Source organism: Euphorbia lathyris, chromosome 2 (assembly GCF_963576675.1).
Source record: "Euphorbia lathyris chromosome 2, ddEupLath1.1, whole genome shotgun sequence".
Taxonomy (NCBI): domain Eukaryota; kingdom Viridiplantae; phylum Streptophyta; class Magnoliopsida; order Malpighiales; family Euphorbiaceae; genus Euphorbia; species Euphorbia lathyris.
In genome coordinates this window covers 10,389,938-10,534,116 of record NC_088911.1, presented here as the reverse complement: position 1 = coordinate 10,534,116, position 144,179 = coordinate 10,389,938, and the positions used below count along the sequence as shown (strand labels likewise).

Sequence of the window (144,179 nt, the reverse complement as noted above, 5' to 3'; positions counted from 1 at the left end):
CATTAATGAATCCCCTACATACGTTAAGCATCCGATTATCTTAAGGAGTGTAACCCCAACTTAAGTTAAGTAGGATAAAAAGTTCAATTGGACTGTTAATCCAAGACTCAGTCGTAATCTAATACGGACTGCACGGTCCAAACCGTGAACAACTGTTATTCTTCCATTACAAGTAACATTGTGGATAGGTAACATAAAACATTAAGCCACCAAGTTATGAGAATAAAAGGACGGCCTGGTGCACTACGCGTCCCCAATGAATGAGGGTCCGGAAAGGTCCCACCACAAGGGTGTACTGAGGCAAGTCTTCCCCTGGCAATTTATTCACCAAGTTATGAGAATAATGTATCAAAAATATTTACACACTCAATATTAATATCAATGAATCCCCGGGAGCATCCGACTATCTCAATGAGTTTAACCCAAACTTAAGTTAACTAGGAAATCAAGTTCAATAGGACTGCTAGTCCAAGACTCGCTCGTAATCTAATACGGACTGCTTTGCTTTTGTCCATGAGCAACTTCATCTGTTTCTTAAAGAAATCTCTCCCAGCAGCATGCTGAAATATGGTAAAACAGATTTACTGTCAAATGTCATTGCCAAAGAATGGATAAAAGGTCAATTTAGTCATTCAACTGCACGGGTCGATCGATCAAATTGATCAACTATAAGTGAGCTTTAAATATTAATTTGGATAAGGTACCAAAATAGGCCTATGGTTTTTTGGGAAGTATCAATTTAGGCTCCATGTACAAAATAGTATCAATATAGGCTTAACGTTTAAAAAATGTATCAATTTAGGTAACGGATTGGACACGTCATTCCTATTACTACATTAAGTTCTGATTTCTCCCACCATGTACAATTGACAGAACTTAACAAAGTAATATCAATGACGTTTCCTGTTCCGTTACCAAGACCTAAATTGATACCTTTTTTAAACGTGAAGCCTATATTGGTGTTATTTTGTACGTGGAACCTAAATTGATAGGTCCCCAAAAACTATAAGCCTATTTTGGTATCTTATCCCTATTAATTTAGCCCTTCAACTTGACTTTGTCCATCAAATCTGTCCAAAATGACACGTAAAGCACCAATTATATACTAATACGTGTCACTTTAAGATTAATTTAACAGAAATGACAAGTGTTATGGACTATATTAATGGCGCTAAATCGACCCTTTATCCTCCAACGAATTCATGAAACTACTATCATTGTCGAGCTATGATTCATTTTTACAAAAAAAGAAATAAATCAAATTATCATAAAGCATAAGCACCTCTTTTCCAGGCAGCTTGTTACAGAGGGCCAAAAGCAGATTTCGGTTGAATCCACATCAACCAGATTGCATCCCTCGAAATAAGATCAGCAGAGGCGGACGGACGGGGTGTGCGTGTCCATTGCACCCCCAGCCGCCGGAATCCAGCCTGGGAGAGGTGGTTCCAGGCGGCCCTCCACCTGTCGCAATTGCATCCCCATATTTGGGATCCTGGCTCCGCCACTGCATTCAGATTACTCGCTTTCAAGCACCATTCCGGGGCTCAACTGCTCCATCCTTAGCTGCTACATCTGTAATGAAACACATTCATTGATCAATTTCAAAACCAATCATGAATTGACTTCAAAAATCACATTGTCAGAGAAGAAAAACAATCAAAGCAAACAAACAAACAAACTCCACATTTTCCAATCATGATTAGTAGATATTAACACGAAATAAACTTATCCACCTTAACCAGCCGAAAGCAGTTCAAGAAGAAACCGAAAATTGCAGTAAATCAACAGCACATCAAGCAGTCAATGCAAATGCAACAACATACCATGTATAGGTCTGTCTTGATAGAAAAATCCATATAACAAACTTAATAGACTGACTAGAGACCAATAAAGGGCGGCCCGGTGCACTACGTGTCCCCGCTAAGCGAGGGTCTGGGGAGGGTCCCACTACAAGGGTGTATTGGGGGCAAGCCTTCCCTTGCCAATAAGACGCAAATTTTCGTTTTTGGTTTTATTCAAGTGATGAACAGCTCGGTACAGACAAAAAACTCTTTCACATATTCATCTTGAGGTATTTACATGTATGAAAAACTCTGAAAAATAAGTAATCATGTAGAGTAAATTAGCAGAGAAGATCAAATGTTATTTCTTAATCCAGCTCCCATTGTAGATCGAATAAGTCAAATAAGTCGTTAATGGTTGTAGGAAAGTAAAAAACTGGACTAGAATGAACACTCTCTATAAATGAACCAACTCAAAAGCAATTCCAGAAGAAACCGAAAGTCAAAGTGAATAAACTCAACAGCACATGAAGCATTCGATGCAAACGTAATAGCATACCAAAAATAGGATCTGTTGTCTTGATAGAAAAAGCCATAAAACAAATGTATAGAATCTGACCTAGAGACCATAAGGTGCAAATTATCATTTTTGGTTTTATTCAAGTTAAGAACAACTCGGTACAGACAAAAACCTCTTTCACATATTCATGTTGAGGTATTTCTATGTTTGGAAAACTCTGAAAACAAGTAATCATGTAGAGTAAATTAGCTGAGAAGGACAAATGTTATTTCTTAACCCGTCCCATCATAGATCGAATAAGTCGTTAATGGTTTTAAGAAAGTAAACCGGGCTCAAACGAATACGATTCTTCACAACAGTCGCACCCATTTGAGAACCATCAACATGGGGCACGGAAGTGGAAGCTTTCAGGATTGGTCGGGAAGATTTAAGATTTGGGATGTGGGAAACGGAACTTCTTCCATTTCCCGCCCGCCCCCTCATATTTAGGTGACAAAGCAATTCTTTTCCTAGGTTGACGAACTAATTACTTTGGAATAAGCTAATAACATTGATCGGGGTAGGCCCTGAAAGGAGAAGGAAGGCTGGAATGGCAACAAACTTATATTATTGAATTCACCCAACCCCAGGCCAAAGACTAAATCTCATCCCACTCCGAACTTCATGTTTTAAGCACGTTGGTAATTGCTAATCATATTACCATTCTTTAATCCATTACATTCACCGCATTAACTGAGCTAACATAAAAGGGCAAAACTAATATATCTAGCAGACAACAACCTATTAGTTTTTGCTCGCTCCAACCTTCGTGGAGTATGCAAAACCGATGCTTACTTCAGCTTTCTCATTTCTTCTCATCATTAAACATATCAAACCTGAATCTAATCCTTAAAATTTATCAACGGCCTCAATACTTCGAGGGTACACTCGTTTAAATGGTAGGGAAAGCTCCTAGTCATTTGCTAGTCCTAAATATAACTTTTGCCTACCCCTATGATCCAGATTCCAGTTGCAACGGATGTAATACGCAATAGGATTCTCTTTTCTACTAATCAGTTATTCTTCATCCATTCCTTGTTAGCACAATTTGGCTAATAATAGTGGTGAACAACCACAATTTGAATAAATCCAATATGATAAAAAGTGTAAAACGGTTCAATAGGACTTATTAGTTATATTAGCACTCTCGTTTATAAGCTCGTTATACTAGTGCATGTCATTGTAAGTTTTTCTGACTAAGACCATCTAAATTTATGTTAGAACACTTGTTTATAAGCTCGTTATGTTACGTGCATGTCATTGTAATTTTTTCTCAGTAAGACCATCTAAGACAATCTTAACAATTGGATTTCACAAGAAGATATTTGTCGTAGCTGAACACGAAAAATGTCCTTAGATTGCACTGCCAAACAGAACTAACCACGTAACTCTAACAGTGAGCTTAAAAGGTGTAAATCTTGCCATGTATAGAAGGGCTAAATATGATCATTTATGCTTCAGAAAACGATAGTATCGCATGGCTCATGCAATTTATCTTTCCAAGAATGCCACATTCCTTAAACTGATTGTGATGTGTTATTTCTAACCCTTCCCTTTTCATCCATTTTCCTCCATCGATGGAATCAATCACATCAACACACTGACTACTCAAGCAATAAAAGGAATTCAAGCATATCAACCAACAAGTAGAACATTTCATCAATTATCATGCAAAAGAAAAGCTCTATAAATGCACATTTGATTTCATCGAAACCAAAAAAATCTCTAACCATTAAGACTGGTAGTTCTTATGTACAAAGGCAGCAACTCAAAACATGGAAACGTTAACAGTTTCACCATAGAAGGGAAAAACTAATATATCTAGCAGACAACCTAAAAGTTTTTGCACACTCCAGCCTTCATGGAGTATGCAAAACTAATGCTTACTTCTGCTTTCTTGTTTTTTCTCATCATCAAACATATCAAACCTGAGGCTAATCCTTAAAATTCATCAAGAACCTCAATACTTCAAGGCTGCAGTCGTTACAATGGTAGGAACAGCTCCTAGTCATTTGCTAATCCTAACTATAAGTTTTGTCCACCCCTATGATCCAGATTCCAGTTGCAACGGATGTAATCCGCAATAGTATTTTCATTTATACTAATCAATTATTCTTCATTCATTCCTTGTTAGCACAATTTTGCGAATAATAGTGGTGAGCAACCCGAATTGAATAACTCCAATATGGTAAGAAGTATAAACGGTTCAAATAGGATTTAAAAAGTTATGTTAGCACACTCGTTATACTAGGTGCATGTCATTGTAATTTTTTTCTGAGTAAGACCATCTAAGACAATCTTAACAATTGGAGTTCACAAGAAGATATTTGTTGTATCCGAGCACAAAAATGTCTTAGCTTACTCTGCTAAATAGAACTAACCACATAACTCTAACAGTGAGCTTAATGCTTGAAAGGTGCAAATTTTGCCATGTATAGAAGGGTTGCATATGATCATTTATGCTTCAGAAAACGACAGCAACGTGCATGGCTCATGCAAATCCTACTAACAACAAGAAGATATTTACTACCCGAAACGACAAATTCTCATAAATTGACCAGAAACCGTCTATCTAACTTTATCTTTCTCTTTTTGACTTTATCGAAAAGCAGATTCGATGAGTGGATGTCAATCAAATCACATGCACTGACTACGTCACGAAATTAACGTGCATGTCAACTGATTCAAAGTATATAAGAGACAAGCATCTACGTCACGAAAGTAACGTGCATGTCAACTGACTCAAAATATATAAGAGACAAGCATCTATGTCACGAAAGTAACGTGCATGTCAACTGAGTCAAAATATATAAGAGACAAGCATCTATGTCACGAAACTAACGTGCATGTCAACTGACTCAAAATATATAAGAGACAAGCATCTCACTATATTTACCATTGTATACGACCGTTATGCTTCAGCAAGCGACAATAACGTGCATGGTTCATGCAACCCTAAAGTAAATACAACAACACATTTAATTAATGCAATTTATCTTTCCAAGAATGCCGCATTCCTTAAACTGATTGCAATGTGTTAGTTCTAACCCTTCCCTTTTCATCCTTTTGCCTCCATCAACAATGCAGACATGAAACGTGGAATCAATCACATCAACACACTGACTACTCAAGCAATAAAAGGAATTCAAGCATATCAACCAACAAGTAGAATATTTCATGAGTTATCATGCAAAAGAAAAGCTCCAGAAAGGCACATTTGATTTCATAGAAACCGAAAACATCAACTGGCAAAATTATTGGAAATCTCTAACCATTAAGACTGATAGTTCTTTTGTACAAAGGCAGCTAGTCAAAACATGGATTATAACATTAACACTTCCACCATTGCTCTGAGCTCCTTGTCACAGAGAAAAGGCACAAAAGCAAGAGACGTTGTTACCCTTTAATCTTCACAGGCTCCAACTTTGTTACACTTTCAGCTGATGACAAAAACTCGGCTGTCATTCACCTCCAAGGTCTTAATCATATGAATGACTCATCTAAATCTGTATCAGCAGAAAAGTTGTATGATCAATAGTAATTGTGTTATGTAATCTATTATCTATATATTTCAAATGATTATACATGATATAAATGACACAAAAATGCAAATCATGCCAAACGGTTTGTCTCTGTAAATTGTATTGTCTGCTCCAAACTCATCAATCAAATAGTCTACCTTTATGTTATTTGTTTAGTTTTTCTCACATTCCTAAAGAATTAAGCACTGATTAAAAAAGTTACCCAATTCCATTATTGATTCAATGGTCTATTTCATTACCAAACAAGAACTGAAAAAAGATTGACAGTTGAGAAATATAACGCTTGGACCTTTCTAGGAGTATCAATAACTTCATACATATCACGGGTGATTGAAGCCAGCCACATCCCAGGAAACAACCTCTGCAAAACCACCATAAGAAAGAAAGGGGGAAAAGGAAGTGTTCATCAGGATAATTTCTGAGAAAATCAAGTAATAGAAAAGGAAAATTGGCTTACATCAAGCTGTTTCTGCACTTGCTTTGATCTCTTCTGAGGCTTCTTTGCAGGTTTTGATCCAGTCAAAGCAAAGATATCTTCTTCAATCTCCATGTTGGTAAGTGGGATTGAGAAATTGGGGGTCTTTGCCTCCTTCTCCTTCTCCTTCCCTTTCCCCTTCTCATTCTCCTTCCCCTTCTCCTTCTCTTTTTCCTTCTCTTTTTCCTCACCCATCTGAGCATCCTCTGTAGCTTTAGTCTGCGCAGGAAGAGCTGCAACAACCTTCTTCCCACCTCCATTTCCACGAGAACCTTTACGCGCAGGTTTTCTCGGCCTCAGATTCCATGTCTTCCCCATTGGAACCTCATCGTAATCCAATTCCACCGGCTGATGCTCCTGCTGCTCCTGCTGCTTCTTCTGAGGCTGATTCTGAGGCTGATGTTGATCCCCAGCATTTGCAGCTTCCTTCCCAACACACTTAACCTGCTTAATCGCCTTATTTTTAAGACGAATATAGATCTTAGTTTTCTTTCCCGAATCACCAACAGGAGAATCCGAAACCGGAACCGAAACCCCTAATTTTTCCGCCTTCCGATTGCGTGACGCCACAGAATTCCTCCCACCTTTCGCACCATCACCACCAACCGGAGACCGATCAGAATCGGATGAGGAAATGACGTGCAGCAATCTCCGAGAGCACCCAGCCGGCCTCCGAAATCGATGGCTACTGGTATTAGCATGGTTAACTGACCACTTAAGGTCCTGCAAAGGGAAATTATGAAGGGGCTTATGAGGCTTGGAAGTCGAATTAGACGCCATATGCGATTCCGAGTCAGTAAATTGGGGGAAATCTTCAGACTCGGCAGCAATTGAAGGAAACACCATTGAAGGGTTTATAAAGGGGCTAGAAAGAGTGTGATTAGCTGTAAATAGGTGCATTGAAGGAAACTGAAATCGAGAAAATCGAGAGCATTGAAGAGAAACAGACAATTGAGAATCTTAAAACCTGATAAAGAGAAGAAATTGAAGGAAAATTAAGGAAGAGGTGAGCATTTGTGTTTGTTTGTGAAAGAGACAGAGAATAGCAGAAGTAAGCAGTTACTTGTTCTTCATCTAAACTCAGACAAAACAAAAGAGTTTGTGTTGTAATTACTATTTTGCCCCCATCGCTTCACGTGCAGTGCTTGGTGATTTTACTATTCTGCCCCCTCTCAGCTGCCTCAGTTTGAAGTGAATTTTGAAACATAGCAAGAAGAAAATAGGAAAATGTTTTTTTTCTTAATGGAAAAGAAAAAAAGAAACAAACAAAGTTTGTTTTATTGGTTTTTGAATAATATGATTGCTAAAACTAAAATCTTTTCAGAACAATTTAGCGTTTCACTTTAAATCGTAAAAAAAATTAATTTCTATTTGACTCATCCGTTTTAGTTTGCTATTGTTAATAGATAATAGATATTAGTTGATTTTTCTGCTAAAAGTAGATATTTCAAAATTTTCCTAAACAATTTTTATCTCATGCCTTAAATAGTAAAAAGTAGTTTTGAAAAATAAACGGGTATTCAGTATCCGTTTGTTTCCATTTTTCGGAACTGTTTTTCGTCGTTTAAGTCTAAACAGAAGACGAAAGGTGTTAGCTAAAAATTCGAAGCAGTTATTAAAATTACTTAGACAGAGTTTGATGGGTGTTTGGCGAGGATATGGATAAGGATAAATATTAGAATAAAGATAAGGGTAAAAGATGAGGATAGGGTAAAAATAGGATAGTTGAGAATTATTACCATATTTGTTTTGTGGGATAGAGATATAGATTAAAGGTTTAATGTTTCTCCAACCCCCCTTAACTTGTCCAAATTGGTCATTTTACCCCTACAACTCATCGAATGTCCTATTTACCCCTTAACTCCATAAAAATGGTATTTCTCACTCCCATAACTTGTCCAAATTTGTCATTTTACCCCTTCTCAACTCATTGAATATCCTATTTACCTCCTTAACTCCATAAAAGTGGTATTTCTCACCACTTATGATCCTATTTACCCTCTTAACTCCATAAAAAATGGGATTTCTTATCCCTTTATACAGTTAAACCTCGATAAATGAATATTTGATAAAGTAATAACCTCGATTATATAATAAATTCTTCCGGTCCCGACTTGGGCCAATGGACTAAAGTAATAACCTCGCTAAATGCATTAAGTAATAAAAAATATTTAAATCCTTAAAGGCCTAATGAAAATATAAAGTAATAATTATTAAATTACATACAATATATATATATATATATATATATATATATATATATACCAAAACCTTTTAATCAATCAACTAGAAGTCATTTCTTCTAAAAAAAAAATACATCTATAGTTGATTGTTTTTTCTTTCCACCTAAACCAAAATGAACACCATTCTTAACTTTTTGTAGTGCAAACATAACTTCTGGTATATTTTGCTCATGTTGTAGCAAGTTATTATTTAAGGTGATCATTGCTTGAAAGGCCTATTTTGACGATACATTTGCGACAACACAACTATCATCTGGCTCTGGATCATTTCCATCATCATTGTTCATTATTGACTGGATAATTTCTTCGTTTGTAAACGATTCCATAACTACATCATTCTCGCTAGGATAGTTCAAAAGATGTTTGACATCCATCACATTTCTATAGCATAAATTAGAAATGACATCACTTAATCATTGGATATCTTCATCTAATTGACCAACTTCTGGTTCAGGAATATTAGCATCTTCTGAACGAATCTTGCAATTATTTGATTGATTTGTAATTATGCTAATGTGATAATTACAAATCAATCAAATAATATATTTCCTAAACCAGATAATTACATATCTAATGAATAATTTATTAATTTATCGATAAATGAATAATTTATTCATTTATCGATAAATAAATAATCTCGCTTAATGAATATTTTTTTTCAGTCCCAAAGATATGCATTTATAGAGGTTTTACTGTAGTAGTCAAAAAAAAGTTGAAAAGAGAAAAAACGAATAAAAAATACAAATAACAAGAACATTAACATAAACAAGTTAAATACATTATATGCAGGGATAATGTACCAAAATAGGCCTATGATCTTTGGGGAAGTATCAATTTAGGTTCCACTTACAAAATAGCATAAATATAGGTTTAACGTTTAAAAAAAGTTATCAATTTAGGCTTCGATAACAGATTGTAAGGGGTGAAACATACCACTTTTATGGAGTTAAGAGGGTAAATAGAACATTCTATGAGTTGGGGAGAAAAATGGACAAGTTGAGGGGCGAGAAATACCACTTTTATGGAGTTAGGGGGGTAAATAGGACATTCGATGAGTTGAGGGGGTAAAATGACCAATTTGAACAAGTTAAGGGGGTTGCGGAAGCATTAGGCCTAGATTAAATAATACATTTTACTATAGTAATCTTATTTGAGTTACATAATATTGATTTGAGGGATAATATGGTCTCTTCAATCTTATTAAAATTGTAAGAGTTTATTACACCTCCGTATACGACCTTAAAATATGATCAATTATCTTTCTAATTTTGAGAAATTACGTTGACTGTATTAAGCTTTTCGGAGCAAAATAGCGTTTCACTTTAAATCGTAAAAAATTTAAATTCTATTTAGTTTATCTGTTTTGTTTGTTGGTTGTTATATTAATGATAGTAGATGTTAATTGATTTTTCTACTAACAAACGTGTATTTAGTATCCGTTTGTTTCCATTTTCCGAAACTGTTTTTCGTTGTTTAAGTCTAAACAGAAGATAAAAAAGTGTTAACTAAAAATTCGAAATAGTTACTAAAATTACTTTGGCAGAGTTTGATGAGTGTTTTTTTAAGTTCAATCAGCAAAGTAATCAAAATGGGCCATTTTCGGAAGACAATTAGGGGGCTTTTGGTATTTGATGAGGATATGAATAAGGATAAATAGTAGAATGAGGATAAAGATAAAAAAAATTGGGATAGGATAGAAATAGGATAGTTGATCATTATTATTCCATATCAAGGGGCGGTATTCTATGAGGATAGGAATAAAAATAAAAGACGGAGGATAAAAATAAGATAGGAATGTTTATTATTCTATGTTTGATATGTAGGATCGGGGGATGGTATTCATGCGGATAGGGATAAAGATAACAGATTGGGAATAAAAATAAGATAGGAATATTTATTATTCCATGTGATTCGGAATCTCACAAAGGCCCAATGGGCCCGGGCCCAACAGATGCAAGGCCTAAAGAGGCCCATAGAACCACAACAACTCACTATAAATACCCCCAATATGAGGAAGGTAAAGGATCCTTTTTACTCACTACTAAATCGGGTACCCTCTAAGCTCTTCGATTATTTCCTTTAGTAATCATCTCGAACATCTAACTGCCTTGATCGTCGGAGTGTTCACAGGGACCGCTCCCCGTGTAGAGACGATCTCCGAGAGCCACGATAACCCCCGAAGGCTGCCCGAATCACTATAGTCCGTTCCCTAATTATTTGGTGCGGTGAAGGTGGACTACGAGTGACCTTCAAGTTTCGATAAGATGCAGACACCAACTGAATCCACCCCGGCTGGAATACCGGATGCTGGAGCAACTAGCTCTATGACTAATGAAGTGCGTTCTGCGCCGGTCATCCCGATCTCCCCAAGGAACCTGGCCCCGCTGATGGAGGAGGTGGATCCGGAGGAAGAGGAAGCTTACAATACCTCGCAGCTCCTCGGCGCGATACGTGGATTCCAGACCACTCAGGTCGTTCATACGGCGGCTCAGGTAAAGATCATGGAGCAACAGAAAAGCCTACAGGAGGAGAACGTCAAAATCTGGCAATACCTCAAAGAGGCCGCAGAGCCACAACGAGAAGGCGTGACCACGGGGAGATCTGAGGTCCCGGAAGCACCTGTCGGGAGACGGCCCGAGCCCACGACGACAGCACTAGTAGGGAAGGGTGCGGCGTCCGAGGGGCTGGCAGCCACAGGCAGCGAGGACCTACTGGAGCTGAAGATCCAGCGTTTTTTGGACAAAAGAGCGCTCAGAGGTGTGATGGGGGGGAAGCATCACCTCTAGCAAGACCCCACTGGTGCAAAGAATCATCGAAATAAGGTTCCCGCGCGACTGGAAGGCCCCTCGCCTGTCATAGTATTCGGGGACCGAAGAACCGAATGACCACGTAGCCTCTTTTATGAGCACCATCAACCTTTACTCTAAGGATGAGGATATCATGTGCAAAGTTTTTCCCACTACACTTTTCACAAGTGCATAGGAATGGTATCGAGGGCTAGCTCCTGAGTCCATTGACTCTTTCGATCTGTTGAAGGATCTTTTCCTCTTTAGATTCACCGCAGCCGCAAAAGGTAAGAAAGATCAGCTCGGACCTCAACGGTCTTAAGCAGCGAACAACTGAGCCACTGCGCAATTTCCTCTCCAGATTCCACCATATGGCCTCCCATGTCAAAGGACTCAATCAGGAAGTCGCACACGATGCTCTCGCAAAGGGCACTTCTTGTGAACCCCTCAAACAGAAGTGCTTCAGAAAGATGCCCTGGTCCTTCGAGGAACTCATGACCATGGCACAGACCTTCTTCCGATACGATAACTGCGACCGTCCTGTAGGCTATGAGGAATCAGAAAAAGACAAGGCCAGAGGATATTCTTAAAAAGAGGAGAAGAGCAAGACGTCGGGAGATGCCCGTGACGGAGGACGAAGCCGCAAAGAGGAGGCCCCCCTTCCTTACCCCCCGCGGGTAGAAGCAACTAACTCGGACCGAAGAGGTGACAGGTCCCGCGGTAAGGATGTGCACTACGTCACTCAGAACCCCGCTCGGAGATTCACACACCAGGCCTCGCCAGCAGATAAGGGTAAGACCCTCATCGAGAAAGACTATTGCAAGTACCACAAATCCTCCGGGCACTCCACGGAGAACTGCCATCAGCTGTAGAAGGAAATTGACCGAATCACAGAGCAGGGCACCCCGCTAAGGCTCCTCAAGCAAAGAGAGCAGAGTCCGAAGCAGAGGGATGCTGGCCGAGCCGAGGACCCAAAGAGACCGAGGTTTCAAAGAGAGATCCATGTCATACGGGAGGGGGCACTGGCGCACTGCGACCTCCAGGAACCTCCTGAAAAAGGAAAGCAGCGGATCAGATTCTGACATTACAGCCACCACTCTGAACCAACCACTCGGAAGCCCTCATCATCACAATGAGTATAGCCAGCTTTAACGTGCATCGTGTGTTAGTCGACACGGGGAGTTCAGTCAATCTGCTAACTTGGACAGCGCTGCGCGCCATGAAAAGTGTCCACTCTACCCTCTGTGCAGGAACATTTCCTATAGTAGGACTGTCCGAAATTGAGGTCCCCGTCAAAGGGATCATTTCCCTCCTAACGATTCTCAGCCACGATGGAAGAGAGGTGGAATGCGTTGCCGAATGGGTAGTAGTGGATATTCCGCTAGCCTATAACGCTATCATTGGAAGGCCCCTGTTAGCAACTCTAAAAGCTACGGTCAACGTCTTCGAACTGTGTCTGACCCTACCACATCAAAGCAGCGAGATCACGGTCCTCGGGGACCGAATGTTGGCTAAGAAACTACAATGGCAAGTGACCCAACAGCGGACAGCTTTGTATCTGGAAGACGACCTGATGGACATGAGGGGATACAATCCCACTCCCATAGAGCCGGTCGGAGAGAGCAAAACGCTGAAAATTAGAACCAAGATGCCATCCAAGCTGGTCGACGAAATAAAGGCCATTCTCACCGAACATGCAGACGTGTTCGCATGGAGCACTGAAGACATCACCAGCGTTTCGCCCGATCAGGCAACGCATAAGCTGAACATTGACCCCTCTGTCGAACCTCTGAAGCAGAAGAAGCGCGTGCAGGCACGGGACAAGCAAGTGGCTGTCAAGGCCGAAATCGAGAAACTCTTGGCTGTAAAGTTTATTCGAGAGGTTCACTACCCGAACTGACTTTCTAATGTTGTGCTTGTAAAGAAAGCCAGCGGGAAGTATCGCATGTGTGTAGACTTTACCGATGTTAATAAAGCGTGCCCTAAAGATTGTTACCCGCTGCCTAACATAGGTCATCTTATCGATCAAAAAGCGGGACGCAAAATCCTGTCCCAGTTTGATGTCATCGCCGGTTTCCAGCAGATACCCCTGGACCCTGCCGATGCTGAAAAAAAATCTTTCATAACGCACGAGGGCACGTATTGCTACAATGTAATGCCTTTCGATCTAAAAAATGCAGGAGCCACCTATCAAAGGTTGATCGATAAAATGTTTTCTCATCTTATTGGAAAAACGGTACAAGTATACATCGACGACATGGTTGTCCTTAGCATAGAAGAAAAGGATCATCCATGAGACTTGGCGGAGGTGTTCAAAATTTTTCGAAATTACAACCTCAAGCTCAATCCAGAAAAGTTCTTCTTCGAGATTCACTCGGGCAAGTTCCTTGGTTGTGTAGGGTCGGAAAGGGGTATCGAACCCAACCCTGCAAAAATCGAGGCGATCCTAGCTATGAAAGCACCCCATAATCTCCAGGGTGTACAAAGGCTTAATGGGCGAATCATCGCCTTGGGGCGGTTTATCTCTTGCTCAGCGCAACGTTGCCTCCCCTTTTACAAAGCAATCAAGAAGGAACATCCTTTCGCATGGTCGACAGACTGTCAGGCAGCGTTCGATGCCATCAAAACCTTCCTCTCCACTCCACCATTGCTATCGGCACTAAGGCAAGGCAGGGACATTCATCTATACTTCACCATCGCCGAAGAAACAATAGCAATGGTTCTCACTCAAACGGAGGGTACCGAGCTTTACCCTATTTATTTTCTAAGCAAGGTGCTCAAGGGAGCAGAGATCCGGTACTCTGATATTGAAAAGGCTTTGTTCGCCATCACGCAGGCATCCGAGCGCCTACGACCATACTTCCAGGTGCACACCGTCATTGTCAAAACTAATTATCCTCTTAAGAAGGCAGTCCAAAAGCCCGAGGTCTCCGGGTGCATAACCAACTGGTCTATCCGACTGTCACAGTTTGATGTGCGTTTTGAAGCTCGCACAGCAATCAAAGCTCAAGTGCTTTCAGATTTTCTTATCGAATTCACTGGAACGACCGCTAGTCACACTCCACTGAACAAAAACGGCGACGGTGACCAGTGGACTATGAGCGTGGATGGGTCATGTGGCCCGGGACGAGCAGGCACTGGCGTTGCCATTCAAGGGCCAAACGACCTCTGTCTGCGCTACACCGTCCGACTTGATTTTCCGACCACAAACAATCAGGCGGAATACGAAGCCTTGACCGCGGCTCTTTGACTAGCCAAAACAATGGTCACGGGGCACCTAACAATATACTCAGACTCTAAACTTATCGTGAGCCATGTCATTGGCACTTACAAAGCCAAAGACCCCACCATGTGCTTATACTTGGAGCTCACTAAATCTTTGCTTCAAGATCTCAAAAACAAGGGGGTTACGTTCACTCTGATCCTGATCCCGCGAGAAGAAAACGAGGAGGCAGACGGCATAGCCGCCCTCACTGCTGGAGAACAGTCCAGTGACCCGAATACCCTCATAGAAACCACGATCGCCCCGGTAGTCGGCGCACACTGCTCGATGCATGTCGACATAGCCGACGCGGCAACCGAAGGATGGAGAAGTGATATAATCAACTACCTGGAGAATGGAGCCTTACCGGAAGACAGGACTCAAGCGTCCCTTGTGGTATGGTGATCCTGGCGATACACAGTGCATGACGGCATCCTATACCAAAAAGCGTCCTGCCAGCTATGGTTACGATGCATGTCAGAGGAAGAAGGTGACCACTGTCTGAAGGAAATACATCATAGGGTCTGCAGCTCGCATCAGGGAGCTCGATCCATTGCTAAAAAGGCCCGGCTTCAAGGACTCTACTGGCAGACTATGGACTCCGATGCGGTCAGAATAGTGCGCAACTGCCAGGCCTGCCAAATGCACGCGAACACCCATCATACCCCAGCAGCACCCCTCAAAGGCATTATCACGCCTTGGCCTTTGGCCGTGTGGGGAATCAATCTGCTTGGCCCCTTTCCGATAGCATTAGCGCATAAACGCTTCATAGTGGTCGCGGTCGATCACTTCACGAAGTGGATAGAGGCTGAAGCCATCACGAAGATAACTGCCGAAAATGTCATATATTTCCTCAAGCGGACGATAATACACCGCTTCGGAGTCCCTCATTCTTTCATTACGGATAACGGGCGACAATTCGATTGTGCTCAGTTCCGTGATTTCTGCTCCGCCTGGGGCATTAAAGGACGTTATACGTCAGTCGCTCACCCTCAGAGCAATGGTTTGACTGAAGTCAGTAACCGGACGATCCTGCAAGGGATCAAAGCCCGCCTATTTGACAAAGGGAAAGCTTGGCCAGACCACATCTTGTCTGTGTTATGGTCATATCGAACTACCCCGCATTCCGGGACAGGATGAACTCCTTTTTTCCTGACCTATGGGGTAGAAGCTATGGCACCTTCCGAGATAACCCTTCGCTCGCCTCGCCACATCAATTTCGAGGAGGCGGGCAATAGCGAGGAACTCGCTGAGGTCGGAGAGCGACTAGAAGAAGAACACCTCAGTGTTTTTCTTCACATCACAACTCATAAACAGAATTTGGCGTGGTATCACAACAGGCGGGTGCAACCCCGCACGTTCTAGGTCGATGACCTAGTACTCCGGGACACCGCCGCGACGCAATCCTCACTCGCCAAAGGAAAGCTGGGACAGTCATGGGAGGGACCTTACAAGATTCACACGGTCCTGTATAATGGGGCTTACAAAATCGCCTCCTTAGAAGGTCTTGTGTTCGACAATAGCTGGAATATTCAAAAATTAAAGAAATATTACAAGTAGCTCGTGTAACCTACCAATGATTAATCAAAAAAAGATGATTCAATAACACCATGTTATCTATTTTACACAGCGGCCTCTTGAGCATCTCGAACGCCTCTAGCAATCGTAAACTAACAACCCCATGTTACCGATTGTCAAAATTGCAAGCTACCCGATGAGGCCCTCGCTTAATGAAAAATAACAGCAAGTTTATTTTCATTCCAAAGGCCTCTCGAGCATCTCGAACGCCTCTAGAAATCGCAAACTAACAACCCCATATTGTTACCGATTGTCAAAATTGTGAGCTACCCAATGAGGTCCTCACTTAATGAAAAATAACACCAAGTTTATTTTCATTCCAAAGGCCTCTCGAGCATCTCGAACGCCTATAGCAATCGCAAACTAACAACCCCATGTTGTTACCGATTGTCAAAATTGCGAGCTACCCGATGAGGTCCTCGCTTAATGAAAAATAACACCAAGTTTATTTTCATTCCAAAGGCCTCTCGAGCATCTCGAACGCCTCTAGCAATCGCACACTAACAACCCCATGTTGTTACCGATTGTCAAGATTGCGAGCTACCCTATGAGGTCATCGTCTAATGAAAAATAACACAGGAAACAGTGGCATTCAAGATAAAAATTGAAACTAAAAAATCAAACACATTACACACAGGTAGTACAAGCAAAGGAACGATCCAACCCAACACAATTTCAAACACAAAAAGGGCTGATCGCAAACAAGGCACGCTGACTATAAAAGATCAAACATCTACTAAGGCCAAACAATGGCACAGTCTGGATTAGGGATATCTTCATCGTCCATCAGCGCTTGATGCACTGCTCGCCAATCGGCACACTCATCAGTGTTATGTCCGTTTTGCCTATGATACAAACAAGCCTTACCCACGTGAGTCACCCGGTGATTCGGATTTGCTAGAATGGGTCCAAGATAGCCCTGATTGGAAAATTCAAGAAAGACCACACTGCGAGGTTTCAGAGGATCGACGAATGTTGGACCGTAAGGGCGCGTCGGTGAGGCATGGCGGCCCACACATCAGTACTCGGCCTCAGCAGGAAGATTCATGACTCGTTCTAGCTTGTCGGCGAGCAACCTCCTAATCCACGAAGGGTGCGGATTCAGCACAAGCGCGACTGTCTCATCTGGATTGAGAAAGCCGATCCCCTCTTGCGGCCACACCTTTTTCTCAGTCGTGGATAGAGCACTAGCAACCACATCACAAGAGTCCGTCGTCGACCCGGTATAAGGTGCGGAGTTCTCACTCTCCACATTTCGGTTTTTGGATGATACACCTCGGTTCATCCATACGGGTGAAGCATATCGAGCTTTCCTGTCTCCAGCATGATCTACCTTCGGTGGATAAGACATGTAAGGATGCGACATCACCGATATGGCCTTCTGGACCTCCAGCACCTTGGCGGAGTCGACAACATCTCGAAGAGACATCATAAACAGAATAAATAGGGAAGTTCAAACAAGCCACAAAAATAGCACAATCCGAATAAAAGCAAAAACGGCTCCTATTTATAGTCCAAAATGATGGGACGTGAAAGACGCCTCACAAAAAGCAACAATCAAATCAAGAGCAGTTAATAATGATAGAACAGAACACAACCATCCCTAAGATCACAAAGGATCCAAAGGTACGAGTGTATGATTACATCTGGTGCAAAAGAAAACAGACCCTATCTTAGCCTACATTTTTCTTCTTGAAACGACCATAGAATTCCACGGCCTTCGCGTGCGCCTCTTTGTCATAGATCGCTGGAGAAAACACGACGTCCGGGGGAACCGCATAACCGGCAGAGTGAGCAGCAGCGATAATCATCATATGGTCCATCTTGACGAGCTTCTCTTCGTGTTGCCCAGCAAAAGTGCGAAGATCGGCGGCTTCTTTGTGGGCTACCTCGAGTTCCCACTGGAGTCTCTCGTTCTCCGCCTGCAAAATCGTCTTCTCCCTGGACAGTGAAGAAAGCTGCTGTGTCTTCTCAAACAAGGTCTCTTTAACCCAACGAACCTAGAGCATTGCCGCCTTCAACAGCACCGTGTGACAATGTAGCTCCTCGGCGTCACGAGCCAACTTCAGCGATAGCACCACTTTCTCCTCTTTTTCCACCCTAAGTTGGTCGGACAAACCTGCAATTTCATCCTCATGCCGATCCAACAGCTCACCAGCCTTGACTAACTTCACGTTCGCCGCCTTCAGGTTGGCCATAGAATTCCGCAGGCCTTGCTCCATTTCCTGAAAGACATGCTCATCATTGACGCACATATCAAAAACCATATTAGCATTGGAAATGGCCTGCATATGAAACATAAAACAAAGTCATACTCTAATATATGGCAGTTCACGACAAACATACGTCAAAGAAACTTACCACCCCGAGTGCCGACAAGGTCTCTACTCCAAGATTTATCTTCGACACACCTTCCATCCGATGTGATTCCCCGGGCACCCTAGCAACACGGGCCATTGCACGGGGCAAATCTGATGACATCATATCGGTATCAACCGACAGCCCCAGGACAAAATCATGAAACTTCACAAGTTTCACTTCCATTCTCTTCACCATCTCTGGATGATTGCCCACCCTATCCACTAAGTCTGCGGCAAGCTCGGCCCCTACCTCGTTACGTGCTCACTTAGAGCTCTCGCTTGCACCAGCGACGTCATTGCCAACGGTCAGCTCTTCGTTATCAGCCCCAACAACCTTTTTCCCTTTGTCCGCTTTACGTTTTTGGGTAAGGACCGCCTCGATCAGACCCTCGCCACCCTCACTATACTCCTCAACACAGATCACCTCTGGTGCCTCCCCAGCTTTCTTCGCCTCATTTTCTCGCACAGGCATCCTTTGCGGAATGTCAGTCGTAATCCCACCATCCTCGGACGCTGCGAGCACCCCTCTCATGCTTTGGACTACTTGGTTCGCATCCTCGAGAGAGGAAAAAGAAGCTAGGGAAGCTGAGGCACCAGAAAACGCCTCTTGTGCGCTATTAATACCTACACCGAATTCATCGGGATCGAAGTCCATGCTTACACGAGGATCCCCGACACCTACGAAAAAGAAAAAGCAACTACTTAGTATATTTTCAAGAAAAGACGTGACATTAATATCAAAGCACCCAAACCACCCAGACACCTCACCTACAACGGCAATGTTTACGGTTATCGACTCTAGTTAGGTGACCTCACCAGCCGAAAATTTATAACCTCTCTTCCACTTCTCAAAATCCGACACGGACCAGCCCGATAGCTGAGCCATCCGCCACTGGTTCCAGATATAATAGCCTGAGGCAAGGAAATGCCCGACGAGCTCGTCGACATCTTGCTTATGGTCCTTATCGGAGGGAAGGTTTCTCAGATACTTCACCAATTGCTCTTTCGATTCCAACATCTCCCGAGGTCTCAACCAGCGACCTGAGTCCATGGGGTCCTCATTCCACACTACTCGGAAAGGAAAATCCCTGTCAAGCTTATGAACAAGCAAATAGCGATGTCTGTTGTTAGACGAGGTGCCGCGGCCTAATCTTCCGGGCGGACCGGGGGGTAGACAACCTCATGGCGACGTAAGCGGTGATTGGCGCCGAAAGCAACCAATCGTGGAATCAAGCTGCTCGGCAGGATCGGAGCTCGGAGATATGGAAGAGTCGCCACCCACGAATGGGAAAATGAACACCGATCCCTTGCAGGAGACCGGTGTGGGTTCGGGAAACTTAGGTACGAGCCGAGAAGGCTAGCTCCTTTCCGAAGAAAGGCTACTAGGCACCCCGACATCGCCCGGTTATGAACCACCGGCCTCCTACTCAGCATGTTAGGCGATAACGGACTAATCGTATACTTCTTTAAGTTTAAAATTCATTTGAAACCCTTTTCTTTCTTTTTTCAGAAACCGTTTTGAGCATATATTATTGGAAAGCCATACTAGTAAAGAATCACCCATTTATGTTATACATACACAGAGAAGGGGGAGAAAGAAGTGATTTATTTACAACTTCATTTACATGTCACGCTGTGTTTTTATTCTACACTAACTTATTTTCCCCAAAACGAGTTTATTTACATGGTTCGCACCTTAATCACCGTTGGAACGATTTAGGTGCGTTTTAAAACCCCGTTTGATGAAGTTTTACCCGAATCGCTGTTGGAACGACTCGAGTGTTTGAGAACGTTAGGATAAGAACCTTTTAATGAGAAAACGTGGTTAAACATACAAATCCATATCATGTTGTACAAATCCTTTAAGAAAATGATTCTAAAACTCTATTATTCACAAAGAAAACGATTTTTAATTATAATGTTCGCTTAATCCGCCGTTGGAACGGACTAAGGTTTTAAGACGTGGTGTTTTGAGAAATGATTTGAAATGTTAACAAAAACAACTCTATTTACTTACATTAGGAAACTCTAAAAATTCATTAGTTTAAATAATTATATTGAAAGCTCTGTTTTTGTGATTTATTTTCCTCTCTTATTTAATGGACTCTCTACCTATTATACTTGTAATAATAAACCCATTTAAACCAAGACTCATACTCAAATAAAGCCCATTTGAAACATGGACCCATGAATGGTCCAAAGGAATAAAGAAAGTAATTCTAGCATATATATACATTTAAATCAAAAAAATAGAATAAGAAAATAAAAGTTTATACAAAAGAAACTATATGTATATAAAAATAGTAGGTACAATATATCTATACTTTAAAAATGTGAAAATAGTAAGTAAATCCTATAACTAAGAAAATAATATTCATCCAAAAATAATTTCCTTCAATAATCCAAATATCCCAAAACTACATATATACATATCTATTATAGTTTTAAATATAAAAAATAACATATACTAATATATATTAATTATTTCCCAAAATACCCAAGTAAATAATCTTCAAAATAGAATCTAATAGAGCTCAAATGAATAAAAAGAAAGACATATATATACATATACTTATATTGTAAAATAGAATAATAATAAAAAAGCATACAAATATTCTAAAATAATTAAATATACTAAAGGTCTAAAATAATTTGAAAAACATATATTACATAACTATACATATATATATTAAGGATTAAAAGCTTAAAAGTTAAGAAAAAGGGACTGAAATGGCATCTTTTACGTTTTGGCAGATTTACCGACGGAAAATCCGTCGGTAAACAGCATTTAGTGACAGAAATGACAAATTACAGCAGCACTCCAATATTCTCCGGATTTATTCGAAAGCTTTAAATTAAATCTAATTCAATCGTTTTGGAATTCCGAACTACCAAAAATGGATCATAGTCGAAAACGGAAGTTCCTAAACGACGTTTTTTTTATTTCAAATCATTATTTGGAAATTTCTTTTAAATTAAAAACTTGTAATTACAACGTTTTCGATACCCGAACTACCTTTTTATCGGATCACGGTTCGTATTGGGATATCAAAACGAGGTTTTTTATTTTAAAACAAAACCGAATTTTATTCAACACGAAATGGAAATTAAATAAATACGCTAATTAAATAAAATGTGACAACATAAATAAATAACTAAATAAATAAGAACTATAACATAAAAATAAATAGGAGAAGAAGATAAATAAAATAAAATAAAAGAGAGTCTAGTCCTCGGATAATACCTTAAATTCGGTATCTGACAGTCGAAGCCGATTGATTCCACGAACCACGATCTTCCGTTTTTAATGAAAATTTAGTAAAAACTGAACTTTAGAAAATTTGGAATTTTTGAGAAAAAAAAAATATTTTTCTCAAAAAAATTCACTCTCTCTCTCTAAAAATGTTTAGAGTGAGAAAGCTCTCTCCAAAAATCCTCCCCCTTTGCATTGGGATCCGTGCCCTTATATAGGAAAACGGATCCCGGAACTTTTGGCGACGCCCAAGTAAAATTGGGCGTCTCCCAAAGTCGTTGGGCGGCCGCCCAAGGCTTGTTGGGCGGCCGCCCAACACTAAGTTGGGCTACCGCCCAACACTAAGTTGGGCTACCGCCCAACAATTGTTGGGCGATCGCCCAACGGTGTTGGGCGAGCGCCCAACGCAAGGTTGGGCGCCCGCCCGACGACCCCCGAGGCGTGCCTCGCGCTGTCGGGCGCGCACGTCCCGCGGCCGCCGAGCGCGCGTTTCGCGCCATCGGACGCTCACACATTGCGGCCGCCGAATGCGCGCTCCGCGCTGCCGGGCGCGCACGCTCAGTGGCCAACGAGAGCGTGCCCCGCACTATCAGACTCGGACGTCGAGAACGTGCCACTCGTGGTTGGACGCGTGCGTCCGACGGACGCCGAGCGCACGTCTTGCGCCGTCGAGCGGGCGTTCGACCATTGTCGACCGCGCGCCGGATGCCGCTAAGCACCCGCGCCATGCCGCTAAGCATACGCGAGCCACCTTACCAGCAACAGCGACCCGCCGTAATTTTCTTTCCTTATTATACGCTTATTATTCTTTATATTTTTTTGTTTTTCAAAACTTTCGGAATCAATCACTTCAACCGTCTTGTTTTCAGGTTTTCGTCACAGGTCCTCCGACTCAGTGTCTACAGTTGCCCCTACTTTTCTATTTTGACAGTGATGTGTGTGTTTCGAAAACGTTTTTTGCTAACATAACACATGCAATGTAAAACATATAAAAGTAAAAGACACGTAAAGAGTAGGAGGGAGCATACCTGACCTTCGCGCTGCGCGTTCCGGTGTCGTCCTCTGATTCCTTCCATCGTCACCTTTGGAATGGCCGTCGATGAATGTTCTTTTCTCGGAATCTAGCGTACGTTGGTTATGGGTAAGAATGGCTCAAAAGCAATTTTGGTCTACGACCGATAATGGGATGGCTCAAAAGCAACTCAGGTCTGCGACCGCGAGTAAGATGGCTCAAAAACGACCTTGGTCCACGACCGCGGGTAAAATGGCTCAAAAGCAAATCAGGTTTGCGACCTTGAGTAAGATGGCTCAAAAGCAACTCTGGTCTACGACCGAGAGTAAGATGGCTCAAAAGCGACCCTGGTCCACGACCGCGGGTAAAATGGCTCAAAAGCGACCCTGGTCCACGACCGCAGGTAAAATGGCTCAAAAGCAACTCCGGTCTGCGACCGTGAGTCAGATGGCTCAAAAGCAACTCCGGTCTGCGACCGAGAGTCAGATGGCTCAAAAGCAACTCCGGTCTGCGACCGTGAGTCAGATGGCTCAAAAGCAACTTCGGTCTGCGACCGTGAGTCAGATGGCTCAAAAGCAACTCCGGTCTGCGACCGTGAGTCAGATGGCTCAAAAGCAACTCCGGTCTGCGACCGTGAGTCAGATGGCTCAAAAGCAACTCCGGTCTGCGACCGTGAGTCAGATGGCTCAAAAGCTGGGATTGTTTCTGGATTTTCTTACGACACCATTGTCTGTATCTTCTTACTGGAGCTATCATCTCGGAGGTTCAATGGGAATGTGTTTTAGTCTGAAATGATATAGACTAATGATCGTTTTTCTGTTGACTGTCATCTGTATTTTGACTGGTGTCACTGTTCTGTAAAAATTGACTGTTGTTTGGAGTTCATATCTTGGCAATGTTGGTCGTTGTCTGGGAGAAATGCAGGCTGAAACAGACTGCAAATCGGAGGTCTGTGCACCTAGTAATTAATTATTTACTTTTTATCTTTATGTCAAATCGTACTTCTTTCACTATTTACGGGAATGTCATTCCCTTTTCCTATATAAGGTGGTGGGGTTTCATTTCAACCCCACACCTTCTCTCTCTTCTTTCTCTCACTAGACTTCAATTTGGATTATTCTCGGGATGGATTTAGATGAATGGGATGGCACTAGAGGCATGGACGAGGTTTACGTAAACCTGGATATAGTGGATACCTTCCACGACCCTACGACGCATTTGAGCAGGACACGCTGCAACGAGGTAAGTAATTTCTCACTTTTATTTGATTCGAACTCTAAGCTTTAGCATTCCTATTCGAACAGGATTTGCATGCTAACCCTTAGACTGCCTTAGAGGACTTTAGCTAGAAAACATGAATTCTTTTATTTACAAGTAGCACTTGTTTATTTTTGTAAGAATGCGCGCTATATGCATGCTAACGGTACAAACAACATGAATAGTGCACGTGAATAGTACACGTGAATAGTAAAAACGTAGCTAATGCACGTGAATAGTGAAAACGCGAATAGTGCACGCGAATAGTAAAAACTTAACTAATGCACGTGAATAGTAAAAACGTGAATAGTGCACGTGAATAGTAAAAACTTAACTAATGCATGTGAATAGTAAAAAACGTGAATAGTAAAAACTTAACTAATGCACGTAAATAGTAAAACCTAATCTATGCTCCTCATCCCCGCAGACGAGGGTGGATTAAAGAATTGACTAAACCCTACGTGAATGACCCTACAGGAGAGATTTTTACAGAAAATTGGTCCTAACTGACCGGATGTCTCTATGAAAGAATACCTAGTCTTAACGCGTTCTTATCAATTGCATGCTTTAGGAGCTATATTTAAATTTTCTTGTCTTGTTCTTTTTAGTTCATTGAGATTTCGGGGACCACCGCCGAGATTCACTCGTGGTACGATAGGCTAGGTGCCGCGGCGAGAGCCCGCGTGCGTGAGTTGGGCTTCGAGCCTTTTATTGCAGCGTTGCCCCGCACCAATGGGGTATGCGATCGTTTCGGCCTACGGGCCTTATGTGAGCGGTGGGTTGACTCGACCCACACCTTCCACCTTTCTTTTGGGGAGATGACCATCTCGCCCAGAGATTTCTCACTGCTGACAGGGTTGCGAGGGAGCAACATTCCCGTCCCTTTCCATTTCGATATGATGCGACCACGGGTCGACCTTGCTAGGCTCGCTGCCTTGATTGGACCGGGAGTTCATCTTTGCGCCAAATCTACTCCAGCGAAGTTTATTTCCACCGCGAGCCTCTTGAGTCGGTGAGATTTCTGCGAGACAGACGATACCGACTTGGCAGTTCGCAGCTTCTTAGTGTATACCCTGAGTGAGACGATTTTCCACACGAAGGGTGGAAAGGTACATGCGGGTCTCATTCAAGCACTCAGCGATTTGGATGCAGCGGCTTCCTACGATTGGGCGGGGGCAGGTTTAGCCTTTCTCTACAAGTTTTTGGATCTGACTTGCCGGAAGCGCAAGGATTTTGGTGGTTACACCTTTGCTCTGCTGGTACGTGACGCCTTCTTGACTTGCCCGTCTTATCTTCTTCGCGTTTTTCACACTCCTAGTCCTTGTTTTTACCGCAAGTGTGGGCGTATGAGAGGCACATCCTTCCCAGCCGGTCTCGATCTCGACCGAGAGTACCGAGGCCGCCTTTCATGACTCGATGGAGGGATTTTGACTTGAGCGCCGAAAGGAGTCGGGCGGTGCCACGGCTCCTAGATTGGATCGACTCGCTGACCCTCACACAGGTAGATTTTGCCTAATCATGCTCGGTTTTTGTTTGAGTCTTTCTAACTTTCTCTTTGTGCATTTTTTAGATTAAGTTCAGGTGGGACGACCTCGACTTCGGCCCCGATTATACATATGTATCGATGATCCAGGAGCAGCAGTGTGTGCTCACCGGCCCCTGCGTGCGGGCATGGTATTTAGGGGATCGAGGCATCACTGGAGTTAGGGACGCTCACTGGACACCGGGTGAGATCCCCGTCTCTATGTTCGCGGTGCGAACTATGCCCTTATCGACCGTTCGTCGGGACTTGACCCGTCGGTTTATTGGTAGAGCGGTGTGGATTCACGCCTGGGGCCGTGAGCCTTACTGATCTACTCTGCTGAGCGCGAGGGATGCCCCGGCGGCAGCGATGGAGGTGGATCCGGTGGCAGATGTATTTTCGAGGGAGGCTATCGCGGCAGTCTTCGGTCAGGAGGAGGTCCCGGTAAGTGGTTCCACCCCCTTCTTATTTTACCTTTCATTCATGAGATGTTTAGGGGTTTTTATTGTGTTTTTTTTTGCAGGAGGGGTCCTGGAGGAGTGCCCATTTATCTGATTTCTTTGACGGTACTCGAGCTCAGACGCCTGTGTGCGAGCAGCCCTACTACGTCGGCGAGTCCTCCAGCGCTGCCCGACCGGAGAGGTCTTCCCTAGGCGTGCCCCTACCAGACTACGGGAGAGATTATGCCACGATTTGCTATGACGAGTCTGGGGCAGCTTATACGGGATTCGAGGCGGCTCCTCCTATCTTCTCCTCGAGGGTCCCATTTGATCCCTTAGATGCTTCTCTGACCACGAGGGAGACTTGTACGGATTACGTGGGGCTGTCTGGTTACCTACGAGATCGCCTCAGCTTGCGCTGCACCGATCACCTGGTATGTATCATTACTTTACTTTAGTGTAGTGGAATGTATGCATGTATGTATGATTTATGTTTTTGCCTATGCTGCTTTTTATCTGTTCTTTTTTCTTCTTTTTCTGTAGAGTGATCTGCATGCCCACGAGCGGAGGCAGAGCGAGTTGGTGCGGGAGGCCGACGCCCGGGTTGGTCAGGTGTATCAGGAGAGAAATGACCAATGGTCAGGGATGATGCGACGGGAGACTGAGGGTCGCCTTGCCGTCGAGGAGAGGGCGCGTGATGAGTCGATCAGGCGCCTTGCTGCAGAGAAGAGAGCACGAGCTGCTGATGAGAGAGCACGCGCCTCTGATGAGAGAGCGCGAGTTTCTGATGAGAGAGCCTGCCGAGGAGGCACTATCTGCGGAGCGGGCATCACAGTTGAGAGATTTTGAGGACTATTGGGACTTCCTTCCATATTAGGCTCGTTATGTATTGCTTTGTAGCTTTCATTATTGCTTTGTAGCTTTCATTATTGCTTTGTAGCTTTTATTAGAGTTTCCCCGATGTATAGCTGATGTATAGGGAGTGGGGTGGATAGTAGGTAGGCTTTTTGTGAAAAGTAGGATAGGAAATGTATAACTCGTGATTCATATTACCATGCATTCAGTAGATTATGATGATTCCAATCATTCTCGTCAAATATATTCATGCTTTTATTTATTTACAAACAACAGAAATACTTAGTCCCTTATACATTGTTTTTGTAATTGCTCAAGTCATAACTATTGTTACCAGGACCCGCCTTTCGGTTTTCGGATCCCGGCGATTTTTCTCCTCTCCTTTTACTATCCCGGAATTTTTAAATGAGTGCCCTTTCGGGTTTTCACCCATTGGGATTTCCCTTATTGTTGCATAGGTCGCCCTTTGCGGGTTTTCAACCTATCGGGAATTTTTCTTTATTTTTCTTTTTTTTTTTACGAAAAGTATTTCTTAAGCCTATCCAGGTTGGTAGGTTCGGAGAATTCCATGCCGTCCATTGTGGTTAACTTCACCGCTCCTTTGCTTAGTATCTTCAACACGAATGGTCCTTCCCAGTTAGGCCTGAACTTCCCCCTCGGGTCGGTGTGCGTCACACGGATCTGTTTCAGCACCAAATCTCCTTCTTTGATAGGGCTGGTCTTGACCTTTTTATTGAAAGCCCGAGCCATCCTTCTTTGATATAACTGTACATGGTAAAGCGCTTCCATCCTTTTTTCTTCAACTAGAGCCAACTGCTCACATCGCTTCTTCGCCCATTCCGCCTCGGGAATTTCTGCCTCCACTGCGATTCTCAACGATCGCTTTTCGATCTCAATCGGCAAGACTGCTTCTGTTCCATACACCAAAGAGAATGGCGTTGCCCCAGTTGAGGTTCTAATTGTCGTGCGATAAGCCCATAATGCGAGTGGGAGCTGCTCATGCCAATTTCGATGTGATTCCACCGTTTTTACGAGAATCCTCTTAAGGTTCTTATTAGCTGCTTCTACTGCTCCATTAGCCTGTGGACGGTATGGAGAAGACCTGTGATGTTCAATGCCATATTCTCGGAAAAGATTTCTTACTTCCCCCTGAAACTGGACCCCATTATCCGTAATCATGTGATGAGGCACTTCGAACCTGGTGATCAAGTGTTTTTCAATGAACTTTCTCATCTGCTTGGATCCCAGTTTGCTAAACGACTCTGCTTCTACCCACTTGCTGAAATAATCGATGGCGATAGCAATAAACTTATGTCCATTTGAAGCGTTAGGCCTTACTTCGCCGATGATGTCAATGCCCCAAGCAGCGAATGGCCAAATAGGTGCTAGCACATGTAGTTCCATGGCCGGAAGATGACTGCAATCGCTGTGGATTTGACAATCATGGCATTTCTTTACATACTCGTTACAATCTCTTTCCATGGTGAGCCAGTAGAAGCCTTGCCTTATGATTTTCTTTGCTAACACCGCTCCTCCCATATGGGCCCCGCAAATTCCTGAATGCACCGATTCCATCGCTTCGTGGGCTTCTCCCGCATCTAAGCACCTTAGCTGTAACCCATCGATGTGCCTTTTGTAAAGTAAGTCGTCGTGGATGACGAACTGCCGAGCTAACCTTCTAATCACTGCTTGATCCCTCGGTTCTGACTCTGCCGGATATGTTCCATTTTTCATGACGTTCACGATATCGAAATACCACGATTTTTCATCTGCCCCTAACAACATTACGTCCTCGTAGCATGGTTTGTGAGATCTCCTTAATACCAACGGTTTCGAGGCAAGGTTCCGGGGGTTGTCCCAAACTGACACCAAAGTGGCCAAAGCATCCGCCGCCTGGTTCTGTGCTCGAGGAATGTGATAGAAACGACACTCCTTGAATCTTTGTGCCAACCCTTCTAGCTGATCTAGATATGGACGTAGCCTTTCTTCCCTCACTTCCCAGTTTCCTTGTGCCTGCTCGATGATCAACTTGGAGTCACCCCACATTTCAACATATGATGCTCCCAGTGCCGCTAATGACTCTAAACCATAAATGCACGCTTCATATTCGGCCATATTATTAGTGAGAGGGAAGGATAACTTCTTCGCCATCGGGATCCTTTCTCCTTCCGATGAGGTAAGTAGTACTCCTACTCCGGCTCCATTCGAATTAACTGCTCCATCGAAGAACATTTTCCACAGTATAACTTCGATTGCGTTCAAGTGCTCATCGGGGAAATCATAGCTTACTTCTTCCTCTTCTGCATTCAGGGGTTGGTTAGCCAGAAACTCTGCCACGGCCCTTCCTTTGATAACCTTCTTCGTCACATATTCAATGTCAAACTCGGACAGAAGCAACAACCATCGGGCTAACTTCCCCGTCAAGGATGGAGTTCGGTACAAATACTTCACGGGGTCCATCCGAGAAATAATGATCACTTTATACGATTGAAAATAATGCCGTAGTTTCTTTGTCAACCATACTACTACCACACATGTCTTTTCGATCATGTTATACTTGAGCTCGTACTCCAGGAACTTCTTACTCAAATAATACACCGCGTGCTCCACACCGGTGTCTCCCTCTTGAGCCAACATTGCCCCAATAGATCGCTCCTCGATCGCTACATAGAGGAGAAGCGGCTTCCCTAGTTTAGGCGGTCTCAGCACTGGCGGATTAGACAAATAGTTCCGGACGCTCTCCAAAGCTTATTGACACTTATCATTCCAGATGGTGGGTTGGTCTTTCCTTAACAACTTAAAGATTGGCTCGCAGATTGCGGTGAGTCTCGCTATGAACCGACTGATATATTGAACCTGCCCCAGAAACCCTCTCACTTCTTTCTCGTTTTTCGGCGCCGGCATCTCCTGTATAGCCTTCACTTTATCAGGATCCACCTCGATTCCCTTATTTCCGATTACATAGCCTAAGATTTTCCCCGACGAAACGCCGAAAAAGCACTTCTTCGGGTTTAACCTTAGCTTGAATTATGCAATTCGGGCCAAAAACTTCTCGAGCGCGGCAAAATGCCCTTCTCTTGTCTCTGATTTGACCATCATATCGTCCACATAGACTTCTACCTCCTTGTGTATCATATCATGGAACAGTGCTGTGGCCATTCTCTGATAAGTTGCCCCGGCATTTTTCAACCCAAACGGCATTACTTTGTAACAGTATGTCCCCCACTCAGTTGTGAACGAGGTTTTTGCTTTGTGCTTTTCGGCCATCTGAACTTGTATGTAGCCCATGAAACCATCCACATTCGTGTGTAATACACTTGACGCTGCACTGTCGATCAATACGTCGATATGAGGCAATGCGAACTCATCCTTGGGGCATGCCTTGTTAAGATCTCTGTAATCGACGCACATCCTCACTTTGCCGTCCTTCTTCGCAATTGGTACCACATTTGCGACCCAAGGGGGATAGTCGATCACTTCGATGAATCCTGCTTCTAACTGCTTCTTCACCTCCTCCCTGATCTTATCTGCCCATTCGGGTCTCATACGTCGGAGCTTCTGCTTTACGGGATTTGCTTTGGGATAAGTTGGAATGCAGTGAGTTACGATAGATTGATCAATTCCAGGCATGTCTTCGTATGTCCAAGCGAATACAATTTCGTATTTTTTAATTATTCTCTCAAATTCTTTTCTCTCTTCAATAGTTAATGCTTGAGCAATTTGTATAAGTTTAGGATTTTCATCCGTACCAAGATTGAAATTTGACATTTCTATCGTATTGATTTCAAATGTAGGCATGTTATATGAATGAGAATGCATGGAATGATCATGATCAACATCAAGCAAGTAAGCAAAATCAGAATTCATTTCATTGATAGCATGGGTGATTACATCATCTGATTCAAACAAAGCAGTAATACAATTTTCATCATCAGGGTTCTCGGGCTCCTCATGAACCTTAGAGGTACTGGGCTCGACCACCGCTCCCGCAGTTGCTTCAATGGTGATGACTTGCTCCTCGGCATTCAAGTCCAGCGTCATAATCTCCTCGACAAAGCAGCTCGCCTTTCCTTTGCCCCAGTCGGCAACATCATTGAAGATTTCGAATCCTGGCAGAATCTTTCCTTCGGTGCTAACAGCCACTTCCGACTCATCATCAGACTCGTCCCAGATGTTGATCGGAACCCTCTAATTGATACCTTCCTCATCGGAGGAACTTCCCCAAACGTCCACGACCATCAGATCCATTATGTGAGGGACATTCGGATTTATGTAGGAAGGGTCCGACGATCCATACCGAGCCCAGCCTATCAGTTTTTCATAGTCCTTGAGGAACACTCCATTCATTCTTCTAGCCACGAGTGGAATAGCACCTTTCCGGATGCGCATGAGTTGCTCCTGATCACTCAAGGTGACCTGACACGAGGCATACTTGGACCTCCATCTTCTAGCATAATCCACAAATGGTTCCTCGGGGAATTGCCTGATCCTTTCTAAATCTTCCAACGACCCTGTCCACGGAATGTACCTCTCATACCTCTGCACAAAGGCCTCCATGAGGGATCCCCAGTCCCCTTTTGTCTTTGCCGCGAGCATTCGGTGCCACATCAAAGCTTCTCCTATGAGTGTCTTTGGAAAATGCTGGACTAACTCACTTCGGTAGAGTCCCGCGTCAAACATGTAGGCACGGAAACGGTTTATGTGATCAATGAGGTTCTCATCTCCCTTATACTTAGACATGGCTATTACTGCTTCAGGTGTCTCCTCTTCGGGTAATGCAGGCATTTCCTCTGGACATTCCAGTGCGGCGTATTTCTTGATGAATCTCTTAGTCATTTTTGCCCAATCTGCTTTAACGTGCATTGAAAGAGACATGTACCACACTAGTGAATCTCCTGCCAATGAGTTGCAAAACAAGCTCGTGATCTCCTCCTCTTTGAAACCTAGAGGACCCATAGCCGACAGATAAAAATGCAAGTGCTCCATGGGGTCCTTCCCTTCATTATACTTGTTGACAGTTGGGAACGGACGTTTGATAGGCCCAATTTGCATCGCGCTATATTCCCCTGCCCGTATTTTGTCTCTTCGATACTTCATCAAAAACAAGCTTGACATCAGTGACCAATCATGCTTAGTCGCGTCAGGTAGCGATTGAAACCACTTCAAAGGTTCGCCCACCAGCGAAAGATGGAACCATGGAGCGACTTCTTCCACTTTGTATGGCTCTCCAAACATAGCACACACGTATCCATACAAATGAGCTTCGGGGTCTTCTACCCCACTAAACAATTTCAACACAGGTATGATCCTCCGAGATGAGACTTCCTCGGTCTCCTCAGTTTCAGTTCTATCATCCATCACTCCTTCCATTGGCTCCTCTTCCAAAGCCGACACATACAAACCATTTCCCACATTATTCTTCTCATTGGAGTCCAACAACTCCTCTACGTTCTCCTCGAAGGATTCCATCACTACACGTTCTGTCAGACCAATTCCGATCATGCTTACCCTATGATTAGGCAATGGATTACGCCTAGTGGAAGGGTTCGCTGACGAAGGATCAGCTATCTTTTTCTCCTCGATTAAATCCTGGATTTCGTGTTTCAGCCTCTCACAATTCTCAATTGTATGCCCATAACTGATGTGGAACTCACAATACCCTCTAGCCTGTATCTGCGGAGTAGGTTGAGCTTTGTTATACGGGGTAAGGGCTTTCAACAATCCCCTTTTTTGCAGACGCTCGAAAACTTTCGCGTAGGTCTGATCGAACTTGACCGGGGGGTGGACAACCTCATGGCGACGTAAGCGGTGATTGGCGCCGAAAGCAACCAATCGTGGAATCAAGCTGCTCGGCAGGACCGGAGCTCGGAGATATGGAAGAGTCGCCACCCACGAATGGGAAAATGAACACCGATCCCTTGCGGGAGACCGGTGTGGGTTCGGAAAACTTAGGTACGAGCCGAGAAGGCTAGCTCCTTTCTGGAGAAAGGCTACTAGGCACCCCGACATCGCCCGGTTATGAACCACCGGCCTCCTACTCAGCATGTTAGGCGATAACGGACTAATCGTATACTTCTTTAAGTTTAAAATTCATTTGAAACCCTTTTCTTTCTTTTTTCAGAAACCATTTTGAGCATATATTATTGGAAAGCCATACTAGTAAAGAATCACCCATTTATGTTATACATACACAGAGAAGGGGGAGAAAGAAGTGATTTATTTACAACTTCATTTACATGTCACGCTGTGTGTTTATTCTACACTAACTTATTTTCCCCAAAACGAGTTTATTTACATGGTTCGCACCTTAATCACCGTTGGAACGATTTAGGTGCGTTTTAAAACCCCGTTTGATGAAGTTTTACCCGAATCGCCGTTGGAACGACTCGAGTGTTTGAAAACGTTAGAATAATAACCTTTTAATGAGAAAACGTGGTTAAACATACAAGTCCATATCATGTTGTACAAATCCTTTAAGAAAATGATTCTAAAACTCTATTATTACAAAGAAAACGATTTTTAATTATAATGTTCGCTTAATCCGCCGTTGGAACGGACTAAGGTTTTAAGACGTGGTGTTTTGAGAAATGATTTGAAATGTTAACAAAAACAACTCTATTTACTTACATTAGGAAACTCTAAAAATTCATTAGTTTAAATAATTATATTGAAAGCTCTCTTTTTGTGATTTATTTTCCTCTCTTACAAAAGAAACTATATGTATATAAAAATAGTAGGTACAATATATCTATACTTTAAAAATGTGAAAATAGTAAGTAAATCCTATAACTAAGAAAATAATATTCATCCAAAAATAATTTCCTTCAATAACCACTAAAATAATCCAAATATCCCAAAACTACATATATACATATCTATTATAGTTTTAAATATCAAAAATAACATATACTAATATATATTAATTATTTCCCAAAATACCCAAGTAAATAATCTTCAAAATAGAATCTAATAGAGCCCAAATGAATAAAAAGAAAGACATATATATACATATACTTATATTGTAAAATAGAATAATAATAAAAAAACATACAAATATTCTAAAATAATTAAATATACTAAAGGTCTAAAATAATTTGAAAAACATATATTACATAACTATACATATATATATTAAGGATTAAAAGCTTAAAAGTTAAGAAAAAGGGACTGAAATGACATCTTTTATGTTTTGGCAGATTTACCGACGAAAAATCCGTCGGTAAACAGCATTTAGTGACAGAAATGACAAATTACAGCAGCACTCCAATATTCTCCGGATTTATTCGAAAGCTTTAAATTAAATCTAATTCAATCGTTTTGGATTTCTGAACTACCAAAAATGGATCATAGTCGAAAACGGAAGTTCCTAAACGACGTTTTTTTTATTTCAAATCATTATTTGGAAATTTCTTTTAAATTAAAAACTTGTAATTACAACGTTTTCGATACCCGAACTACCTTTTTATCGGATCACGGTTCGTATTGGGATATCAAAACGAGGTTTTTTATTTTAAAACAAAACCGAATTTTATTCAACACGAAATGGAAACTAAATAAATACGCTAATTAAATAAAATGTGACAACATAAATAAATAACTAAATAAATAAAAACTATAACATAAAAATAAATAGGAGAAGAAGATAAATAAAATAAAATAAAATAAAAGAGAGTCTAGTCCTCGGATAATACCTTAAATTCGGTATCTGACAGTCGAAGCCGATTGATTCCACAAACCACGATCTTCCGTTTTTAATTAAAATTTAGTAAAAATTGAACTTTAGGAAATTTCGAATTTTTGAGAAAAAAAAATATTTTTCTCAAAAAAATTCACTCTCTCTCTCTAAAAATGTTTAGAGTGAGAAAGCTCTCTCCAAAAATCCTCCCCCTTTGCATTGGGATCCGTGCCCTTATATAGGGAAACGGATCCCGGAACTTTGGGCGACGCCCAAGTAAAATTGGGCGTCGTCCAAAGTCGTTGGGCGGCCGCCCAAGGCTTGTTGGGCGGCCGTCCAACACTAAGTTGGGCTACCGCCCAACAATTGTTGGGCGAGCGCCCAACGCAAGGTTGGGCGCCCGCGCCCAACCAACGTTGGGCGCTCGCCCAACGCTCGTTGGGCGTTTGCCCGACGTGGTTGGGCGCCCGCCCGACGACCCCCGAGGCGTGCCTCGCGCTGTCGGGCGCGCGCGCCCCGCGGCCGCCGAGCGCGCGTTCCGCGCCATCGGACGCTCACATGTTGCGGCCGTCGAATGCGCGCTCCGCGCTGCCGGGCGCGCACGCTCAGTGGCCAAAGAGAGCGTGCCCCGTGCTATCAAACTCGGGCGTTGCTCGGACGTCGAGAACGTGCCACTCGTGGTTGGACGCGTGCGTCCGACGGACGCCGAGCGCACGTCTTGTACCATCGAGCGGGCGTTCGACCATTGTCGACCGCGCGCCGGATGCCGCTAAGCACCCGCGCCATGCCGCTAAGCATACGCGAGCCACCTTACCGGCAACAGCGACCCGCCGTAATTTTGTTTCCTTATTATACGCTTATTATTCTTTATATTTTTTTGTTTTTCAAAACTTTCGGAATCAATCGCTTCAACCGTTTTGTTTTCAGGTTTTCGTCACAGGTCCTTCGACTCAGTGTCTACATCTGTATTCATTAACCTTATCTTTCAGCCCTCCTATCACCTTGAATTTTTGATGGGAGAAGGTGACATGCTGCGATCGTGGCCCTTTATTCGAGCAAAAAAACTGGCAGAAAACCACATCAGTCGTTCGAAACCCCACCGATCTACACAACGAGTAGAAGCCAACCATCATTCTCCATCCATTTGGGTGGATTTGACTGGGGCAAAGGTCATATTCCTTCAACACGTCAACGAAGAAAGGCAGGAGAGGAAGCCGCATTCCGAATTCGAGCTGTTCCTCGTACACTACCAGCTCGTTGGCCCCGCCGGCGTGATGAGCACGATCCTCCTTGCCAAGCGTGATCAGCTCGTACAGTTGGTCTATCCGATAAACCGCCGAGATGGATGCCAAATCCACAATGATGATGTGCGCATCCTCTACAGAAAAAGACTCCGGCCTTTTGGCCATTGCGACCTCTCAAAGCGTTTGCCGTTAGTACCCGCAACGCCTGGCAACCTCATCCATAACTTCGCCCTCATCTCTTCGTAAATTGTGGCAAGATGTCGGTCCTCCGTTACTAAACCGTCCGGCACCACCATGATCACTTCGAGGACACCAGCGGCGACACCACCAACTGGCCGTTCGGTGCTAGGCGTAGCACGCGGCACAACAGATTTCTTCTTCTTCGCCTTTACAACAGGAGAACTACTTTCCCCCTCTGATTCTATCCACCTCTTCCGTTTAGTGGAGCGGGTCTGCGATGCGTCACGAAGAGTGAAATCACCCGGAGTAACAGGCGGCAATCGTCTTAAGGCTCCCTAGGAAGAACCCTCTGATATAATCCCTTTCCCCAAAAAAGTAAACAAAAACAAAAGAAGGGAGGTGTGACTAACCTCGCAATAAATGGAGAAACGGTCAGAAACAACCCCCACAAGAAAGCACGAGAAGCACCGGATGACAGGCACTCCAATCTGATGACGATCACGCTCGGAGAAGTAACGGCCGATGCTTTGCAAAGGCAGGGATGGTAGGAAGGATAGAGATGCACCGAGAGAAAAAAGGAGAAAGAAAATGCGCTTCAGACTCCTTTCCCACTTTTATACCAAGGAAAAGGGAGGCGCCGGTGGAGCACTCTACCCAAGAAGTATGACGGCGCGTGTAGAGGGCATTACTGGTCAAGCATTTAATGCTACAACAGTAGCCATAAACGCATGCGTGGGAGCTGAAGGGTCTTTTCCCTAAAAATCGGACTGGCTATGCTCATTTTTCTTTGCTATCGCTAGCGGCGACATCAACAAACGATCTACACCTCACATGGAATACTCGTCGGACCTAATCGTGGGGGGGACTACCTGATTCGAAATCTCACAAAGGTCCAATGGGCCCGGGCCCAACAGATGCAAGGCCTAAAGAGGCCCATAGAACCACAACAACTCACTATAAATACCCCCAACATGAGGAAGGTAAAGGATCCTTTTTACTCACTACTAAATCGGGTACCCTCTAAGCTCTTCGATTATTTCCTTTAGTAATCATATCGAACATCTAACTGCCTTGATCGTCGGAGTGTTCACAGGGACCGCTCCCCGCGCAGAGACGATCTCCGAGAGCCACGAGAACCCCCGAAGGCTGCCCGAATCACTATAGTCTGTTCCCTAATTACCATGTTTGATACATAGGATCGGGGACGATATTCTATGCAGATCGGGATAAAGATAAAAGATTGGGAATAAAAATAAAACAGGAATATTTATTATTCCATGTTTGATACGTAGGATCGATGGCGGTTTCTATGTGAATAGGGATAAAGATAAAAGATTAGGAATAAAAATAAGATAGGAATGTTTATTATTCCATGTTTGATATGTAGGGTCGTGATAGGGATAAAATGATTCATTTTACTATATTACTCATGTTTGATACGTAGGATATGGATATGGATAAAATAAACATGATTGCTAAACTACGCATTTGTGTAAGTTTTTCAGAACAATTTAGCGTTTCATTTTAAATCGTAAAAAATTTAAATTATATTTGGTTCATTCGTTTCAGTTTGCTATTATTGATAGATAATAGATATTAGTTGATTTTCTGCTAAAAATAGATGTTTCGAAATTTTCCTAAACAATTTTTATCTCATGTCTTAAATAATAAAAAGTAGTTCAGAAAAATAAACGGGTATTTAGTATCTGTTTGTTTCCATTTTTCGGAACTGGTTTTCATCGTTTAAGTCTAAACAGAAGACAAAAGGTGTTAGCTAAAAATTACTTAGATAGAGTTTGATGGGTGTTTGACGAGGATATAAATAAGGATAAATATTAGAATAAGAATAAAGATAAAAGATCAGGATAGGGTAAAAATAGGATAGTTGAGAATTATTACCATATTTGTTTCGTGGGATAGAGATGTAGATTAAATAATACATTTTATTATATTAATCTTATTTAAGTTACATAATATTTATTTGAGGGATAATATGGTATTTTCAAACTTATTAAAATTGTAAGAGTTTATTACACCTCCTTATACGACCTTAAAATATGATCAATTATCTTTCTAATTTTGAGATATTACGTTGACCGTATTAAAATATACATTGAAAATGCATATTGCTAAAAATAAATGACTGTTTACCTATTCTAATATACTTTCGTAGTCGAAACAGGAGGAGGACGTACGTTAAGACTATCTCAAAAATCATCAAAGAGTTGTAGCGGAAGACCCTTAGTGAAGATATCAGCAATTTGATAGCGTGAAAGACATGTAGGACACGTACTTGACCACGAGCGACTTTCTTGCAAGCGAAATTTACATATTCGAATATTTTAGTCATTATTAAAAAAAAAAAGGCTATCTAGGCCTCTAATCTCCTCTTAAGCACTAAAATAGAGAAACCGCCTTGATTTTCTCCAATAAGTCCTGATAGGTGATTTTTGGTTATCCGGTCCACTTGGATGTCGCCTAGGCGCCGAATAAGCGATGATGAATAAAAACATTTTTTTTGCTATTAATCTTTTTTTACGTTATTATAATTCACTTTTGAACATTATCGCACAACAATTTGTAAATTGTGTTTATTATTTTCAGATATTTTTGTTTAATTGTGTTCACTACTTGTTTTCATGATATGGTTTAATAATTTAAGGACATTATTTCATAACTTTTAGTGAATTATATTACGCGTGTGGATATTATATTTTATTTATTTGAGTTGTTTCAATGATATTATTATTAAAATGTTGATATTTTGCGTATTTTTAAAGATATATGTACAAGTATACGTGGTTTTTATATTACAAAATTGTATATTATAATATTTGTTTTGATTGAATTTATATAACAATTCGTTGATTACAAATAAATAAATAATATATAAATCTGATTAATTTCAAATTAATCCTCGAGGTTCCTTTCCGTCTGATTAGCGCCTAATGTTTTCTGCAACCTTACTTCTAGTATACAATACACCTTTTATTTACAAAGGATCAAGTTGGGTGCCCGAAATGAGAGCTGAGGTCCATGTTGTGATCAGTCAGTGGTGAGAACATGTTGTCAACTAGAAAATGTTATAACGTCTACAGATTTGCTTCCGAAAATCACGACGTATGATGCAAATATAAATATGCATGACTTTGAGGTCTCTTTTAACTGATCCATGTGGTTTCAACGATTACTATTGAGAAAGATATCATCTCATGCAATATGAGAAATTCCGTGATATCGTAAGTATCAGTGAATTTTTAAATTAAATATAAATTAATAATATATTCTTAAAATCGTGAAAAATCATAATCTAATTTAGAAAAATAAACAATTAAATGCTTAATCTGTAAAATAGGACAAGTTTAGTGGCTTGATCATGGATGTTACAATAAAATTTTAGCTGTTTTCTAATATTCTTATTGTGATCAGCGAATATAAACTCATCATGTGACATTTAAGAGACTATAACCATTATTCCATAAAAGGAAACATGTGACACCTTCATAGTCAAATTGGACAATACGATTCTGTATTAGAAATCTCGATTCAGGAAGTTCCAAAAAAACTCAGTCAAGGTTTCATCTGTTACAATAATCACCACGTAATAGGCTCGAGGAATATCAGGTCCTGATATTTGAGCATATGTTCACGTATCAACAGGTGACACATAGCACATCCTGCTCTTCAACTCATAACCAACTTCTACAGTCTGATCACAGTATAAATAGAGTAAGCTCGGTCAAGGTACGATACTTTATTTATTCATTCATTAAACTTATATTACACATTTAACTTACTGTTGTATTTATCTTCGAGCCCTTTTTCAAATCGACTTAGACATCAGAGCAGGTTAGCAAAATAGCAGTCTGTTGTAAGCCTCCAAATAGTGGCGGAATAAACTGTGCGGTTAACGGTAAATTTTCAAAGTCCAGCCTGTTAGGGCTTGGCAAAATTTTTTTAGCCTCCAACGCATTAAAACTGTAAAAATGTTATCATTTTTTTTTTTGAAACTAGCATTGAACTAATATAAAATTAAACATGTTTACTTTTTTTAATGGTAAAGACATAATAAAAATAAATATTAAATATGTTTACTTTTTTTTAATGGTAAAGACATATTAAAAATGAATTCAAAAGTGTCATCAAAATAAAAATAAAGAGTCTATTTAAATTAATTAATAATGGTAACATGTTTTTATAATTATTGAGAAATAAAATTAAAATAAATAAAAACTTTTTAAAAGAAAATGAGGTTGAAGGGAGTTGAACATAGAACATCTCAAATAAAAGTAAGCATCATTAACCATCTTATCTATCTTTAAACATTGAAATAATACTACATAGAGTCAATATAATTCTTTCCAAAATATTACCAGACACTATTACGAAAAATGGTGGTCCGGTGCACTACGCGTCCCTGCTAAGCGAGTGTCCAGGGAGGGGTCCCACCACAAGGGTGTACTAGGGGCAAGCCTTCCCCTGCCTTTTTTTTTTTTTGCAAGAGACGGCTCCTAAGACTAGAACCCGTGACCTCTCGGTCACACAACAACAACGTTTACCATTGCGATTATTAAGAAAAAAAAAATTCAATTCTTCGACCGCCTGCCGGGGCTCGAGCCCCCCAACCCCTGGTTGCGCCCCTACTTTGGAGATTCAACCGCATTAATACTCATTATTTATTACAGAAGATATCAAATTAACTTAATATAAATATTTTATAAATCTGACACAAATGTTAATACAGAAGCCCCTCCTTTTATTTTATGAATTTTATTACCCTTTTATAGTTATTTCTTCTTTTCTCTTTATGGATTTTATAATGATTTTAGTCTTGATTGTGTGAGATTTTATTACTTTTTGCTTTTCTATTCTATTTTATAGATACTTTTATAAATAATAATAAATACAGAATCCCCTTCAACTTTCTATCAATCTAACACCGATATTTTATTAAAAAAATAATAATTTTTTTTGGTACGTAAGTGTATCCACCGTCGACAGCGGTGACTATTCACTTTCGCAGATGGTTTGCACCTCTATGGATGGAACAGCTGGCCACGGAAATAAATAAAAAAATTAATACATCATTTATCCTCTCAATTTATCAAAAGAAAAAAAATTTGATCAGCTCCTTAAATTTTTAAAGTATTTGCTAATTCATTCCACTTTTGATAGCCTCTCAACTTATTTAAAATGTAATCAATTAATCACTCGGTTGTAAAATAAATAAATAAACTACATACACATTTTAGAATGTTATTACATAATTAACAAAATAGATTAAAATATCGTAAAAATAAAGTTATATTCCCTCTATTCTCTTATATAAGTCATTCTAGGGTATTTCATAAAAATTAAGAAATATATAAAAAAAAATTCTCTCTCATATCATTATTGGGGAATAAACATTGAAATATTAAAAAACGCATGTATCAATACAAAAAATTTAATATTTGAACAAAAAAACTAAACAAAAAGTTCTTGAAATCATAGAATGATTTATATTTAGGGAAAAAAACTAATTTAATAGAATGATCTATATAAGGGAATGAAGAGAGTAACTTACTTGTTCAACTGTAAAACTTGTCATCTTTGATATTAGAACTTTATACCCGACTTTAGTTGTTTTACTTTTCTAATGCGCATGTAACACTCTTTCTGTATACAACTTACTTTTTTGAAACCGAATGATTAATTGATTATATTTTAAGCAAGTTGAATGAACTATTGTAATATTTTAGGTAAGTTGATGGTGCTATGGAAATAATTTAAAAGTACATGGATCATATACACTGTCATTTTGAAACAAAATGAGATTTATTTATAAATCCAACTTAGGTAAATTCAAATAACTATTTTATTACAAAACAAAGTAATTATTTAGAAACATATCTTACGAGATCATACTTGAATACACTTCATATTGTACACCAAATTTAATGACATTATTATTGTTGTTTGTCTTGTTTTTAAATATTAACTCATTTTTCATCTAAAATAAGTTAATAAATATTTTTCGATCCTAATAATTTATTTCAAGTTCTAAATTATTTGGAGATAAGAACGAATCGGATCACTGATATTTATTTCAAGTAAACTTTTTTTCCATTTTTTAAAACAAAATCATTAATTTACACTCATGGCCACTGAACTTTACTCATTTAATATTATGGTCACTGAACTTCAATTCTTAACAATATGGTCACTGAAAATTACACTTTTTAACACTGGTGGTCACTCAACATCTCAAAACGACCATTGACGGTCTCAAAATAAAAAATTCAAAGAGTTAATAATATTCTAAGGAACTTTAATTCTTGAAAAAATTCGTTTTGATGTCATTTAAGTGTTTTTTGGCTAGGAGAGAGAGCGAATTTGTAGAGAGAGAAAGCTCCAAATAAGGTGATTTTGAAAAATCAAAAATATTGTTTCATGGTAAATGTCGTTCTGAACAACTTTAATTCTTGAATATTTTCATTTTTAAGTCGTTACCGGTCATTTTGAGAAATTGATTAAAGTTCAATGGCCGCCGGTATTAAAAAGAATAAAGTTCAGTGGCCATATCGTTAAGAATTGAAGTTTAGTGGCCACAATGTTAAAATGAGTAAAGTTCAGTGGCCATGGATGTAATTTACCCTCCATTTGATTCACCCGTAGATGTTAATTGATTTTTCTGCTAAAATTAAGTAGTAGATATTAGTTGCTAAAATGGACTGTTAATTGATTTAGTTTGTTGGTTGAGAGCTTACTTATGACTGTAGAGGTCATGAGTTCAAATCACATGTGTAGTGGGGTGAGTTGAGAGTTTTTCTTTGTTTTTAATGTAATTTTCCTTCTGTCTACTTTTTTTCTCTATTTTTCTTATTTTCAGATCCAGTTATTTCCGCTACTCACATATGATGGGGTGAGTTTAGGGTTTTTCTTTATCTTTAATGAAATTTTCTTCTCTCTACTTTTTCCTCTCTTTTTCTTCTTTTCAGATCCGGTTATTTCCGCTACCACCACCACCACCGTCACCGTCACTTTTTCAGGTTTACTTAGAGGATGAAGAATGAAGCTTTACTTCTTCCTCCTCCCATTTATATTTTAGTCTTCGTTTTTAGTTTTAGATTTATCTTTTCTTATTAGTTTGAAGTATATATACCTTCTTGAACTTCTTTTTCCGTCAGTTTGAAGTTAACTATGAGTTATACTTCTTTTTTTATTCTTTTTTCGGTCATACCAAGAGCGAAAAAGGTTTATTTTGTCTATAGATCTGCATGGTTGCAAAAACAGAAAGGACTCAGATCCGAATATCCGGAAGAGTCTAAATGATGAAGTATTGATTACAGTGGTTTTTCAATGAGCTTCGACTTACGAGAAGGATATGATTTCTATGTTTGTTATATTTGTACATTTTATGGTTTTATTGCTATTTGTAACCTATTTTCTTCCATTTGTGGGTCTTGTATTAGCTCTGGCCAATTATTTCGGTCAGTTAATCTTTTATTTCGGTTTCTAACCATTAATAAATAAAATAATAATAATAAAACTTCTAATTTTTATTGTGAGTGGAACGACGGGTCAATGGCGAGTTGAAGAGATTAACGACGGAGAGGGAGATGTGCGTACATTATGTACGTGTGGACTATGGATTGGACACTGCATTTTTCCCTTACATTAACTATTTAAGGCATTAAATTACTATGTTTTTTGGACCAAAATTCTTATCCTCCGTGCTTTACCAACTAAGCCTTATCCATGTATATTAATTCGACTAATTATCTACTTTATGACAAATTTGATAGTACACGACATTTGGGATGAAATATTCCATCGTTTAGTCTTAGTCACCATAGTGTTTCATATTAAATTTTTGCTATTGATCCCTATATTTATTTTAAGTGGGATAATATATACTTATATGTATAAATATAAATAAATATATTTTTATATATTTAATTGAATTCAGTCGGTTTCGTTTAACCGCGGTTTTTAGAATATGAAAACCGTAACCGTAACTATTAACCACTATTTTTAAAATTAAAAACCGTACACTAGCCCATCACTTTCGATTAACCTTATTTTCAGTTTGGTTTTTCAATTTTACAGATTTTTGTATGCACCCCTAGTTTGAAGGGGGTGAGAGCCCGTTTTTTAATATTTACAACCTTTTCAATTACAACGATATCTCTACATTGTCTAAAAAAAAAAACAATATCTCTACATTAACCCTAGGATATTTATTTATTGTTAACTGCTAGTTTGGCCAACGGTTTTTTACTGAGCCCCGGAAAACTTTTTTACCCACCTTTACTTCAAATTTTCCATAAAACAAAAAGCAAAAATCTGGTTAGTTTATAGTATAAGTTGTTTATACTATTGCCTTTAATAATTGAAAAGTATATTAATTGTGATGTAATTTAGTAAAGACAGTTCAGTTCAAAAATATATTATCTTTCAGCTCTCACTATAAAAAAAAAAGTTTACCTCATTTGGGTTGTAGAATAAATCAAAACAATACCAAGTGTAACTTGCTATGGAAATTTATTTATTTTGTCACAAAGCAGCCCCCACTTGATATGATTTATTTATTATTTAATTGGATTTTGTTAGATTTCTCTGAGTTTCTTATCATTGCCTTTTTATTATTTTTTCCTATTAAAAGAAAATTCACAATTTCTTTCTTTATAACTGGGGGATAATTGCAAAACTGGATCAAATTTGAAACTTATCTATATATTTAGACCAATTACTCAATATATTACATATCTAAACTATTTATTTATGACTTTCCAAAAATAATACAATCGTTCTATTTTCCTCTCTTCCTTCCTTTTTATTGTGCGAACCGAAGGTATTTTTTTTATCATCTTTCTTCTTCGTCTCTTTGTTTATTTCTTCTTGTGCGAATTGAAGGCATCGTTCTTCATCTTTCTATTTTTTCTTCCTCTCTTTATTTCTTTCTTCTTGTGCGAATCGAAGGCATCGTTCTTCTGCGTTTATCATATGTTTATTGTCGATTTCAATGGAAAAATACGAAAAGAAGGTAAGCTCATTATGCGGAGTAGTATTTCTCTTCGTAGTTTTGAGAAATACTACTTCAGTACATGAATTTGCTTCGCAGTTTGAGAAACTGTGAAGCAAGCTCATTATGCGAAGTAGTATTTCTCTTTGTAGTTTTGATCAGGCTTCGCAGTTTGCGAAAATTGCAAAGCAAAATCATATGCGTGAAGTATTAACCTGGGCAAAACATACAACATATTAAAGAAATCGTAGAATCTTAAACCAATCAAAAGAAATAGTAGAAATACAATAGATACACAAATATGATTTTTAGAGGTGCCTTCGAAGAAATAAACGAAGAGAGAAAGAAGAAAGAGTAAAAAACTTATAAGTTGTCTTATGTATATGTATACATATATATAGTCGAATATGTTCTGTGTTGGATAATTGATCTAAATATGTAAATGAACCTCCAATCTAGTTTTGTAATTTTTCCATATTCAGTTTTAGTATGCTTAAAGTTGATAGCAAAGAACAATGATATAATTTTATCTTTAAGATTGGTAGTCAAGAGCAATTTTATGCATAACGTTAACGTGTTGAATTAATTCCAAACATCATTAAAAAAACACATATTATGTTCTCGTTTTTGCATTAGTTATATATTAGTTGGTTCTAAAAAAAATTATGTTTTTTTATAATTTTATAATAGAATTGGAAATTAAATATTTTTAAATCCGACGAATATTTGTATTTTTAATTTCTTTTGTCCAACTCGTGATAGACTTTGAACTGTAGTCCATGGAGCATGAATTGGATTGTGTTACTGTTTTCTGTGCTTTCTTTCGCCTGATGGAACTTAAGTTCATTTACTACATCACAATCTAAACCTCATATTTTTCTTATAATATTTTTTTATTAAATGTTGGATCAGTTACGTTCATATAGACCTTGATGACCATGTAAATTTGGTCATCTACCGTTAGATTTAGATGGATTAAATATAAGGCTTGGGATATTTTGAATCTCTACTTTAGGATTTTAATCCGCCTAGATCTAACGGTGAATGACCAAATTTACGTGGTCATCAGGGTACATGTGAACGCAACTGAATGTTGGATATATTTTTGGGTTTTTTACATAAAACTCATGAATGATAGTAATATTTAGAAGTTAATTGGTGTTGATAATTTAATTCATAATATATCAAAAGTGTTTAACTTTATTTTAGTAATGTCATCAAGTAACAGTTGCGTTTACATGGACCCTGATGACCACGTAAATTTGGTCATTCGTCATTAGATCTAGACGGATTAAATATAAGCCTTAGGATATTTTGAATCTCTACCTTAGAATTTTAATCCGTCTAGATCTAACGGTGAATGACCAAATATACATGGTCATCAGGGTCTATGTGAACGCAACTGCATCAAGTAAATAACTACATTAATTTTGAAATTCCTATTTTGAGGGACGGATTATTAAAAATCGTAGGAATATTAAAAAATAAATATATTAAAATGTAAAAGTGATATAATTGTAGATAATTTTTAAAAACTGAACTTGAGCGTAAATTTTCTTATATTTTTACATGGATAATTTGAGGTCTATATGGATTTCTTAATATTTAAAATAATTTATTCATTAAATTATATTTTTATTATAAATATAGTTATAGTATCCGATCAGATCTAAAAGGAACAAAATAATATGATATTTTATAATGGGGTTAGACTATGCTTACTTTGTTTTTGACAAAGTAAGCCTTACTTTGTTTTTTCTACCATTGGATGGTGATGAACATTGACAAAGTAAGCTCATGGTAGAAAAAACAAAGTAAAGCTTACTTTGTCAAAAACAAAGTAAGCATAGAAGACACATTTATTAATAGGTCCAAATTTATAATTTTAAACTTTTAAGTACAACATTTTTTTTAATAAAAGAAAAACAATGTATTAATGAGCCAGATCATGACAAAATTGTAACAATGAATCAGAAACAAAACTCGGTAATAAATTAAAAAAAGAATGGCAAGTGGATAAACGAGAAGACTGTGCTAACACATGTGTCATCCCATTCGTTTGTAGTCGTATCTATTTGACTGAGTAAGAGTCATTTGATGTTAGAATCGATCGTATTTGAATAATTCTATCCCCAAATTCAGAATCATCAACAAAAGTAGAATTTATTGCATCAATCACTTGTTTAGCATTAGATTCGAAAACCACATTCCTTATTCCATCAGCTTCTAGCCATTGCATAGCCTGTAATAGAGCTTCGGCCTCACATTCTTGTGTTGTCGGATAACATAACAGACCCGCACATCTCCCCATTACAAACTGCCCATGTGCATCTCGTACTGCTGCTTTCATCCCTGCATGACCATCAACGTTAAAAAATGCAGCATCAACACAACACGAGAGAAATCCTTCTGATGGTGGGTGTCAAGCCGTGTAACCAGCAGATGAAATATTTCCTGCTACTGTATTTCTGATCTGCTGTTCTCTCGTACCAGTCCGATTTCTCAAGGCATTTGCTTTTGACTAATCATTAAGTACTGTACAAACTTGAGCTAATATTTCATCTGTCGTACGAATCTCATACTGCCAAGGACGGGTATTTCTAGCCTGCCATAAAATCCATAGGTGCATCAAAAATGTTTTCACAATTTGTTCCGATGCTGCTCTAATCATATTATGAAACCATATTGTCAAGTTCTCAGTCACCGCCGCCTCCGCATTAATTCGATCCAGAAGTCCCGCCTTCTGTCACACTTTTATTGCTCATGCACATTCAATAAAAAGATGTCATCCATCCTCCCAAGGTTCGTTACATATCACACAAGTACTACATACCTGTAACCCGCGTATTTAGAGACCATTTATTTTTTATTTCGCCTAGAATCCATAAAATATCATGATTGGTCTTACTTATCGTTTTTATCAGAAAAATAACGTGTCATTTCCCCATATGAGCAATCTTTCAAGTCGAGTGCTTGCAATAAAACTCAGTAAAATCGGTACAGGTTACCATATGTGGCAATAAAACTCTTCAAATGGTTCCTCATTACCCTATGTGGGCTTAGGTACACTTGAACCAAATATAACATGAAGCAGCCAAACGTGAGTTTTATTTTTATTTTGACTAATGAGGGATGTAAATAGGGTGGGGATTCCTATCCCCCATTGGTGACCCGATCCGACGGGGATGGAGAATCCCCGATAAGAATCCACATGATACGGAAATGAGAATAGTTTTGTCCCTCGTGGTGGGGATAAGCAGGGAAGGAAAAAGGTATCCCCGCCCCGTTATTCCCCGATGGAGGATCCCAACTATTCCCCGTGATAATTGATTTTTTTTTATGATTGATGACTTGTGGAGAATTTTCGATTAGCTTTCGTCCCTGTGGGGGGGCGTCGTTGGGTTCGACGGGGGGAAGCTTCGATGCCAAAGTCAGTAAAAGGTACGAAAGAGTAAACTGAATTGACAAAGTAGGGTTTCTAGGATTGTGTGAATGTGTACCTTGATAGCTTGAGATGCCAGCTATATATAGTAGTGAAGTTGTAACCATTAGTACCTAGAAAGTCCACATTAATGCTTCATTAATGGCGGTTACAGGTTTCCTTTAAGTATGCCCATTAGCTTAGTAATAGCTTATTAATAGTCTTTATTGCGGGATCGGCTCAGCTGTTCCGCTGGCGGATTGAGAGGTTATAGCGATTCGCCACATAGGTTTGCCTGCGGATCCCTTGTGGTGAGGTCTTGGTGATCCGCCTGTCGGATCCCCTTGCTTGATACGCCGTAACTTTCCAGTATCAGGCGTTTAATATGTGGCCGTTCTAGGCGAATATCTCCTTTGATCCTTTGGATAATATCCCAATGTTATCAGAAGCCCCCCTAAAGTTCCTTTAAAGTCCTTTAGGGCTTTTGAGCTTCTTTGCGCGCCGTCATGATGACGTGCATTAATGGTCACTCTGTTCGATGCCAATCGATGGGTGACACATGTCATGGGCGCGTCGCCCGAGGGGAGAGAAATCGTCTTCTTCCTTCCTCTCCTTCTCTTTCCATTGCATTTGCATTCTTCCCCCATTTTCGTTGAGTTCTTTTGCTCAGAGCCTTTCCAGAATCCGGAATCTTTCAAAGCTTTTACTCCCATGTAAGTGAATTTTTGCTTTGATTGTTGAATGTTTAGGAGTTCTTCTTCATCTTCTGGGTCTACTTGTGAACTTTTTAATTTGACCACTTCTTCCGAAACCGTAGTTAGTTGGACTTCCTCCTCTTTGGAGAATTCTGATTCTTCCGAAGGTACTGTTAGTTGTGATTTAGCTGAGTTGCGTAACTCGACGTGTAATCAAGGTCGAACTCGTTCCGGTAGGATTCAGAACCGTCCCGTCGCCGTTGCTCGTCTTGCTCCGGCGATAGATTCTAGGTGGTTTTTGGGGATGGAGGCATCTTCTTCAGCCCCGTCTAGGAAAAAGGCGCCTCGTGCGGAGTCCACTTCCTCCCGTATGAGCACCGCGGATCTAGCGCGTCTGGCGGATCATTTTCCTTGGATAAAGGAATATGAGACTATGTTGGCGGAAGCTCATCAGCGACCCGCCTATCCGCCAACGGGGTATTTATCTGTATATAGTTGTCACGTAGAAAGAGGGTTCCGGCTTCCTCTTCCTAAGATGATGGCGGACATCTTAGCTTACTTTGACATCACTGTCAGCCAGCTGCATCCAAATGGCTAGTTAGATGTAGCTCTGGATTGTTACTTGGCTTCAAATTTAGGGGTAGTTTGTAACCCTCGTGTCTTCCGAACTCTTCACAAACCGAGAAAACGAAAAGCCGAGTCTTTTTACACCTTTGCTAAGTTTGGAACCTATTCGCCGTTTAGCGGCAAGATGTCCAATGTCCATCTTTGGGATGAAAAGTTCTTCTATGTAAAGATAAAGGAGGGCAAATCTCTAGGCTTTCCGTCGGGTTGGGGTGCCAGGCCCTTGCATATGGCTAGAGACATGCGAATATTGACAGACAGTGATGAGCAAGTGGCGAATGTCATGAAAAGTGTCAAGGCGGAGGCTTGGACATACGCCGATGCCTTGGACTTCATGATGAATGGCATCCTTTTGATCCGCCGGGAAGGGAACGAGATCACTTATGTGCAGTTTACACAACTTGAGGAAGGTAACCTTGTTTTTCCTTGAACCTTGATTATTTTACGGTTCTTTTGTCAGAGGTTTGTCTAAGGCCAGTCACGCTCTTGTAGAGATACGTAAGAAACAGAAGGAGGAGGCGGCTCGAAAGAAGGAGCGGGCAGCGGATCCCCAGAAGGGCGCCGGAAAGCGTCCCGCTGATACAATAGCTGATCTTCCTCTGCAGAAGAAGAAGAAGCCTGCAGTATCCGGCGGACGAAAGTTTATGGCGGATGCCATGAGAGCCGCGATACCCACTGTGGAGAAGGAACAAGTAAGTTGATGTAGTGTTTCTTTTTCCCATTTTACGAATCTAAGTTTTGACCCTCCAATCTTTGTGCAGATGGTGAAGCCTGACCTGGGCGGTTATTGGTCCGCCAAATATGGTGATGAGGGATCCTTGAGGAATGAATCCGTCATCAATGACCTGGATGAAGCTCTTGGTCAATTGGGCGAGGTGCGAAGGAGTCAAAACCTGATCTCGGGATCTGCCCATGTTCAGTTGGGAAAAACTGAGCTTCTCACGGTAAGTTCCTTTTTGTATTTTTTGATGAAAGAATGATCTTCCTTTGAAGGGAGTTTTTTTTGCTGTGGTTCTTTCGCTTAAATGGGCCTTTTTATTAATAGGTATACACCCGTATGCGTGCTATGGAAGCGGAGCTCCTTCAGGGAGTGGCGGATAAGGCCACTATTGAAAGGTTGGAGAAGGAGGTTGCCGCGGCCAAGGCGAACGCTGCGTCCGCACTTGCCCTAAAGGATGAGGAGATCCTCAATTTGAAGAAGCAAATTGATGCGGATGCGAAAGAACATGAAGCGGTTTTAGATGAAACGGAGATCCTGGCTGGGGAGCGAGCTTACTACTATGGCGAGTGGATCATGGCGTACGTCCAACTGGCGTATCCCGAGATCAATTTTACAGATCCGGAGTTCGTGGTTCCTGACGTGGATGTTGTCCTCAAGTATCGCAAAATCCCGGAGGTCAAGGACTACATCCGCGATTACATTTGCAAGGTGATGAATGGATCTGTCGAGGAAAGTAAACCCCTTATTGATCTTGAGCCAGAGGTCCTCGATAAAGTGCCTCCGAAGGCGGATGACCAGAATGTGGAGCTGATAACCGATGATACCACTCCTTAAGGAGAAGTTATTTATGTAGAAAAGGAAGGCCCTTTGGAGGGCGCATCTAATGTAAACGATGCTAAGGAGGATGCTCCTGTTAATGTTTAGTTTTGTAAAACTAAGTACAATTTTTAATCCTTGCTATAACTTTATTTGTGTTTACTTTATGCTTTGTGCAAGTAAATTTATAGGCTTTAGGAGTGATTTGAAATAGGTGGCCAGCCATATTTCATTGTGTGAACCTTTGTGAAGGTTGAGAGCTGTTTTATTCCTTTAGAGGAAGTTAAGCTGCCTTAGGGGATCGATTTGCTTCCTATCTTTGAGGTGAATCGACCCGCCCTTAGGACTTATGAACCCTTTTTTAGGAAGGATGTAAGAGAGTGTAAAGATCTCGCGTCCGAGAAATGTTTTAACTCTATCTCTAATGGTGATCATTTAAGGATTGGTCCGCCCACGAGAGTGTTCTCCTATCTTTGATGAGAAAAAGTAGCTGTATCGTGATAGCAGTACTTTTTTGTGTGGGAAGCGTCGTTGGGTGCCCCCCTTCTTTTTTAGGCTGGAATATTTATATTGCTGCAAGAAAATACTTAAAAAAGAATATTGACAAGAGAACAATTGCCTTTTATTGATTGGTGATACGCTTTATTACAGCAAGCGGGTCTTATATGTGAGCCTCATTAAAACCTTTAATAAGAAAAACCTCATGGGAAAAAAGCTTACTAAAGGAAAAAGAGTACTCAAGACCTTGTTTACATTCTATTTTCTGGCGAAATATTTTCGGAGATTTTGGAGATTCCATGTACGTGGCAACGTATTTCCTTCCATGTCTTGAATTTTAAATGTGGCGAACCCAATTTTGTCTATAATTCTGTATGGACCTGTCCAGGTGAGTCCCAGCTTTCCTTTCCCTTCCTTGGATTGGATTTTGTCTGCTTTGCGGAGTACGAGGTCTCCCACATTCAAGTTTACAAGTTTGGAATTTTTGTCATGGTAAGCTGCGATCCGCTGTTTGTAAGCCGCCATGCGTACGTATGCCTTCTCTCGCCTTTCCTCCACTTGATCAAGACTTTCTTTCAACCTTTGGCTGTTTTCATCCTCGCAATAGAATGCAACTCTGTCACTTGGGACCTGTATTTCAAATGGGATTATAGCTTCGACACCGTGACAAAGGGCGAACGGCGTCTCGCCCGTGGCTGTTCTGGGAGTAGTGCGATACGCCCATAGTACGCTTGTTAACTGATCCGCCCATTTCTTGTCATGCTCTCCTAATCTTTTCTTTATTCCTTTGACAATCGTCCGATTTGTAACTTCGGTCATACCGTTTGATTGAGGATAATAAACTGAGGCGAATCTGTTCAGAATGCCCAATCCTTCACAGAAAGTTTTGAACTCTGCACAGTTGAATTGCGTTCCATTATCAGTGATAATCGTATGAGGAACTCCATACCTTCCTATGATGTTATCTTTGACGAACTCCACCATTCGTTCAGCATTTATAGAGGAGACAGCCTCAGCCTCTACCCATTTGGTAAAATGATCCACAGCCACTACAACATACTTCCTCTGTCTTCTGGTAGGAGGAAATGGTCCAACTATGTCAATACCCCAGACCGTAAAGGGTCGACCTTCGATGATGGGCCTTTGAAGGTGTTTAGCAGTGTGTGATTCATTTGCATGAATCTGACAATTATGGCAAGACTCCACGAACTTTTGAGCATCAAGTTCTGTCGTAGGCCAATAAAATCCTGCTAACCTGGATTTCTTCAAAATGGACGCTGATGCCTCATGAGCCCCACATGCGCCTTCATGCAACTCTTTGAGGATCTGTTGTCCCTCTTCTGACACGATGTATTTCAGCCAGGGGTGGCGAAAAGACTTCCTGTATAGGCAATCATTTATCACGGAGAAATAGGTCGCCTTTCTTATAATCCACCGAGCTTCTTCCTTGTCCAAAGGCAATGCTCCATCTGTTAGATACTGGCGGATTGGTGATCTCCAATCATTCTCTACAGACATGAGTAAGGATACCGTCTCTAAGGCGAATGCCGGTGCTGTCTTGACCTCGAACGGGCATTGCAGATCCGCCCAATGCTCCTTGCTTGAAGCCATTTTGTCTAGGTGATCAGCCTCTGTGTTGGATCCTCGGGGTACATGGATCAATTCCCATTTGGTGTCTTTGGCTTCGAGGTGATTTAGCAGTTTCTTTACCTCTTCAACATATTTGGCAAGAATGTCATCTTTGACCTCGAAATTTTTGATCACCTGGTTGACCATTAATTTGGAATCACTGTAGATCACGATCCTCTCGGGAGTGATTTCCTTTAGCAGGCGTAGTCCCAATATTAAGGCCTCATACTCAGCTGCATTGTTGGTTGCGAGGAAATCCAATTTTGCTGCGTAGTGTAGCTTTATATATTGTGGACCTTTGATCACGATGCCTATACCTGCACCTTCTGCCGAAGAAGCCCCATCGGTGTACATCGTCCATTCCTCAACTTTGGATTTGGGGAGATTCATTCCCTCTTCAGTGAATTCATTCACAAAGTCTGCCAAGACTTGACTTTTCAGGGCTGATCGGCTTTCATAACGAACATTGAATTCTCCTAGGCGGATTGCCCATTCCATCAACCTTCCTGAAGTTTTTGGCTTTTGCAACACTTTCCTCATTGGTATACTTGTACGAACTATGACAGTATGAGCTTAGAAGTAAGACCTGAGGCGTATTGACATGGTGACGACGGCTAGTGCCATTTTATCCAGTTTGGAATATCGGGTCTCAGCATCCTTTAATACTTTGCTCACGTAATAGATAGGATATTGCTGGCCCTCTTCTTCCCTTATCATGACCGTGCAAACGGCCTTATCTGTAACTGAGACATACATGTAGAGATTCTCACCTTTCAAGGGTCGACTCATTAGGGGTGGTTCCGTGAGAAACTGTTTGATCCTCTGGAAGGCTTTCTCACAATCCTAGCTCCATTCAAACGCTTTTTGCTTCTTGATCACTTCATAAAAGGGTTGGCATCGTCGGGCTGAACATGAGATAAACCTGCCCAAGGCTACGATACGCCCGTTAAGACGTTGCACTTCCCTAATATTCTGCAGCGCTTTCATCTCCAAAACGGCTTTGATCTTATCAGGGTTTGGGCTCACTCCCTTCTGGATAATCATGAACCCCAAGAACTTTCCATATGTTGCTCTAAAAGTACATTTCTCCGGGTTTAATTTAATGTTGTGGTGTCGGAGTATGCCCAGTACCTCCTTTATGTCATCCACATGCTTCTCTACAGTGGTACTTTTGATGATCATATCGTCCACATAGACAGAAAAGTTATCACCTTTGCTTTTGTCGAATATTTTGTTCATCATCCGTTGATAGGTTGCACCTGCGTTTTTAAGCCCAAAGGGCATGACTTTGAAGCAATAGGTGGCTTGGTGAGTCACGAATGAAGTTTTGATTCTATCCGAAGGCTCCATTGGGATCTGGTGATAACTCGACTTCACATCGGTGAAGGAGTACATGGCATGTCACGCGGTCCCATCTACTAGGATATCAATACACGGTAGGGGGTAGTTGTCTTTGGGACAAGCTTTGTTGAGATCTCTGAAGTCAATACACATGCGGTATGATCCGCCTGCTTTCTTGACCAGAACTACATTCACCAGCCACTGTGTATAAAGTATCTCTTTGATGGCATCCGCCCGTTTGAGCTTGGTGATCTCCTCTTCTATCACCTTTTGCCTCTCAGGGCCATGGTTTCTCCATTTTTGTACCACCGGTACCGCGTCTTTGTCGATGTTGAGTTTATGAGTGATCACATCTGGACTAATCCCGGGGAGAATCTCATCTTTCCACGCAAAGACATCTTCTGACTCATGGAGGGCCTTGGTGATAGCTTCCTTAATTTCTCCCTTTAGCCCTTTAGCCATCCGTACCTGTTTTTCATCCGCCATGAGGTACATCTCTGTTTCACCCAAGGTCATTGTGACAAGTTCTTCCTCGTCCTCATCTTTAGACTGTGGGCGAATCATTAACGATGCTGAATACGTCTCCTGAGCCACTTTTTGGCTTCCTCTGATCATTACACCTCCCTTGGCCGTGGGGATGTAAAGAGTTAAGTGGCATATGGAGATAAGGGCTGCAGCTTCAGAGATAAAAGGTCGCCCAAGGATGATATTATAAGCTAACTGGCCATCTAGGATGGAAAACTCCAGATCTCCTTTCCAAATTTGATCTTCGTCCGCTAGCTCGCAATCTAATGTTACCTGGCCCTTTGTTTGGATGGTGTGCCTTGTAACTCCCAGAATGTCCACTATGGTGGTTTCCACTTGGATTGGGTCGACCATGAGCTTGGCGAATGCCCCTCTTGTGATGACATTGCATGAACTTCCGGTATCAATCATCACTCTTTTCATCTCCCAACCTTCCACCATCATTGTGATGACCAAGGCGTCCGCATGAGGAGTGATCTCCGGGCCAGCATCTGCAAAAGGGCGATTAAGTGATGCCCTATCCAGCGCAGTAGTTTTTACCTTTTTCAACACAGGTTGGTAGCCAGGTCCGCCTGCTATGACGTTGATGGTCCCTTTTGCCTTCTTCTTCTGACCCCCCTGGATCTATCACCATCTTCCTTCTTCCTATCATTTTGGACGAACCTGTCCAACTTTCCTCTTTCGATAAGCCTTTCTATCTCTCTGGCTAACTCCCAGCATGCGTCCGTGTCATAGCCATTCTTCCTGTGGTATTTGCAATAATTTTTGGGATTTTTCCCGGTGTTGGTGTACTCCCCCCCTTTTGGTTCGGGGTATGAAATGCTCCGCTTGTGCTGACTGTTCTCAATCCACATGAGCACTTCGCTTTTAGAGGCATTGAGCGGCGTAAATGACGACACAAATGCCGATTTGTTCTTAGAGCCCCTTCGCCGACCTCTAGAGGATGAATCCTGGTGCTTGTCTTTTTCCCTATCTCGATGGCGAGATTCGCCTCTGTCCTTCTTAGGTGGAGACAATGACTCTCTGCGGATGTCATCTACCTCCATGAAGTCCTTGCATCTTTCAATTAATTCTGCCATATTTCTGGGCTTCTTCCGAATTAAATCTTCCTGCAAGCTTTTACAAGTGGTGTTTTTCGCTAGAGCTTCCACTGCCATGGAGACATCCACATCGACAATTTGTATACACAATTTGTTGAAATTGTCTACATATTCTCGAAGGGGTTCATTCGCCTTCTGCTTTAATTCAAAAAGCTTCCGTGACTTGACCACTGGAGGAATACATCCAGCGAATTTAGCGCAAAACTCCCTACTCAACTGATCCCAGTTATCTATTGATCCGGGAGGTAAAGATTGGAACCAATCATAAGCGGGGCCGCCTAATGTGGTGATAAACATCCGGCATAATACTGCCTCACTTGCACGGTTAAGGCTGAGCAACATTCGGTACTTTCTGGCATGGGCCTCGGGGTTGTCTGCACTCATGTACACCGGGATATTAGGTATTTTGAAATGCATGTCTGTTTCCTCAGCTTCGATCCATTCCGTAAAGGGCGAATCACGATTGGCGAATGGATTATGCCTGGCATTCTCTTCATTGATGCGGAGCACCGCAGCTCTAACGCGATCCTCAAAATTTTCCGGACCCGCCCTGGGGCGTCCCCTACGTGGCAATCTACTCGAAGAAGATGAGGAGCTAGACCTGGACGATGGATCTGATGGCGAACGTCCACCTCCACCACCAAGTCCCCCAGGGGGAGCTTGTCCATCATCACCTCCGTGATCTCCTGAAAGAACGTGTCTATCCTCTCCTTGGTTTGGCAGGGGTGGTGGCCTATCCGAACGTGGTGTCTCTACTGGCCTCTTGCTCTGTCTATGACTAGAGGACGGGGGTGATCTACCCTGATGGGAAGATCTTTGTCTTTGGGGCGAAGGTGATTTTGATCGCCTGCTTTTCCTCTTTCTACGCTTTTTGTGTCTCCGACCTTCTGATCCGCCCTCTGGAAGATTCGACCGCAGGCGACTTGGGACACCTGATCCGCCCAGAATCAGCCCATGGCCTGCTGACCCCTCCGGGAGAGTTTGGTTATTCCTTCGACTCCCCTCTGCTCCATCAGAAAATAATTGTCGATTGAGTGGCGGATTATTACCTGCTACAGTAGTAGTCACCATGGAATCCGTGGGTTGAGCTTGGAAGAATGAAGAATTATGGGCGTTTGATCCTATAACTGCCTGTCGCCATTGAGATGATGTAGGATTCGTGCGCCGAAGCTCTAGAACTATCATGAACGACCTTAGGCGACTCTCCATCTCAGGGCCAAACGCTCTTCCTATGGATCCCGCACATATTTCGATGAATGTATCCGGCGACATACTCCTTCCATCATGCGTCGCAGGAGTGCTTATATCAACGCGTCCAGCGCTAGTTACAGGTTGACTTGATGGTGTTGCCAACGGTGTTTCAATCCCTGAGGTGGGATTTTGCTCTCTACTCGTCATGTGTTTAAAAGACGAACATAACCCCTTGTTTGGTTAGGGTTCCACGATCACCGCACCAATTGATGACTTGTGGAGAATTTCCGATTAGCTTCCGTCCCTGTGGGGGGCGTCGTTGGGTTCGACGGGGGGAAGCTCCGATGCCAAAGTCAGTAAAAGGTACGAAAGAGTAAACTGAATTGACAAAGTAGGGTTTCTAGGATTGTGTGAATGTGTACCTTGATAGCTTGAGATGCCAGCTATATATAGTAGTGAAGTTGTAACCATTAGTAACTAGAAAGTCCCCATTAATGCTTCATTAATGGCGGTTACAGGTTTTCTTTAAGTATGTCTGTTAGCTTATTAATAGTCTTTATTGCGGGATCGGCTCAGCTGTTCCGCTGGCGGATTGAGAGGTTATGGCGATTCGCCACATAGGTTTGCTTGCGGATCCCTTGTGGTGAGGTCTTGGTGATCCGCCTGTCGGATCCCCTTGCTTGATACGCCGTAACTTTCCAGTATCAAGCGTTTAATACGTGGCCGTTCCAGGCGAATATCTCCTTTGATCCTTTGGATAATATCCCAATGTTATCAATGATTTAAGTACATTTTAATTAGGTGATTGATTGTTTTTAATTTTTTTTTTTTTGTGGTTTGGAAAATTTGAGAACCATTGTTGATGTTTGGTATTATTAGCTACTAATTCTTAAAAGTTTTAGGCATTACTATTTTTTTAAAACATAAACGATGATTTCCCGAATGGATGGAGAGTGGAAATGCGGAAAAAGTTTTTGAAACATTTGTGAACGGGGAATGGGATCCCCGTGGGGACAGAGATTTCCCGTGGTTTGGGGATGTCCCTGTTTAACTCACTGGGACGGGGATGGGGAATCCCCGACTAGTCGGGAAACAGAGATGGGAAATGCATTTCCCGCTCCGCCCTATTTACATCCCTAGGATTAATACATATATGCCCTTGTATTTGTCTGTTTTATCACATATGTTCATAAATCAAATAAAGAGTCAAATATATCATCATAATTGTTAACAACATACAAGTATACTCTTATTTGAACGGTAAGTTTATTTGGCATCATTCTGTTACTCTAGTCATCACACTATTAATGGTATATTTGTTTGTCGTTAACCATTACGAGGGCATATTTAAACGGTTTATTTGATATAAGCGGGGTGGCGGGTGAGATGGAGTTGATATGAAGACTTTTTTGTTGTCATTTGAAAAATATGAGGATATATTTAAATGTTGATTTGATTTAGCGGCATATATGACAAAACAGATAAAGGCATATATACATATTAACCTTTTTATTTATTGCCTAATTACCACAACCAACAATTTTATCTCCAATTCTAACCATTCCAATTTTTAACCACTTGTATATATTTAAAAATAAAGAAAATTTTCCATTAAAGTTAATAGGAAAGTTTAATTGTACAAATGACTAAATTTTGACCCATAGTAGAAATCCAAACTCAATCATTCAAGAAATTTGTAGTAATTTTCATCCCTCCGTGGATATTGTATTTGCTTTAGCATATAATTATGTGAGGTTTTATTCCTTACATTTTGCTTGTTGTACTTCTTCATTTTTTATGTAATGAAATTCCATGCATTTTTCTCAAAAAAAAAAAAAATCATTCAACAAATTTGTTGCTAATTTTTATTGGTATTTATTTATAAGAATATAAAATGAAACTAAAATTTTTATTTAATGGTCATGAGTTCGAATCACCTGCAGAGGAAATGAGAAATCATTACCTATCTTTCTTTTTTTTTTTTTTAAAACTAAAATTTCTACATACGAATCAAATTGAAAGTAAAATTGATATTTCGGTTTTCTAAAAAAAATAACAAACTCTTATTGGAAAATATCTAAGGATGTCTGACGAGTTCAAACTGAAAAAATATGAACAAACTATATAAAAAAAACTTTTATCAACTCCACATTTCTTTTAAATAGAAGTATATAATTTCATTGAAATCCCCTAAAAAAAACTTTATCACAAAGCCAACTCCCAGATCAAACTCAAGTGAGCATAATTGGATGGTACAAAAGACGAAATCAATTAATTTTAGTTCCATTATTTTATAGTTTCAGTTCGATTTTGATTAATATTTTAGGCTTAAAGCACTTTTTGGCTCTTGACCTATCTAAAATTTGTGCATTTGGCCCATGATCTATTATTTAGTCACATTTGGCCTCTGACCAATCAAATTAGATAAAATTCAGCCTGTATTAAATGAAAAATTAACTTTCTTGTAAAATTAACAGCAATCACCAATACAAAAACCACACACATGACATATAAATAAAATTAATTTTCCACTAGAGATGGCAACGGTAACTATTTTACACAGTAAAAAAATCCTAAATTTTTTTTCTAATGTTCCGATAGAGTGAAAATTAATTTTATTTATGTGTCATGTGTGATTTTTGTATTGGTTACTGCTGTTAATTTTCCAACATATTTAATTTTTTATTTAATATGGACTGAATTTTATCTAATTTGATAGATTAAGGGCCAAATATGACCAAATAATAGATCAAGGATCAAAAAGTGCTTTGAGCCTAATATTTTATGATACTTTTGGTTTTCATTATCAATATAGGTTTTAAAAAAAAATCAGTTAAACCGAATGAAAACTATATATAATACCAAAATATTTTGTTCTTTACATATTTAAGATGTAGGTGCTTTCTATGGTTACTTTGTTTTTGACAAAGCAATCTTTACTTTGTGTTTTTCACCATTGGATGATGGGATGTAAAACTCATCTAATGGTGAAAACACACAAAGTAAAGATTATTTATTCTACATTTTAATAATTTGCTTAATTATTTAATAAATTTAATACCGATATACTACTATTTTTATTGTTTCGTAATCATTTTACATTTTTATAGTATTTTAATCTATTATGTATAACAAATTTAGTAACTGAACTGATAAATAGTGAGAACTAGAGCTGTAAATAAGCCGAGCCGTTCATGAGCGGCTCAATGATCGGCTCGACTCGGCTCGATTTGTAAACGAATCGACTGTGAGCAAGATTTATTGGCTCGGTTGGTAAATGAGCTTTGGTGGTCGGATCGACTCAGCTCGATTTGTAAACGAGCCGATCGTGAACACGATTTATTGGGTCAGTTCATAAATGAGCCAAGCTTGAGCTTGAACAAGCCAAAACTCGACTCGAAAGCTCGCGAACATGCTAGATTAGAATATTTATGAACAAATTTTAGTTTTGAAAACTATATAGTATTGTGTTAGTTCACAAATATCTAAACATAATATTATTTCATTTACTATTAGATGAATTCGTTCACAAACATAATAAACAAATAATAGACGAACTATTTGTAAGCATCTTGTTTGTTTATTCACAATCTTTGCTTGTGAGTTTGTTTATGTACACAATTAAAGAGCTATTTACGAGCAAACTTTTAAATATATTAACAATTTACTCACAAACAATTCATGGTTTGATAATTTTCTTAATGAACCAAGTTTAACTCGAAACAAGCTCGAAGCTCGGCTCGAGCTCGTTTATTTTCTAATGAGCTGAGCTGAGCCGAGCTTGAGCAAGTCAAAGCTCGGCTCGGAATCGAGCTCGTTAATTTTATAACGAGCCAAGCTTGAGCAAGCCAAAACTCGACTCGGCTCGGTTCAATTACAGCCCTAGTAAGAAAGAATTCAATTAACCAAAAACTCGATCAATAACTGATCGATAAGCAATCCAACACAAATGAATTCATGCAAAGAAGCACTTTGCACTCTAAAGCTCTTATTCCACATTGGAACCAAACCTCCTATTCGCCCAACAGCATCCGCAACAAATAAATATACAACGGAAATGTCCGATGAAACACCATCAATATCAACTCCAAACGAACTCATCTCCATCAAAAGCACTATATACCGACAACAATCTCTCAACAAACAAGATATCGTATGGCAAGGAGTCGAACTTGCAAATCATAGAAAACGTTTGAATCTAAAAATTCTAATAGAGTCTCGATTTGAGTTATCATTATCATTTTATAATCGAAGTCATAAATACGGTAAAAATGATTCATTTCAAATATATCGTATCATATAAGTTATTTCTGTAAATCATGTTATTATGTCGAATTAAAAATGCTACATTATACAACAAAAAGAATTGCTAGACTGATAACCAATTTGATACATGGACCATCGTTCAATTATAATCTCATATATTAAGCCCTTGATTAACAAGAATATCATATTTGAATATCAAATTCGGTCAAAACGTGTGACATTTTAAATTATCCTTTTTTTACAGTTCGAACTAAGATTTTTACTATTTTACCAGTCACATTTACAAATAAAAAGCTACCCTAGAAGAACTAGTAAAAAAGTTACAATTCGAATAAGACCAAATGAGTAATGCACGTTCAACCGACTAACTTTACCGATAACCAAGGGCTTAATTGGTACAATCATAATTCCTCAAGGTTTAATCAACAAAATGTGAAAAGATAAGGGCTTTTCCCCCTAAAAATAACACCTGTATCATAGAAACATCCAGGCATGATCAACAACTACTGCTTTGCCCTGAAATTTATATCACAAGATCAGCAAAAAAGACAATAAAATCACGGTTCAAATGCATCAAGGGTCACATTACATTTGTGCAAGGGTGGTCATTGAAGTTAGTTTTGTATCAATAAAATCACTAAAGTTCAATTCCGACGTCAATAAAGTCACTATGACAAGATTTAAAGAAAAAGCCAATCGGAAAACTGACATGGCGAGTTAACCCGTAGTCCTACTTGCTAGCTCATCGTCACATAAGAATCTTCATCAACATCTCTGCCACATGGCAGTTTGGAAAATGAAAAAAAAATTAGTCAAAATGCACCAATGACGGTCACGCACGCTGAAGTATTGCATTTGTGCACGCAATGTCACTAAAGTTCGTTTTTCGTATTGCCACGTGGTTGACACGTGGCAATACATTTTGATAAAGAATCTTATGTGGCAATGAGCTGACATGTAGAAGTTTGGATCGACTAGCGACATCAGATTTCCGATTGGCTTTTTCTTCAAATCTAGTCACAGTGACTTTATTGACACTGGAATTAAACTTTAGTGATTTCATTGACATAAAATTAACTTCGGTGACCACCGACGCACAAGTGCAATATCAGTGCATTTCACGCATCGTCCAACCTTTCAAAACATTCATTTCTCGCTATGAATCAGAAGATCAACTATTGTTTCGTAGATTTCAACAATGAATCCTCAACCAGGCAAAGCAATTAAGATATAAATTCATATAAAAGCAATATAATAAAACTCACAGTTGCAACGAATGAATTCTCCGCCCACACTTCATACCGAATTGCAAGCTGCAAAGTTAAAAAATTGTATTTACTGCAATTTCATTCATCAGATGTTCTGTTAGCAAAACATTCCAACCAATGTTTTACAGCAGCAGGGTGAATTCCATATATGCGAGCTACGAAATTCTTTTCGCTGGTTGCAACAATACTTCCGATCGAGTACTTACGTCTGCTCAAACCCTTTTCGGTAAGCCACATATGGAATCTATATCTGGGTCTAACTCGGTTCTCCAGGTTAAAACAAAGAAATCCCGGAAAAGTATTGAGTTCCTGCAATGAGGATTGCATTTCCCCGCGGAGGAACTTCACTTTCTGTTCTAATATATCGGGGTTGTGGTTTAGGATCTTTGGCTTCGTACTTAGCATAAAACAGAGGTTTGAGAATGTAACTCCTAACCGAAGAAGGCAGCTGAACCGCTCCATTAATTCATTACCATTACCGTGCAAATGAACTAATATCTTAGCAGTTGAAGCATTTTCTCCAAATCCAATTCTGTGCACAAAATCCACCTTGGACATTGAGTGGCGCATGGTTCTGGACACTCTGATCTTCTCCAGCTCATCGTTAAATTTCGTATCGAAGTCTTCATCGGGGTCTTCCATAGCATAATCAGCTAATAATTTATGATCTCCATCCTTGATTTTATTGAAAAACCAAGAATGCAGATCCATAGCTTTCATCACATGAGGTAAATTCTCCATTCGGTTTCTTCCCATTACATAAGGGTACTTTCGAGCAACATCTTCCAATTCTTCAGCATTAAACCCAAAATGTTTCAGCAAACCCTTGACTGAAATCAAAGGTGTCTCAAGATCAAAACCGAAAATTTCCGGCCTCTGAAGTAAAAATAGAGCAGCATCTACTTTCGTAACACCAAATCTACTAAAATACTCAATCTTATGAAGCAATAACTCAGCTGGATATTCAACAAAAATGGCTTTACTCTCTCCAATAATATCCCCTAGTTTCCTCTTTTCAAATCCCAAATCATAAAATACCCTAATTTTCATACAAATATCATGCCAACCATCCACATTTCCTTCAACAGAACTCTTCAAATCGAAATCCAAAAAAACTCTTTTCAAATCATTAAACAAAGCATCAATTTCTCCCCCCAATTCACCACTCAACACGAAAGGAAAAGCCAGACAAATGCCAATTACAGAAGTATTACTAAAACCATAACCCTTAAATGCAGAAAGCATAGAGGTTAACTCATTAGAATCCCTACTAAAAATTGAACTATCCTCCTTATACAATTTACCTAATTTGATCCAAGGAAATCCGAAAGCAGCAAGCGCAGAAGCAGCTTCGAGAATACTCATATCCTCAGAAATGAAAAACTTGTTCTTAGGCAGAAACCCTCGAACCTGATTGTAATCAATCCCAATACTCTCATAAAAGAATTCGAATTCATTAATAGGATTGTAACTGAGGAACTTACGAAGAGACCTTGAGAAATCGGTGGTCGAGAAATCAACTTCGGCAATGAGATTGGAGAGGGAGATAAGGGAGTTTTTGCTGATGTGTTCTGCGTAGATGAAAGGCAGTGATCTGGTGGCGTGGAAGTACTCTGTAAGTGTTTTCTGGGCTTCTTGGATTGCTTTGGGCCTGTACTTTGACGGAATTTTCGACAGAGAGCTGAAATTCCGGCATCGGCATAGCATGGTGCAGAGAGAATTTGAAATGGGCATTGTTGGTTTTTATTAGGGTTTATGGTTCAGAAAGTTTGGTGTGTGGTTTTAGGACCTCCATTGAAACAATTGGTCGAGCAGAAGGTGAGTCTTCCCACGGGCATATTTACACATTTTTTACTGGATTAACATCAAAATGGCCCCTAAAACTTGGGTAAACCCAATAGGGTAATTTTATAAAAATAATTGCTCTGAAGTTGGAAATAATTCACTGGAAGGGGCTATTTTTAACCTTTCGAATTAAAAATAGTCTCACTTGGATTGGCCGTTATGGTACAAACGGTAAATTTTTGCCTTCTATATCATTACGGCGGATCTACCATCATAATTAGATTTGTTCATGGGCCGGTTAGGGCCGAGCTCAGCGTGCTTTTGTCTAGAAATGTTCAGTCCACGTCCAACTCAGTCCGCTATTAATTTAGGCGGACTCGGACCAGGTTCATGTTCAAAAATCAAATCCCAAACCCAATCTATACAAGCTCATACATAAATATATGTATAATTTTTAATAATAAAAAATTAAATTTATACTTAAAAATAAATATTAATATATAAATTTATTTTAATATTAATAGAGGGTCGGGCTGGATCCGGACATGTTATTTTTATAAACTCCAAATCCGCCCAAAAAAGCAGGCTTTAGCGGACTTGAGTCGGACAGGATCTAAAAATAAATTTTTATGTCTAATTTCGGTCCAAAAGACACAAACCCATGAATAGGTCTAGCTATAATTTGACTATTTTTAACTATAAAGTTAAAAACTATGTGAGTTATTTCACAACCATTACTGGGTTGGGAATAATTCTTTCAAATTACCCATTTCGAGGGTTTAACCCCTGTAACTTTAGATATATAACTCAACTATGAAATTCACTATAATTAGTCTAAATATATCTAAAATTTGAAAAAAATTGGGCCAATTTAACAAATATTCCTAACTTTATTTAAGGCCTAATGCATTACCAGTTCCCTGAACTTATCCATAATAGTAGATTGGTTCCTTGAACTTTACAAGTGTCTCATCAGCTCCCTAAACTTGCTTATTTCGTATCACTTTCCTAAACTTGTCCATAAAAATTTATTAGCTCACTGAACTTTGCAAATGTCTCACCAGCTACCTAAACTTGCTTATTCTGTAACAACTAAATACAAAAATCATAATACTAACTCGGGTTAAGGTGCAAAAATACCCCTAACATTTTGGGTCAGGAGTAATTTTACCCCTAACGTCTAAAATGGTGCAATTTTACCCCTAACATTGATAAATTGAGTTAATTTGAGAAATAATTCATCAAATTGTCTTCTCGATTATGAATATTGTCATCTACATGATGAGAATCGGATCCATGCTAAGAACGATATTATATTTACGAATTTTAATCCTTTATTCGATAATCCTATGAAGCGTGTGAAGTTCAAAATGAAATAATTTAATCACTTTCAAGTTACACGAAGATGAAATTGATTCAAAAATCACCATATGAATTTCAACAATTTGGATTTATGGGGAAAATAAAATCAATTCAATATGAATTGATTTAATTATTTCAATGGTCAAAATGACAATTTCAACGCAATGTGAACCTTATGAATTGCATATGAATTGACTTGGTTTTTCATTATTGGTTTTTCATTGTATAGAAACATTTATGTAGTATTTTGTTTCCCTAATTACCCTTGTACTATTGTTATTGTTTAAGGTACATAAGAGGCAATTCTAATCATGATTTATTTGTGTTTTATGTATTTAAGAGTGAGCCTTTTCATTTGTAAAAGGCACCTTTTGATTAAATAAAAAAAGAGTTTGTGAGTGATTTCTCTTGTGTTCTTTAAGGTACTACTTTGAACAGTTCGGGATTAAATCTTTAACTGTTGGAGACTGGGATTGAGTCTTTACAACTTAGTTTTGTAAGGGTTCTTTTCTGTCCGACCCTGATTCGTTAGCTTTCCTTGGATTCAAATCTAGTTGTCGGGTTTTCGAAACATTGTTCCGCATGGGTTCGCATCAGTTTGGTATTAGAGCCGAGCTTTAACTTTTCAAGTTTTATCCATCTGTGTTTTTTTTTCTTTTAATTTTCTTTTTGTTCCGTCAAACGTTAGAATTTGAATTTATATTCTAATATGGAGTTTTGAATCATGGGTTTAGTTCTTGTTTCCAATTAAAATTCATAAAAGTTCAATCAGTTGTTTTTATGTTTTGTTTCTAACCTTTTTGTATTTTTTATTTGTGAATTAAAAAAAAAAACTAAGTGTGAAACATTAGTTTTTAACATGGTTGTCAAAACCGGACTGGTCAAAGAATCGAAAAAGATAAAGGGTTAAGGGTTTGAGGTTTAACCGGGGTCCAACCGAGGTTTAACCGGTATTCAAAAATCATATGAAAATTATAATTCTATTCGTATTTAATCTTATAACATAGTATAATATTAACTATATTCATAAAAGTTATACTAATAATATTTATTTAATATCATAACAAATAAATATAAAAATTAAAAAAAATATACTTTTAAAATTAATATTGATTATTTTTATTAATAACTAACATGTAAATATGCTAATAGAATATGTATTTTATAATTCAACTTCAATCTTAATTTATTAGATTTTTAAAATTTATTTGTATATATTTAAAATTTAATACTAATTAAACTTCTTCAAAAAAAATATTAATTAAACTTTGTTAATATTGAGAAAATAAAATAATTTTTTTAATAATATTTATCTAAATAGAAAAATAATACTAAATCATATTTTAATTATTTAACTTGTAAAATTATTATGTATTCTTAAATAGTTAATTGTAAACATAAGTGAAATTGTAGTGTAGTGGTAAGCATTAAAGTTTACATTCTAAAGGTCTAAGGTTTGAATCCTATCTTTGTTAAAATTTAATTTTTTTTAAGTAAACATGTTTAAAATCAAACCGGATCAAACCGCATAACCGGCACTGGATCAATCGGTTTGTGGTTGAACCGGCCGGTTTGAACGGTTTTAGACGGTTTCCAAAGATTTAATAACCGGACCACCTCCGGCCCGGAACTGTGACTGGTTCCGGTCGAACCGAGTTGAACCGGCCGGTCCAGTCCGGGTTTGATAAAAAAAACTTTTTAATGTGCATCCTTTTATCTTTTTCAAATTTTAATTTGTGAAACTTAAAAGAAAAAAAAATTGAACTAGTTATTTCTGTTGTTGAAATACCTATTAAAGATAATCATACCATTATCTTTATTTTTTATCTTTTTTTCTCCATTATCATTGTGATAACAAATGAAATTGGGGCAAAATTAAATCAATTTGGAATGGTTGTTGTTCTCCGTTAAGGAGAGGTCCTACCAATTGTTTTAATTTTAAAAAAATAATAAAAAAAAATATATGTGTACTTTACATAAACAGTAGTATTAATTTCATTTTTTTTTCCTTTCTTCCTCCATTTATTTTTTTCATCTATTATCTTTTATTAGTCATTTTATTGTCGTTGAAATTTTAGTCATCAGTTTGATTTATCTGTGTTGCGTTTTTTTTACTACCATTTTGCCCCTTAGGTTGTAGGGTTAAATTTTGGTTTTTAAGTATTGGGGTTTTAAGACAGAATTCATTCTACTGAGTTCTTTAAAAAACACTATAAGAGAAATCGAGTGGTAAAAGGCACAGAGTGGTGAGCATATTAGAGATAATAGCCAAAAGCAATTTTAAGTGAAACACCGAGTGAATTGTGAGTTTTGTTTTATTATTACTTGATCTATTTGAATTTCTTTTGCACAATAATATGGCAGACGATCAAGTGTTAACGATGTTAAACCGGTTGATGGGACGTATGGATATCATGGAAGAAAATCAACGAGTTGCTCTAGAAACAAACCAAGACGAGGTAATGTATCATTATGATGACAGTGAAAGATCGACTAGAAATCAGGGTGACTATGGTAGAGAAGAAATAGGTATTGGGAATGTAAAATTCAAAATATCATCGTTTGGTGGAAGAGACGATCCCGAAGCTTATTTGAAGTGGGAGAAAAAAATGGAAATGATTTTCGACTATAATAATTTTTCAGAAAAGAAGAAGGTACGAAAAGCTATTACAGGATTTTCAGATTATGCCTTAATCTGGTGCGATCAATTTGTGACAACCAGAGAGAGGTGTTGAGAGCCACCAATTGATTCTTGGAAAGAGCTAAAAGCCGTTATGAGAAAACGATTTATTCCTAACCATTTCTATGTGGGTTTGCATAAACACATGTCGAGTCTAATGCAAGATTTCAATCGAGTCGCGAACTACTACAACAAACAAGACTTCATATCTCGATATGAGATTATTGGTAATAGCGATAAACGTACATATGTAAGTGAAGAAATAACGGGTGAAAAGACTGGAAAAGTTGTTGATGGGTCTGGCAGAGTGAAGGAAGAGTCTAATAGCACTGCATGCAATGATGAGGATGATGCTCTTGAAATTGAAGAACTAACAAAGAAAGATGAAACGTCGCCGAATAAAAAAATTGAAACAAGATCTCAAGTTGAGAATAATGTAGACAAGGTTGAGATTCAATATGTATCTGCATCTGACCAATGTTATATTTCAGAGATTCTGATTGCAAGAGAAGATGAGGTGAAAATTGAAGAACAACTATCTGCATCCGACCCTAATTCGTTAGCTTTCCTTGGGTTCAAATCTAGTTGTCGGGTTTTCGAGGCACTGTTCCTCGTGGGTTTACATCACTACACTTCACACATGCGTCATTTTATCAGTAACAAATCGCAAAGACTCCTACATTGCTGATTTTTTCCCAAAGACTCCTCCTTACATTGAGTTTTTGCTCTCTTTTTCTCCCATTTACAATGTTTTTTGCTCCCCCTTTTTTTCCCCTTACAGTGATGAAGCTCTCCCTTTTTTATACTAAAAATTTGATGTGAATTATTGAGTTTAATCATTTTTCTCATTTCCTACTGTAACCCTATGTCTATTTGCCTATGCATCTGTTCACTGTCGAGAAGCCTCTGGCAAATCGGCTGAATTATTGAGCTTTTTGGCAAAAATGCCATTTGGTCCCAGTAATTGTAATTTTTTGCAGACGGACGTTGTATTTAATCTGAGTCGGTAAGTTTGTTGGGAATTGACGGCATTAGTTCCAAATTGAATCTCCTATTTGAACTCCGGGTCCCTGTTTGACTATTGCCGCTCCGATTTAATTTTGTTTGATTTACCGCGGTTTAATTTGGTAGCCCCGGGTTAAATCTGATGATTTTCGACTGTCCCATATGAATTTGGTTGCCTCGGATATGCTTCGGTTGCCTCGGGTAAATTTTGTTGCCTCAGATATTTTGGTTGCCTCGGATATGCTTTGGTTGCCTCGGGGGGGAGGGGGGGAACATCCTAAAAGTGAATAGGTGTTCCCGGATCGAATGTGGGCTTTGACCCTGCCTTTTGGGGGTCCTGAGTTGCCTCGGTATTCAAAGTGGGGTACAGAAACCCCTGACATTGTAAGGCGGGCCTCCAGGTCCGCTACATTTGTTCCACTTTATTTTTATTTTATTTTTTTTCCTGCAAAAGATGTAATTAGAAGTTAGACATTTGTATCATAATGTAATTGTATTTGTGTACTATTATTTTTATTAATAAAATTTGATCGGTTTCTTTCTATACTAGTACCTCCAATTTTATTTGACGCAATTAGCCAAATTTACTCAAATAGCATGTGACGATCTAATTAATTGTTAACAAGCATTTGGAGGTGCCATTCGACTTATAATGACCCGACAATGTGAAATTTGAAGACAAAACAATGTAAACACGACTAATCATAAAAAGCAACAATCATCGACCACTTGGTAAGAAGATTTTTGGACCACAATGATGATTGATATTTAGAGAATTGCTCAACACAAGATTAATCGAAAAGTATTTTACCCTTGAGATTTTTGGGACAATGACATTAATACGCACAGACTCAAGATAAACACACATATTAGGTACAATATATAACATAAATCTCAATCTGGCCATTTCCGACATGATATTGCATTGCAGTTTACAATTTCACGAGTCATGCCGGATTAGCGTAGACTGACGACTCAACCCGATTGCTTGACACTTGGACTTAAACTACTGACTCATAACTCAAATTTAAGCAAATTCAATTTTATTCAAAATACGAGGAATATATCTCGAATAAAATTTATAATAGGTTAAATTGTACTTTAATTCTATTAAGTCGCATTTCAAATATAATTCGATATTTTTACCGATTTATATCGAAATGTGGCAAATTAGCTTTAATAGCACAATTTTTCCCCAATAAATTATTTTCGAGATAATACCATATATTCTGGATATTTCATGGATTGTTCAAAATTTGAATGAAATTTATTAAAAAATTAAAAATTGGCCCGGACAAAAATAGGTATCTACAAGAGTCACCATCACTGAATCAGACTTGGAGGGGAGATTTCTTTTCCAGTTTTAAACTCATTCCATTATTGTACCTGAAAAAAACACAGCAGCATTATATAACGTAGCAATCAGGTACAAGTCATCCCAAACAAGCATCCAATGTGTAACGGTACAAGACGTACTGTTCCACCTAATTCATTGGACTGCCGAATCAATATCGCCAAAGTAAATTGGCTCATATAGTGTACGGTTAACAAGAATTTCATTTGCAATGCATGCTCTTATTGACCGCCATCTATTTTGGTCACCAACTATACGATTTGTCACAACCCGGAACCTGCAGTTACCATCACCTACCACATCGAGATATCCTTCAACAAACGACTTCATTATTTTTGGGATTTTATTGGTATGGTAGTATTATGAAATATCACATGTGCTGCTATATGTAGCATTAATACTATATTAAAGTTAATATTGTTAAATTATTAGTAAATGTGTATTAGTGAATTAATATTACTAGTTGTTGCAGCATTTTGGGCGGACAATGAAGAGCTATGCCCACGACTCCAGGATGAACTAGACGATCGAGCACGTCCACGACCCCTCTCGCACTACTCCCACACACTCCGCAGATGTTTGGTTGATGTACTCCCCTTCAGTCGTCCTCGTATTATGGTTTTAACCTCCAGTTCACTGTAATTTCCTTGGTCCAGGTGAAGTTGATCGTGCATGAAAAGAGATATATTGAACACAAATGTTTTGTCGCTTTTGTCGACATCTTCAACTAGAGAGTGAAAGTACCGGTAATCCTCTGACCCATCATCATATCCGATGTTATCAAAAGTGTCAACATGACCAATGACACATGTTGTGTGAACACGTCCAACACTAATCGGGGTTGTCGAATCTACTACTTTTCTAATCTCGCATGCATAAGGAAGCTGATGAGTGGTTCTCAATATACAACCACAACGTTCATACACTTCCACACTCAAACATTTCATGCGCCCGTGCTCTTCACTAAGTAACTTCAGTGGAAACATGTCAAGTAGTTGAATGGAAAACCGGAGTAAAAGACTCCTCTACGGTGTCTTGACTCTTCAAGATGATGCCTGATAAGAATAAGGGATAAGTACAAAAAAAATGCATGTGGTTTACCTATTTTGTAAACGCGAACCTGTGGGTTTTTTTTTTTACAAACAGAGGTATGTGTTAAACGTCGTTAGCAAACAGAGGCCAAATTGACTAATGGTGTTAAAATTCAAAGAGAAAAGCGTTAATTTGGTCCTTATATTTATTTATTTCATAAATTAACCCCCCTAATTATCTAATTATCACAAATAAACCCCAAAATCAAAATAAAAATAAAAAATACCATATTCTCAATCTCTTTTTATTTTTTTATTTTCCTTCTTCTTTCTCTCTCTTCTCTCTCTCCGCTCTGTTAATTTCTCCCTCTAAAATCAATCGATTGAAGCTCCTCCTCCTCATTTCTTCTTCTTCTTCTTCTTCTTCTTCTTCTCGCTCATTGGATGATCCAATAAATAAGCTGCTACTTCCCTACTGCTCCTCCTCCTACTCTCATCCCCTTCTTCAACCCCTCGCCATTTGTCGAGACTGTTAGTCCCTGAGGGTTATATACAGCCATTGGTTCCTCGTCAATAGGCTTGAAAACTGAAACGAGTTCTTGACCCAACGGATCTCACATCAAATAAGTTCCTCCTGTCCCATCAGAAGAACGGATAGCTGGCTTTCCTCCCTCCAGGCCGTCCAATGTTCGCTGAACCATATTCAAAATAGCCGGACTCAATTTAACCTTAGGATTAACAATAACAGGCTGCAACTGAGTCGGTTGATCATCCCCCGCTAGAACCTGAATATCTTCGGATTGAGCTGGTCCTCATACTACACTCTCTCTTCTCTCATTGGAACCTGCTGCAAAGATAGAAATCTCAAGATCCTTCTCAAAAGGCGTAGCCCGAACCCGAGCTGGTTTTTAAACCAACAAATGAATAGACGCATCATGACCGCCACAAGTATCACCAATAAGCTTCTGATCATCTAGCTTTTTGCCATTATAGAAAATCTCTTGCTCCTCAACATCAACAAGACCATGCTCTTCTTTATAAATTCATTTCTTCAAATACCCAACATTTCTAAATCTATCCACATGGAACACGAATTTGCGCCCGGACGTGGTCCTAACAGTGATTAACAAGAGATCAGATAGCTTCAGAACCAAATGCAGAACTTTGCCATTAGTAACACCATAATCCTTAACTCGGGTATCATTTCGAGCCAATTCTCTCCCCCCAAAAACTACCTTCTGGTTTTTCACTACAAACCCTTTGCAGGTCTGGATTCTTAGCTTCACTGATGCTATAGAATCCATCTCCAAAACCCTCATCGGAATTAAGGAACCCGCGATACTTAGATAAATTAGGATCGATGAATCTTCAATTGCAGGTCCCTGATTGCTGCTATTGTTGCAATAACTATGAAAAAATGGTGATTCTCTATGAATCGAACTAAAAGCAACCTTAACAGCGGACATTCTTCAACGTCTGGAAATTCTAGACGTGAATGTTTGGGAATTTTAGAAATTTTTCAAAAAAAAAGAAGAAGAAGAAAGGAGAAGAGAGGAGGAAGTGAAGGAAATTAGGGCTAAGGTAAAGCAGCGGAAATATAAAATTTTAGCCTATTTCCTTTTAACCATAGAATCCGTTAATCGTTATTTCATATAAAGAGGGATAAAAAGGAATACCTTTTGATGAACAATCTACCGTTGTTAAAGAAGCGCCCACAATTCTTCTCCGAGATTCCAACCACAAAGTTTAATACGGTGAGGCTAAGATGAAATCAACCCTTATGAGATGCAACCAAAATAGATTGCCTCTAATTAACCAACACAAGATCAAGGAGAAAGAGGGATGAATAAGATTAATCAATCGATGGAATGCCGTATGAATTCTTGTCCACGAACTTGGGGAATAGAATTCTTTTCTCTCTCTCTCTAAGCAATTTCGAAAATCACAAGTGGGGAGGCTTAGGGCTTGGTCGAAATTCAATATAGGGAGGGGTATATATATTAGCTTGTATCTAAACCCTAGTTAGATAGGAATAGGTTACTTAATAGGAATCCAATTCGGAAAAGGATTCCTAATTATTATCTCACTATATATCTAATATATTTAGGATAATAATAAATAACCTAATTGGATAATAATAGGAGAATATTAATCTAATTAAAACTCCTAATTAAATTATCTTTTAATTAATTTAATTCATAATCCTAATCAAATTAGGATTAATGGAATAAAATCAATCCCTTACTAATACATACAAATTTCGGCCCCCTCATTGTATTTGGGCCTTACTGGGCTCAATTGGGCTTCCATCTATTAATCATATCCATCTCTCTTTTGGTTCCAAGTCTTATGTGTGATCCATTAGGTCCTTACTACTTCTGGCCGTATGCAATCTATTAAATTAATTTCTTCAAGAATTATATTTAATCCCTTGCATAACGGAATGATGTACAGAGTATGTTATTGGCAAGTCTGTAATCATTCCCCCAGAGTCCGTTAAGAAGACAGGTTGATTCTGTCGTTAACCCTTCCGTATTAGTTACGGTATAATACGATCCTTTATCAACTACATCCTTGAACTGAATCTTATGACTATGGGTAATGTCAAGTCACATATAGCGAGACGTTCGTTTTACTTGTTATTGGCCGAGTCAACTCAAAAAGATAGGTTAAGTGAAATCTGTATTTCTACTCTTAAGCTATCACCTTGCAAGGGTTTAGAGTCAAGTCTTCCATAAGCGATCCTTGGATGTATCTCCCATTAATCGGGAGTGATAAATGCTCAATCCAATGTATAACTACCCTGAAATTACTTCCTGTGACACCCAACCTTTGCAGTTCACACCCCAGAGTCATCTCTGTTAAGGATCGTGGGACCACAGGATCAAAGTCTCACATTCAGTAATTCAGGATGACCAATTAACATTCCTTTGAGTCTGAGGATTAGTTATACCTATTAATACCAATGAGATGAACAGTTGACAATGATGAATCTACCCATCCTGTTATCTCAAATCGGATCCCCAATCCTAATGAACAACGTTTCATCGGATCTATGTAACTGTCCAGATATCTGTATATATGAAGCTTGTGAGATCAGCTTTCTGTCGGACAGAAGACATTGTTACATACAAGTCTCAACAGTGATATATCAATCCTAAACATATCACTTGACTTGGGGTGGTTTTAAGTTTATTAGTTTATTATAAAGTTTTGTCTCACTTCATGCTTGTATGAACACTTTATAATCACTTTAAACAAACTTACGGATTTCCTTTTATTAGACTTTATTTAGTGCTTAAAAGGGATTGCCTTTATATAGTTATAAAACATATATCTCATTAAAACAAATGATATAAAGAACAATTCATTTACAATAAGTTTGTATCCCGCAACAATTGACTATAGGACACAAAACCCCAACATAGTCCCACTTGGACTAAAGCCAATTGTTTCTAAAACTTATCCCAGTAGAAGTTAAATGACGATCATGTACTTTCTGGGTTAAAGGCTTTGTCAACGGATCTGCAACATTGTCCTCTGTAGGTACTCTTTCTATTCTCACATCTCCTCTAGCCACAATCTCTCTTATGATGTGGTATCGCTTTAGGTAGTGCTTGGATGCATTATGAGACCGTGGTTCCTTTGCTTGCGCAATGGCTCCATTGTTATCACAGTACAGAGTAATGGGATTGACAATGTCAGGCACCACACCTAGTTCTGTAATGAACTTTCTAATCCAAACTGCTTCCTTTGCTGCTTCCGCAACAGCGATGTACTCTGACTCGGTCGTAGAGAAAGCTACGCTTCCCTGCTTGGAACTTTTCCAACTGACCGCGCCCCCATTTAGGATAAACAGGTATCCTGATTGGGATTTAAAATCATTCTCATCTGTGAGATGACTAACGTCTGAAAATCCTTGTATTTTCAGATCTCCTTCTCCGTACACTAGAAACATATCTTTAGTTCTTCTCAAGTACTTAAGAATGTTTTTGACGGCAATCCAATGCTCGTCTCCCGGATTCCCTTGGTAACGACTCGTTACAGATAACGCGAATGCTACGTCAGGTCTAGTGCATAGCATAGCATACATAATCAAACCGATCTCGCTGGCGTACGGGACTACAGCCATGCGTCATTTGTCATCATTAGTTTTAGAACATTGATGATTGTTTAACTTTACTCCATGTAACATGGGTAAGTTACCTCGTTTCGATTCAAGCATGCTAAACCGATTTAACACCTTTTCAATGTATGTAGCCTGTGAAAGACCAAGCAGTCTACGTGATCTATCCCTGTAGATCTTTATACCAAGTATATAGGCTGCTTCACTGAGGTCTTTCATTGAGAAGTTACCGGATAACCATATTTTCACTGACTGTAATAGAGCAATGTCATTTCCCATTAACAGTATATCGTCCACATATAGTATGAGAAATGCTATAGAGCTCCCACTTGCTTTCTTGTAAATGCAAGCTTCTTCGCAATTTTGTTCGAAACCAAATTGTTTTATGGTTTCGTCAAAACGCTTGTTCCAGCTTCTAGATGCTTGCTTGAGTCTATAAATGGATCTCTGAAGTTTGCAAACTTTATTTGCATCCTTTGATATGAAACCTTCAGGTTGCATCATGTATACATCCTCAAGCAGGTTTCCGTTTAGGAAAGCTATTTTCACATCCATTTGCCAAATCTCATAATCAAAATGAGCGGCAATTGCAAGCATGATTCTGATTGATTTGGACATAGCAACGGGAGAGAAGGTTTCGTCATAATCAATACCTTGTTTTTGATGATATCCTTTCGCTACCAACCTAGCCTTGTAGGTGTTAACCTTTCCATCCATGTCAGTCTTCTTTTTGAAGATCCATCTGCACCCAATGGGTTTTATCCCTTCGGGTGGATCAACTAAAGTCCAAACTTGGTTAGTATACATGGAATCCATTTCAGAATCCATGGCCTCAAGCCATGCTTTAGAATCTGGACTAGTAAGAGCCTCTTCGTAGTTTTCGGGTTCGTCGTCTAATACGGGAACCTCGTCATTATCTCCCACTAGAAAACCATATCTAACTAGGAGTTCACGAACTCTTCGTGATCTACGAATAGGTACCACTGGAGTCTCATCTAATGGGACTTCTTCGGGTATCTCGACCGCCTCCGTTGTTTCAGTCGGTGTTTCTTCCTCTTGAACTTCATCGAGTTCAATCACGCTTCCCTTTTGTGTTTCTTCGAGAAACTATTTCTTTAAGAAGGTTGCGTGTTTGGATACGATCACTTTCTGATCATCTGGATGATGGAAGTAATATCCCATAGTTTCCTTAGGGTATCCAATGAAGAAACATTTATCAGATTTAGAATCTAATTTGTCGGACGCAACGCGTTTGACATATGCTGAACAACCCCATACTCTCATGAAAGAGAACACGGGTTTCCTACCAACGAACAATTCATATGGCGTGGAACTAGCGGATTTAGTTGGTACTCGATTTAGGGTGAAGAGGGCAGTTTCTAAGGCATAGCCCCAGAACGTCTTTGGAAGTAAGGCCATGCTCATCATGGATCGTACCATATCTAAAAAGGTACGGTTTCTCCTCTCGGATACACCATTGTGTTGTGGCGTATAGGGAGGTGTCCATTGTGAGCATATCCCACATTCAGTTAGATAATTCAGAAAATCATCAGAAAGATATTCGCCACCTCGATCGGATCGAAGTGTTTTTATTTTCTTTCCTAATTGATTTTCCACTTCATTCTTGAAGCATTTGAACTTGTCAAAAGCTTCTGATTTGTGCCTCATCAAGTAGATATAACCATAGCGAGTATGGTCATCTATGAAGCTAATGAAGTATCAGAATCCTCCTCTTGCTTGGACTGACATAGGACCACATACATCTGAATGAATGAGTCCTAGAGTGTCTGATACACGCTCACCTTTATTGCTAAAGGGTGTCTTTGTCATTTTACCTTTTAAACATGATTCGCATGTTTCCAATGATTCAGAATCGATTGGATCTATAAGCCCATCTGAATGTAGCTTTAGCATGCGTCTCTTGTTTATATGGCCTAAACGACAATGCCACAAGTAAGTTGAATTATCTAGCTTATGTCTTTTGGTATCAATTGCAAAAACAGGAGTTTTATCATCTAACACATAAATCCCATTTTGTGATATTCCTGAAAAATAAAAGATCGAATCTTTATAAAAATTGCAACTATTGTTCTTTATTGAAATATGAAAACCGTCGTCAACGAGACGGCTAATAGAAATAATGTTACGAGACATCTCAGGAACGTATAAACAATTCCTTAATTCTATGACAAGCCCAGAGGGCAAAAGTAAAACATAATCTCCAATTGCGAGGGCGGCAACTCTTGCTCCATTTCCCACTCGCAAGTTTATGCTTCCTTTCTTTAGTTCCTTAGTCTGTTTTAGCTCCTGCATATTTGTACAAATATGAGATCCACATCCGATATCAAGTACCCAAGATTCAGACAATGAAACCGTATTTATTTCAATATAGAATATACCAGACGTAGAAGCACCGCCTTTTCCCTTCTTGAGGGTGGCTAGATACTCCTTGCAGTTTCTCTTCCAATGCCCGTCTTTACCACAGAAGTGGCACTCTCCTTTGGGCTTCTTAACTTCCTTTCCCTTGGACACATCTTTCTTACCTTTCTTGGGATGTTTAGAATTGGGAAAGTTCCCTTTTCTTTTCTTCGATCCCTCGATTACAAGAGCCGGTATGGCCTTGTCTTTCTTCATATTGGGCTCAACTGATTTGAGCATGTTTGCAAGCTCTTCAAGAGAGGTTTGCAAGTCATTCATTTGGTAGTTCATGATGAACTGTGAATAACTCTCTGGGAGGGACTGAAGAACCAAGTCGGTACTTAATTCGTTGTCCATCACAAATCCAATACTAGAAAGTTTGGTAATATAGCCTATCATCTTGACACAATGTGTCATGACAGATGTACCCTCTTGCATCCTGCAACGATATAACAATTTTGATATCTCGTAGCATTCGCACCTGGTTTGTTTCCCAAACAATTCCTTTAGGTACATGATGATGGAATAGGCATTCATCTCCTCATGTTGCCTTTGTAATTCCGACGTCATCGATGCAAGTATGATGCAAGCGGCATGATCATCATCAGCCTTGTGCTTCTGATAAGCATCAATTTCCTCGATGGGAGCATCATCTTCAGGGACAGGGGGTATCGATGTATCAAGTACATACCCAATTTTCTCGAACTTTAAAACAATTTTGAGGTTACGAAACCAGTCGGTGAAGTTTGAACCATTCAATTTGTTATCGGTAAGGATGTTTTGCAGATTGGTTTTAGTCATGATTTTAAGAGTGTGTGTTTAAACAAAACCTGAGAGTGAGAAAGAGTAATCGTATGTCATTCATTTGCTTTAAAGTTTAACAATCTAAAATTATAGGCCTTTTAATTTATTTCAGATTGCTCCCACTATTTTGCCAAATTAATAACCCTCCATATTAATTCGAAGAATTTCACAAATCCTTTAGTGAGCTAGGATCCTAACTCCTGAGATTTCGCCTTGAGTTTACTCAACAAGCTAGTCTCATTCATTAGGTAGATTCATATAATCAATCACATCTCTAATGTGATTCCTAGGTTATTGGGTTACTAACCACATTAGTAACTAATATGCTACTCATATTAATCCCAACCGTTTTGCCCATTAGTTTATGACAACATGAGTTTACTCATCCAATTATCATAATCTAATTTAAGTATTACCCCATATTCATGAAAAATGATTTTCGATAATTCAGGTGTTACCATAAGACCCCGAGCTTGAGTTTACTCAACAACCCAAAGGTCCCCAGTACTGCCGGCTGAATTATAATATTAGGGAGGGGCAACCGATTTTAATAACTTACTTAGTTACTTAACTTTTTAATGAGGGATTTTATTTAAGTCTCATAATCTAACTTAGTCTTGATTTGCTTTAGCATACATCAGACATACATACATTCACATACATTGGCGTTATGGACACATCATCTAAATTATTCCGTCGAGCCAGAGACGGAATAAAAGGCCAAACCTAAGGAAATACTAACTATTACATATTTCTCTTTAGGTCCTCCGTCTTCTCCTTGGCGCCTTGAAATTACATTTTAATTTCTATACTACTATAAGAAAACTTCAATTGAATTGAAGGGAATCAGATGAGAGGAGAAATTACAATAGATAGTAGAATGGCAGGACGCGCAGGCCCTATTTCAAAAATACCAAAAGACTAAAAGAGGGTCCAAATATGTCCATAACTCCAAACATGCATAGACTCAATTAAATAAATTTAATTGGTTGATTACATAACCGGCTTATGTAATATTTAGGTTAATCACATTAACTCGTCAAATTAACTTTCATCCAATTTTACTTCTAATCGTTTTGTATCTTTATATTAATCCTTAGATTAATATAACCATATAAAACGTTGATTATGCTCGTCCCATTTATTTTGATTTTAATTCATTTAACACTTTGATTTACATATTGGTAAAAACAAACATTTAAACGAATTATTCATTCGATAATCAAAACATAAAACTATTAATTTCTGAAACATATATATACATTTAACATAAAACGATTTTAAACCTATTTTAAAATCAAGTGGGTATCGGGCCGGGCCCGAGGGCGGGCTGCTGCCGATTGGCAACAGCCCTTAGGGCACGGGGGGCGCTGCCGCCTTGCGGCAGCGGCGCCCCTGCGCCGCACGCGGCTGCTGTCGCGAGGCAGCAGCCGCGTGACAGCGGCCAGTCGCGCCGTGAGGCGCGACTCGGGTTGCTGTCATATATTTTTTTTATATTAAATATATATATATATATATCAGTTCTAAAACAATTTTAAAACGGTTTTCAGAAATAGGATAATCTACAATAGATTTCCGTTGTATCATTTAGAATTAATAAAACTAATTTTATCAACCTAACTATAAAACTAATAGGTTTTGTTATAATGATTATCAACCGAAATAATTAGGAACATAAGCATAATCAGTTTTAATTAACAATTAATCAAAACTTTATTTATCTTTAGAATTAATTAATCAATACTATTTGTCAATTAATCCTAACCATAAATATTTATTCAATCCTATTGAAAACTTCTATATTTTCATATATGAAATAACGGATTTAACGATGGCTCTGATACCACTGAAGGAAATTAGGGCTAAGGTAAAGCAGCGGAAATATAAAATTTTATCCTATTTCCTTTTAACCATAGAATCCGTTAATCGTTATTTCATATAAAGAGGGATAAGAAGGAATACCTTTCGATGAACAATCTACCGTTGTTAAAGAAGCGCCCACAATTCTTCTCCGAGATTCCAACCACAAAGTTTAATACGGTGAGGCTAAGATAAAATCAACCCTTATGAGATGCAACCAAAATAGATTGCCTCTAATTAACCAACACAAGATCAAGGAGAAAGAGGGATGAATAAGATTAATCAATCGATGGAATGCCGTATGAATTCTTGTCCACGAACTTGGGGAATAGAATTCTTTTCTCTCTCTCTCTAAGCAATTTCGAAAATCACAAGTGGGGAGGCTTAGGGCTTGGTCGAAATTCAATATAGGGAGGGGTATATATATTAGCTTGTATCTAAACCCTAGTTAGATAGGAATAGGCTACTTAATAGGAATCCAATTCGGAAAAGGATTCCTAATTATTATCTCACTATATATCTAATATATTTAGGATAATAATAAATAACCTAATTGGATAATATAGGAGAATATTAATCTAATTAAAACTCCTAAGTAAATTATCTCTTAATTAATTTAATTCATAATCCTAATCAAATTAGGATTAATGGAATAAAATCAATCCCTTACTAATACATACAAATTTCGGCCCCCTCCTTGTATTTGGGCCTTACTGGGCTCAATTGGGTTTCCATCTATTAATCATATCCATCTCTCTTTTGGTTCCAAGTCTTATGTGTGATCCATTAGGTCCTTACTACTTCTGGCCGTATGCAACCTATTAAATTAATTTCTTCAAGAATTATATTTAATCCCTTGCATAACGGAATGATGTACAGAGTATGTTATTGGCAAGTCTGTAATCATTCCCCCAGAGTCCGTTAAGAAGATAGGTTGATTTTGTCGTTAACCCTTCCGTATTAGTTACGGTATAATACGATCCTTTATCAACTACATCCTTGAACTGAATCTTATGACTATGGATAATGTCAAGTCACATATAGCGAGACATTCGTTTTAGTTGTTATTGGCCGAGTCAACTCAAAAAGATAGGTTAAGTGAAATATGTATTTCTACTCTTAAGCTATCACCTTGCAAGGGTTTAGAGTCAAGTCTTCCACAAGCGATCCTTGGATGTATCTCCCATTAATCGGGAGTGATAAATGCTCAATCCAATGTATAACTACCCTAAAATTACTTCCTGTGACACCCAACCTTTGTAGTTCACACCCCAGAGTCATCTCTGTTAAGGATCGTGGGACCACAGGATCAAAGTCTCACATTCAGTAATTCAGGATGACCAATTAACATTCCTTTGAGTCTGAGGATTAGTTATACCTATTAATACCAATGAGATGAACAGTTGACAAGGATGAATCTACCCATCCTGTTATCTCAAATCGGATCCCTAATCCTAATGAACAACGTTTCATCGGATCTATGTAACTGTCCAGATATCTGTATATATGAAGCTTGTGAGATTAGCTTTCTGTCGGACAGAAGACATTGTTACATACAAGTCTCAACAGTGATATATCAATCCTAAACATATCACTTGACTTGGGGTGGTTTTAAGTTTATTAGTTTATTATAAAGTTTTATCTCACTTCATGCTTGTATGAACACTTTATAATCACTTTAAACAAACTTACGGATTTCCTTTTATTAGACTTTATTTAGTGCTTAAAAGAGATTGCATTTATATAGTTATAAAACATATATCTCATTAAAACAAATGATATAAAGAACAATTCATTTACAATAAGTTTGTATCCCGCAACAATTGACTATAGGACACAAAACCCCAACAGGAAGAAGAAAGGAGAAGGAGCTTCAATCGATTGATTTTAGAGGTAGAAATTAACAAAGCGGAGAGAGAAGAGAGAGAAAGAAGAAGGAAAATAAAAAAATTAAAAAGAGATGGAGAAGATGATATTTTTTATTTTTATTTTTGATTTTGGGGTTTATTTGTGATAATTAGATAATTAGGGAGGTTAATTTATGAAATAAATAAATATAAGGACCAAATTAACTCTTTTCTATTTGAATTTTAACACTATTAGTCAATTTGACATCTGTTTGCTAACGACGTTTAACATATACCTCTGTTTATAAAAAAAAACCACAGGTTCGCGTTTGCAAAATAGGTAAACCACATGCATTTTTTTTGTACTTATCCCTAAGAATAAATAATAACAATTAAAATATATACGATTATGCAAAATATATACTAACATGCAAGATATATATTAATAAATGTATACCTGATCGTAGTTAACTAAGACTTAATTTCCTTGTGAACCTTCATCCAAACTGTATCAAGGGTTCCGGTGGAGGAGTCAAGCTATTACTTTAATTGGGCGTGTTCACTCTCTACTTTACAGGTAGTTCTATTGCCAAAATGTAGGACATTCTTCGTCCATGCAACAACGAACTTCTCCTCATGAACTAACCACGTTCCCTCAATATAAGAGACAACCTAAGGATACCATCTCATTGTATCCATCATCCGCATCACATTTTTCTTGTATTCCTCTTCAGTTGGGGCTTCTATAAAAAATTTCCATTTTCCGTTCTTGAATAGTTGTGCATAATCCTTATCTTTTCCCATTATTCCATATACCATATCTTCTACATCCTTATTGATATGCCAAATACAAGGCAAATGAGGTGATTGTGGGAAAATCTCCCTAATTAGCGTCATCAAACCCAACTTCCGATCATTGACAACAGTAGTCGGGTGCACATCAAACCCAATCAAATTTTTAACCTCTCCATCACCCAACGATAGCTCAACTCAATCTCATCTTTCATAATTGCATAAGCTATCTTGAAGTTATTATTACATGGAGAGTCATCCCAACAATTTCGAAAAAAGGCTATTATACTTATTCATTTTGTATGTTGAATCCATACCAATGTACCAGTGGTAGGTTCAGAGTAATTCTACCGACTTTGGATGTGCCATAAACATATGCGTCAACACACTGGTATCCAGCTCGACAATCGTCCAATGCGCATTCTTGTTCTTGATAGCTAAATAGAAAAATTGACTCACCATGTCTCGACCCTCAAAACCAATCTTCCTCAAATGATATCTGTAGTTATACACATATTTTCTAATTGGGTTGTCCTTTGGATGCTTTTCATGAAATGTCACCAAAATAGCATTGCTTTGCTTGAGCCGAACTCATGTCCTGCACTATTTTTTGGACTTGGGACTAAGTCCGCTCATCTGTCGATATCCTTCTGAATAAACAACAAATGAATGGTTGTGCATACCCTTAATCCCTTCTGAAAGCATGATCCCCCAATCGGTAAAGTCTTGCAATTGTACGACTTTTAGCTATAATTTACACTTGCACGATTTTGTCTTAGTTTTCCTTCGTAAAGCTTCATCCAAACTATTCAAAACTCCCATGTACCGTTCACCACGAGAATATCTCAAGAGTTTCTACTTTCCTCCATGTTTATGCGAAGCAATAATCAGCTCGAAACCATGTTCAATGGCAACTTTTTTGACCCACTTGATCGCTTCTGAACTTGTCTGAAAATCATGTTAGTACAGAAATGGCTACTGTAATCGATCTGTCACCACTAAAATCTTCTAATGGCACCTGAACATAAATGAAAATCATAACAATTGTTAAAACTTCACTTAAAACGAATGTAAAAGTCAAATAATATTGCACATTGACATGTCCATATGCTTAGGCGGTTAGGAAAACCGCCTGGCCATTGACCAGACATTATTTCTGGCCGCCTGGCCATTGGCCAAGCGGTTTTCCCAAACACCTTCAGGAAATAATGTAAATTTTTAATAAATTTTTACCTCGTCTACGCAATTATTCATTTCTAGGGTTCTCAGGAATTCATCGATTATTTTTAAAATTTCAGTTTTAATTGAAAAAGAGAAACCATTTACCGTTTTTGAAAGAAATATATGAAAATGGTAAAAATATCAAGATGGGTACAGTAACTAGTAAAAGGGGTGGTAAATAAAGGGTTACTAGTGAGGTTCTAAGGGCATATTTGTAAATTCAAGATTAACTAAAATGATAAAACCCTTGACTTCCATTCCAAATTGACAAATTTTCCTAATTTTCGCTTTCGCTTTCGCTTTCGCTACAGCATAATGTATTTTCCATACCCTCGTTACGCGCAATACTATCCCAACACCACGTCGTCGATGATGGCACAACCGGTTGAAATTCCGATAAGCCACTTCCCGCCGGTCACCTTACCCCGTCCGGACCTCTACACTCCCACCAAGCGCCGTCGCGATGAGTTTGACGGTGCAACTGTCGCCATGAACGGCGAATTCGAAGGATCGGCCGCAAAACGGGCTAAAGTTCAAGATGTTATATTCAGGATTGTAGTGCCGGCAAGGCAGATCGGGAAAGTTATCGGCAAGGAGGGGTGTCGTATCCAGAGGATTCGTGAAGACACTAAAGCTACTATCAAAATAGCTGATTCCGTTGTGGTATTAATCATTTTTTCAGTTATGGCTTTGTTCAATTTTAGGGTTTTCGGTTGGCAATTTCGTTTATCTTAGATTGAATGAGAAATTTGTGTTTTCTATGCAGCGGCATGAAGAGCGGGTAATCATTATAAGTTCGAAAGAGAATGATAAATCTGTTACTGATGCCGAGAATGCTCTGAAGCAAATAGCAACTTTGATTTTAAAAGTGAGTCTGCTAGAGGAACTAACTTCCTTGAATCATCAATGGCGCATATAGCAACTATACATTTTATCAGAGTTTTCAATTTAGTGTTTTCTCACCGTTTCTTTGAAATATACAGGAGGATAATGGTCCAGCAGAAGCATCAAAGGTGGTTGCTGCAGGTCATGTTGCTGCAAATACTATACGGCTGTTAATAGCAGGGTCACAAGCAGGTTTTTTGATAGGTATGTCTGGACAAAATATAGAAAAGTTAAGGAATTCTTCTGGTGCCTCCATCACCGTACTACCTCCGAATCAGTTGCCCCTTTGTGCCTCTGCTCTTGAATCTGATCGAGTGGTGCAGGTGAGCTTGTTATTATTGTTTAAAGTACAATGATCTTGCTGTAACAAGGAATGGAATTTCAGTAGATGAAAACCGCTTTTCTAGAGTGTAATTATGAAAAAGTAGAATTTCTGTTGAATACAGATATCAGGAGATGTTCCTGTTGTTTTAAAGGCTATTGAGGAGATTGGTTGTCAACTCAGGTATGATTGTTATGCTTGTCATGTGATTTTTTTCTATGCTTTATGGGAAACTATAGGCCTAATACATACACAGCTTTCCCAAGTTGGCCATAAAAGCCGATTGCCTTCTGAACTTTGAGACTGCTTAGTCCCTTGAAGTTGCTCAAAGTGAGATTATTAACCCCTAAGTCGAGATTTGGATAAGTTGAACTGCTCATCACTTTAAGCAAGTGTTTGGGGCCATTAAGCCAATTTAAGTCTTTGTTGCACGTAAAGTGAAACAGACACAGGGAGATGTTATTTGTAAAACATAGTCTTGAAAACATAGCACGGAAATGGAAACGAAGCTGAAACGGGAGTGGACACAAAAAGCGTAAACACTACAGCTACTGAAGAGGAGTTTCTGTGCTACATAGATTTAAGTAAGTTTGAAGAGTAAATGGTTGGTTTTCAAAGTTCAGGTGATAATCGGCTTTTGTGGATAAGCTTGGGGGGTTAAAGATGTATTAGACCAAAACTATATACAGGGTGGTTTATGCTTTAATTTCAATTCTTTCAGGCAAAACCCTCCTAAACAGGTGATTTCTATCAGTCCAACATACAACTACGGCACAGCTAGAACAACTCAGCCAATTGTGGACCCGACTTCAGGTTATTCAATGTTTTATATTTTAGAACAGTCCTGTGTTCTGACTGCTACATTGTGTGGCTGTATCAAGTTTTAATGTTTGTGTTATAACCACATCATCTTTAGGACAACCAATCTTGCAGCTGATTATGTAACCATGGAGATGATGGTCTCGGAGGCATTGGTTGGTGGCTTGATTGGCAGATGTGGGTCCAATATTTCAAGGATCAGAAACGAATCCGGGGCAATGATCAAGGTAGGTTCAACATTCACTCTATCTCTAATCTGTATACAAATTTGTTTATGGGGAAAAAAGGCTACAAAGCCTTCTTGTAGGGTTGTAAACAGGATGGGGACGGAAGAACATTTCAGGGAATTTCCGTTCCCATCCCGGTATATAAATCAGAGAAAAGTCCCTTCCTGCAGGAATTTTATTTATTTAACTTTTTATTTTAAATATTAATTAAAAAATAAATTTATATAAAATAAGCCATTATAAAAGATAACTATAATAATTTAACATTTTAATTAAAATAATACGTATAAATCTTTTAATCAGATTTTAAACCATTATAGAAGATATATATAATTATTCAACATTTTGATTAAATACATAGTATGATAAAATTTTTAATTAGAGTTATAAATAGATTTATTAAGTGTAAAATTAATACTCCCTCTGTTTTTTCTATATGTTGTTGTTTAAGGTTTATCAATTTGTTCATTTTTATATGATGTTTTGTCTTACAAATGCACTCTTTGCAAATTTTTATAAAATTGCCCTTATTTATGAGGGAGGTTTAGTATTAATGTAAACAACTCCAATAATTAAGAAGAAAAAGAATTTTTGTGTGGAAAGTAGAGTTTTAGAGGAGAAGTATTAAGGGTAAATTAGTCAGTTTAATAATCTGACTAATACTTCATTGGTGTTTATGAAAAACTTTGAACAACACGTATACAAAAGAGCAGAGGGAGTATTAATATCTAAAGAATAAAGGGGGGCGGCCCGGTGCATTACGCGTCCCCGCTAAGCGAGGGTCCGGGGAGGGGTCCCACCACAAGGGTGTACTGGGGGCAAGCCTTCCCTTGCCAATTTCTTTGGCAAGAGGCCGCTCCTAAGACTCGAACCCATGACCTTCGGTCACACGTAGTTTAGGATGGGAATCCATGCGGAGCGGGAAGGACATTCTCCATCCCTGTCCCAACTTCCGGGATGAAAAATGGAGGAACTTTTTCATGGATTTTCTATTTCCATCAGGGCAGATCCTGGCGGGACAGGGAATCCCTGCCTCGTTGACAACCCTATTTCCTTGAATTAACCTTGGCTAATCGAGGATACCAAGACTTCCCTTGTCTGTTGTCTACTTGTCTTCGCCTCACGATTGGTTCTAGAACATACTTACCGTTGCATTGTCATATAATGCCTATCGAACCCATTTTATCCTTTGCAAATGAGTTTCTGTTCTGTCGATTTTACTTGCAGGTGTATGGTGGAAAAGGTGAACAAAAAGATAGGCATATACAATTTGGTGGCACCGCTCAACAGGTATAATACAATTTTTTCTCTAAGCAAAATAAATACTCAGTCTCATTGAAATAGATACAAATTTGAGTTCACGCTAAATAGGAAAAGAATAAATATTATTAATATTTTCTAATATATCCTCAATTAGTGAAGTGTAACCATGAATAGGGGTGTAATAGAAGCAGTGGCAAATACAGGATTACTCGGTTGGGGGGCCCGATTTTACACGTGCTAAATCGAACTTGCTCAATTGTTTTTTTTGGTATATATGCGTGTTATAATTTGAATGGTCAAGAACCAATTTTTAAGTATTAATGTACAATTTCTCAAAATTAAGCTAGATTTCGTTTAATAGTCCTAACATGTAAAAAAAAATTGGATTTAGGGAGGGTTGAACAAGTTAAAAAAAATTGATTTCAGAGGGCCTATCAGGCAAAATAAATTAATAATTTGGATTTAAGGAGGCATAACAGGCCAAAAAAAAAAAAAAAAGAAATTTGGATATAGGTAGGCCTAACAGTGCAAAAAAAAATTAGAAATTTGGATTTAGGGAGTACCTAATAGTCCCAAAATATTGAAATTTTGAATTTTGGACAAGCCTAACACGAACACGTAATGGGCCATTTTGGAGGGGCTTATTCAATACTCGATAAAAAAAAAAATTGAGACAGGGCGCCGAAACTATCCGGGGTCAAGGTGGTTCCGGCGGCCGGAGGGGCTGGGCCCCCTTGTCTACGCCCCTGAATAGAAGAATAGCGGTTATTTGTAGTTTAACCATATTCTAATATAAATGTTGGTTTTTTCTGCAGCTCTATTGACTTTGTAAAATATCTATAATTAGGTTAGATTTGTGCAAATCAAGAAAATTCTGTTAAACAATAAACGATATAATGAGGGTAAAATAGGTATATGACCATAATTTTTGCTGACATGGATAAAAAAAAGTCGATGATGCAGGTAAACTTGCCCACGTCATCATTTTGTTAATTTTTCTACTGATTTTGTTGATGGACTTTTTATGTTACAAATTACAATGATAGTTTAAGGACATGTGTGTCATGAAATGAAGTTTAGAAGCTATAATATTAGTAGCCTTATAGATCAGGGGCAATGAATGTAGTTGCCGAGTTAATGGGCTTTGTAAAATATATGCAACTAGGTTTGATTTGTAGAATAGAACCATTATTTGTTAAGAGCATCTTGGAATATTTGATGTTGGGTCTTTCTGGAGCAGTCAAAAGTTAAAAACTCAAAATAAACTGCAGACTTCAGAACTGAACATTTTTTATTTATCATAATTTGTAATTTGTTCATCGTGTGACAGGTAGCATTGGCAAAGCTACGGGTAGATGAATACCTTTATTCTCAGATGGTACAACAACAAGCTGGCCAACAGCAGTAACTTGTAAGTTTTTTCTGGTATTGAATGCCCTAAGTTGCCTCATGTAGAGTTGCTTGATTTCCATTTTTCAAATTTCTGTCTTGCGAAAACTGTGTTTGGATATATTTGAAACTTGTTACGAAATTAATCTGAATATCATAGTTATCCAAGGCGCCCCTCAGGCTCAAGGCCCTAGTTATGTTGCCTGAGAAGTCAAAAGGCGGGCTGTGTTCAAAAGGCGCGCCATTGAGTGCTTTCTAGCCCTTATCATCTATATCATTTTTGGTTGAAGAAAGTGCTTATTATGTAGGATAAAAATATCATGAACACCTCTAAGCTAAATGCTAGGCTTAGGCTAAAACTCTATTTTCTAGTGTTTGGAAAAGAATTCGTACAGTTCTTACGAGATTAGGATGAAGAAGAATTAATTTGAAGATCAATTTGATGTTGGAGATGATTGATAGTGGTGGTGATGACTTTCATGAATGATGAATATGGATTATAGACTTTAATCTTGTTGAAAAGTAGTTATTAAGATGTCTTTCTAGATAATTTTTTTTTTTTAAATAATACATGACGTTTCGATTCAATCCCTAAAAATTAATTGATTTTTTTTATCAAATATACCCTTATTTAAATTGTTTATTTATTTATTTTGGGAATAGATAAATTTTTATTAGAGAATGCAATTAATTAATATAAGGGTAAGAAAGTCTTTCAGTTAAAATTAATTAAATTTCTTAATTCTTGTTCTAGAATCTATTAAGTCACTGAATTATTGTGCCTAGGCTTTGAATACTTTCTAAGAACTTGCACCGGAAATGGTTATTATTTTTCGTGCATTTATATTATATAATTTTTCTTGCTTATATTATTTTATTTTTTTCATTTATATTATATAGTCATATGAAACACATAATTGTCACACCTAAATCTGATGTGAGCACTAAGCATATTCTTTTTCAGATTGCAGAGATGATCAAGCTTAGTTCTTTCTTGTAATCCGCATGGATAGATGATTCCTCAGCAGCTGAAACTTGCTTCGTGTTCGTTTGTTTTGGGGTGATGAACTGCTTGTCAGGATGTTTATTAATAGTTGGCACAGTTAAATAGTGTAACCCTTTAATCTTAATGATTATTTGGTTGATATGGTCAATTTTATTCGAAAAAGAGAGAACTTTCCGCATGCTGTGTATATAAGTTTGTTTTGCTTGCTACTAAATCAGCGGATGTACACGTTTTTGTTTTGCTTGCTACTAAATCAGCGGATGTGCACCTAAAACGTGTCCCCAACAATAGCCAGAACAAAGGCAAAATTTCCTTTTGAGGGTTTGAAAATTTTTCATCAAGACTGGCTTTTAAACTTAGTATTATGAGTACCAAGTACACCAAAAATACATATCCCAAATTACAATACAAAAGATTAATATATATTATAATTATAAGTATTTAGGAATCTTTGGAGATGTTTCTTTGGAATCCCCACGGTGCAAGTCTGTTTCAGCTTTAGATTTGGAGATATTTCTTTGGAATCTCCATGGCGTAAGATGGTCTGTTTCAGCTTTAGGTCAAAATTTCCCCTGATCCATCCAGATTATTTTGGGGATCCAAGCAATGGTAATAGTAAAAAGCAATTTGTGAAAATGAATGCTATAAATTAATCAAAATTCCCAGTACAACATTGAGCTCGGCACTAGCACAAAATTGGTGCACCCTTAAACCGGTGATGCAAGTTGCTGGGTCTTGAGCCCAAACAAACTCGAAAACAACTTGGGAGCCATTGGAGGGATGTTTACTGCCCGAGGAGCCATGAAATTCACAATTTTTTCATGAACATTGTACCTACAAACAATATCATTTTTCAAGTAAATTTTTTAGATATATGAAACATACAGATATCAAAAATTTTGAAAAATTAAGTACTAAATTTAAATTTAAAGTATTAAAATTCAATTATCACCTTAGCCATTAACTTGGCAAATTATGACAAATTAGTTCAAATTTTAGATATTAAAACTGGATTAAGGATCAAGTTAGCTTCTAGCAAGTATGATCAATTTAGTCCAAAATTAAGTTCAGATATCAATTTGGCTGTTCAACTTGCCATCTAGGGAGAAGTCAGCCTAAAATTGACAACTTGACATTTGTCAAATGACTATCAATCATACATAGACACGTATAATTTTGGGCTAATTTGACCCTAATGCAAAGTTAAATGACCAAATTGATACTCAAACTTGATTTTGAACTATATTGATCCTTAATTCATTAAAATTGATTTATTTGTGCTACTTTGTCAAAATCTGTCAATTTCAGAACTGAATTAGATATCTAAATTTCGATTTAGGTTTAATTGATCATGATTATCAAATTTAGAGATGCTTTTGGCCCTTCATAAAGAAAAAATAAAAACCTTCTTTTGAAATACAATTTTATACGCAGATAAAATTAGTACTGCCTTTTTAGTTAGATGTTCACACCTAACAAATTTTGCAGCAGGAGATTAATGTATGTGATGATAATTAATTGACGGTTCAATGGCGGAGGCTCGATCAATAAATCGAAAAGTTTAGGGACTTAAAATGCTTTTTTTTTTTTAAATCCTTTTAACAAAGCAAATTACACACATACCTGATCTTACGACTCTTTGAGGCACGCCTATCAACAATCTTTCTCTTCTTAGTTCGCATTTTTTTCAGAGCATAGAAAGCCATCTCTGAGCAAAGTATACAAAAGTTGACATTAATCAATAGCCTCAAGGGTTCCTTTAGTGGATTAAATAAATATAAATTTAGGGACTAAAATGTAAGAAAAAAAAGGTCCAACGTGTATTGTTAGATACTAACCAGAGGATGTGGGATCAACTGTCTCAAAGAATTCCTTCAGTAATTGCTGATAAAATTCAGAATCATCGATGAGTTCGGGATCACCATCAGCAGTTGCATCCTAAGCAAAGATAAACGGAAAAATATTAAATTATCTGAACTAGCTTCAACCTCATATAATAATAATAAAAACAGTAGGATAAAGTTCATACTAAAAGATCTGGTATGCATTTTATACAAAAATGGCATGCACACAGAGGCGTAAGGTGCAGATGCGCGCCTAAGCAACACATTAACATTTCTAAAATGCAACAAATAATCAAATACTAAATCATATCTAATTATCAATAATCTAAATCATAAATTCTAGCATGAAACAAATTCCGAATTAACTACGAACATGAAATTCATAATCATAATTCATGATAATCAATACTCATCAAAGTCATCACCACCATTATTATCATCTCCAACATCAAATTCATCTTCAAGGTTCTCAATCTCATCCTTTTTTTCTTCTTCAAGGTAATCATCTACAAAGCCAGATTCTTCTACCTCCTCATCTCTAAGAACTGTAGTTCTTCCTTGTACACTAGAAGATGGTGTTTTAGCCTTCTCCTATGGCCTAGGCCTCACTTAAATAGAGCTATTCATATGCTTTTTCCTACTCTAGTATGATAAGCGCTTTCTTCAACAGTAGGTGACATAGATAGGGAAGCGTAGAGAATGAAACAACCACTTTTTAACTTAGTACCCTAAAATTGTCTTATAAAATCGCGCCTAGGCGTGCCTCCATCAAGGAGCTAGGCTCACAAAGGAGTGTGCTTCTTGAACAGAGCCCGCCTTTGATAACTATATTCATTTGACATCTTGATTTAAGTACATGCCATGGACAATAAGGTGGGATGGCCTGGATTCCATTACTGTTTAGCAAAAGTAAAGATCGTTACATTACCTCTTTGTTGGCATTTCCCAGTTCCTCAGGAGCCTGCTCATAAATAATGCAAGTAATCAGGACAAGCGTTTTTTTTTTTTTTTTTTTGCTAAGGTGGGGCATAAGAATAAATATAACAAAAATATGGCTGAAAAAAATCTCAATTTTGTTATTTTCATGAAAGTTTGTATCATTTCTGGAACTAAACTAGAAAAAAGCAAGTGAACTTTACAGTTCCAAATACACGAACTGCTGATCTGCTTAGTTGCATTTGCTTTGTCATTCGACTTGGATCCCTCATGTAGGAAGCAACTTGCTCACTTATATTCTGCATTCAGTAAAGAAAAATACAGTTAGTTTCTCTACATTCCACTGAGAAAGGGATATCAGCTATGTTGCACGGAAATCTTGATGCTGAGGAGTTTCCACATTTCAGTTACCGAAGCTCTCTGAAAGTGACACTTTACGTTTCCAGTCTCAATCACATGGATTAAATCCATAGTTTTATATATAGATCATCTCCTTCAAGCTTTCAAAATAAAATAAAATAAAAAAACTTATATTTTCCTTTCCTATTATTTGAAGTTATATGTATTTTTTCTTATTTTATATATACATATAATACAAATATTTATAATATTTATAAATATAGCCCTATATTTTTTATTTATACGTTTTCTCAACAGTTCCATTTCCTGTATTTTTGACAAATATGGTGTTTCAGTATCTGTTTCTGCATCAGTTTTCTTTCCCGTTTCCATGCAACATATGATATCAGCAAGAAATAGAGATGAACCTGATTAAAGGCCTGCAATTTGCTTTTAATAGCAGCAGCACCAGTTGTTACTTGTGCTTTTCTCTGCCATTTATCAATTGATTTGTCTCTGAAAGCAGCTATTCTACAAGATAAGCATTACAAGTTTTTGCTCTATGAGATTTTGAACATTATCACATGAAAAATACATATTAACGTGCTAAAAAGGCCTGTGGTGAAATGATTACAGAAAATCTTACTGATCAAAACTAAAGATGAAAACAAATGCAGGCATAGATGAACAAGATACCTTTTGTGCATTTCAGAAATCCGCGACCATTCTTCATCGCTTTCCACATCAGAACTTTTGGAATTGTTTGAAAGCTTCTTTGAATTCCCAGAATTACCTGAAGAGGAGAAGGGAGGCATGAAATCACATACAGCTATTATTTACGCACTTCAATTATGAAATTGATAAACTAAAAATCACACGTCTCATAAAACTACAACCAAGACTAATTAAATACGGAGTAGTATCTTGACTTGAAGCATAAGTGATCCATTAACAATACTGGCTAAAATGAAATACCTCAGAACTTCAGCACAACTGTACATTACCAAAAAATTAAATAAAAAAACAACAAAGCCAAAAGTTCTCGGACAAGATTTTGAACAGAACATCGATAGGCGAGTGGTGTAAGCACTGCTAGGTGTGCAGAAATCTCGTACCAAACGAAACTACTTTCACTTTCCACAACAAAAATGAAAGTAAACCTATTCCTGCAATTGCGGTTAGCCTCATTACCTCTTTAGTTGCTGCCCCCTACTTGCTTATTCGCAATTATTATCAAACTTGTAATTCTCATTCTATTATATGGGTATCCTTTACAACATATGTGATGTAAGACCCAATGCCAATGGCAGAAGAAAACAACAATTTTTGGGAACAAACCAAGATAGCAAATACAAATAAGATCCAATGTTTGGAATTTTGAATTGTTGATAAGAGAAACGCAGCAAATTTATCTACTGGATTGACAATATAGAATCACGCCATAACATAGGAGATCTCCAGCATGCCATAAATGCTAAAACTCGAGCCATAAGCACAAAAAGCAGATGTTCATAAGTGAAACAAGAGTTAATGGCATACCATCGGAAGATTGACAAATAGAAGGATTCTTCTCAAGCAGAGCCTGAAATAGAAATCAAGAGAAAATTCAAGACAGTTAGCAGGTAGCCACCAAGTAACCACAACCGCAAGACAGCAAAAAACTTTGTTCAAATCCATCCTCAATACCTCCTCGAGTTCCAAGAGTGAGTCCAATGTCTTTTTAGATGAAGTAATCAGATCAGAATAAGCTGCACTGACTCCCTCATTTGAATCACAAAATGAAGACCTAACTGATTCCTGCAAAAAAAAAAAAAAACCTCAAAAATTGATCTCAATCTTCAAATGTATTGTTCCATATATATATATACACACACACATTTTTGAACTCAAAGCACAAGCTTACCTGAGGCAACTTATTTGAATTTGAAAATGGTTTATGAAGTAAGAATCTAAGCTCGAGTGTTTTGTCCCAGAGAGCCTTTAACAATTAGTGAAGAGAAACAGTTAGCAACAGCAGATAACAATCAACAAAAAAGGAAAACCGATATAACATTGTAAGAAAAAAATATAAAATAGAATTTCTCATGCATGAAACAAACAAAAAAATAAAATTGCACCTTTTGGTTCTTCACTGCTTGACCTTTAAGAATATCTTCCTGCTTATGGCGTTTAAGATTCTTCAATATGTCCCTATAAATAGATATATATATATATGTTAACAGAACTTATCTGTTAATGAATATGTACACAAAAAAGGCAGGCAAATACTTGCAATTTTCTCTAAAGGAAGCAAAATTGCTAAACATCAACACATGTGGAAGTTGAACCTCAATTAGCAAAAAAAATCATGATATCATCTTCAAATCACTGATTTATCCTCAATATCTCCCTAAATTCTAGATTCCATTCAAAAATTTCTCATTCTTCTGAATTATTATGGCTTGATTATAAGATTGCTTGAATTAGTACTAAACATCTCTCTTACATAATTGGACAAATTTTAGGATTTTTGTTAGCCAAAAGTACATTGAAAATCCAATACCTCATATCAAAATGAACAAATTGATAAACATTAGGATCAAAAGATTAGCAATTCATATCTCAAAGAGATATGTTAATAGAAGCTTATCTGTTTAAAGAATATGCACATAAAACCTAAGAGAGTTTGCAATTCTATAAACATCAACATTTTTGGATGTTGAACCTCAATTTGCAAAAAGAAAACAAAAATCATGATACTCTTCATTTCACGAACAACATACAACAACAACAATAAAGCCTTAGTCCCGAAATGATTCGGGATGGGCTGACATGAACCATCACACAAAAGCGTAAAATCAAGTCATATTAGCGACATAAATTCTCTCCCTCCACTCCGTCCTATCCACTACCATATTTTCCTCAATCACCAATAAACTCTCTCACTCCACTCCATCCTATCCACTGCCATATTTTCCTCAATCACCAATAAACTCATATCAGTGTTCATCACCACCCTAAGCGCTCTTTGTCCTACATGGCCAAACCAGCTTAATCGGTTTTCCTCATTTTATTCTCAATAAATGTAACCCTAATTCACGAACAACATACGTAGGAACAAAAAATTAGCATTCATATCTCGACGAGGATTTTTATTTGGCAAAAATGAAGTTAGAAATAGAAGTCTCACTGCTCTTGGTTACGAAGATTCATGTAATCCTTCTCAAGGTCTTCAATCTCAGCATCTTTACCGATATCATACTGCATTCGTCCATCTTCCTCGCTCTCATCTGCCGTTTCATGGGAAACCTCATCTCTGTCTACATCTTCATCTTCCTCCACTTCATCATCATCATCATCATCTTCCATCTGCATCATCAATCCTGACAGGCGTAACTAAAACTATTTTCCGATTGATTGAACTAGAAATATAACGAATTAAACCCTACTAACTAACTAACTAACCATTAGGTTCTCATTTTCCAGATCATCGACACTTTCCAAATCGCTGTCATCATCAATTGCTTTTCTCGATCGCTTCCCCGACCCCATCTCGGACCTCTAAATTGAAGAATTCAAAATCAAGGAGATGAATTGCGCAGAAACTGTGAACTGGTAACAGACTGGGAATAGAGAACAGAAGCAAGTAATAAATTAAATCAAACTTTGTCTGCTTCGTTGGTGTTTTTAGGGTTTTGGGTTTCGAAAAACCCTAACCAGATATAAAGTTCTGAACTTTATTCCCATTTGGGCCTGAATTTAAAAGCCTTATACACCCTTGCATTGGATTAAGCTGGTAGAGGGCTGAGTATCAACCGGTTCAGTCATTAACCGAACCAATCGGGCAGTTAATTGAACCATAATTCAGGGCATAGTTCGTTCAGTGGTTGTTATTGTTAGTTATTTGTTAATGGTAGCAAGTAAATATTACTCTATCCGTTCCACGAATATGTGTAACAAACAAAACAAAGTGTCGACACACTGAACACGAAAATTTAGTTAATTTTATAAAAATAATATTTTTTCTTATTTCTTCCTAATTTACCCTTCTACGTAATTACTCTCTTCATTGGTTTCTCTTTTTTAAAAATTTGAAAGTAACAAAATTAATTAAAGGACGTTTGTTTAAAATTGAGAGTTTTACCAATCTTCCGTTTGTTTTTTATATATGAAAATTAGTTTTTTTACAAAAGCACGAAATCTCTGATTTTTTACAAAAACAACTTTTTCTAACACAACAACAAACAACAAATAAACCAAACGGGTCTTAATCACCTTTGAAATATGTTAATTCACAATACAAGTGAAAAAAAACTCCACCACTACAACTTGTGCAAAAAAAAATTAATGAATTTTAAATTGGAACCTAATATTTTTTAAACATGTTTTTTTTTTATGGAAATATTTTGTAAACATGTTTGAATGAAATTTCATACTCCAATACTTACCTCCAAACACTTTTGAAATCTTTAAATTTGACTATATATAATATATATATATGGCTTAAAATATTATTCGCCCTGACCAATACAAAATTTTATCATCTAGCCTCTGACGTATTATTTAATCATATTTTATCCCAGATCTATCCCAATTGGTGAAATTTCACCCAATTTATATGAATACTTAACAAAATCGTATCTCATTTACAAGTAACGATATTTTGACACTTGAACTTAACAAATGATGTTTCTTAAAGTTTTTTTGCCACATTATGTATAAATAATTAATTAGATTAAAAAATAAAAACAAATCCTAAACTAAAATATATTAAGTTCAAGTGTCAAAATATCGTTACTTATCAATGAGACAACGATTCAGTTAATTTTAATACAAATTGGGTGGAATTTCACCAATTGGGATAGATCATATGGCCAAATGTGAGTAAATAATAGATCAGGAGTCAAATAATAAAATTTTGGATAGATTAGAGGCCAAATAATGCTTTAATATATATACGATACTATATTGGTGTAAACAACTCCCTATGCAAATGTATCCTCAGTAGTAGGAAGTTTATAAAAATTAACATTATTTGTTGATATGGGCTCTCTGTGTGAATTGTCACTGAATTGGGATAAAATTAAAAATAAAAATATGAGATTTTGATATATTTATAAAGAAAAACCAAGAAATGATAAGATACGTAATATAAGAATTACTTCAGTATAAAATAAAATTCGAATTTGTTTTCTATGTAATTTTCACTTTATATAAACATTGCATTAGCACCAGGTCCCTATGGATGTCCCGTTTAGGTTCGGACTAAAATAGAAAGGAGACTAAAATATAAAGGAGGCAGATGACCTCCTGGACCGGTTTTCAGAGGTTTATTGCAGATTAAAAATGTTTGATTTATTTGTTTGGTAAAACGAGTTGTTTAGACTTAGGCCCTGTTTGGTAAAGAGTGTTTTGGGATAAAAAGTGCGGTTTTGACCAACTTTAGAGGTTTGACCACTGAAACCGCTAATTGAAGTGTTTGGTGGAGAGATGTTTGTGAGAGAGTTTTGGGATGAAAACGCTAATTTAGAAAAAGCTCTTAAAATGAGCTTTTTCAATTAGCGTTTTGCAATATTAAAATTAATGGACTTCTTTAACCCTAATAGATAGACTTCCTCTTCTCCTGCGCCAAAATTAATGCCCTTATTCGTCTTTTTGCACAAACCGCTATTATCAATCAGCTAGTTTTTACCAAACAGGTCTACACAAACAGCTAATCAAATCGGCTAGTCAAATCAGCTAATGTAATCAGCTAACAGCTAATTCCCAAACAGGGCCTTAGAATTTGTTTCGAGTTTGATTTGTTTGATAATAAGCGTTGTTTTAGACTTTGAGTTTGATTCGTTGGTAACAAGGGTCGTTTTAGACTTCGAGTTTGATTTGTTTGGTAAGCAGGGTCGTTTTAGATTTTGAGTTTGATTCGTTAGTCACAAAGGTCGTTTTAGACTTCGAGTTTGATTTGTCCCTTTTTTTTTAAGTTGTGCGCAATGCACTTATATTAAACAAAAAAAGATTACATTAAAGAGAAAGGAAAACCATCAATCCACCCCACCCCATGTGATTCGAACCCATGATCTCTAGGGTCATAGGTAAGCTCTCAACCACCAAGCTAAGAGTTTTGACCACTTTTTATTGTCCTTTTAGTTAAACATATAAAACTATTTTTAAGTAAATTATCTAAAATTAATTAATTACTTGGGGTTATTAGATAATTAAAATGTCTGAGTCGGGAGCAATACTGTATTTACACACATATACCGATGAACATAAATAGTGAAAATATAGAGTTAAATATACCGTGAATAATGTAACACGTAACTTTGAAAGATGAATTGTATAGACGAAAATTAGTTTCGAATAAAAATTCGATAGAATTACGTAGTTTTGATTCTCAATTATGGAGATACATTGCAAGGTTGATAAATATTATCAAGTCCAAAGTCAAATAGGTAGATAACTTTTAAATAGTTAGAATAAATGTTTCACTATAACTTCAACTATTATTTGTAGGAATTAAGTGAAAGAAATATAGATTTTGATAATTTTACTGAATTAATGAATGTGGTTTCGGGAATAGTTTGGTGGCTATAGATGAAGAAAAATAAATTTTGTTATCTATAGTGATTCTTATGGTAATAAGTTAAGGGTCATTTTTTTTGGAAATTAGAATCGTCCTTTAGATCCATAGACGTTTGTTATTTTCTCTCATCGTCATACATGATGTCGTTTAGGAGGTCGAGTGTGACATTTCTAACGTATATTATAAACTCAAAACGGTGAAGTGGTGAATAAAAAATTGATTCTCAAAATAAACCACTTGAAATGGTTTTGAAAATGATAAAAATAAACTAAGCTCCGTCATCCCACTTAGAAAAGAAATAAGAACTTTCATTAGTTGATAATTAACAAATTACTAAGGGAAAATTCTCTCACATGCATGGGTGCAGTTGAAACACCATATGATTAGGGGTGCACCATCAATGCCGCATCGAAATAGAGTTCTTTGGATCAATCTACTTTTGCTTCGTTCCATTATTTTTTACCTTAAAATACCTTTGCGTTTTTTTCGGTTTTTCTTAGTGTAATTTTTTTTAAAACTCGGTTGCATCGGTTTCCGATTCAATCCCAATTTGCTCCGGTTTGTTGCAGATTCAACAAACTAGATATACTTGGACTGAAAACCTGATTGGTTCTCGGTCGAACCAGTCGGTCTGGTCCGAATATTGCTAAACAGTTCTTTTTGTGATTTTTTTTTATGAAAGTGCCACGTATCATTTTATTATATTAAAAGGTACAAAGACAACACAAAAATTAGGACGAATAAAATCTCACATCCATATAGACTAAAGTCAGAATGAGACCTACAAAATGAAAAAAAAAACGACAATAAAGAGCAATAAAAACCATAACAAAAAATACTTTTTTTTTTTTTTTTTTTTTTAATTTTGATTGATGCTTTGTTCGCAGCTTTACCATACCAATTCATTGTATTTTGGGTCACATGGGTGCCCATGTGAGGCCCAATTACATTATGGGTCAAAGCACACGTGCAATTATTATATTTCTTATGTTTTTATTTAATAAAGTGTAAAATAACGTAATATTTACAGCCATGAATAATTTTACCCGTAATATTTAAAATAGTGCAATTTTATTTTTAAAATTAACAGCTAAGAGCAATTTTAATGTTGTCAAGTTGAATCAATTTGAGAAATAATTTCATCAAACTGTCTTCTTGATCATGAATCTTGTAATCTACACCTCACATGTAAGTCATTTTATGAGCCATTAGTAACAGATCATAAACATAATATTAGACGTGAAAAAAAAATAAAAAAAAATTATAAACACAATGTCTATTGTACGAGTTGGATAAAAAAATTCAAAATATTTTAGCGAATTTATAAATATTAATCTTCAATTATATTATTAAATCACAAAAAATATAATTTTTTTCAACTCATATGCAACTGGTGCAAAATAAGAACAAAATATCTATGTTTTATAATAATGTCTGAAATTGACCAAACTTGTCAAAGTTAGAGGTAAAATTGCTTAGCTACCAGCTTTTTGGATAAGCCTAACTCAAGTTTTTTTTTTTTTATAATAAACTTAAGATTTTGATTTTGATCTTGTCTGGTAAAGAGCTTTTTGGTAATGTTATGAAAATCAGACCGGACCAATTGGTTCGATCGGTTTAATCATGAACCGACCAGGTTTCTGGTCCGGTTGATACTGGTTTTTAATATGTTCAACGAATTGGACTGAACCGCTTGAACCAGTCGGGTAGAGAGTTTGGTCTGGTTAGCTAGTCACACATGTTTAACTTAAAAAAAAATATGTTGTAAGTGAGATTCAAACCTAGGCCCTTAGGACCACTAAATACATCTTACTACTAAGCTAGTTTTCAACTTGTGATTAAAAACAACACTATATACTTATATATTATACTAATACTTAAAATTTAAAATTTTATTTAGTATTAATTTTTTATATATTTTGATAAATATTATTAAAAACTTAATTAATCTTTGAAATATAAACAAGGTTAATTTAGTTTTTAATTTTTTTTTTAATCAAGCATTTAATTTTAAATATACATAAAATAAAATTTTAAACTCTTAATAAATTTTATAATTTAAATGAAATTAAAATATATATATTATTTATGATGTCATCTGGTTCAATCAATCTGAGTCAACCGGTTGAACCAATTGACCCTTGACCCAGTTGTTAATCTGGTTCGACGTTCGGTCCGGTTTTTAAAACATCGCCTTTTGGGATAAAATTAGAGGTTTGACCTATTTTATAAGTTTTGACTACTCAAATCTCTAATAATAGGGTTTTTGATGAACATATATTTTAAAAGAGCTTATTAGATAAAAAAAAAAAACTGATATTGAAAAAACTGATTTTAAGATGTTTTTCGATTAGTTTATTGCTCAATCTCTTTTGAATAATATTTTTTCCCTATTTACAAAATTTAGCCCAAATAAAAGTTTTACTATGGCCCTGTTTGGTAAAGAGCGTTTTGGGATAAAAAGAGCGGTTTTGACCAACTTTAGAGGTTTGACCACTGAAACCACTAATTGGAGTGTTTGGTGGAGAGAGGTTTGGGATGAAAACGCTAATTTAGAAAAAGCTCTTAAAATGAGCTTTTTCAATTAGCGTTTTGCAATATTAAAATTAATGGACTTCTTTAACCCTAATAGATAGACTCCCTCTTCTCCTGCGTCAAAATTAATGCTCTTATTCGTCTTTTTGCACAAACCGCTATTATCAATCAGCTAATTTTTAGCAAAGAGGTCTACACAAACAGCTAATCAAATCAGCTAGTCAAATCAGCTAATATAATCAGCTAATAGCTAACAGCTAATGTAATCAGCTAACAGCTAATTCCCAAACAGGGCCTATGTCTTTATTTATCATTTTATACAAACAACTACCCCTTAGTAATCAAATCAGCTAAGTAAAAAACTAACGGTTAATGTAATTATAACAGCTAAGAGTAGATTTTGATTAAGAGAGTTTAGTTGAGTAGAGCCGCACGTGCAGTGATTAGAAAGCATTCCAGCACCAAGTAAAGTGATTATTAGTATAATTATTATTGGGTTTTCCAAAGTTTGTGGGAGAGTGAAAAAGGGAAACTACTATTTTGAATCAAATCATCATGTCGCTTCTTCTACTTTATTTAATTAGTTTGATTAATTAATTATTCATTTTGTAGGTGTATCATTGCATGCCATCACACGTGTGATTTGCCAGAATTTATAAAAAAAAGGTTACAAAATTATTATTATTTCACATGTACAGTATCCGCTTTTTCTACGGTGATTTCAATTTTTATTTTACTCCAAATAATATACATAGAATGTTGGGTAAATTACACTCGTGGCCATTGAACTTTATCGATTTTAACATCATAACTATTGAACTTTAATTCTTAACAGTATGACCACTAGATTTTACATTTTTTAACATCAGTGATCATTTAACTCTTTGAATTAAAGCTTTCAAAAATTAAAATTTCTTAGAATATCATTAATTCTTTGAATTTTTTATTTTGAGGATGTCAACGGTCGTTTTAAGGTATTGAGTGGCCATCGATGTTAAAAATATAAAGTTCAGTAGTCATACTGTTAAGAATTGAAGTTCAATGAACAAAAATATTAAAATGGATAAAGTTCAATGACCATGGATATAAGTTACCCAAATATTTTGGCCATACAATTTTTTTTTTTTTTTGAAGGATGTTTATTACAATGTTATAACTATATAAATAAGAAAAAATTCTTAAAAAAGTGCGTTAATAATATAAAATATTATATATATTTTTTTTAAGAAAAGTATTATATATTAATAATCTTAAAAGGAGAGATTAGACACAATAGTATTTTATTTAATTAATATTCAAAGAAAATGATTAAATAGTGATGGAGGTCACTTGCGGAGCACGTGCATGGGAGACAGCGATAGATTTTGGGGATGTAGTGGATGCATGATGAGCATTGAGCATGTCGGTCGGAGTCATACGAGGAAACTGGATCTATTGGCCTAAGCTCTCCTAAGAGCACCCACAAGGGGTGATACATTTTTATTGTATCATATCCAAAAAAAAATCTACTTTTTTAAAAAAAAATCTAATACACTCAACTACCTTTCTATTACACCCATTTGTATCACTTTTTTTACGTAGGATCCATTTGTCATAAAACTCTTATACATTTCAAACAAATTGTTATTTCTTTCCACCAAATAATTAATCTAATTATTTCATCATTCAATCTAAATAATTCCATTAATCTATAAATTAGTTAAAAAAATAAATATCAATTATATCTATAATTATTTTGAATCAAAATAGTTAATTAAAAAATATAATTAATTGCAAAAAACAACATATATCACAAATGATATTTTTTTATTGAAATAAAACACGATAATACGAAACGGAATAAAATACAAGATTTAAAAACGAGGAAATTACATTAAAAGCACGAAACAAGGGACGATAAAAAAAACAATGACATTAGAACACGCAACATACGAAACGGAATAAAATACAAGATTTAAAAACGAAAAAATACATAAAAGCACGAATGGATATCGTTAAATTTGGTTATATTGGCGTAATGGATATCGAGATGGTAGAAGTTGTGAGAGTTTGACATAAAATGACCGTAATTATGAGGAAATACGGGTTGTGGAGAACCCCTCATGAGAGATATTTGCATGTTCGATGTATTTCGATTTGATATTTGGAAAGTACTAGAGTGTTGAGAATCGGAATACAGATTTTTCTGCGATGATTTTTTACTACGTTGACGTTTATCCATTCTTCTAAATATGCAAAATATAGTATTTAGGTGTGTTTTAGTTGTATAAATGGGTTGGGTATTTATAAGGAATTTTTCAAAAAATTTAAAAAGTTACCTTTATATATATTTAAATTTTTTTTCAAATTGAAGAGCATTGCAACTGATATATGAAAATATAATATAAAAAATAATGTTTTGGTGAACACAGCCGGATATATTCAACTCTTTTTCTTTTGTGATTAAAAAAAAATGAATCAGTCACATATTGCAACTGAACCGCTTTAAATGTGCTTGTATCACACGCGCCTCAGCAGGCGACATCTCAACCGCAAGTGCACTGCTGTTCCACACATGGGATGGATGATTGTTTGTCCTTTCTTCCGCATCACAATTCTGATTCAGCTCACTTCTCTTCTCATTTAACTCACCTCTCTCCAATGCATTAATTCAGTTTTTTTTGTATTACTTTTCTCAAGTGGGACACCCATTGTGGGTGCTCTAATATATCACAAGCTCTCCGAACTTGTCTAAAATAATAATTTAATTTCTTTAATTTTATAAGTGTTTTACTAGCTTCCTAAACTTGCTTATTTCGTATTACTAGTTCCCTAAATTTTTCCATAAAAACAGATTAGCTCATTGAACTTTGCAAGTGTCTCACAAACTCCCAAAACTTGGTTATTTTGTAACAACTAAATACAAAAACTGTAATAGTAACTATCAATCCTCATCCATTCAATCTCTCAAACCTGGAACACTAACTCTTATAATAAGTTGAAAGGTAGGAGAAGCAAAAAATTTACCTCTCGAATAGATGAAGACGTATTTTTTATTTTAGGGTCAATAAGTTTTTGTACTTAGTTGTTACAGAATAAGCAAGTTTAGGGTGTTGGAGAGACACTTGCAAAGTTTAGGGAGTTAATCTACTTTTATGGACAAGTTTAGGGAGTTGGTGAGACATTTGCAAAGTTCAGGGAGCCAATCTAATATTTTGGACAAGTTCATGGACCCGATGATATATTAAGCCGGATCTTTTTTTTTAATCAAAGATAACCATAACTTAATGAGCCAAATCTTAGCAAAATTGTAATAATAAAACAGAAATAAAACTCGGTAATAAATTAAAAAAAATAAAAGGCAAGTGGATAAACGAGAAGACTGTGCTAACACATGTGTCATCTCATTCGCTTGAGTCCGGATCTATTTTTAAGAAGCTAAAAACATCATTAAATCCCTCAACATTACTTTGCGGTTTGTAGCTGAGGTACGGATGATCCCGCAGTCCAGGATTATATGTGTTCGAGTATGGATCATACTTCCATGGAGGCTGTCCCTAATGTCCAAGGACGGCATTGATCTGTTCCGGTGTACCTTCGTGCAATATGGGACATTCGTCTGTGGCATGTCCAATAACTGTGCAAATCTCACACGCCTTGGCTTGAACCGCTGTCCCTACAACCAAATTTTGAACAAGGGATGTCAGAGCATTAAGTTTTTCCTCAATGGATGAGATGCTTACCTCATATGTTTTTCGTGGAGGCTCTTGTTGTTTCCCAAACTGTTGGGACGTGGCTGCCATACTCCTTATTAGCTCTTTAGCTGCAGTTGGTGTTTTGTCAATGAGGCTTCCCCCACTAGCAGCGTCTACCATCCTCCTTTCCATGCTTAACATTCCTTCATAGAAATACTGAACAAGAGAATGTTCAGTTATCCCGTGTTGGGGGCAGCTCGCACATAGTCTTTTAAACCTTTCCCAATAATCATGGAGTGTTTCAACATCCTTCTGCTTGATACCGCCGATCTCTCTACGCATCATCGATGCACGTGAGGCTGGAAAATATTTCTCCAAGAATACTTGAGTCATGCCGACCCATGTTGTGATCGATCCGGAGGGTAGGTTGAGACACCAGTCCTTACCTGCATCCTGCAAAGAAAAAGGAAAAGCTCTCAATTTTACTTGTTCCTCAGTAATTCCTTGTGGGCTCATACCTGAACAGACAGCATGAAACTCTTTTAGATGATTGTGAGGGTTTTCACTTTCCATCCCATGGAATTTAGGCAAGTAATGGATCAACCGTGACTTAAGCTCAAATGCCGCATCCAGGTTTGGATATGTGACGCACAAGGGTTGTTGATCAGCTTGAGGTGCATGAAGTTGCTGTTGGTCCCGTGTGATTAGTTCCAAGGGGGGGTTAGGAACTAATATAACTTTTTCGTTTTAATTATGCTGGCTTAATGTAATTCTTTGAGTTTTACAACTCAGCTTTGGTCAGCACGGCCGAGTGAGGTGTAAGACAGATTTAGTCAGATACTGACTAGAGCTGTTTTACTTGCGAGTTGGGAAATGACACTTTTGTGGTCAGTTTCCAACTCATCACTCTGATTTACTCAGTGCCAGCTTAAACAATTTATATACTGAGTAAATATAGCAAGTAACACATACAGATATATATTGAGGGAGAGTTAGAAATTACTCAGCACGACTTATCCTAGTTCGGCCTCTCCGCCTACGTCCAGTCCCCAGAATCCCTCCGGGCTTTTTAAATCCAATACTGAGCTCTTTAAAGGTAGAGCACAAACCGTTTACAAGGCAGTTGAATATGCAAGAGTACCGTCCTCTATTCGTCTACTCAACTCCTACTAAGTGCTATAACCGAACACTTAGATTTCTCTACCACTGAGTACTTAAAACCGAGTACTCAGCACTACCCTCTCAATTTTACAATTGATACAGAATTGTTCTTTTTCAGACAAAGAACACTTTAGATGATTACAAAAATCACTCTAGCTTTTACACAGAGATAGAAATTTGGTGGAAGATCTTTTCTTGTTTTGATGTGCTTTGTATGTATGCTCTTTTTCACTTGTCTTTCGGCAATAGATCCAAGAAGTGTACTTGTCCTTTTATAGTTGAGGTCTAAAGCAGAAATGATTTGAATCCGAAATTATCCGTTGGATTCAAACGACTTTTTCATGCGACATGTTCTGGTCAGCTTCAGATTTGCAGGCCAATCCTGTCGTCTGAATTCCGCAGGTGCCAGGCTTGTCTTCTTCTCGCAAGTTTGTCTTGTAGTGCAGGTTTCGTCATTTAGCCAGCGGAAATTTGACCCATGCATCTCGAAATTAACTTTTTGCGTAATTCCAAGGTTTCTATTATTGGTGCAAACAGTTGTCGGATCTTGTATTTTTGCAAACGGATCATTGGTGCTGACTTAAAATTACTCCGCATGACTTTGATAACCGTTGTCTTTTATCGCCAATTCCGATGCTTAGTTGCCTTTCACTCAGCTTCCACGGTCAGCTTCGTTCTACAAGATATAGATCTGAAGAAGACTTCTCTTCTTTTATGCTGAGTTGCTCTTTCCTCAGCTTCATTTGTAAGCTTCGGTTCTGAAGAAGACTTTCCTTCTTTTGTACTAAGTTATTCTTTACTCAGCCCGTGCTATGTTATCATGCTGACTATGTTCTGTCTAACTTGATTCCTGATCTTATAAATATTTTTATACTTAATATTGAACAAACGCATTAGTACAATTAAATCAAAGCACTTAAATTTAATTGTCTTAATCATGGATTAACTTAAATAATTTTGTCAAATCAAAATCATGTTGGAAAGGTGTTTCAACAGTTGCCTCAAAGTTCGTTTTGCCATTGTTTCTACTTCAGATGGTTCATTTTCCTCGCTGGAAATTCCATTTTCTTCACTAGAACTGGAAGTTTCAGCCCCTTGTAATTTTTGCAACCTCACTTCTTTACGAAGTCTTCTTGCTAGCAATTCAATTTCTGATTCAAAAAGAAGTTGCTTCGAGTTTTCAGACCTGGTCATATATGGAATTAAATCAAGTTAGATTAGTCCCCGGCAACGGCGCCAAAATTTGACGGTTGTCGAATCCACCAAAAATAAAATATAACTTCACAGCCCTTAGGCTTGCACAAGGGTAAGCAAATGTCGTACCCAAAGGACTAATACTGATCTAATTTGTAAATATAACCAAGCAAATGAATAAAAAGTAAAAAGGGGGGGATTGGAATAGATGATTGCTAAATTAACAAAAGTAATGAAGTTGAGTTGAAATTGAATAAAATGATTAATTAGAATTTCAGCTAAGGGATTCTCAGGCAAGGAATTCAGTTAGTCTTGATCATTGACAGGAATGATGTTTCTTCTAGATTGCATATCAAACTAGTTTGGTATATTCTTCCTAAGTAATGAATTAACTAAGACTGTAGTTAACTCCTAATTAATAAATAACCTTACCTCAGCGGCTAAGATTCAACCTGTTAACAGCGTTAGGAATTAGAAGAACCTAATCTAAGCCAACCGATTCTCAGCGATATCGATATCAGACTAGTTTGGTATATTCTTCCTAAGTAATGAATTAACCAAGTAAGACTGTAGTTAACTCCTAATTAACGAATAACCTTACCTCAACGGCTAAGATTCAACCCGTTAACAGCGTTAGGAATTAGAAGAACCTAAACTAAGCCAACCGATTCTCAGCGATATCGATTCAGAAACTTAATTACTCATTCACTTGATGTGATAAAGTCGAAAATACATGTATTAATGTCACATGGGGAGTTCTCAGTTTGTCAATCTGATTATCCCCAAATACAATCTAGATTTCAACTTTATAGCATCAATTGCTACTAACTCAGATTTAACTAAATAATGACTCGATGATTATCTAGTTTAATCAGACAACTATAAGCCAGTTTAATCAAATGAACAATCAGTCGTATCATTCAAAAGCAAACTAACAATTGAGATAAAATCCCTAAACACAGTGAATAAATAAATGATATGAATAAAGAGAAAATACTAGAAGAGAAACGATCTCACAATACTTGAAGATTCCTGCCTTTGAATTATCCCTTAACCGAAATAAAGGGTTTAGCTATGAATAGTCATAAAGAACAAAATAAATGTTTTTGAGTTTTCCCGTCTGAAGAACGATACGTTCTCTCAAAAATGTCTAAAGTCTAAGAAAGAAGAGAGAGAGATAATCTAATCTAAAACCTCTTGTTTTTGTAAATAAGATATATCCCTCCAAATTAGCTAACAAAAGAATATCTTTCCCAAACACAAATCTATTCTAATCCTCCCATATCCCTTATTTTCTGCCTTCTTCTTTGAATATGAAAGAGTTCTGATCAATCTAAACATCATCAGTTCGGAGGTCTTAGTCTTGGACAAGACTAACTCCATTTTCGTTTCAGCTCCCTTGATTCAGCTAGTCTTGGGCAAGACTAACTCTAATTTCGTTTCAAGTCCAAAGTTTCTTCAAATTAAGTCCAATTCTGCTCCTTTTAATCATTTGAGTCATGTGGAGACAAATCATACCAAAACAAGCAATAGTATCCGAAATAACACTAAATTAATTAAATAACCTAGCACTAAAGTGGACATTTGAACGTTAAATTGGACACTTATCAGCGAGCCATGTGAAACCTGCATAAACAATGTGAATTCTTACTTGTAACTTGTGTATTTATGATTTTACCCCCGAACTTGATGTGTATAAATAAGAGTGATTAGCACTCATTTCATGCATTCAGATTTTATGTAACCAAACTCTACCACCTTGAGAGCTTGTTCACTTATTCCGTCACTCCGTCGAAATTCCGTTCCACCCTCTTCCACCAAGCTCGAGAGTTCCACCTCCAAGACCTACGAGACGGCCTTAAGTCCGGTTAGCTAGTTCCAAGGGCCGATTCTTCCCTTTCTACTTGCTAATTAGCTTGTACTCTTCCCATGTAATAGGCTTGGTTGTATTCCACATTTACGCGTTCCATATTTATAATATATGATTTGCAATTTCCGTCTCTCTATACGTGTTGATATTTATTATTTATTTTGATATTCATAGTTGATTATTGTGTAGGGGGACACGATTACCGATGCCCTTTTGGGTTATCTTTTGGGAACCATATAGGCACTGTCCTACCGGAAGTGACGCACCGGAAACCGTAAGAATTGACAAGCCACGAAACTTACGGGCCCTAGTTTCTGATCCCCCGAATTAGACACGCCTTTAGGAGGAACCACGTAGTCTAAGTACTTCACGGATCGGTCGATCTACACGTAGTTGTCTTTGCAAGAGTAAATCATCACTCGTATATGTTCGGAGTCATTGTTTATTATATTTATAATTTATCGCCACATGTGTCACTTCTTTAGAGTTTCGGTTATATAAATCTATCTCACCATAGTTTAGGAGTAGTTTGTAGTCGTCACCCAAACCAACCTAAAGTATTCACCGCTTAAATAACGAATAGAACCGAGTAGTTTAATACTTGTGGTTATAAATCTTGTGGATTCGATGCCCGATCTTAACCGGATTATTACTTGATACGACGGGATACACTTGCCCTTACGTAGTAGCGTCTAGTAGAGTTTAAAAGCGCACACACATAGCAACTTACCTATATCCCATCCATCCATTCACCCATATCCACTATACTACTATGCGCCGCACATCACTCCATCAACTAAATAAATGTAACACTTTGTTTCCTTTCATATGTCTACATGGCATTGATTAGCCTTCTCAATTCATCTTATGCATCCTATTAGCCCCCCTCCCCCAACTCATCAAATGTAACACTTCGTGTCCCCAAGATTTTTATGCGTGTTTCAGAGTAATGAAGGAAGGGTTCATGTCAGGATCCAGAAAGTGTATTAGAATGGATGTAGAGGGTGTTGTGGAAAGTGTACTCAATGTCATATCGACATAAAAGGAACAAATGCATGACAAATTTTGAGTTGAGAGTCCTTATAAATTAGCCACTAAGTAGAGAAAGCTAAGTGATAAAATTAGACAAGTTCAAGAGGATAAAGAGGTATTACCCCTTAAATTTATTTAGTGATAATATATAGAACACAATGATGTAACCAACTAAAATGGAATTGAAGATTGATAACAATAGCACACATTATTCTTTTTTTTTCAGACAACGCCTTTCAACAATAATAGCATAATAGAGTGTTGGGGTTTAGTGTCCTATAGACAATTGTTCTAGGATACAGACTTAATGTAAATGAAGTGTTCTTTATATCATTTGTTTTAATGAGATATATGTTTTATAACTATATAAAGGCAATCCTTTTTACGAACTAAATAAAGTCTAATAAAAGGAAATCCGTAAGTTTGTTTAAAGTGATCATAAAGTGTTCATACAAGCATGAAGTGAGACTAAACTTTATGATAAACTAATTAACTTAAAACCACCCCAAGTCAAGTGATATGCCCAGTATTGACATATCACTGTTGAGACTTGCATGTAACAATGTCTTCTGTCCGACAGAAAGCTGATCTCACAAGCTTCATATATACAGATATATGGACAGTTACGTGGATCCAATGAAAGGGAGTTCTTTAGGATTGGGGATCCGATTTGAGATAACAGGATGGGTAGATTCATCCTTGTCACTTGTTCATCTCATTGGTATTAATAGGTATAACTAATCCTCAGACTCAAAGGAATGTTAATTGGTCATTCTGAATTACTGAATGTGAGACTTTGATCCTGTTGTAACACGATCCTTAACAGAGATGACTCTGGGGTGTGAACAGCAAAGGTTGGGTGTCACAGGAGGTAATTTCAGGATAGTTATACATTGGATTGAGCATTTATCACTCCCGATAAATGGGAGATACATCCAAGGATCGCTTGTGGAAGACTCGACTCTAAATCCTTGCAAGGTGATAGCTTAAGACTTGAAATACAGATTTCACTTAACCTATCTATTTGAGTTGACTCGGCCTGTACAAGTAAAACGAACGTCTCGCTATATGTGACTTGACATCATCCATAGTCATAAGATTCAGTTCAAGGATGTAGTTGATAAAGGATCGAATTATACTGTAACTAATACGGAAAGGTTAACGACAGAATCAACCTGTCTTCTTATGGCTCTGGGGGAATGATTACGGACTTGTTAATCACATACTTTGTACATCATTCCGTTATGCAAAGATTAAATATAATTCTTTGAAAATTAATTTAATAGTTGCATACGGCCAGAAGTAATAGGAACCTAATGGGTCACACATAAGACTTGGAACCTAAAAGAGAGATAGATGTTAATTAATTGATGGAAGCACAATTGAGCCCAATGAGGCCCATGGACCATAAGGGGGGGTCGAAATTCATGTATAATACATGAATGATTAATTTGATTTTAATCAATCCTAATTAGATTAGGATTATGAATTAAATTAATTAAAAGATAAATAAGTTAGGAGTTTTAATTAGATTATAATACTCCTATTATTATCCAATAAAGTTATTATTATTATCCTTAATATATTAGATATATAATGAGATAATAATTAGGAATTCTATTCCGAATTGAATTCCTATTCAGTAACCTAATTCTATCTAACTAGGGATTAGATACAAGAGATTATAAATACCCCCTATATACGAATTTCGGCCAATACAAGCTCTATCCCTAGAGTGATTTTCGAAATCCACCATAGTGCAAGAGAGAGAATTTTCAACCCCAGTTCGAGGACGAGATTTTCTACGACTTCCTTCCGATCAATTGATTTCATCTATTTCTTTTATCCTTGATCTTGTGTTGATTAATTAGAGGCAGTCTACTTTGGTTGCTATTCAACGGTTGATTCTAACTTAATCTTCTTGTATTTTATTTTGTGCTTGGGAACTCAGAGAAGAGTTGTGGGCACTTCATTAACAACGGTAGATTGATCATCAAAAGGTAATTCTTCTTATCCCTCTTTATATGAAATAACGATTAACGGATCCTAGGGTTAATGGAAATAGGTTAAAATTTTTATATTTCCGCTGCTATACCTTAGCCAAATTTCCAACAGTGGTATCAGAGCCATCGTTAAATCCGTTATTTCATATATGAAAATTTAGAAGTTTTTCAATAGGATTGAATAAATATTTATAGTTAGGATTAATTAACAAATTGTTTTGATTAATTAATTCTAAAGATAAATAAGTTTTAATTAATTGTTAATTAAAATAGATTATGCGTATGTTCCTAATTATTTTGGTTGATAATCATCATAACAAAATCTATTAGTTTTATAGTTAGGTTGATGAAATCAGTTTTATTAATTCTAAAGATAAAACGGAAATCTATAGTAGTTTTTCCTATTTTCTGAAATCGTTTTAAAACTGATATATGTATATCTAAAATTATTTAGAAAAAAAAAATAAATACGACAGCGGCTCGGGTCGCGCCTCGCGGCGCGACCAGCCACTGTCGCGCGGCTGCTGCCTCGCGGCAGCAGCCGCGTGCGACATCTGGTCGCCGCTGCCGCAAGGCAGCGGCGTTTCAACCGCCAGAGGGCTGCTGCTGACCCCGGGCCCCGGCCCGAAACCCACTTAATTTTAATTAGTTAAAATTAGTTTTAAATATATTTTAAATATATATGTTTCAGAAATTGATAGTTTTCTGTTTTGATTATCGAATGAAAATTTGTTTAAAAGTTTGTTTTACCAATTTGTAAATCAAAATATTAAATGAATTGAAATCAAAATAATTGGGACGTGCATAATTGACGTTTTGTATAGTTATATTAATCTAAGGATTAATATAAAGATACGAAACTATTAGAAGTAAAATTGGATGAAAGTTAATTTAATAAGTTAATGTGATTAACCTAAATATTACATAAAATAGTTATGTAATCAACCAATTAAATTTATTTAATTGAGTCTATGCATGTTTGGAGTTATGGACATATTTGGACCCTCTTTTAGTCTTTTGGTATTTTTGAAATAGGGTCTGCGCGTCCTGCCTTTCTACTATCTATTGTAATTTCTCTTCTCATCTGATTCCCTTCAATTCAATTGAAGTTTTCTTTTAGTAGTATAGAAATTAATATGTAATTTCAAGGCGCCATGGAAAAGACGGAGGACCTAAAGAGAAATATATAATAGTTAGTATTTCCCTAGGTTTGGCCTTTTATTCCGTCTCTGGCTCGACGGGATAATTTAGATGATATGTCCATAACGCCAATGTATGTGTCTGATGTATGCTAAAGCAAATCAAGACTAAGTTAGATTATGAGACTTAAAATAAAATCCCTCGTTAAAAAGTTAAGTAAATAAACAAGTTATTAAAATCGGTTGCCCCTCCCTAATATTATAATTCAGCCGGCAGTACTGAGGGCCTTTGGGTTGTTGAGTAAACTCAAGCTCGGGGTCTTACGGTAACACCTGAATTATCGAAAATCATTTTTCATGAATATGGGGTAATACTTAAATTAGATTATGATAATTGGATGAGTAAACTCATGTTGTCATAAACTAATGGGCAATATGGTTGGGATTAATATGAATAGCATATTAGTTACTAATGTGGTTAGTAACCCAATAACCTAGGAATCACATTAAAGATGTGATTGATTACATGAATCTACCTAACGAATGAGACTAGCTTGTTGAGTAAACTCAAGGTGAAATCTCAGGAGTTAGGATCCTAGCTCACTAAAGGATTTGTGAAATTCTTCGAATTAATATGGAGGGCTATTAATTTGGCAAAATAGTGGGAGCAATCTAAAATAAACTAAAAGGCCTATAATTTTAGATTGATATACTTTAAGCAAATGAATGACATACATTTACTCTTTCTCACTCTCAGGTTTAATTAAACACACTCTTAAAATTATGACTAACACCAATCTGCAAAACATTCTTACCGATAACAAATTGAATGGTTCAAATTTCACCGACTGGTATCGCAACCTCAAAATTGTTTTGAAGTTCGAGAGGAAAGGGTATGTACTTGATACACCGATACCCCCTTACCCAACGGATGATGCTCCCTACCAAGAATTTTATGCTTACTTGAAGCATAAAGCTGATGACGATCAAGCAGGAGACATCATACTTGCATCCTTGACACCGGAAGTAAAAAGGCAACTACATTCAGATATGGATGCCTATTCCATGGTCAAGCACCTAAAAGAGTTATTTGTGAATGAAACTCGGTGCGAGCGCTTCGAAATAACAAAGGAGTTATATAAAAGCAAGATGCAGGTGGGCACATCTGTAATGGCACATTGTGCCAAGATGATCAGCCTTATCACCAAGTTTTCTAGTATTGGAGATGCGATGGACCATGAACTAAGTGAGAACTTACTTCTTCAGTCCCTCCCCGAGAGTTACTCACAGTTCATCATGAACTACCAAATGAGTGGCTTGCAAACCTCTCTTGTAGAGCTTGCATATATGCTCGAGTCAGTCAAGCCCATTATAAAAGAAAACGAGGAGATACTGGCCCTTACTATTGAAGGATCAAGGAAAAGGAAAGGGATCACTCCCGATCCAAACGATCTTGATAAAGGCAAGGAGGCTGTGCTCATCGAAACGAAGGGAAAGGAATTGAAGAAGCCCAAAGGAAAGTGCTACTATTGTGGTGACTTGGGGCATTGGAAGAGAAATTGTTCTTTCTACCTAGCTACCCTCAAGAAGGGAGAAGCCGGGACTTCAACGTCTGGTATGTTTTATATTGAAATAAAAACAGTTTCACAGTCTGAATCTTGGGTACTTGATATCGGATGTGGATCTCATATTTGTACAAATATGCAGGAGCTAAAACAGACTAAGGAACTAAAGAAAGGAAGCATAAACTTGCGAGTAGGAAATGGAGCAAGAGTTGTCGCCCTCGCAATTGGAGATTATGTTTTGAATTTGCCCTCTGGGATTGTAATAGAATTAAGAAATTGTTTATACGTTCCTCAAATGTCTCGTAACATTATTTCTATTAGCCGTCTAGTTGACGACGGTTTTCATATTTCAATAAAAGACAAACATTGCGATTTTTATAGAGATTCGATTTTCTATTTCTCAGGAGTATCACAAAATGAGATTTATGTGTTGGATGACAAAATTTCTGTTTTCGCAATTGATACCAAAAGACATAAGCTAGATAATTCAACTTACTTGTGGCATTGTCGTTTAGGCCATATAAACAAGAGACGCATGCTAAAGCTACATTCAGATGGGCTTATAGATCCAATCGATCCCGAATCATTGGAAACATGCGAATCATGTTTAAAAGGTAAAATGATAAAGACACCCTTTAGCAATAAAGGTGAGCGTGTATCAGACACTCTAGGACTTATTCATTCAGATGTATGCGGTCCTATGTCAGTCCAAGCAAGAGGAGGATTCAGATTCTTCATAAGCTTCATAGATGACCATACCCGATATGGTTACATCTACTTGATGAAGCACAAATCAGAAGCTTTTGAGAAATTCAAATGCTTCAAGAATGAAGTAAAAAATCAATTAGGAAAGAAAATAAAGACGCTTCGATCTGATCGAGGTGGCGAATATCTTTTAGATGATTTTCTGAATTATCTAACTGAATGTGGGATATGCTCACAATGGACACCTCCCTATACACCACAACACAATGGTGTATCCGAGAGGAGAAACCGTACCCTACTAGATATGGTACGACCCATGATGAGCATGGCCTTACTTCCAAAGACGTTCTGGGGCTATGCCTTAGAAACTTCCCTCTTCACCCTAAATCGAGTACCAACTAAATCCGCTAGTTCCACACCATATGAATTGTTCGTTGGTAGGAAACCCGTGTTTTCATTTATGAGAGTATGGGGTTGTTCAGCATTTGTCAAACGCATTGCGTCCGACAAACTAGATTCGAAATCTGATAAATGTTTCTTCATTGGATACCCTAAGGAAACTATGGGATATTACTTCTATCATCCAGATGATCAGAAAGTAATAGTATCCACTCACGCAACCTTCTTAGAGAAAGAGTTTCTCGAAGAAACACAAAAGGGAAGCATGATTGAACTTGACGAAGTTCAAGAAGAAGAAACACCGACTGAAACAACAGAGGCGGTTGGGGTACCCGAAGGAGTCCCATTAGATGAGACTCCAGTGCCACCTATTCGTAGATCACAAAGAGTTCGTGAACTCCCAGTTAGATATGGTTTTCTAGTGGGAGATGATAATGAGGTTCCCGTGTTAGACGACGAACCCGAAAACTACGAAGAGGCTCATACTAGTCCAGATTCTAAAGCATGGCTTGAGGCCATGGATTCTGAAATGGATTCCATGTATACTAACCAAGTGTGGACTTTGGTTGATCCACCCGAAGGGATAAAACCCATTGGGTGCAGGTGGATCTTCAAAAAGAAGACTGACGTGGATGGAAAGGTTAGCACCTACAAAGCTAGGTTAGTAGCGAAAGGATATCATCAGAAGCAAGGAATTGATTATGACGAAACTTTCTCTCCTGTGGCTATGTCCAAATCAATCAGAATCATGCTTGCTATTGCCGCTCACTACGATTATGAGATTTGGCAAATATGTAGTAATTTACAAACTCAAACGTCGAATTTTGTATATGTAGTAATTTACAAACTCAAACGTTTCCATTCTTCAAATATCTCATTTCAGGATAAATAGTCATGATAGCAATTTTTAACGGGATGTTTGAATTTGTAATCTACACATGTCTCTGTTTGTAAGTTAATATTTTTTTTTAATTTGTATAGTTACGCTTTCATTAAATATTATGAGAGTTTCCATCTCATGTGATTCGAATTCATACTTCCTTGATTATAAATAAACTTTCAACCTCTAATAGATAATTTTTCAACTACTAGATCAAGATTTCACCACTAATTTCATAAAAAAAAAAGATTTCACCACTAATTTTTCAACTACTCCATTCACTTCGAAATGAAGAGTTTATCATATTTGACTAGTAACCTAATGTTTTCCTTTTACACTTGGAAATTAGTTTTTTTTTTTTTGCAAAAGCAATAAATCATGCTTTTTGGGAAAACAGATTTTTCCAACAGCAAACAACAAACAGTAGGTAAACCAACAAGTGCTAATATTTTAAATTAAGAAGCGTCATAAAATTAATCAATAAAATTAGCATGATTTTTTTTTTTAGCAACACAAAAAGCTTTCAATTAATGGGGCCGGATAATACATCCTGCAAAATAACACCAGTTACCCAATTTGGCATTACATTTGACACAAAGTTATTAGCGTTGGAATGAATTTACCTGACAATTAAGTGAGCAACTCCATTCACTAAACGAGGAATATAGGAAACTGAAAATTCCTTTTGAACCGCGAAAATCTTCCTGCAATCTTGGATTAACACCCCTAGCTCAGACATATCATCACTATTTGTATTAATTGCATTCTCAATTTGTTGAAGCCATAGCAGTTCGATCCAGTATGTTGTGTCTGGTTTCCAAGCGAATGTCGAAGGTAGTTTTTGAGACAGATGCGAAAGGGGTTCCATGATTTTTTTCTTTTAATATCATTTTTCTTTTACCGTATTTATATATTTTTAAGCTGAATAAGAGAAGTAAATAAAAAATAATTAAAATATTTTTTAAAAATAAAAAATGAAGAGAGTTTCCAATGATTGGTAAAAGATATAATGTCCAAAGGGAAAGTAGCAAGATGACACGCGTGCGCTGGGAATGCCACGAGATTTCTCATCTTTTCACATAATTTGCACGTGCCACTACCACGTGATGTTTGACATTATTCTTTTTCTTAATTTGTACTCCATCCTTGGAAAAAAATATTATTCATTATATATATAAGGCTTAATACACACGCAGCCTTCTGAATTTATCCATTTTTTTGTTACCCTTAAATTGAAGGGACAACATATTAACCCTTTAAACTTCCAAAAAACCATCTAATTTACTCCTCCTCTCCAACATGGCGCTGACCTGGCAAAATACAAAGCTACAATAATCTAAGCGTCACGTCGGAGAGGAGGGATAAATTGGGTGGCTTTTTGAAAGTTTAGGGGTTAATAGGTTGTCCCTTAAATTTAAGGGTAAAATAAAAAAAAAAAACAAGTTCAGGGGTTGCGTGTGTATTAAGCCTATATATAATTTTTATGGCAGAGAAATGCTTCCTTTATTTTAATTAATTTTTAAATTTAATATAATAAATTAACAAAATGTGATTTTAATTCAAATATAAATTCATAAAACAAACTGTGAAATCCACCTATGAATATAAACGGGGAGAGTGGAACGAGAATTGCAAAATAAAATCATAAATTGCGAAGCTATCGGGTAACATCAAAACTCCAAATATCATTCGATATAGGTAAGCTAACTTTAAATATACAAAATTAATCAGTCCAAAAGATTTATGTATGTAAAATGAACATAATATTTACATGATGAAGAGTTTGAATCTTGCGTTTATGTATTAAATTGAAGGATTGCTAATAAATATAAGAAGAAAGAATGGAAGAAGGAGGAAGGAGGAAGAAAAGGCTAATATATATATATATATATATATATATATATATATATATATATATATATGAATTAGGGATGTCAATGGGTACTGTATCCGCGGGTATTTGGCACTACATGATCCTAATGAGACTACTCGTACCATATATAGAAGGGTATGGATCAAAATCATTACCCTACGAGTAATGCGACAAGTATGGAAATACCCCAAGGGTACCTGGTACCCATTACCCGCCATAACGTTTTTATATATTAAAAAATATTATTGTTTTTTAGATGTAAAATGTAAGATTTGAACTTAATCCTTTTGTTCTTCAATCATTGAGTGATATGACTAAACTATTTTATTTTTATTGATTAAAGTTCAATTTGTTCAATTTTTAGATGGATAATTTACTAAATTCATACTTCGTTAATTTTGTAATATTTTTGTTTTATTTATGGATTCGTAACGGGTAAAGGTATATGCGAATACCCGCGAATTAAAGGGACGGGTATGTGATGCAAAAAGTATACTTGTTAGGGTAATGAGACGGATACGAGCAATTAAAAAATAAACGAGTAAGGGTTTGAGATTGACACTATCCATTGTCATCACTAATATAAAGGGTATTTTGGAAAAATCCTAATTGAAATAATCTAAATATGTAATATACTGTGTAATGAATCTAAATATGTAAATATGCCTCCAAATTGCTGCAATTTTGTAATTTACCCTAAAGTTTATTAGAAGGATGCAAAGATCTCTTTTGGATCAAATTATTGTCTTATCTTTTGTTATACTCCAAGGTTTTATTAGAGGGAAGAAATTAAGAGGAATATGAATTAATCAATTAATTACAAAACCATGGGGAGTGGGACTTGGAATTATTAATTAGACAATAATGATGATAGTCATTTGATTAATTAGACATAATCATTGGATTAATTAGACAATGATGATGATGATAGTCACTAAAGAGATGACAATCTTTTCATATTAAAATAAAATAATTTGGGCAGCAAAATCACATAGTCTGTCTTCTTCTCCTACTCCTGTCATCATCATCACCATTCATCATAACCATCATCATCACATGCATGTAATAAGAAGGCTCAAGAGACCCTAAACTTAATTTAAAAAAAAAAGTTAGGTACATATAGATTGTCACATGGTTTTGCAGATTTACATATTCATATTTGTGGTATTTTTTGTAACCATAATCGTGTGGTTTACAGTGGTGGAGTCAGAAATTTAGATTTGAAGGGTTAATTTTAGTCGGACGGTTGAAGGTAAATTTTTAAAGTCCAGTCCGTGACGGCTGGGCAAAAAATTTAGTCTCCAACTCTTTAAAACTGTAAAAATATTATCATTTTTTAGAAACTAGCATTGAATTAATAAAAAATTAAATATGTTTATTCTTTTTTTAATGGCAAGGACATAATAAAAATGAATACAAAGTGTTATCAAAATAAAAATAAAGAGTCCATTTAAATTGGTTAATAGTGGTAACATGTTTTATAATTATTGAAAAATAAAGTTAAAATAAATAAAAACTTTCTAAATTAAATAAGGTTGAGGGGAGTTGAACCTAGAACCTCTCAAATAAGAGCATACATTCTTAATCATCTCATCTATCTTTAAATATTGAAATAGTACTATATAGAGTCAATATATACTAATTTTAAGGGGGGCTACCAGAGACAAAACAACTAGTACTTAAGAGCGGAGTCGGTAGTCGGGGGGCTCCGACCCCCCGAGCCCTGGGCTGGCTCCGTCCCTGGTGGTTTGCAAAATTTTGTATTTGGATTCATTTGTTAGAATTTGACGGATAACGACCTCAAAATGAAAATTTTTAAGAGTTAAATGATATTTTAAACAACTTTAATTCTTTAGCTTTTTAGGTTTGAAGTCCTTTAGGTATTGTTTTGTTTATGATAGAGGAAGTTAATGTTTATGATACGAAACGATTTCGGGACGTGTTAGTTTTAATCATAAACTAACAAATATGTTCTTCTCTAGCTAAACTAGAAGGAGTGAATCCCGGGTTTTACGGACTAAATCCGTAGGAAATCAAAGATCCCCCATTGTTGAAGGTGAAAACCTTAACAAATACTTCTTGAAGAAGATGATATAATTTTGATTGATAAAAAGTTAAACATTACAAAGAGAAATAGATGAATTTATAACATCTCAAAAACCTAATTGCCAAATTACATAAAAGGGCAAATTACATAACTAATTAAAATATAAAGGTAAGGGTAAAGTGGGTTAATGGTAAAGAGGTGGCATGATTGTAAATAGGCAGTGACATGGGTTGTAAATAAGGAGTGACATGATTGTAATTAAGTAGGAAGCTGGAGTAAGGAGCAAGTTCCTTAAAATGAAGGTACGCGGAGCGTGCCTAATTCTACGCGGTGCGTATGTGACCTTTTGGACTTCTCTCCGGATCAGTATTCATTCTACGCGGTGCGTGCCCAAATCTACGCGGAGCGTAGATTGGCTGCTGAACTTTTCTCCGGATCAAACATTCCTTCACGCGGAGCGTGCCCGAGCTACTGGTGTGTTGTGTGGCATTATTTTGGGCCTCTTTACTCGCTTGTTGCTCGTGCTTAGTTCTTCCTCCGACTTCCTTCGTACGAGCCCGATCCCAGAGGGAGATGCTCCGCATCATACACTCTCTCTTAAAAAGAACCTGACCCCAAGTTACTTACTACATATTGATGAGACGTGTCATTTTGAGCGGACCCAAGCTCTCAAATCGAACCAAGGTGTTGTTCGAAGTGAATTCAAGAACTCTACTCCATCTATTGCCGGATTCTCCTTCTCCTTGAACCATTCCCCAATCTCAACCAGTGCCTCACCCCGGGCTTCATCCTCATGATACTAGCTTTAGTCTTCGACCGACATCAAATGGAATATCTCGGCGAAGTTGGTCAAACCAATCCGTCACAATGTCTTGGAGGCTCCTCTCCTTCTCAACCTCATTCCCTTCATTAGATTTAGCTTTATTAAGAGAAAGGTTAGGTAAATCATCCACGAAACCCAAGTCATTGCGAACCAATGTTTCTTCGGTGTGACCAAGGCACCCATTCTCACTCAACTTCCAAGTTGGACAAGCCCTCAAGGTGGTCTTCCTCTTCTCACTAGGCATTAGCACCCTTGTCACTAGGTATACATTATGCTCATAGCCCTCATCCTCACCATCATCGATCTCCTCATTTTGGCTCCACCCATCATCCTCTAACTCATCATCACGATAGAACCTTTCCTTCTCATCTCCATAAGGAGCCTCATGTTGATCCCACTCAACGTGTCGAAGCTCACCCCATCATAGTAAACTCCATCTTCGTCTTCTTTAGAAGTGGCCCCATACCGGTTCCACTCAACGTTTCGGCGCTCATCCTCCTCAATTCCCTTCTCTATCTCATCTTTTTCATGATCATATGCAATTTCACTCTCCTCTTCGTCCTCAATCCGTTCTCTCCCATGACTTATCGTTCCTATTGGCTTATCTCCATAGTTCAAACCGGCTAAACCTTTTGACAAGTTATCCGACTCGAAAGAAACACTGCACCCCAACATGGTAGAACAACCAACATCTCTCCCATCTCCATAGTCATCAACCTCCACACAACAAGTGGTTCCTTCATCCTCCACAAAGAGGCTTTCAAGTCCCAAGCCATTCTCCCCCTCCTCAAGAATAATACCCCCACTTTCCTCAATCATACAAATAAGGTTATGCTTAAGGGGTATTTCATCAAACACATGGGGAGCATCACTTGCTACATGGTCTTCCCCAACATCCTCACCTACAAACTTCCCTTCCTCCTCATCCACACATGAATCCACATTCTCATTCACAACATAATTATCAAATAACCCACAATGAGAATCTAAATCCACCTCAACACTACAAACAACATCACAAACATCCAACTTCTCCTTAGCAATAGGACTACCCATAACTTCAACATTAGAATTTGAAAGCTGAGGATTTACCTTTACAATGGGTGATGGAGAAAATATTGGTGATGGATCTTTAGGAGGAACTTCTATGGTGGGTTGGGAATCATTTCGGTATCCTTGCTTACGACTCTCCAAAGATGCCACAAACTTCCTCGTTAGCTCGTTTATCACCCGAAAATCCTCCTTACAACTCGTGTGATACCTTCTCACGACGGCTTCGAGATTTTCCAACCCCTTGTTGAAGGTGTCTTCGGATTTATGAGATGAACTTGGTTGAACCATAGTCGAAAGAAGTCTCTGTTAAGGAAAATGATCGGCTCTGATACCAACTGATACAGATCGGTTTCGGGACGTGTTAGTTTTAATCGTAAACTAACAAAGATGTTCTTTTCTAATCCCGGGTTTTACGGACTAAATCCGTAGGAAATCAAAGATCCCCCATTGTTGAAGGTGAAAACCTTAACAAACACTTCTTGAAGAAGATGATATAATTTTGATTGATAAAAAGTTAAACATTACAAGGAGAAAGAGATTAATTTATATCATCTCAAAAATCTAATTGCCAAATTACATAAAAGGGCAAATTACATAACTAATTAAAATATAAAGGTAAAGGTAAAGTGAGTTAATGGTAAAGGGGTGACATGATTGTAAATAGGGAGTGGCATGGGTTGTAAATAAGGAGTGGCAGGATTGTAATTAAGTAGGAAGCTGGAGTAAGGAGCAAGTTCCTTAAAATGAAGGTACGCGGAGCGTGCCTAATTCTACGCGGTGCGTATGTGACCTCTTGGACTTCTCTCGGGATCAGTATTCATTCTACGCGGTGCGTGCCGAGAGGAAGATGCTCCACATCAGTTTAGATATAGAAAGTTTAAAAAATGATGATTTTGAAAAATTAAAAATATGGTTCCATATTAAATATGATACTAAACAATTGTAATTCTTAAAAATTTTCATTTTGAGATCGTTATTGGTCAAATCTGGCAAAATAAAAAAAAATACAAAATTTTGCAACCACATGTTTACGTTTGTAAAGAAAAATACCATGGGTATCAATATATAAATTCGTGTAACTACATGCCATCTATTTGTAATTATCCCAAAAAAATTGAAGTTATATAATATTGTGCAAGTGTTATGAATTTTCTTAAAATGACATGATTAATCTAATTCCATACGAAAAAGTAAGAGATTGTCTGAATAAATTAAAACGTATATTATTTTAAGCAAGAATAATATTAAAACCCTATCTGCTAGAAAATATTATGTTTTGGAAAATAAATATGTTCTAATGTTTAGTTACAATGTCGAAAAACAGAAAGAAATGATGAGTCATTGTTGTTTTCGAAATAGTAAAAAGAAATGGAATATAGTTCTATAACGGGATCTATAAAACCTTGCAGTAAAATTGCCGCAAGGGAAATATTAATATTTTTTAAGAGTTTATCTTTTTTATTTAATGTTATTTTCTTAATGTTATTTGTTTTTTAAGTTTATTATACAAATTTTAATTTTATTTAAATCTTTTATTTGTTATTAAAATTACAATAATACTTATAGTATGATTATGTATTTTATATTTAAATATTAAATTACAATTATTGTTCTACATTTAATTATTATAAGTTTGATTTCTTATTAAAAATGATTTGTCTTATTATAAATAATAAGGTATGTCTTGTTTTGTATACTAAAAAAATGAAAAATATAAATATTGTGTACAATTTTAGCTTCAATTTAAAAAATATTAATTATTAAATTTAATAATTATTATTTGAATTATTGAAATAAAAATATGAAATATCCTCACACTGAGAACTGTCTAATACTTATAAGTAAAAATTAAAGTTAGAGAGCTTGTTGAAGAGAACCGTTCCACAGGGAAGAAAAAAATAACTTTTATCTTCATCCCTCTTTTTCTCTTCTCTCTGTGTGTGTCAAAGTCCCTGTTTTGTTGATCTACTACAATGAGGATAAAGAAAGTTTGTCTTCCTTTTTCCTCCTTTTACCGGATTAGGTTTCTGTAATTTTTGTTATTATTGTTTTTTTTATTTTATCTGTATCATATATTTTATCGACTCTTTTTTATCCGTTTGAATTGGTATCTGCTCTCTATTATTCTGTCCTTTATACCTTTCTCGGATTTATCAAGAGCGGAAATGGTTTATCTTATCCGTGGATCAATAAATCTGTGTGGTTGCAACAACAAAAAGGACTCAGATCCGAATGTTCGGAATGACTTAAAAGATGAAATTTGGTTTGCAGAGGATTTTCTACAGATTTCAATTTACGAAAAGTATATGGTACATTGTTGTTTGATGTTTTTTATACCTTTTATTGTTTTATTTGCTCTTTGTAGTCTTTTTAATTCCTTCGTGGATCTTATATTGGCTTTAGCCATTACTTGTGTGAAGTTTAATTCTGTGTATTTTATTTGTTGTACTTCTTCTATCATGTAATGAATATACAAGAATTTTTCTCAAAATAACAATAAAAATAAAAATATGAAATATAAGTTATAAATTACGATAAAACTGAATTTATGAATATTATTTTTGATTAATGATAAAAGGAATATAAAAACATGAAATAAGGTTGGAAGGTGCATTGGTTTGTATGGTGGTGATTAATGAGAGGACAACACGTGGGACAGCTAGCATGCTCCACCGCACGTGGGAGGACGAACCCCAATCATCAACGACAAGTTTTCCTCATCAAATCTCCATTCTCATTAATAAATGACTTTTTTTTTTTTTTTGAAGAATTACTATTTTATGACTTAAATCATCATGCCCTAAAATGGGCCATAAATTCCAATTTCCCCCTAAACTTAAAACTTGCTTTAAATATTTCATAAATCCTCCAAATTCATGTAATACAATAATGAGAGATTTCGATGAATTCAAATATTATATCACTTTCTTTAGGGTCAATATGTTAATTTCAAATTAATTTGTCATTCACATCAATTTAAATTTCAACAATTTAACTTGGGTTGGGATTTTACCAAATACTGTAACGTATATTATCAAAATTATTTTAATTTTTTTCTTATAAATAAGAAAAAAAATCATTATTTATTTACATATTAAATTTTATAAAAAATATTAGAGCAATTGTTTTTTTTTATAAAAATGTGTGAGAAAGCAGTGAGTACAAAATGAAAAATAAATAATAAAATTTTATATAAAAACATAGAATGTCTAATACATAATCTTTATAAGAAAAGAACTAAAAAAACAAAATAAATCATTAAAGGTATAAATAAAACAAACAAGAGATGAACATATATTTTTTAAAATTTCATGTTCATAGAAAAGCACATGTAATACAATCTTCAGTATTTAGAAGGTGTTTAGTAGTTCGTTTTCATACTCCTGTTTGCTTTTTCACTTCAAAAATATGAGTTTTAGGTGTTTGGTTAGTGACTTCATGTTTATCTTCTACCCTTAAAAAATAACATTTTATAAAAGCAAAAAATCCATATTTTTTTTAAAAGCAACATTTTCTAACAGTAAACATTAACAACAAACCGTAGATAAAACAAACGGGTCCTTAAATTCTTCTGAATCTTCGAATCTGAAAAGTAATTTTTTTTTCGTAACGAGTTAAACAGCACCTATGCACGAATACATTAGTCAAATATTGCTAAATGATATCAGAAGTCAAATAATAAAGGCTTAATACATCATTTGTCTCCTGAACTTGTCCAAAATAATTGATTGGCCTTTTGAACTTTTAAAGTGTCTCGATAGCTCCCTGAACTTGCATAAAATGTAATCAATTAATCACTCGGTTGAAAAAAAAGTAAGTTAAATGCGCAAGATAAGTTGTACGCATCTTAAAAAAAAGTAAAAACGATCATGATTGGAGTATGCGATTATAATATTAGAGAAGAAAATGCTTTATATTTGAATAAGTAAGAAAATATTTTTTAACATATCTTAAACTATTTTGTGAAGTATGTAATAATATTCCAAAGCACGTGTAACATATCTTCTATATTTGACTTACTTTTTTACAACCGAATGATTAATTGATTACATTTTATACAAATTTAGGGGGCTAATTGAATATTTTATATAAATTCAGAGAGCTATTTAGACATTTTGAAAGTTCATGGACTAATCAAACAAGTTTAGGTATTAAGCCATAATAAAACTTTAGATACTATAAGGACCAAATAGAAGTTTAATAAGTAAATGTTACCATGACAAAGACCAATCGTTACAGGGCGCTTGTTTCTCACACTCCTGTCCAAAACCATGAAAAAGACTTTTGTACTTTTATTTTATCTCGAATTAAACTTTTTGACAGTCTAATTTAACTTTATATTAGTAATTATATTTTTTTATTATTCAATAATTAGGACAGGAGCGTGAGAAACAAGTGCTATAAAAAAGAGTGGGGACGCGTGTAAAAATAAAAAAGAGAGTATCCAATGATTGTAAAGATGTGCGTGTCTAGTTGTGAAGCGACAGAATGACATGCACGAGTGTTGAAAGGGGACCACGTGTAGCCACGTGGACCAAAGTCACATGGTATCGCACGTGAAATCCTGCAAGGTGACCACGTGACTCCTACCTCTTTCCATCCATTCTATATTCCCTCGTTTTGGTTTCTCCCAACCCTCTTTTAGCCATTCTCCCAACCATTCTTTAATTAATCTATTAATTCAAATTAAATAATAATTTTTTTTTTATATATAAAAAGGGCATTTCTTATTCTTTTTGGTTAGTTGTTTTTATATACTTCTTTTTATTTTCCTTTACTATTATAATAAGATTGGTTGATGAATTAAAAAAAAAAAGAATTAGAGGAAAGAAACTTCAAAACTAAGCAAGAAACAATTCCATAAAATCCATATTTGGCAAATAAAATATTCTTATATTTTATTAATATATAAGTGATATCAATAAAAAAAATAAATATAATTTTATCACGTGGAACCACAGAAGTCCAACCTACTCTATAAAGATGAAAAGAATATATAATAAATTTTCATCTAAAGTACAACAAAATGACAACGTACTAAAAACATGACTCGAAAAGTTTTACTAAACGCGGTCAAAGATCCAGTGATACAGATCGGTTTTGGGACGTGTTAGTTTTAATCGTAAACTAACAAAGATGTTCTTCTCTAGCTAAACTAGAAGGATTCACTAGAAGGAGTGAATCCTGAGTTTCATGGACTAAATCCATAGGAATAGTGAAATCCCCATTGTTGAAGGTAAAAACCTTAACAAACTTCAATGAAGAAGAAGATATATTTTGTATTGATAAAAGTTAACTATTACAATGACAAAGAGATGAATTTATATCATCTAAAACAAAATTAAATAAAAGGCTAACATACATAATTAAATGAAGAGTAAGGTTAGGGGGTAAAATGGGGTAATAATAAGATGGTGGCATGGGTGTAAATAAAGGTGATAACATCGAGATATTCTCCACGAGATCAAAGAGGATATTTACCAAAACGGTAGCGTATTAGGAGCGCCAGGGAAGCAATGGCGTATCAAGCAAATGGCGTATCAAGCAAGTCATCCGAATGGCGGATCACCTGGATTCCGCCACACGTTATCCGTAGTCAAACCTACGTGAGATCCGCCATTATGCCTCGATCCGTCCGCCAAACGGTAGAGCTGATTCCCAATAAAGACAATTAATGGAACGTTAATGAGCTAACAGCCACACTTAAGGAAGATCCGTAACCGCCATTAATGAGGCATTAATGGGGACTTTCGGGTTACTGGAAGTTATGATCAGATGACTATAAATAGCTTGCACCCCAAGCTATTGAGGTAGACACTTCCATTCTCTCTCTTAAACCCTACATTGTCAATACAGTTTATTCTCCATTTCCATACTGACTTTGGCATCGGAGCTTCCCTCCATCGAACCCAACGACGCCCCCACAGGAAAGGAAACTGATCGGAAATTCACCATTAGTTATCAATTGGTGCGGTGAATATGGAAATCCTAACCCAATAAGGATTTCGTTCACGTTTTAAACATGACAAACGGAGGGTCCAATCCCTCAACAGGAACAGAAATACCACCCATAACACCATCAACCAATCCTGTTACGAACGCTGGCCGCGTTGATCCTGATGCACCAACCGTACATGGAGAGGGGTTCATGTCACCTGACTCTTTCATTGAAATTTACGCGGGGTCCATCAGAAGAGAGCATGGACCCGCCATGGAGAGTCGATTGAGGTCTTACCTGACAGTTCCCCCATTCAACCTCCGTCGTCATCCACCAGCTCCTACGCCATCACAATGGCAGAATACTCTCATAGGACCCAATGCTCGTGACTCGTCATTTCTTCTTTCTCAACTTGTGGACTCCACAGTCGTTAACCCCGCGCTCGCCAGCAGCCAACCGTTGAATCGAAGGCTATTTTCTGATGCAGCAGAAGGGAGTCAAAGGAATGATCAAGCTCTTCCTAGGGGCACTGCAAACCCTAGGATCACCATCGGCGGTCAGGAGGGTCGGAGGCACAAGAAGCGTAAGAAGACGCATGAAAAGGAGCGATCGCGATCCCCTTCCCGCCCCAGGCGTAGATCACCCCGGCGAGGTAGATCTCCTCCAACATCTGACCGAAGGAGAAGTGAGCAGCAAACTGGGTCACTTCGACAGGATAGGCAACATCCGCCACCAAACTAGGGAGAAAATAGGTGAGCTCCTCCAGGCGGACGTGGCAGAGGTGGTAGAAGGTCACCATCAAACCCATCATCCGACTCCAGCTCTTCGTCTTCCCAAAGTAGACCACCAAGTAGGAGGCGTCCTAGGGAAAATCAAGGTTCTATCACGGAGTAGATCAGAGCCGAGATACGCTGTCAGAATGAAGAAAATGTCAGGCATAACCCATTCGCCAACCGTGATTCGCCCTTCACAGCGTGGATCGAGGCCGAAGAAACTGAGAGACACTTTAAGATTCCCAAAATCCAAGTCTATTCCGGGGAGGATAATCCTGAAGCCCATGCAAGGAAGTATCGCATGTTGCTTGGCCTTAATCGGGCCAGTGAGGCCGTGCTGTGTCGGATGTTCATCACTACGCTAAAAGGTCCTGCCTACGACTGGTTCCAGTCTCTTCCCCCAGGATCGATTGACAGCTGGGATGAGTTAAGTCGAGAATTTTGTGCGAAATTCGCCGGATGCATTCCTCCAGTGGTTAAATCGCGAAAGCTCTTTGAGTTGAAACAAAAAGAGAATGAACCCCTTCGGGAGTATGTCGACAATTTCAACAAGTTGTGTATCCGCATTGTTGATGTGGATGTCTCTATGGCAGTAGAAGCGCTAGTGAAGAACACAACATGTAAAAGCTTACAAGAAGATTTAATCAGAAACAAACCGAGGAATATGGCAGAGCTGATAGAAAGATGCAAGGATTTCATGGAGGTTGACGACATCCGCAGAGAGTCTGTATCTCCACCCAAGAGAGGCAAAGGTGAATCTCGTAGACGGGACAAGGAAAAGCTCCCTGATTCATCATCCCGAGGTAGGCGAAGAGGATCTAGGAACAAATCAGCATACATGCCGTCGTTTACACCATTAAATGCCTCCAAAAGTGAAGTGCTAATGTGGATAGAGAACAGCCAGCACAAACGGAGCATTTCATACCCCGAACCAAAAGAAAGGGAGTACACCAACACGGGGAAAAATCCCAAAAATTATTGCAAGTACCACAGAAGGAATGGTCATGAGACAGATGCATGCTCGGAGTTGGCCAGAGAGATAGAAAGGCTTATCGAAAGGGGAAAGTTGGACCGGTTCGTCCAAAATGATAACAAGAAAGGAGATGGTGATAAACCAAGGGATGATCCGAAAAATAAGGCGAAAAGGGTCATTAATGTCATATCGGGCGGACCAGGGTATCAACCTGCGCTAAAGAAGACAAAAACCACTGCTCTTGACAGGACATCCCTCAATCGCCCTTTCGTGGATGTAGGCCCGGAAGTTCCCCCTCACGCAGATGCTCTGGTCATCACCATGATGGTGGAAGGATGGGAAATGAAAAGAGTAATGATTGACACTTGTAGTTCCTGCAACGTCATTACGAGAGGGGCATTCGCCAAACTCAAGATCGATCCAATCCAGGTGGAAACCACCATTGTAGATATCCTGGGAGTAACATGTCACACAATCCAGACAAAAGGGCAGGTAATGTTGGAATGCGAGCTGGCGGATGAAGATCAAGTCTGGAAGGGAGATTGGGAGTTCTCCATTATAGATGGTCAGTTAGCTTATAATGTCATCTTGGGATGACCTTTCATCTCAGAGGTAGCGGCTCTCATATCCATTCGCCATTTAACCATGTATATCCCTACTGCCAAGGGAGGAGTAATGGTCAAAGGGAACCAAAGAGTTGCTCAGGAGACATACTCGGCATCCTTGACGATTCGCCCCCAGTCTAAAGATGATGAAGAGGAGGAACTTATCACAATGGCCCTAGGGGATACAGAAATGTTTCTTATGGCAAATGGAAAGTAGGTACGAATCGCTAAAGGGCTAAAAGATGAGATTAAGGAAGATATTACAAAGGTTCTCCTCGAGTTGGAAGATGTCTTCGTATGGAAGGATGAGATCCTCCCAGGGATTAGTCCGGATGTGATTACTCATAAACTTAATATCGCCGAGGACGCGGTCCCGATAGTACAAAAACGGAGGAAACCGTGGAGAAGCATGCGGATGACATAAGGGAAGTCCTTGGGGTCCTTCGTCAGCACAACATTAAATTGAATCAAGAGAAATGCACCTTTGGGGCGACTTACAAAAAATTCCTGGGATTCATGATCATCCAGAAAGGGGTGAGCCCAAACCCAGACAATATTAAAGTTATTCTGGATATGAAGACGCCACAAAATGTTAGAGAGGTACAACGTCTTAATGGGCGTATCATAGCCTTGGGCAGGTTCATTTCATGCTCAGCTCGTAGATGCCTACCCTTCTATGAAGTGATCAAAAAACAGAAAGCATTTGAGTGGAATGAAGATTGTAAGCAAGCTTTCGAAGGAATCAAACGTTTCCTCACGGAACCACCTCTAATGAGCAGACCACAGAAAGGTGAGGATCTTTACATGTATGTCTCTATTACAGATAAATTAGTTTGTACTGTCATGATAAGGGAAGAAGATGGCCAGCAGTATCCGATCTATTATGTGAGCAAAGTTCTAAAAGACGCTGAAACACGATATTCGAAATTGGATAAGATGGCACTGGCCATTGTCACCACTTCGATCCGCCTCAGACCTTATTTCCAGGCTCATATAGTCATTGTCCGCACTAGCATACCCATGAGGAAAGTACTGCAAAAGCCAGAGACTTCAAGGAGATTGATGGAATGGGCAATTCACTTGGGTGAGTTTGATGTCCGTTATGAAGGCAGATCAGCCCTGAAAAGCCAAGTCTTGGCAGACTTTGTGAATGAATTCACTGAAGAAGGCGTGAATCTCCCCAAATCTAAGGTTGAAGAATGGACGATGTACACTGATGGGGCTTCTTCAGTTGAAGGTGCAGGTATAGGCATCGTGATCAAGGGGCCGTATTATATAAAACTGCATTATGCAGCAAAGTTAGACTTTCCTGCAACAAACAATGCAGTGGAGTATGAGGCCTTAATATTGGGGTTACGCCTATTGAAGGAGATTACACCCGAGCGGATCGTGATCTATAGCGATTCTAAGCTCATGGTCAACCAGGTAATCAAGAACTTTGAAGTGAAAGATGACATCCTGGCCAAATATGTAGAAGAGGTCAAAGCGCTACTGAGCTACCTTGAGATCAAGGAAACCAAGTGGGAGCTAGTCCATGTGCCTCGGGGATCAAACACAGAAGCTGACCATCTAGCTAAAATGGCTTCTAGCAAGGAGCAATGGGCGGACCTACAATGCCCGTTCGAAGTCAAAACGGCACCAGCATTCGCCTCAGAAACTGTATCTCTTCTAACGTCCGTTGAAAGCGATTGGAGATCACCCATCCGCCAGTATCTTGCAGATGGAACTTTGCCTCAAGATAAAGAAGAAGCTCGGCGGACGGTAAGAAAAACAGCTTATTTCTCCATAATAAATGATTGCCTGTACAGAAAATCTTTTGGGCATCCCTGGTTGAAGTGTGTCACGATGGAAGAGGGACAACAGATCCTCATGGAGCTACACGAGGATACTTGCGGAGCTCATGAAGCATCTGCCTCCATTTTGAAAAAATCTAGACTGGCGGGATTTTATTGGCCCACGGCGGAACTTGATGCTCAGAGGCTGGTAGAATCCTGTCACAATTGCCAAGTTCATGCAAATGAGTCTCACACGGCTAAGCATCTTTAAAAGCCCATCATCGAAGGGCGACCCTTTGCAGTTTGGGGAATCGACATTGTCGGTCCCTTTCCTCCTACCAAAAGACAGAGAAGGTATGTGGTAGTAGTTGTGGATCACTTTACGAAGTGGGTAGAGGCCGAAGCTGTCTCATCTATAAATGCAGAACGGATGGTTGAGTGTGTCAGAGACAACATAATCGGAAGATTTGGAGTTCCCCACACAATTATTACTGACAACGGGACGCAGTTCAATTGTGGAGAGTTCAGAACATTCTGCGAAAGCCAAGGCATTCAGAATAGGTTCGCCTCCATTTACTACCCCCAATCCAACGGGATGACTGAGGTAACAAATCGAACAATTGTCAAGGGTATAAAAAAGAGACTGGGGGAGCATAATAAAAAGTGGGTGGATCACCTCATGAATGTCCTATGGGCATACAGAACCACTCCTCGAACTGCAACTAGCGAATCACCATTCTCCCTCACCTATAGTGTTGAAGCTATGATCCCCATCGAGATCCAGATTCCTAGTGACAGAGTCTTGTTTTACTGTGAAGACAGGAATGACCAAAGGTTAAAAGAAAGTCTTGACCAATTGGAAGCAAGAAGGGAAAAGGCGTATGTGCGAATGGCCGCCTATAAACAGAGGATTGCAGCCTATCACGACAAACATGCCAAGCTCGTGGATCTGAACTGTTAAGCCCAAAATATACCTAAAATATCATACATAAATACGTTAAATTTACATTGAAATCATGTTAATTATATTCATTTGGAATACTTTTACGTCTTTATTTACTTCTTTGATGCAAGGTACTTAATTATTTGGTTAAATCCAAATAGGAACGAAAACGGAGCTAAAATGGAGGAAAAACCTAAAAAACATACCGAGAACGCGTATCAGTCAGAAGAATGCTCAAGGAGGACAAGAAGCAGTCGAGAGACGGGGAGAAAAGCCCCTATCGCGACTGAGATTCTCAAAATCTCAGTCGCGACTTTCTAAATCTCAAACACCAAAGTCGAAGTTTTCAGCCTTTTCCTGCACCCCCTGTCGCGACTGAGATTCTCGGAATCTCATATGAGACAGCGAAGAATTCTGCACAGTTTTCACATGTTTAAATCCAAGAAACGCGTCTGTTCGTTTGGATAAAAGCGACCCTTCACCAGCGGACACGACCCTTCATTTACAACCCTTCACCAACTATAAATAAGTGATCCATTTTACGAAATCTAGGTTGTGGATTAAGGGTTATGAGAGTTGTTATGTTGAAGAAACTCTGACTCAGAAATGAGTCAGAAAGTTAGATTACATTTCTGTAAACAAACTTGCTATACACAAGTTGTTATTAGATTAGTTATAAACACAGTTTTAGTTTAGTTTCTAAGGTTGATCAGAGACAAGTTTTCATTCTGGTAGTAGACGAGATCAGTCTCTATTCCGAAGATCCAGCGAGAAGAATTGACGGCTGAAGCGCATGAGGTTTGACGCACCTACGGAGTTTGAGAGAAAGATTGACGACCCGGATCTCAAAGTTTTCGTTACAATGCTATCCAAGTTTCTACTTCTCTGTTAACTTGTGAAAATTCACATTTCATTAATGATATACTTATTTATTCAATAAATTCTTACTGTTGTTATTTTGATATTGTTCTGACAAAATGATTTTCAAAATGATAAATTGGTGTTTTTATTAAAACGTTCTATTCCATCTTATTCATATAAGAACTTTGTTGAGCACTTGACGGATTTAGTTTTTATGGATGACATGATCGCTGATCGCGGCTTATCAGACATAAAATACTAGTTTGATTAAGGTAGAAATCAACTCAACATCAGGGGGATTTCTACGGTTCAAAGCCATTTAATTGAATAAATCGTTATATTGTTACATGTCCATAATCTTTACAAAGTTAAAGTTGCTTTCTTTGCTTTATGAAAATAAGTTTTATACCTATTATTTATTCCAATTACGGAAGTATCTGTCTTGTAATCAAAACCTCAAGACAGAACTGTTCTCTAAACTCGATATAATCCTTCTATCTAATCCTAATTTACCAAAACCAATTCCATCAATTAAAACGTATTTCTTTTATTAAACCTAAACACGTGACTAAACCGAATTAAATAAAGATTTAGTTAAAAAGCGTTCCCTGTGGGTTCGATATCTTTTATTACTACAAGCGTATACCGTGCACTTGTGGAAATCGCTCAACATGAACCCAGGGGACCTAGTGCTCCGAAAGGCGGACAAAATCCAATCCTTGGAAGGTAGAGGAAAATTGGGAATCACCTGGACGGGGCCGTACAAAATAGTCACCAAAATTGGACCTGCCACTTTCAAAATCCAAGATATGGAGGGGAACACACTGCCACGGACGTGGAATATTCAGAGCCTCCGCAAGTATTTCGCCAGAGAGTAAAATGTAACCAAGGTCTTGAGTACTCTTTTTCCTTTAGTAAGTTTTTGTCCCATGTGGTTTTTCTTATTGAAGGTTTTAACGAGGCTCACGCATAAGACCAATTCGTTGTAATAAGGTGAATCGACATTTAATGAAAAGATACTTTCATCTTTCAAATTCTTTCTTTGAGTACTTTCCTTGCAGTAATATAAATATTCTGGATTCAAAAAGAGGGGAGGCAACAAACGCTTCCCACAGTAGAATAATGCTATTGTAGGCATAACTACTTTCTCCTCAAAGATAGGAGAACAGTCTCAGCGGCGGATCAATTTACCTCAAAGATAGGAAATAATTGATCACCGTCAGAGATAGAGTTACAACATTTCTCAGACGTGAGATCTTTACACTCTCGAATACTCTTTCCAAAGAAGAGTTGTAAACCCTAATGACAAATCAATTCACCTCAAAGATAGGAAGCAAATTGATCGCTTAAGGCAGCTTAACTTCCTCTAAAGGAATAAAAGCTTCAAAGCCTTAAAAAAGGCTCACATTCCAGGGTACGGTTGGCCACCTACCTCGGACCAACAGAATAAATCCTAAAACCTATAACTTTCCTTGCTGAAAGATATAAAGCGTAAAGTAAAGGAAATGGTTGCAAAAAGGATTAAAATAAATTGTACTCAAGTTACATTTACAAAACTAAACACTTATAGGAGCATCCTCCTCAGCATCTTTCTCAACAGATGCGCCCTCTAGAGGAGCCTCCTTCTCTACAGTAATGGTTCCTTCTTGAGGAACCATACAATCAGCTATCAACTCATTATTCTTATCACCCGCCCCCTGGGATGCTTCGCCGAGGTCCTCTGATCGAGATCGACAAGGGGTTTGCTCTCTTCGGTGGATCCGCTCATCACCTTGCGAATATGATCACGGATGAAATCCTTAACGTTCGGGATCTTGTCATACTTAAGGCAATCCTCAACCTCGGGGACCACATACTCAGGGTCCACAAAATCAATCTCGTGGTGTGCAAGCCTAACGTACGCCATGATCCATTCGCCATAATAGTAAGCACGTTCCCCCGCCAGGATCTCCGCATTTGACAAGGCAACCTTATGGTCCTTGGTATCCTCCTCCATCTTCTCCTTCAGGCTACGGATCTCAGCATCCTTACTCTCATTAAGAGCAATAGCGGAAGCAGCATTCGCATTGGCAACGATAACCTCTTTCTCCAGCCTTTTTATGGTCGCCTTATCCACCACCCCTTGGAGTAGATCCACCTCCATGGCACGCATGTGTGTGTAAGCCTATCAAAACAAAGGATGGTGTAAGAAACGAAAATCTCCTCAAGAAAGATCACTATTTCATCCAAAAATATAAAATAAAGAAAAAACTCACCAACAGGAGATCCCTTTTACCCATCTTGGCATGGGCTGACCCGGAGAACTTGTTCTGGTTCACTTGTACTTCTCCAAGCTGACCGAGAGCCTCATCAATATCGTTGATAACGGACTCGTTCCTCACGAACCCCTAATCACCATACTTGGTGAGCCAATACCCTCCTAAGTCAGGCTTCACCACCTGTGCAAGAATTAAAAGGCCAAAATTAAGATTCATGAAAGAAAAAGGAAAGACGGTGAGGCAAACATACCTGCTCTAGCTCTGTTATAGACTTCTCAGTTCTCATGGCATCCGCCATTAACTTTCCTCCAGCAGAAGCAACGAATCTCTTCTTCTTCTGCAGGGGAGGATCCGCGACGCCTTCAGCAGGATGTTTCCCAACACTCTTTTGGGGATCCGCCACCTGCATACCCTTTTAGGCATCCAGCTCCAGCTCCTTTTGTTTTTTACGCATCTCTACAAGGGCGCGACTGGCCTCAGACAAACCCCTGACAAGGGAACAATGAAATAATTAAAGTTCAAGGAAGAAACAAGGTTACCTTCATCTAGTTGTGTAAACTTCACGTAAGTAATCCTGTCCCATCACGGCGGACCAGTGGAATATCATTCATTATGAATTCCAAAGCGTCGACGTACGTCCAAGCATCTGCCTTGATGCTTTTCATGAGATCCGCCACTTTTTCATCGTTGTCCGTCAGTATACGAAAATCTCTAGCCATGTGCAGAGGTTTGGCATTCCAAACCGACGGAAATCCCAGGGGTTCGTCCTTTTTCATCTTAATGAAGAAAAATCTTTCGTCCCAGAGATGGACGTTCGACATCTTACCGCAGAAGGGCGAATAAGTTTTGAATATGGCGAAGGTATAAAAAGACTCGGACTTTCGCTTCGTGGGTTTGTGAAGAGACCGAAAGACTCGAGGATTATAGACTACCCCCAGGTTCAAAGCTAAATAACAATTTAGGGCCATATCTAACCAGCCATTTTGATGCAGCTGGTAGACAGTGATCCCAAAGTACTCCAGGATATCCGCCATCATTTTAGGACGAGGAAGACGAAATCCCCTCTCCACATGACAACTATAAACAGATAGGTACCCTATGGGCGGACAGGCGGGTCGCTGATGAGCAGCCGCCAACTCAATCTCATAATCCTTGATCCAGGGGTAACGATCCGCCAAATTCGCTAGATCCGAAGCGCTCATACGGGACGAAGTAGACTCCGCCCTAGGCAACTTTTTCCTAAACGGAGCCAAGGGAGAAGCCTCCATTCCGGAAAATCTCCTAGAATCTATAGCCGGAACAATATGGGTCACGACGGCGGGAAAATTCCGAGTCCTAACTAAACGAGTTTGACGACTTCTATTCTCCCTCACTGAGTCGCACAACTCGGTTAAATCACAACTAGGTGTACTTTCAGAAGAATTATAACTTTCAGAAGAAGTGGTCCAGCTAATTATAGTTTCAGAGGAAGTGGTCAAATTATAGAGTTCGATGGTAGACTCAGAGGAAGAACTCATAAAAACCCAGAAAACAAGACGAAAAGGTCCACTTACATGAGAGTTGGAAGCTTCGAAGATTCTTGACGCCGGAAAAAGCTCTAGAAAAACTCGAAGCAAAATGAGAGAGGAAAACGCAAATGAATCAAGTTGAAGAAAATATCACATCACACCTCGAGCAGCGCGCCTATGACACCTGTCGCTCTATGAATGGCTTGGGACAGAGTGACCATAAATATAATTCATCATGACGGTGTGCAAGGAAGTGCAAAAGCCCTAAGGGACTTTAACGGAACTTTAGGGGGGCTTCTGATAACATCGAGATATTCTCCATAGGATCAAAGAGGATATTTACCAAAATGGCAGCGTATTAGGAGCGCCAGGGAAGCAATGGCGTATCAAGCAAGTCATCCGAATGGCGGATCACCTGGATTCCGCCACACGTTATCCGTAGTCAAACCTACGTGAGATCCGCCATTATGCCTCGATCCGCCCGCCAAATGGTAGAGCTGATTCCCAACAAAGGCAATTAATAGAATGTTAATGAGCTAACAGCCACACTTAAGGAAGATCCGTAACCGCCATTAATGAGGCATTAATGGGGACTTTCGGGTTACTGGAAGTTATGATCAGATGACTATAAATATCTTGCACCCCAAGCTACTGAGGTACACACTTTCATTCTCTCTCTTAAACCCTACATTGTCAATATAGTTTATTCTCCATTTCCATACTGACTTTGGCATCGGAGCTTCCCCCCGTCGAACCCAACGACGCCCCCACAGGGAAGGAAACTGATCGGAAATTCACCACTAGTTATCAAAAGGAGTGGTAGGGTTGTAATAAGGGAGTGGCAAAGGTGTAAATAAAGAGTGGCAGGATTGTAAATAAGGAGGAAGCTGGAGTAAGGAGCAAGTTCCTTAAAGTGAAGGTACGCGGAGCGTAAGTTGGCTGTTGAGATCTTCTCCGGATCAGTAGCCATTTTACATGGAACGTGCCTAATTTTACGCGGAGCGTAAGTTGACTGTTGAGCTCTTCTCCGGATCAGTAGCCATTTACGCGGAGCGTGTCCAAATCTACGCGGAGCGTAGGTTGGCTGCTGAACTCTTCTCCGGATCAAACCAAGCTTTACGCGGAGCGTGCTATAAACTACGCGGAGCAAATAAAATCCATAAAATCCATATTTGGCAAATAAAATATTCTTATATTTTATTAATATATAAATGATATCGATAAATATAAATTTGTCACGTGAAACCTCGAAAGTCCAAACCTACTCTCTAGAGATAAAATATGTAGTGGTTTTTCGTCTAAAGTACAACAAAACGATTTGACTTCAAAAGTTTCACTAGACGTGGTCAATGATCCAAAGGTTGCCACAATCACACCCGACCCAAGAAATTTCAAGTTAAGTGGTATTGAGAAATATCAGGCTCTGATATTTGGGCTCATTCACTCCTATCAATAAGAAACACGCGGTCCATCCTGCTCCAAACTTTGTAAAATGTCTTATACAAATGAACATCAGTATAAATAGAGTAACCTTAACTCGAGGTAAACATATGCATTCATTTTTATATTAAAATTACATTACAACTTTAGTTTACTGATTGTGATAATCCTTCTGTCTTTTCCATAAATTGACTTGGGCATCGAAACATGTTTGTCGTAAAAACAACCCCTTTTGACCTTGCTTATGTGCATTTACATGTTGACACATGAACTTTCAGGATTCAGCCACATTAAATTGGTGCGGTGAGCATGGACTAATACAACGACGACTCGTTTAAACAATTATATCGAAATTCCTTCCACCAGTGTACTCCACACAATGGAGATCTAGAAAACCACCGAAGAAAAATCATGTTGAATCGATCGGGTGGTGACGATCCAATCTTGGAAATGATGGAAGAATGGGAAATCCTAGAGCCTCAGAAGCAAAGGCTCTTGGATGCAATCTCATGGCGCCTGGCGAAAAAACTAGATTATGTCTAGGAGATCGTTAGCATCATGAGATAAGAGCATGACATCCGAATGATATAAGTAAAAAAAACTCGTGATAGTAGAGAAACATTCACGTATGTGAATAAACTTGAAAACACCAATTGATTGACCGGACACACTGTCAGAAACTTCTACAGTCGACAAGATGGTTACCCGAAGAGTCAAGAGAAAGATCGAAACACCCAATGAAGGGATAAAGGAATCTCCATTGTACGACGCCACCAGACCCAAACTCTTCCCCCTCCCCCCCTTCCCCTTCGTGCAACACAAGGAAAAACCGTCCAAGCTTTATATGGAAAAACAATTTGAGACCCTCCTCCAATTTTGGAATGATACTGAATTCCAAGTAAAAGTTTACAAATTTCTAAACTTCCTTTTATATATCATTAATGTTTTCGATTCAAAATTACAGAAATTGATAGAAAAAATGTTACACATCGGAAGCAAATCAATGATCAACGCACTTGTCGTTCAATTGGATTTTATGAATCTGCACAAAGTTAGTATGTCAAAATGAACCATAAAATCTGTAATTTATAAATGATATAGTTAGCTTATGTAATGACTTATAATGATATTCAATTTAATCTATAATTACGTAAGCAAAATGAGAAATTCGATAAAACGGAACCATCAAAAGTAGATTTTTTTATAGCAACTCGAAAAGGAAAGGACAATCATCAATATAGAGATTCAAATAGTTCAACCCAATAAAAGATTGTAAGTTTAAGTTTATTTATTTCGTACATTTTACATTATTATTACGCTTCGCCTAAATTTCTATTTTATTCTGCATTGAGTATAATGCGAGGAGAAAATGTACGGTAGGGGTTTGACTTAGAAATGCTCTGATTTTGCTGAAATGTTTGGTCTAATGTTGTGTTTTTGCTATTCGAAGGAGTATGTATATGTTCATATCTTTATTTTGAGATATCCAAGTTCATCATGTTATCTATTGGAGTTTGATGTTATTAATGTGTATGAAACCATTATAGTTTATACACTTAGACAATGCTTTCTTACTTATCTGATCATTACTTTATTTCTGAATTTGACATAGCTCGTAAAAACTATTAGGCACTAGTCGGGTGGGCAGGGCTCTCTCGCGGATTAATCGGATTTGTATTTTTTATTTGTTAATCAAGAAATTGTTATATAAATTCAATTAAAATATGTGCTGTACTATCTAAAAATAATAATATAAAATGATTTGATATGACACAATATATAAAATTATAACATATATCTTTAAAAATATGTAAATATGAACATTTCAATAACAATATCATTAAAACAACTCAAACAAATAAAATATAATTTTCACAAGTAATATAATTCACCAAAAGCTATGAAACAACACCCTTAAATCATATAATGAAAACAAGTAGAAAATGCAATTGGACCAGAATATTTGAAAATAATAAACACAATTCACGAATAACCATGCGATAATATTCAAAAGTGAATTATAATAATGTAAAAAATAATAATAATAAAAAACCTTTTGATGAATGTGGATCAATACTCAAGGCATCGGCTTCCATAAGATTGATGCATAAAATAGGAAACTAGTATATATGACCTACGACATTCAAGCATC

General features: G+C 37.8%; 4 protein-coding genes and 1 pseudogene across 6 annotated transcripts; 1 reads left to right on the top strand and 4 right to left on the bottom strand.

Moving 5' to 3' along the window:
* Positions 1-145: 145 nt before the first annotated feature.
* Positions 146-7,400, bottom strand: LOC136216578 (uncharacterized). 3 transcript variants are annotated; one of them, XR_010683340.1, is made up of 5 exons: positions 6,340-7,400; positions 6,172-6,243; positions 5,613-5,846; positions 1,283-1,572; positions 146-560 (listed from the first exon to the last, which is right to left on the bottom strand). XR_010683340.1 is itself a non-coding variant. In XM_066003120.1 (3 exons), exons 1-3 carry the CDS (start codon positions 7,255-7,257, stop codon positions 5,841-5,843), a joined length of 996 nt encoding a protein of 331 aa, XP_065859192.1. In that variant the 5' UTR covers positions 7,258-7,400; the 3' UTR covers positions 5,540-5,840. The 3 variants fall into 3 exon arrangements, 1 of the variants encoding a protein (XP_065859192.1); XR_010683341.1 differs by having other exon boundaries at positions 5,741-5,846; XM_066003120.1 differs by lacking the exons at positions 146-560; positions 1,283-1,572 and having other exon boundaries at positions 5,540-5,846.
* Positions 7,401-62,202: 54,802 nt separating this feature from the next.
* On the bottom strand, positions 62,203-64,948 carry LOC136216577 (transcription termination factor MTEF18, mitochondrial). Its single transcript, XM_066003119.1, has 2 exons — positions 63,124-64,948; positions 62,203-62,374 (listed from the first exon to the last, which is right to left on the bottom strand). Exon 1 carries the CDS (start codon positions 64,858-64,860, stop codon positions 63,205-63,207), a length of 1,656 nt encoding a protein of 551 aa, XP_065859191.1. The 5' UTR covers positions 64,861-64,948; the 3' UTR covers positions 62,203-62,374; positions 63,124-63,204.
* Positions 64,949-72,742: 7,794 nt separating this feature from the next.
* On the bottom strand, positions 72,743-73,809 carry LOC136216657 (phosphatidylinositol 4-kinase gamma 4-like; annotated as a pseudogene).
* Positions 73,810-85,696: 11,887 nt separating this feature from the next.
* Positions 85,697-91,596, top strand: LOC136216576 (uncharacterized). Its single transcript, XM_066003118.1, has 9 exons — positions 85,697-86,074; positions 86,178-86,279; positions 86,395-86,619; positions 86,743-86,801; positions 87,340-87,431; positions 87,552-87,664; positions 88,892-88,954; positions 90,258-90,338; positions 91,281-91,596. Exons 1-8 carry the CDS (start codon positions 85,727-85,729, stop codon positions 90,333-90,335), a joined length of 1,080 nt encoding a protein of 359 aa, XP_065859190.1. The 5' UTR covers positions 85,697-85,726; the 3' UTR covers positions 90,336-90,338; positions 91,281-91,596.
* Positions 91,597-91,722: 126 nt separating this feature from the next.
* On the bottom strand, positions 91,723-98,077 carry LOC136216575 (uncharacterized). Its single transcript, XM_066003117.1, has 13 exons — positions 97,886-98,077; positions 97,611-97,789; positions 96,559-96,631; positions 96,345-96,419; positions 96,128-96,238; positions 95,981-96,023; positions 95,138-95,234; positions 94,870-94,972; positions 94,306-94,401; positions 94,095-94,127; positions 93,161-93,260; positions 92,946-93,030; positions 91,723-92,156 (listed from the first exon to the last, which is right to left on the bottom strand). The coding sequence occupies exons 1-13, from the start codon at positions 97,970-97,972 to the stop codon at positions 92,030-92,032; spliced, it is 1,209 nt and encodes a 402-aa protein (XP_065859189.1). The 5' UTR covers positions 97,973-98,077; the 3' UTR covers positions 91,723-92,029.
* Between the last annotated feature and the right edge of the window lie 46,102 nt (positions 98,078-144,179).

Bases quoted from the DNA above. Each gene is read 5' to 3' on its own strand.
- LOC136216578 (XM_066003120.1), bottom strand. From the start codon at position 7,257: ATGCACCTATTTACAGCTAATCACACTCTTTCTAGCCCCTTTATAAAC. The intron at 6,244-6,339 runs GTAAGCCAATTT...GTGGTTTTGCAG, and splicing joins AAGTGCAGAAACAGCTTGAT to AGGTTGTTTCCTGGGATGTG.
- LOC136216577 (XM_066003119.1), bottom strand. From the start codon at position 64,860: ATGCCCATTTCAAATTCTCTCTGCACCATGCTATGCCGATGCCGGAAT.
- LOC136216576 (XM_066003118.1), top strand. From the start codon at position 85,727: ATGTATTTTCCATACCCTCGTTACGCGCAATACTATCCCAACACCACG. The intron at 87,432-87,551 runs GTTATTCAATGT...CCAATCTTGCAG, and splicing joins AATTGTGGACCCGACTTCAG to CTGATTATGTAACCATGGAG. The intron at 88,955-90,257 runs GTATAATACAAT...ATCGTGTGACAG, and splicing joins TTGGTGGCACCGCTCAACAG to GTAGCATTGGCAAAGCTACG.
- LOC136216575 (XM_066003117.1), bottom strand. From the start codon at position 97,972: ATGGGGTCGGGGAAGCGATCGAGAAAAGCAATTGATGATGACAGCGAT. The intron at 94,402-94,869 runs GTTCATCTCTAT...TACTGAATGCAG, and splicing joins AATTGCAGGCCTTTAATCAG to AATATAAGTGAGCAAGTTGC. The intron at 94,128-94,305 runs GTAAAGTTCACT...ATTTATGAGCAG, and splicing joins CAGTTCGTGTATTTGGAACT to GCTCCTGAGGAACTGGGAAA.